This window comes from Gymnogyps californianus, chromosome 9, assembly GCF_018139145.2.
Source record: "Gymnogyps californianus isolate 813 chromosome 9, ASM1813914v2, whole genome shotgun sequence".
NCBI lineage: Eukaryota > Metazoa > Chordata > Aves > Accipitriformes > Cathartidae > Gymnogyps > Gymnogyps californianus.
Window position 1 is genome coordinate 9,939,565 of NC_059479.1, and position 126,454 is coordinate 10,066,018.

At 45.1% G+C, this 126,454-nt stretch overlaps 2 protein-coding genes across 4 annotated transcripts; both read right to left on the reverse strand.

Annotated features, from left to right (window-relative positions):
- Positions 1-4,612: 4,612 nt before the first annotated feature.
- Positions 4,613-24,330, reverse strand: IL13RA1 (interleukin 13 receptor subunit alpha 1). Its single transcript, XM_050902016.1, is given in 12 exon segments — positions 4,613-7,443; positions 9,042-9,126; positions 9,731-9,827; positions 10,293-10,425; positions 11,680-11,831; positions 12,175-12,359; positions 14,538-14,658; positions 16,525-16,660; positions 18,763-18,920; positions 22,265-22,332; positions 22,334-22,478; positions 24,267-24,330. Coding segments are annotated over 12 exon segments (1,464 nt in total). The 3' UTR covers positions 4,613-7,323.
- Positions 24,331-28,762: 4,432 nt separating this feature from the next.
- DOCK11 (dedicator of cytokinesis 11) lies at positions 28,763-113,592 on the reverse strand. Of its 3 annotated transcripts, XM_050901564.1 has the most exons (54): positions 113,491-113,592; positions 94,409-94,525; positions 94,095-94,184; positions 93,290-93,372; positions 92,058-92,127; positions 89,735-89,830; positions 86,495-86,629; positions 85,072-85,249; positions 84,542-84,621; positions 83,885-83,968; positions 81,709-81,849; positions 79,808-80,017; positions 79,315-79,437; positions 78,232-78,314; positions 76,581-76,703; positions 76,323-76,399; positions 74,975-75,159; positions 74,807-74,872; positions 74,544-74,636; positions 74,017-74,140; positions 73,210-73,331; positions 72,670-72,756; positions 71,353-71,442; positions 69,771-69,889; positions 67,456-67,525; positions 67,253-67,378; positions 66,610-66,681; positions 66,075-66,221; positions 65,528-65,611; positions 64,991-65,102; positions 61,148-61,326; positions 59,062-59,178; positions 58,271-58,346; positions 57,859-57,962; positions 55,730-55,841; positions 55,535-55,601; positions 54,965-55,012; positions 54,685-54,762; positions 54,297-54,439; positions 52,923-53,038; positions 50,944-51,081; positions 45,678-45,860; positions 44,878-44,991; positions 42,926-43,141; positions 42,787-42,844; positions 41,225-41,331; positions 40,108-40,230; positions 39,082-39,195; positions 37,061-37,207; positions 35,864-36,074; positions 35,332-35,522; positions 34,591-34,691; positions 32,947-33,085; positions 28,763-30,337 (listed from the first exon to the last, which is right to left on the reverse strand). In XM_050901564.1, exons 1-54 carry the CDS (start codon positions 113,590-113,592, stop codon positions 30,215-30,217), a joined length of 6,294 nt encoding a protein of 2,097 aa, XP_050757521.1. In that variant the 3' UTR covers positions 28,763-30,214. The 3 variants fall into 3 exon arrangements, with proteins under 3 accessions (XP_050757521.1, XP_050757524.1, XP_050757523.1); XM_050901567.1 differs by lacking the exon at positions 54,685-54,762 and having other exon boundaries at positions 57,859-57,953; XM_050901566.1 differs by lacking the exon at positions 54,685-54,762.
- Positions 113,593-126,454: the final 12,862 nt, after the last annotated feature.

Sequence of the window (126,454 nt, forward strand, 5' to 3'; positions counted from 1 at the left end):
CCTTTGGGTACCCTACAAGCTAAAGGAAGATGAAGTGCAGGCTCATGATCAGATGGGAAAGATCAGAACGAGCTGCAGTGAAGCTCGGTGCAGTCAATTTTTCTTTTTAGTCTTTACAAAAAGGATAATCTATAAACAGAGCAAATTAACTTTAACAAGCAAATAAACATACATCCAGACAAACAGGCTGGAGAACATTCAGATAAAGTGGATGTCTTCAGGTGGGCAGGGCCTTATTAATCCTGCAGCACGTAACAATCTAAACACTGATGCAACCTGAAACGCAGGCAGAAAACAGAAGCCTTTAAAAACTGAAGAACAAACATCATGTTTGTCTTCAGAAAGGAAGCATCCAAGAAATTATTCGTCCATTTGTCCAACTTTTATCCCTAGAGTAATTCTGGAACAAAGTGAACAATTTTTTTAAATTCCTTCTTTGCATTGTTTACCAGCCATCAAAACAGTTTGTGCCAAACCAATCCAGTTTCTCTTTTGGATAGGCCTAAAGTAGGAGGCAACATCCTTCTAATCAGCTTGAGGAAATACAACAGTTAATCACTGAGATGGATATGCAGCTTACTGGGAAAAAAACCCCTCTTAAAGAGCACTTGACTGCCCAGCAGGACAGCAAACGCTGCTGTTTTGCAGGAATCTGTCAGGTTAGCAGCTTTATTTCAGCGTTTTAAACAATTTGATCATCTGAAAGAAGACACTCTATGGATTGTATCAAAGGAGGAATGGTTAGAAAGATGTTCAGGGACACAATTAGAGTATAAAAATATTGCAGCAGTTTTCCAAATGGCACGGCAACACAAGCGACAAAAAATCAATCCAATAAAATTGTTAAAAGCATTCCTCTTAGGCAGGAGAAATCAATTTTGCAGTACGGAGTGACTGACAGGGCAGCAGCATTGCTAAAAAGCTCAGAAATCGTAGAAAGCCATAAACTGAGGAGCAGCTATACAACAATCCGTTGCCACAGAATGAAGGAGAAGCTACTTGTTCTGGAGGAACTTGGGGAAAGAGGACTGAGCGACAAATAAGGTCATTGTTCTGCTGGTTTGGTGATGATGCAGTCTGGCTTAGACAGCAACACACTCAACTCTAGAGAAGACCAACAGGAACAATGAATGATTTAGAAAACGTAATTTAGGAGATTAGGTTGAAAGATTCAGGCTTTTTTTTCCAAAGCAGAAAAGAGCAGAGACAGAACTCAAGACAGCGTGATCAGACTGCAAACCAGATGTTAAACAACCATGGTCCCTGGCGAGGGGAGGAAGGAGGAGAAGGCAACTTAATTTGCAGCAAAATCAATTTAGGTCAGTTGCTCGGGGAGTTTTCTAATAAGGAGAAATTCTCTAATTAAGAAAGTTCTCTAATTAAGGAGAATACGGCAGTGAGATAGAACATTTGGGAGACTCTTTCACTAGGGATTTTTTTACAAGTTGAACAAACCTCCACCAAGAGCGCTCTGTCCCAGCACTGCTCAGCAGAAGAGCATGGGGCAGGTGGTGCCCTGACAACTCTTCCAGCCCTACCTAAGCTTTAATAAACAGATGATCAATACCATTTTACACACATCTCTTAAATAAAAGAATTAATGTTATACACCTAATAAAAATGGCCCAGCATTTCCAAGGCTGCAGGATTTTTGCTCCAAGCCAAGCTTAAACACAGCCCTTGAAGTCCCGCATACAGAAAGGCAGATGCCCTTCTCTCTGACTGGTATGTTACCAGCTTTTCTACCTTTTATTCCTCCCAGGAAAACAAGTCAAAGTCTTGTATGCAATAAAAACGCTATGAAAATCAGCTGTGGAAAAACGTCAACTAATGGCTCTGCCTTAGTAACTGCCCATCTAGTCAAGCTTGTCTACAGTTAAATATTCTCCTGGAACACGATAGGACGTGAAGTTCAGACTTAATAGCCATACGCTGAATAACTTTCCCTGTAGCCAACTTTGACATTTGAAGGACTGAGCAGTTTCACACCTTTTAAGAGTACCTAGCTGGCATTTCTGAAGTTTCTACACTGACATTTTGCGTGAAGGAAGGAAACTAGTGAGGCTAAGAGGCTTTGAAGTGCAGGAGGGAGAAAGGCTCCAACAGGCAAAACAGACAGACACGAGCTAATTTTGGTGCTCCCACTGCCATTGTCAAAAAATCAATGGATTTTGTTTCAACTTGCTGCATTAAAACAGGTTCAGGAGAAGTGGCAATGACATAGCTAAGTGCCTTAAAAACATCTCATTTCTGGTATTTCAGATTTTACAGAATTACACTGTACATGTGCAGAGAGCTCTGAGACAGCAATTGCTGATAACATGGGACCTAATCAATCTTTCATTAGATCAATAGGAAAGGATGTCCATTGCACACACCAATTTGTTCCTAGCATGAAGCACATATTCAGTTGGGGTTTTTTTTTTTAAGCCCAGAAGATGTAGGGCCAGCTCTACTTTTAAAGCAAGACATTAGTTTAACTCCTGGTTCAAGCTGCTCGTAACTTTCGATCTAGCTTAGTAAATTTTGTCCAGGTTCCAAAAAGTGACAGCACCTGAGCTTAACAAAACCTCTTTCTCACTAAGCTTTCAATCTCTTTGTGCTCTTAGCCAAGTCCATTTTAGCAGTTTGAGCTAAATTAAATAGAGGAAAACTTCAATGTAATAAGCTAAGAGTATGATTACTGGAAGGACTGGTTAACTGGAAAGCATCTCTTTGTAGATGCTTTGTGCAAGAGTCATCAAAATAATTGCAGTACTTTGGCAAAAGCAAAACAAGGAGCAGAGAGTATTACTAGAATACACTGGCTGTTTTACAGGTCTGCGGTGACAGCAGTGATCATCTTTCCCCACTGAGTTATTACCTTCAGAAGACTACTTGGCAATAATCAGAGTACAGCTGTAGAACGGATACTTTAGTGATAAACAACACAAGGTTTACAAGCAAAGAGAAAGGATTTCATTAACCTAAGTTGGAGAAAAGAGAGCAAAAAAACCCCCCAAAAGTCATCAACAAGCTTTCAGGCTCTTACGTGCTACAAACCTCTTTCAGGCTCTTACGTGCTACAAACCTGAGGCAGAGTTTCCGGACCTGAAAGAAAGTTTCTCTCTCCTGTGCCTCCCACCCAAACCCATATCGCTTTGCTGTGGTGATAGTGTGGATTTCGTTACATCAAAGCGATCTCAAGTCTCCTACTTTAACCATGATTCAACATAGCTAGCAGGAAGCTCATCCAAATAGAGAGATTTTAATCTGGTTTTGCACTTGGATTTTAAGTATTATCTAGAAGCCACATTTCTACAGCTGGCAACGCAACCCATGGGGATTGCTCCCATAAAACATTTTTTGCAAATACCACGTAAAACTGAAGTATTTGAGAATCATCTTGATGAACCTTCAATAACCCTGGCATAGCTGCTCCTCCCAGCCCCACCGTGCCCATTCCTGGACCTGAAGATCTCAGCCACCGCCTGACCACGGTGCTGGGGTGAGAAGAAGGGAGGGAGGTTTCTGCAGTGCCCTGACCATACTTGGGCTTCCACTCACCCACCTCCTGGCTCTTGCTTGGGTGAGGGGAAAACCCTCCAAAACTGAAAGTTTCTTTTTTTTAAATGCAAAAATAAATCAACATTTCCCTTCCAGGGGAAATTCTAAAATATTTGAAGTTCCAACCTAGAACTGAGTTTATTGAATACTTTCCAGTGAACGGAAATACCCAATCTGTGAATAGTTCTACCTAGTAAGCATTGAAACACCATGGCTTATAATTCAGTGTGTTCATCTATTGACTCCTTTAAAGCTATTCAACTATGTCACAGCATTCCTTAATTGAAATAGATTAAAATTCACAAAAACATAATGAAGTGTTTAATTTTTCTAGGATGCCAAATACAGAAAACTTAAATTATTTAACATAATGTATTAAAATAGGAAAAGGTCACTTATGGGGAGTGATTAAAATCATTGGTCGTGATTGCCACCAAAACTATAGAATTGGGAAAGAAAAATCCAAAGAGTCTTGCTTTTTAACGTCACAGTTTATGCCTTAATTTTGAATGATCTGCTCACTGAACTGAAGGGAACAAAGTATGCTTTCTCTGCATCTTTCAAAGAAGCCATTGCTAATGTGTTTATTTGGCACTTGAACACATTTGGGTCTAAGCAACTAGGTAATGGCTTTCATCAGTTTAGCAACCTGGCATTTTCAATGAGTTCAGCAGCTAACAAAGACATAAAATATTGGAGCTATGTTTGGTAAGGCTGCAGCAACCTCAGTCAAATTCCAGTTTGAGAATTTATTAATTCTCTACAGCATTATGAAAAAACATGCCAATGTCAGAAAGTAGCATGGCATTGAGTACACAGAGAGTGAGAGCACAAGTCTTGTGCGCAGCTCCATCTCCATTTCATTACCCCAGCCAAAAAAATGGCAGCTGTAGCATTCTCCACGGATTGCGTGGGCCCAGTTCACTTTTGAAAGGGAAGAGGGCAAAGCAACACTCAGTTTTTCTTCTCTGGGTTCTGCATGCCTCAAACATGGTTTCTCATTAAACCACTACCATCTCTTCTGTCTCAGTTTATCTTCTCAACCCAAGAACGAAATGCCATGCAATTATATTGAAAAACATTCAAACATATTTATTCATTCTTTAAACAAACTTACAGATCAAGTAACCGCAATGAAAAACAAATTATAGCAAAACTTGGAAAATGGCAAGCTAAAAAAAAACCCCTAGCCATAAACAAGACCATTAAAGATGAAAATATACTCAGACACTTACTTTACATGCCAAAACACGGGCTCAAGAAATCCACCCATTAGGAAGTGTGTCAATTACTATTATTTGGGAAACAAACAATTACCCAAAACATTTCTATATAGTGATCTAAACCATCCTCTGCATTTAAGTTTTCCTTTTGGCCTAACACCTTCCGTCTGGTTTTCCCCACTCCTTTGGCTTTATGAATTTTTTTTTTAATTTGTTTTTCAAACAAATAAGCTTTGGTTTTACCATAAACACCAACACAAAAGTCAAAAGAACTTAGCGTAAAGTACCGAGGATCATCCTCTGAGATTGCCATACTGAAAGCCACAACACTTTATATTACAGTTATACTTACTTATCCTGAAATCATGCGTTTCTGTTTGTCTAGTGGTCTATGATGAGCAATGTTCTAGATGAGGTAGATTTGAGAAATATTTATATCGCTATAATGATATAAATGTTGCGGGGAAAAGGGAATGAAGTTGGCACAGGAATTTAGTTACCCTTTCCTCCACGCTATTCCTTTACCTCTGGAATATCAGATAGTGCTGCTAGCTGACTTTGTATAACCTGAGTTTTGTTTTATCTCACTGAAATCCCTGAGGCTTTATTCTCATTTTGTCTCATTAACCAATTTTTATAATGTCTTTTTGTTTTAGCCTGATTGCAAGTAAAAGATTTAAGCTAATATGGGGTCTGCTAGTTCTGCTACATTTCTCCTCCCCTTTCTACCACCAGTAACGAGAGGTAGATAAGAGATGTGGAGGAAACTGAGTGTTTGACAGGCTCAGTGGGGACTGGGGAAAGAATTGCATTTATTGAGAGGGAGGGAATATGTAAGAGGGTAAAGGATGTAAGTTTGTAGCTAAAAAGCAAGCTCTGTTAGTTCTACTTCTCACAGAACAGTATGTTCTAAAAATGTAGCATTTCATTTCAGATTTTTGACTGAATGGAATTTGAGGACAGGGCTGAACTTTAAAAGGTTAGTGGCTATAGAGCTTGTTCCTAGCATACTTCTGAGGACACCTCTTCCCAGCCTGCTAAGACTGACTATATCAATGATTAACCTGTCTGCACTTAGCTGGGAGGAGCAAGAAATTCCTGAACACTAACCATAAACAGCTTGCATGGATCCTTTTCTCCCAGTTACATTACTTTCTGCCTCCAGCACAATCAAGGTACTGCTGTTAACACCCTTGCAGCACAGGATAGAAACTAATGCTCAGAATTCAGAGCACAGAAATGTCACAGTTGTGCCAGAAAACGTCTGTTGAGCTTTGCCGGGTAAAGCAACCTCAAAACAAAACCGTCAAAAAAATGAACAAATCAATTAATGATTTACAAAAAAAAAGTCATCAAGCCGCTGCAGTAAAACACAGAAGAAAATTTTTTTTAAAAAGTCAAATCAGCACCTTGTTTTAAATTGCTAAGCTCCTAGCGGGGAAGCTCAAATCACAGCCTCATCACTATGGAAAGAATAAAGCTTATCCCTTAAAAAGTAGGCCAAGGTTGTCATCCCCTCTTCCCCCAAATCCATCAGCTCAGCAGGAAGGATAGGTCTTGAAGCCTTTGAATTAATTCAGTTTCAGTGGTTTAGCACTTGCTAATCAATCTGACCACAGCTCCTTAGACTCATGCATCCATCCCGGTAATTTTGCTGGGCAGACTCAGGACGACTTAGCTTCCAAAAACCACGTGTTTTCAGGCCAATATGGCCAAAGTAGAATCACAGTCTGGTGAGACTCAGTACAGTTATCTGCCACTGCACAACACAAGTAAAAAATCCTATTTATCATTTTAAACAAAGTATAATTAACCCAAGAAGTCCATGAAGGCAAGGCATCTGAGGACAGGCACTTGAAAGGATAAAAAACTAAGCCTTTTCTATGAATTGTCTGAAAACCAGCTGGAAAGCGGAGAGGCTTTTCATACACATTTTTAAAGACAAAACAACCCTCTTACGGGGTTTGACCAGGCTACAGCTGACACACATCAACCAGAAGCGTAAGAAGGACAGTCCATAAATACGCTGTGGAAAGCGTGCTACCCTGGAGCACAGGAAACAGGCCAGCCACAAACGGTCCGTGCTCTGGCATCCTACCTGGCAGCAGTTCCACGTAGTCGCACTAATGAGCCACCTACTGTAAACAAGCCTCATCTCACCTGCTGCAAAAACTGAGCCATATACTTCAGAGAAGTCACAGTGCTTGCTCCAAAAAACCCATTTACAGTCTAACGTGAGGCACAAACACAAGTGCAAATGACAAGTAACAGGGCAGAGCTGGCTAGAGCCAGAACAAGAGATGCTGCAATGCAGTCACATGAAATTTATGTAGATGCTCATCTTCAATGATCCCAGATGAGTATTTCTAGCAGAGATGGAGGAATGGCCACTATTAGTGATGTATCTTCTGAGCATCAGAGAAGTAAGGCTCAGAGAGAACTCGGTAAGGTGAAAGTTGGTGAATGTCTTGCAGACCTCTTCACATCTACATCGTCACCTGAGGTACAGGAGCAGGAATGAAAGTTTCCTCATCTTTCACTGGCAAAGCAGAGTTTATCGGTTTTCTTTTTCAGAATTAGTGCACTCTGGAGTTTCTGTTAAAATTAAAGAATGAATTTCTTCTTCCTTAATTAACCTGTCATAAGCATTCACAGAATCATCCTTTGCACAGCTCTGAAAGAGAAGAACAACATTTTTAACAGCACTTCTTCACGGCGAGCATTGTTTTTTCAGCCCAATAAGACAGACCTGTTTCACAACATATAGCTTATTATTATGGTGAAAAAGCCAAGGTAGCTGGGTAACAAATTGTGCTTATTAGGGACATGGCTTAGGCCTGGTTGACGGAAGAGTTGTCCTCTCTGGAGACAAGGAAGAACTGAAGGTTGGTCCCCATCTTAAGACTGCTTCCAACTACAGCTAATGAGTGAAGCTCAGGCAGGAGGATGGAGAAGTGAGGCTGTACACGCTTGGTAGAGTTTTCACTGAGACCCTGAGCACGTAGAGAAGATCAAGATAATACTCAGAGGCAAGAATGTAGCATTACTTGGGGCAGTAACAAAGTGTTGTCAAAGCATGACAAAGTGTAACAGCTACCATATTGATGATCCTCATGGCCAAGAGTCCCATCTTAGTCCCATAATGAGCAATACATGCTGAAATATTTATCTAAAAGGTAGTAAACGAGGAGGCCAGATCCGTGCTTCCCACATAGTTCTGGTTTATCATTAGGTGAACTCAGAATACCCTTGTGGAAAAAGGGAATACTGGATTTTGGACTCTGACTCCATTTGCAATTGGGAGGCCACAAAAAGGAGACTTATTTTCAAGAAGTCAGTGATTCCTGCAACTCCTGTTCAACTGAGAACATCCAATGCACATGCAGCACCAGACACCCAGCTAGTCATTATCCTCTACAAATGTTTCACAAGTGGCACAAATTTTGAGATGCCACAGTGAGTCAGAAGGTCCCTTCCACACGAGGACTGTGTTCAGAGAGCAACACACATTGCCTCATGTCCAGGTTTGAACTAGGGCTTGTCAGCGTACTTCCCTTCGGATTTTTATAAAGAGCTACTGAGTTAGATTTGTTTAGAAATAAAAGTTGCCATAATCAGTATTATGATTATTTTTCCTGAAATAAGGGCCCATAGCAAGTCTTTCATCAACCAAAGCTTGAAGCAGCTATATTTACTTTTGTTCTTTTGCCAATGAAAAGCTAAATGTCCTGATTTACTTCATAGCTAACTGACTGTGATAAAATGTATGTTTCTGGAAGTCAAATATGAATAGCTTTATTCAGCATCATAAATATGAGCAACTAGCAGAGAAAGACCTGAATGTTCAGGAGTAGTAGTTTAACGGAGTTGCAAAAAACCCACAAAAAACAACAAACAAACAAACAACCCAAAACCACAACCACAACCAAAACCACCCCAACAATCAGAAAACCCCCACCCAAAAAACCCAACCCCAAACCCAACCCAAAACATATTTAAGGGACTAGCAGTCTGTAAAATAACAGAATAATGCAATTCTACTAATGTATCTAGAAAAGTATATGCAATTTGAGGGGGAAAAAAAAAAAACCCTCTCAGCTTTGGGAAATTCTTTCTGAACAACTCTTACTATTGTACATACTTAATCTTCATACAATATACTTACTCATATACAGTTGGTTTTAAGATAGACATAGGTATTAGGAAAAAGAAAATTGAAAGCCTACAGATTCCAGTTCAATAGAGTAGTTGGCCCAACAGCTTCTTACTAACCTGGGAATCCTCATTCTGCTCTCCAAACATGCGTTTAAGAATTTCTCTAGGGTCTGGAATTGGTGGAAGAATTAATATCTTCAGCCTTCAGAAAATTAAAAAGAAAAGCCTTAGATGAAAGATATATTCATTTAAAAATCACCATTTCAATGTCACACTTGGATGCGGTCAAGAAAATTTGTGGAGTCAGCTTTGACATCACTGGCCAGCTTTCATTCTCTGCAACTATAGCCCAATTCTCATTTTTACTCCCCAAACCAAAGGAAATGGGAATATTCACACAGACAGATTTTAAATAACTTTCACTGTTGACAGAGACAGCAGCAAAAGTAGACTTTTTTTAAAATCTGGTAAGATATACTTTATACATAAGCTTAATTTTGCATTTGGACTTCATTGGTTAAAGAGAGGGGATACAACAGCTGTGCAACAAGAATCTAACTGTAAGCATACATAAGCAATGTTACACAAGTGCAACCAGAGCACGTATATCGTCTATAAACCTAATTCTAATGACTGAGGCACAATGGTGCTGCCATTTTTGTTATGCAATGCATGTTACGGATAAAACAGATGCTATCGAAACATGCCACATCATGGACAGTTACCTGGAAGAGAGATGAATTGTAATGCAAGTCAAAGAGCAATCAGAATTAGTGGATTGTAAATAAAGGGAGATCGTTATTTACCTTTTTAGATAAACCAGTAGAATTATCATAGATACTGCCACTATTAATGGAATGGTGATTATTAAAACAAAATAGAACACAGAGTCCGTCTTCTCACCTGGAAAGCAAAAATTGTAGAAACTTAGGGATGTTTTGAGAGGCTTTTTAGGAATAATGACAACAAATTAATTAATTCTCTAATTAATTCACGACTGAATGTTTTCCAAATACACTAGCACTTTTGTAGGCAAGGACTCATTTTTCAAAGCATGATATTATAATGTAGATACGTTTGGCAAGAAAATGCAAACCAGCGAGACTCAGGGCTGAAAAACTGACAGCACTGGAAAGCGGTCATTGCACAGCTACACGGATTGCAACCCCATCGACATATACAGCAGTACAGGCAGTAATTGATGGCACTGCTGAAGGACTAGAATTCTCTTGCCCTCTTTTCACCTAAAATTAAATAGATACATAGGAAGATGATCTTCGACTCCCATTTATTTAGCAGATAAAAGGTACTGGACGCCTTACAGACAAAGAATAAAGTGCAACAAATCACAGGAACAACTGCTCTCACCAACACTCTTTTCTTCACTCCAGTCACTATAGAGCTTGCTGCTGTAACACTCAGGCTTTGGTTTTGCTCTCACTTTGAAGACGTACTTGCTATTAGGATCAACACTAGGAATCGACATATAATTATTTTCAACCTAAGGTAAAAAGAAAAGGTAATTTGCTTTGTTCAATTACCAACGTATTCTCAGTCATTTACAAGCCTATTTTCATTGTGCAGTTAATGTCTTCTGAATGTTTTGATGGAAGATCTTTTTGTGAATACTGAGCTTCATAAAAAAGGACATGGTAGCATTTAACCAGCACAGACTGCCTAAATAGATATTCCAAAGCTAAGATTTAATCTTATTCACTGCTACATCTATCATACAGCATTTGGCATCAATGATTAAACTAAGACTCAATGTCTGGAACAGTGCCTTTTTTTTTTTTTTTTGAGAAACACCTGTGATTTACGCTGCTTTTCCCTCTCTGTCAGGGCAGCAATGCTGATCCAACTTTGACCACGCAAAAGTCTTCTGTGGTGCCTCTACAGAGACATGCAAACACACTAGCTGGGATCAAACTTCACTTATTTTTGATCCAAAATGCCAGTTTCTTGACGAATGTTGATATTATTCCAGTTTGCTAAATTTGGGGTAGGACAAACAACTAAATATGCTCCACAGGAGAAGACTGCCACCTTACTTTTAAATTTATCATGATGTTTACCATTGTGATCAAACAGTACAGTCAGTTTGGCTATGCAGATGCAGGTATGAGTACATCCAGACACTGAAGTCAATGCTTTTTATACATACATTAAAATCAGTGTATCCAAGAGTGCACACCTTTTTCTCCCCCCCCTTCCCCCCCCCAGTCTTTTTATCCCCTTGCTGTTCTGTATAACATTCTGTGTTCTTGTGTGCGCCAACAATTAATTTTGCTTTACAGTAATCAAGTCACGTCATTCAAGAACCAGGCAGTCCTCTGACCGAGCGCAGACCAACGACAGGAAAACCCAACACCAACAGACCGAAGTCCCATATCACTGAGAAGCAAACAGGTCCATGCACCGCAGCGTATTTCCTGGTAAGTGTTGTTTAGTTTCGTGTATACTCCTTTATCGGACTGTTCTTACACGTTACTGCTTTGCCATAACAAATGATGGCAAGGATTCCAGACTCACACGAATTGCATTTTATAGATATTACTACCAGAAACCTACTGTATGGGAGAAAAATCTTATGTCCACACAACACTTCCAGCTAGTGCATCAGACCCATTCACATGCAGCCTATGTATTTTTTTCATTTTTAAGCAGCAAATATTTGAGTTACTGTGAATATCAACACAAGTTATAAAAGATACATAGGAAAAAAATCAGTTAATTGTAAGTAATGAAAAATTACTTTAATTATCTGAGCGGTGTCCAAATCACCATTGTGATATTCAACTTCATAAAATAAACAATTTTCTGGAAAGGTGTCTGATTCACTCCATTCTACATATATTTCATCATTAATCTTTGACAGTGTAACTTGTCTGGGTGTAGCAGGTTTTACTGAAATGCAAAATGGAAGAATTAGTTAAAAAGTATATTTCACTGCTTACAAAAATTGTTCAAGTCTTATTGCACTTGAACAGAAAGAGGAAAAAGCACCAAAAAGTCAAGAAAGAATAAAAACAACTAAAAAGTAAGAGTAAAAATGAGTGGAAAATGACCCCCCCACCCCCCCAAAACAAACCCTGTCTACATAATTCCCAAATCAAAGATCAACAGAAGAAGGGAGCATCTAATCATGTAGTCTCATCCACAGCTTATGAGATGCAAACTTCTCAAACACAACAATATACTAGCAAACTTCTTTTTAAAATTATTTTGTATAATGTGATGTTAAACTTACCAAGGGTGGTAGGATTTTTACTTGCACACACAGGCCTAATTTCTTCAGAATCATCTCTAATCAAAATACTTATAGCTGGGTAAGTTCTGGTGACGTTTGGGAAGCTAAGATTGAAAATGCATCCAAAGATTCCTTGGTGCATAGAATAGTTGCTGCACTTCGTACGGTTTTTCAAACCATCAAACCTATAGGAATAAAAATATTTTTTTAAACTTCAAATGAATAGGACAGCAAGCGGCAAGGTTGTTTTTAAACCTGTGTTACAAATTCTAAAGACTGATCTTGCATTAAAGCTGTGCTAGAGCATATATAAAAGTAAAGCTAAACAAAGTAAGAAGCTTCTATTTATTCTCAAGCTTTAGAAAGAATATTTGTAGAGTGTCAAGTACCAGAAAGAGAGGCAGGTTTGCTTTATATCGAAGCATCAAAGATAACAGCTGCTTTCAGCTTTGGTTCATATTTTCCACATGGGAAAGCAATTTCAAGGAAAAAAAAAATTTAGAAAGCAAACTAATTTGGATCACTTCCCGTCAACAGAATTTCACTTCTGTGATAGAATGAGCTGATTAATTTCCTTTAGCTATGCCTCAGGTATGACAGCTCTTGGTTGAGACAGTCAAGTTTCACCTAGTGCCTGCATTTTCTTTTCAAAAGGTCAGTATTCACTTCCAATAACAGAGAAGCTATGACAACCTTCTTCCTTGCTTCTCTTTGTTCCCCAAGTCCCAGTGAAAATATGCCAGCAGCTTTTCCTCCCGAGAAAACAAATTATTTATTTAAAAGTGATACAGAGTACATCAGAGCTTCATTTAAGAGCACAATAGGAGTGACATTCCCCTACTTCACATTTCAATATATAGGGGCTGGGGAAGCCAAAACTGTCTGTCCTGTTTTCAGAACAGTTCCCTTCTTTATCCACCCTTCTCACCTCCCCGCCCTGGGGCTGATGAAGACGGGAGGCATTCAGAGCAGACAGCGCTCTTGTAAGCCTCCATCTCAGCAAGTATTACTGTGCACTGACTGGATTCGTTTGTTCTAAGCTAACATTATATTCATGTTCACTTTGGATGAAAAGATAGTGTTTTAGAGGAAAATGTCAAAGAAAGAAGAATATAAAATGGAACTAAACAATAATTTTTCAGGTAATTGCTCACTCATTTCTGAAAAACAAAACCAAAAAAAACCCCACCTCACCTGCATTATGGAAAGTGTATCTTTCAGTCCAAAAATCAAGTGTTTCCTTAGTTTTCAGCTTTAAAATCAAAAAAGTATTTTTCTTTCTAAGCAGCATGAATTAAAACACTTTGCTGTCACTGCAGCTACATCTTTCATTAAAATTAAGGAGTAAATTGAAAAGATGTAGCTCTAATCTAAAACATTATTCCAGTAAGTATCCATATACCCAGAAATTATCCTCAACACCTCATTGGTACTGTTCTTGTAATACAGAAAAAATTTCTTTGAGTAGCAGTTTAGAGAGAGAACAGCCCTCCCCGCATTTAACTAAAGCAGCAAATTTTCTGCTGTTTGCTGTCCAAATGCATTAAATCAAACAGCTAGCCTGCGAGACTGCCACTGGAGAGGAAGAGGAAAAAGTTTATTTAGTTAGTTCAGGTAAGACAGAAAGCTGATTTAAAACTACAACAGGGGGCTTTCAGAAAGAAAACTTCAATATTTCTACAGAAGCTAAAGCAATCTGGCATTTCACAAGCCCCATCAACATGCAGAAGTATGCATAGATTAGCATGCACAGGTCTGATGCCAAGTTTTTGCTCACACCACAACTCTGTTCCTTTGGAACAAGAGTCTATTTATGGCAGTCAGCTGACAAGCAAGGATGATGATAAAAAGATGTTCTTCATAACTTTCAAGGTGAATCAGTTATTTATGACATCGAAGATACAAACAAAACTACTGCTAAATGTTATTAATGCTTTCATAACATTTCCCAATGATTTAAGAGCTGACATACATTAGTGAGTGATTCTGACTTAAACGGCCCATGTTTGTTGGGCTGCAAAGAAAGCAATTAATACATTGGTCTAGCTCAGTTCTTAATTCTTCCCTCTTTGAATCCACAACTGGAAAAAATTAGAAAGCAATAGCAGATATTTTAAAATGGCTACAGAAGCAGCCAGTGCTTCACATGGTAGTTATATTAACTTCCCAAAAAGACTCAGCAACAGCAACCTCTTGACCCTTCAGCAGCAAAGTTTTCTGTTGGACAGGACCCAACACTAACTTGCACGAAGTGCCCTGGAACCTTTCAAAGCAACAGGAAGCAGACAAGTAAAATGTCTAATGTAAAACTAAAGATTAGCACTAAAAAACTTTAGAGTTGGGAATAAAAAGTTCATACAAACCAGTAGAACAACGTATAATTGGTATCACTGCTTGCATTCTCTCCAGGACGCCACGTACAAACCATGTACTCCAAATTGTGCCAAACACAGCTCAAGTCAACAGCAGCAGTACCTGGAATACCTGCAAGGCAAGTTGGAAAGGCCTCTTAAGATTTATATTGCCAGCAAAGTCTTCTCCACAACTTCCAGAAGTAAAACGTCCCTTTTTACGTAACTGAAACTGTCTGGAAGGCAAAGATGGGTTACCTCGCAGCCTCCGCTGCCTGTCTCAGCACAGTAAATGATGAATTCCAGTTGTTTATTGCTTGCAATAGGAGTTACTCTGCTGAGATTTCAGCTGAATGCAAGCTAATCATAACACTGAATCTCAGTTCCCACCACGTCTGAATTACTACTTAGAGTTACCTGATGCTAAGGACAAGGTGTTGAGTCAGGAAAACATTTTGTTCTATTAAACTACAGGTACTTTAAAAAGGAGTTAAAGTAACTGGCAATTATAGGGATAGCACTTAGCTTTGTTATAGTTACTACAGCCATCAACTTTAAAAATAGTCAACATTTAATTATAGCTATCTTCTCCAGATACAGTATTCGTTTCTCAGTATTCTGAATATGGAAATACCTGTAGATCTTAAATACGGACAAAAGCAACACTGAATTTTTAATTGAGACCCATATACCTCTAGACATGCAACTTCTTCAACATACTGAAAACCCAAATTACAGAACATAAATACAAATGAGTACATAGCAATTGTGAATAGAGACGTCAATGCATCTCCCAGGCAGAGCAATTACAGCATAGTCTTTCATATTCAATCTTGCATTTTTGTATGGTACAAGTTCTTTATACTGTATTATCATATTATAGCATATTAGATACTTTTCCCTTGTAACAAGTAGCAACATCTCCACGAACTAAAAATAAAATGCATGTTAATTTTATGAACAGTTCAGTCTTTTATTGATAGCAAACCCCAAACTACCTTCTACTTCCATGCTTGCATTCTCCCTGAAGTAGCAACTGTCTAAGAGTATAGGAATATGAAACTGGTTTTCCTATTCCAAGAAGTATTTAAAAATATTTTATCTGCAAGCAGACTTTTAAAAGCCCCAGCCTGTTTAGTACACACTGTCCTAATGATCTGCTTCCCTGATTTTCCACAATACCCTTTTGACAGACACGCGGACAAGCCTGATAAGGTCTCAGATTCTCCCATCCACAAGCGGTTTTTGTCCACATCGAGTCATGCTCCTGGGTTAGACAGACTTCTACTCCTCAAGCAAGAGGCTCTATTTCCTTGCTGTACCTCTTAACTTCCAGCCTCCAGCAGAATACATTATTCCTTAAAGTCTGCTTCCTAGCAATTCTGCTATGGATCCCTTATTTCTGGATGTCAAGAAACAAAAAACATTTTGTCTCTATTCATTTTGCTATGCACAGCTTTGTAGACCCCAGCCATCTCTTTTGAAAACGAGAGAACCCTACTATAATTATTTGATTAAGTCACTTATTTATTCAACAAGTTGTTAAATTTGCTAGATTCATCCCTCTAACATTTACAAATGTAGGGTTATACAAGGGACTTTTGCTTGTACAGAAAAATCATACAAAATAAATTGACTTAGATGTTAGTCGTGAAGTCAGCGGGCTTAATACAACCTAAGTTATCTCTTATCCCACAACCACAGCACGGCAGGGACAAGAGGAATGACAGGAAGCACATCGTTGTCTTGGAAGAGCATTTAAATTTTACAAGCTTGCCCATAAGGTTTTAAACGTTAGAAGACTCAAGTTGTGTTTAAACATAATATAATCCTTCCGTTTAAGCTCTATCAATTGAACTAGCCCTTATGTCTGGTATCTCCCTATTTCTCTCTAATATATTTCTATGACATTTTGTTAAAATAGCGAAGAAAACAAAGCCGTGTCTCCTCAGGCCAAGAGCGGCAGGTCTGTCTCGGGTCAGGCCGCTGCACGTGTTACCTTTTGGCAGAAGAGAGGTCTCCACCCACCGGCTGGGCTCGCTGGTGTTATCGTACTTGCATTCACTTCTCACTTTGAGACGCATTTCCTCATTCAAGAATGTATCCGTCACACGGAAGCGACTCTTACTCCATTCCTGGGTTTGGATGGGGGGGGGGGGGGGGGAGAAAACCAGAACATTTGGCATACCATATCAGACATATGAGAATTACTATGAACGTCAGAACACATTACAGCCCCTCAGAAAGACTGCAACTCAAAGACAAAAGAAATGAGTGTCTGACAACGTGGGAAGGCTCGGCATCACTTAGATTTTCTTTTTCCTCATCAGGCGCACTCAGAACTCACCAAAGGAAAACTACTTCTACTCCAGTGACCTGTAGACATGAGCAAAGGCCACACAGAGATGAAGGAGTAAGTATAACGTGGGGGAAAATGATCCTAGAGTAAGTCTTCATGGATAATGCAAAATAAGCATGTTTATACTACAGCTGTATGAACAGGAGCTTACAGACCTAACCTTCATCTTTCTGTGTGTGTGCACATGACGAACAGAAGAAAGAACATTTGAAGATGTAACCAAAAAGCAACGAGAAGAGTTTGGATGGATTTAAGGAGCAAAAGAAAAAAATTATCAAAACAAATCCACGGATGGCTATGAAATACAGTGACACCACATCAGGCCCAAGTAGTCCATGAGCTCCCATTTTCAGAAGAGGGTATGTGCTTGTGTAAGAAAGAGGCTTACCCTTTTATCATACACTTTCTTGAGCATCTTTTATTGGGCTAGGGGGATGCCTTTGACTTCACTGGAAACAGGATACCAAATAAATATCTTTGTTATGACCAAAGAATGGTGTAACCACTAGCATATTAAAAAAATAATAAATATTGGCACTAACGAGAGGCCAAGGAAATCAAACAGCAATGAACAGACCAGCTTCTACCAGCTGTAATGCAAAAAGATACAGCAAGACGATACACGGTCTGGTTCATCCTGTTGTGAAACCGCTGTCCCACAGCTCTTTCACTGCTGCTGACCTTAACATCTGTTAGACCCTTCCACAAACTCATTCAGCTCATTAACAAATTAACAAGTTGAAAGTCTGCTTGGTTAATGAACCCACCAGAAGAGGCAAATAGGTTTCTGCTGAGTTAGCAAGTTTGACTGGCTCATTTAAAGGTCCGATGAAGATCATTAGAGAAGAGGGTGTCAAAAATGAAATATCACCCTTTTAGCAGTGTTAAGCCATTAAACCAGCTCCGCTGTTTGTGAAACCGCAGCCTTACTTCAATCGCAATATATCCTGGAGCTGTCAGAAAAAATACAGCAGTCACCGTGAAGAGGCCATCGTAAACATCAGGCCATAAAACTGTCACAGGGCTCAACAACAGAGGACTGTTTCAAGAGGCATCATACCGATTTTAACCATATCCAAAATAGCAGCACTGCCAACCCCACAGTTGGTCAAATTCTCATGGTTTGGACTTATGGACTGAGAGCATATTATCTCACTCGCAATAAATGGTAAAAATATTTGTCCTACAGCCCCTTCAGTACCACGGCAATGCTGCTCTCAGTTCTGACCAAACAGTTGTTAATCCACACCAAGGATCACATCTGGGCTGCAAACCATCTAACACGGACATAAAAACAAAAGCCCATAACAAACAAGTTTTACAATTTCTGTTCCAGGGAACCAATGTGTACCATGTTGTCTTCATAACACAACCCCCATGAATATTGTAAAGCGCAGGGACAGGCTAAATGGGGAAATATGTTAGTACTTAGCATTACCTTCAAAAGGCGCCGCGCTGTCAAATCACAGCTACACCAAGGTTAATGTGCACGCCTCTTTCTTCAAGTGAGTTCAAAGTGAAGGAGATCAGCCTTTGCAAATTCTCATTTATTTCTTAAATGATGTAGACTGCCCTGTATGTATTTTATTTTTTCTAGAAAGCTGCAGAAGCAAAGACTGAAACAAGTCTTTTCACATTATTATTATGATACTTCTGTGTTATCAGTAGCAGCTCAATTATCAGAAAGCGACAGACAGATTTTTCTGATCTGAAGATCCCACAAGCTGGTATGACTCATTTTTGAGGTTTTGATCCCATGACAAGAATTAAAGGCTATATTAAAACTGTATTTATATGTATATATATGCCTACACACAATTTTATCACAGTAAGACATTTACTGGAGCACAGCAGAGTTTAAAGAGGTGATGCACTTACTCTTTTGTCCTGAGGGACCTCATCAATCACGATGTCGCTGGAATACTCCAGGTCACAGCTAGTGCTGACATTCTCTGGGGGGCTCCACGTCCAGTTCAGGGTGCAGATTTGGATAAACGAGTAGTCCAGGTTGGATGGAGGCGGAAGAACTTTTGCTCCTAAAAGAAAGAAGTTATCAGTGTAACAATCCTGTTGGTCCACATTTTACCACTAGTAATACAGACAGACTTTTAACTCTCCAACAGAAAAGAACACAAATGACTTCTCAACTTTGTCAGTTCGTATTTGCTATCAGATAAGCTACTGCCCACTAAATTGTTTCTACTATTGCTGTTATCTCAGTCCATTGATCATTTAAATAATTATAAGAAATGCACACGCAAAAAAAAAAAATCATTGAAAAGTGATTTTTAAGAAATCGCAGCATGCAACAATGTAGTGGCTGTGGTAATGAAACTTATGCTCCTGGAGGGAAGATAAGTCTCCTTTTTTCAGGTCTTTTTTGCTGCAGGTTCGCATCATACTTGCTGAATCTTTAGTAAAAATAGCGTATACATTTTGTGGAGCAATTAGTACTTTATTCTACCCCAAAATGATCCATCAATGCAGTTTTAGAGAGAAAACTTTAAAAAGACAAGTGATTACATCTTGCAACTGGCAGCTGTATGTTAGAACCACAATTTAGCCCAATCCAAGCAAAACCGAGAATGTTAAAAAACAACAAAGAAACCACAATGCTTTTTCAATTACTTGCCTATTAAACTTCTAATGCTACGCTCTGGCACAGTTAGCAAAACCAGTGTGGCACAAATAGTAATTTACTGCTGGCGCACTTCAGCGGTACATTTTTTCGCCTCCCAAAAAGCAAGATAGAAGCAGAGGAACAGCCACGACTCAGAGATAGTTGCTGGGATAAATCCACTTGTGCATTTACCGTTCCTTACTCTTATGCACTGACTCACAGCCTACTCAATACCCAGCCACACAGCTTGAAGGTCGTATTAGAAAACAAGGAAAGGAAATACGGCAGAAAATAGAAAACTGCCAGGAAAAATTAAAGTATGTGTCAGACTCCAACTCTAGGAAAAATTACCAACTGGAAATTCCCTAAGAAAATGAAAGTGAATCTGTTTTCTTAAAGTGCTACTCTAATGCGTACTATTAGGAGATACTAAATAAGAGGCCAAATGAGACTGCTTCTCAAGGGTATCTACAGGTATCATCACCGAGGCACCACCACCTATTTCTCTGTGGAAATAAAGTACCCTTGTTACACAAACACTTCAAACTGATATCAACTTGCGCCACAGGTCTTGCTCATCCCACGAAACCAGGCTCAACCTGTCCCAACATTTGCGAGAGTGCATAGGGAAAGCGCAGAATAATTCCACTGAGATAGGTTTTCCCGTCCAGGTCATGGTGCAGCCCCGATTCCTTCTACTAGCATAAGGAAGAGGGCAGATGGAAAGGCTAAACAGCTTATTTCAGCAAGAATTCTGCTCAAAGTGTCCATGACACTATTATCTTACATTTCCCGAGAGCCAGAGCTGCCAAAGCTTGAAGAAAATTCATCAAACTCCTGGAGCTTTCTCAGTCCTTTGCATAGTTAAAGGACAGGCAACGGCAGAGATCAGACATTATTACCGTCTGCATGTATGTGCGGATAACATATGCTCGCACAGAAAATGAGAATAATTACCAGGATTTACTGGTTTAGTCTGAATATGCTTAGCTTTTTTGAATACTTAAAACTTTCGGGAGTTTTTGTTTGTTCAGTTTTACAGCTGACCTCGAGAGCAGAGAAGAGAAATTTTTTGTCTTACAAAAATACAGTCTCCTCTGAGGAAACTGAACCTAGCCAGAACATCTTTGCCTATTACCTGGTTCCACTAACAAAAACTTATGACGGGTTTTAGGAACAGCATCGGGGCCTTAAGTTTGCAAATACTGAGTCCTTTAGATCATATAAAAAAATTAATATATTTATTCAAGACTACACAGCTCCAAGCATTCTGTCTTTTCATGATCAAACTTTTTATTACCTACAAAAGTCACAAACCATTAAAAGAATTTACAGTGTCATCCCTGATTGCTGTTCTGAAGTTCTACACATCTCCTTTTAATAGGTCTGATTAGAAGTAATTGTGCTTAAGCTTGCAGATTTCTAATCGCACAAAGTAAGAAGTGGGAATATTCAAGGTTTATAGAAAAAACGCAATAAATTGTATTAGCATAAAAAGTTTAAATCTAGTAGGTTTTAGATTAATCTATACAATTCTGAAGCTCGTGCTTTAATGTTACATTCAGCTGAAGATTTGCTTTTATTGATAGGCTTGGCCACTCTCATACTTTTGTTGTATAAAATATACATACAGTCTAGTAGTTTTGTTATTAAAATCTCATCGCTACAGCAGTTTAGCAGAACAACTCAAAGACCAACTACAAAATACAGGCAAGACATTACTTCACTCTTAAATAAACAAAACCACGGTGATGCTTCTAAGAAAACAGAGTGCAGCAGTAACTAGCAGAGATCAGCTTGAGCCAATCCTGCATAGAAAGCATTTCTAAAAGCTGTAATGTGGAAACAAATACTTTGCATCAAGTATCGTAAAAGTGTTGTAAAGTAAAGACTTTGTATTTGTATTCTGTCCTCCTGTACGAATTGTAGCCAGTTGAAAAATAACAACTCTCTAACGTTTGCAACTGTCTTTTCGCACAACATCAGCAAAGACAGAACTACTAAAGCTTCGAGCCCCGGTTCTCACGAAACCCTCACAGACACGCACACATCTCTCCTGCAAATAAACGTTCGTGCTTCCAAAAGCGGGGGAACTAAAAGTAACGGCAAACGTAGTGGACAAAGCACACAGCAAGGGACACTGTTTGTGCCCCGAGCTCCCGCAGCCGGCAAACCCAGCTCCCGCAGCGCTACCCGCGGCGGCCTTCGCCTTACTGCCAGGAATCCGCCGCAAGACTCACGCACGGAGAGAAAGGCGGTGGGCTTCTGCTTCGGTTTTCAAGGCAGAGACACTCCCGGGAACCGAAGATAGATAGAGCTTAAAAGATTTCTGCCGACCCCGTCAAACGCCGCCTTACTGAGAGAGAAAAGCCGATTTTTAAGCGTCCCCGTTCCTCTGCCGGGTAAGAGGCAAGGCGCACTACCGGCATTGCTCTCGCACGCAGCTGACGCGTTTCGGGCTATTTCTACTACAAAAAGAAAGCATTTCACTTAAATACGTATATGTGAACGTACATGCACCGAGCCCACAGCCGAGCGGGCAGCGCAGCTCCCGCGGCCGCCCGACCCACGCACGGGAAGGCCCCGCAGCGGCTCCCCCCACGGGTGTCCCAGCCCCGGCTCAGGCCGGCAGCGAACGGCACCGCGGCCCCGGCTCCGCCGCCGGGGCGAGCGCCCGGGGAGCGGAGCGGGGCGAGCCCGGCGCGGGGCCGGCAGCCGGCCGGTGGCCCCGCTCCTCGCCCCTTCCCTTCCCGCTCCTACCTGCCGCCGTCCCCGCAGCGACCACCAGCCCGCAGACGGCGAGGAGAAGCCGGCACCGCAGCGGCGAATCCATGGCTCCGGCCGCCCGAGCGCGGCCCCCCGCTCCCACTTCCCGTCGCGGGGGCCGGGCCAGCCGGGAAGAGCCGCGCCCCGGCCCGCCCAGGTAACCCGAGCCGAGCGGGGAGCGGCGGGCGGCGGCAGCGGTCCGCCCCCGCTACCTGGGCAGCGCCGCCCCCGCCCCGGGGCTGGGCCCCCGGCCCCCGCCGGCCCCCCACCCGCCCTGCCCCGGGCTGCCCGCTGCCGCGGGGCCGGGCTGCGTCTCCCCTGCTGCCAGGGGAGCTTCCCACGACATCCCGTGGCCCCACGCTGCCCCCACTGCCCTCCCTCTCTTGTCACCCCTTGTGTCACCCCCTGCCTTCCTTCCGCTCTCTGCTGGCCATCGCTGCCTCCCGCATCCACACCACAGAGACACTTTTCTGTCCCCCGGAGCCTCCTGTGCCTCCCAGGCGCCCTCCCCAAGCCCCGCCATGGCCCTGCCGCAAACCCTGAACTTCAGCGTTGCTCCAGGAGCCGTCCCGGTCCCTGCAGGGACCTCAGCCGGCACCGCGCACCGCGCACCGCGCTGCTTCCCCGGCTCCAGCCCGGTGCCCCACGGCGCCCTCCCGCAACACCCTGCCAACTCCCCTCACATTGCACTTCAGCACGGCCATAAACTCTGACAGATCTCGTTTTGGGACACAAAGTCGTCTTCCTTTTACAACCAGATCTCCACTCAGCTCCTACTATTATTGAAATGTGCCCAAGATATTCATATCCTCTCACCAGGAAAACAACTATGCTAGCACATCCCCGACTAGTTCTCTTGATATTAAACCTAGTTATTCAATCCCTCTGGCAGAACTCCTTTTTTCAAAATCCCTCCTGCAAATCCAGGTCATTTCTATAGTTCTCATCTGTACTAAAAATGCATATTGTTCTTTTTCTGATCCGCTACTACAGATTCTTCTTTCTACAAACTTCCCCAAACGCCCTCTGCTTCAGCCCCTTCCAAACATGATATGGTCGCTTGCAATTTTGCTCTCACTTTTATGGGTGTGATGCTGCAAGTAGTTTTCCCAAATTTTCACAGAAGTGGGAATATCACGCAAGTGATATTTTGATACATTTCAGGATAAGAAAACATTTGGGATAAGGCTTTTTCTTCTGAACTAGATTTTTGTGGTAGCTGGCAAGCTTGCTCCTAGTTGCCACCCAAATACAGGTATTATAAAAGTAGTACAGATCCAGCAGAGAGGAAACTTTGGCTAAGTTTCAAGGCAAACCAAAATTAATTAGTGAAAATTACTTCTTCCTAAGCCAACAGAACATTTCAGTATTTACTCAGCTCTTCAAGGAGTCTTGCAGGAGTTCATCTGCTTTTTAGACACTCATTTTAGAAAAAGGGAAGTGGATCTTTTTATGATAGGGTGGGGTTAATGTTGTGTTTTTTTACTTTTCTGCCCGTTTGTTTTTATACTCCTGGGAAAAGAAGAGGATTTAGCAAATTTCCTAGTTGCTGTTAGAGACCACCCAAAGGCCTGCAATTATAATAAAATAAAAATTGTGGCTTAAAGTTCCAGGACGTGGAACGTTTAAGCTGTGTGACTGTGATCAGACTGTGCGACTACCTATAGCCAGCACGGACTACACCTGCTAGTGATGACCTTTGTAGAGTAAAGCTGATCTGAGACAGAGCGACCTCTCTCTTGCTTTCGGTTTCCTTGCTAATGTTTTCTTTCCTTCCTTCTTTCTGTTTTGTCCACTCTTTCTCCTGGGAGAGCCAGTGCCAAGCACACATCCAATGGTTCGCATGCTTTTGGCTGCCTGCCTGTTGTCGGAGTCAGCTGAAGTGGTTTTCCCCGGCTCTCTCCCTCCTCCCTGAGCGCTCGGCTTGTTGTCACATTCCCGTCCCAGTGCATGGCAATCAGAACTCCTGCCGAAGCCTTTGATCCCTGCCACCTACCTGAGACTTCCCGTTTCTCAATCTCATTGAGTCCTGTCCCACATCCTTCTGTCGCAAATCTCATGCTCGCTCACGTTCATGTTAGACGATACGCCTGTGGTGTAGTGACCGGAACTCCTATAGACACACCTGAGATGATATCTTTAAAATGATCTGTTAAATAAGTACTTGGGGTATGGCTTCATGCTTGGTGTAAACTGATTTACGATCATGCTGGTGATCTGCCCTTGGCCATGCGTTCCTGCAATTTCCACCCACGCAACCAAAGCTAGTGATCGTGGGGCCATGCAGCGAGTTTGCTGACGCATTAAAAAAACCCAACTAACGATTTTTTTCTGTACATGTTCCCTAAGTCAGATTAACAAATGATGCTGATGCATGGTGTGGCTGCATGATTACTAAGTCCAACAAGAGGCAGCGGTAATTAGCAGCATGGGGCTGTGGGGAATTATCCGTTTTGGGAGCAGAAGAGTCCTCAGTTGCCCCACACCGATGGTGAGATTCCTCCTTTTTAATTTCTGATTTTGCAGCAGCTTCTGTCAATACTTTAGGTCTCAGCTGACATAATTATAAGCGCTTCAGAAGATGGCTGGGGTCAGTTAAAAAAAAAGGGCTCAATTAGAATACAGCTGGATCCGAGGCACAAAAATCCAAAATTGTGAGCTGAAAAAACCCGGTCTGACTCACAAGGCCTCTCCCTTTTCGACCTCAGTGTTCTTTGGGGGACGTCTGGAGTTTTGTGATACATGTGTTCAAAACGGCCATGAACTCTGCAAGTTCTCTCTGAGCTGCTGCCCAAGCATCACCGGAAATCAGAAATTACGCAGAACAAAAACTACATCCTTCGAAGAGCACTTTCGGGTAGATGTGGAACCAAGTATGCTTGTGCAAAAATTGTATCCTTCTCCAATAAATTGCTATTGCAAGTCCATGCATCAGCTTTTCTGCTCACAGTTCCCTAAATACCAAGGTCTATTTAATTCATCTGTTTATTCGGCAAGGGAGTAACTGCTTTACCCATCAAGGGAGGCAGGGCATGAACCTGGTTCTACAGCTCTTCGGCCAAGGCTTGCAAGAGCCCCGTACAGGAAGCCCCAGCGGTAGAAGACAGCAGTAGCAAAAGCAGTCTGTCCTTTATCCACTGGTGAGGTAAATAACAATAGTTATACCTGACTTCCATTACCTCATGCAATAGCCAGTGCAACTGCCTGAGCTTGGCATATATATTAGTATACTAGCCATTTAAGCTGAGTCAGTTGGAAAAGAGCGACAATAAATACATTCCCAAAGAGCAAAAGTCTGAGTTTGAAAATTGGAACTACAAAACAGAGTAAAAACCTGATCACAAGCTTACTGAATATTCTTTAGGAAAGTAGGGTGATTTGCTGGGACACTTCCTTACTAGTGATTCACACCTTATTTCTATTTATAAATATGCAAAGTATGCACTTCTATGTCTGTCTCAGGTTTCCTGATGAATCATGTTTTTTGGGATCCTCCGAGCTGGATGTGTGGCATTAGTGCTCCTTCAGGACTTCTGAATCAACATCTTCTATTTGCCGCTGAATAACTTAGAGTTAACAATTTCATTTGGTGTACTTATGTATTTGAAGATTTATTACAGTAATCTTCTTTAGAAGCAGCATATGTGATAGCTCATTTGACTGGGTTTTAGTCCCATGAATCTTACACCGGTATTAGCTTCAGATCACTCATCCTGTTTGGTGAAGGGAAAAAATCCCCTAAGCAAAATGTGTTTATGGCAACACTTATTTTTCCTGTTTTTGTAGTCTTTTATTTTGACCTGGAATAAACTCTCTTTTATCTGGATCGACAGAAATGTGATTTTGCCCTGGCTTCTTGTCAAAATTATTGATTCTTCAAGAAAAAGAAAACTAGAATAAAAAGAGCAATATAGGATCGCTGGTCTCAGAAAGCTCTGGAGCAGCGTTGTGTATTACTCGGTGTCACAGGTACATCGGTTAACAACCGAGGCAAACGGGATGTACCGTTCTGTCGTCACACACAGAAGGTTAAACAGGGCTTGTACAACACACGTATATACAACATGCACAATAAAAGCACTTTTTATGAATATGTAGTAGCAGGTGTTAAATTTACATGAAAAGAGAGTCAATTACATCCAGAATAGCGGAAATATTATGTGTATATCATAATTGGTTCAGCATTGCTGGACACAAGCATATTATTTAAAGGTTAAGTACTAAGTTAAGTACTAAGTTAAGTACTAAGTCTGTGGTTGCATAATTAGCCGTATACAGTATTCCTCAATCCTGTAAGAACCCCTTGTTTAATTAGAAGAACTCAGCTCAGTGAACATCAAATGAACACATGCTACTCTCCTCAAGTGGGTAAATTGGGTAAGATGTGGTTTAATTTGTATGAGACTTGTGAGTCCATGACTTCCACTTACGTTTTCCTCCAGGTCTTTTGGGCTGTGTTACGTCAAACACAGGCAGTATAAGAAACAAAAGTGTTAATGAACAATACGGGTTAGTCTCAAGCCTGCTGTGAAGTGTCTCTACAGGAACGGAAAACAAACATATTTTACCTACTTTGAGACAAAAGGTGTTATGTTCATGTAAACTCTTATTCTATATCAAAATACCATGTGGCATATGTTCAAAAGGCTTCTGGAACAAAATAAACACGTTACACACTACAGGTATTTTCACATCCGTGATTTTCCATTTGTTGGCCTATCTCATGAACATTTCTGCTATCAGAAGAAATTTAGAACATCGAGTAGTATGTAGAAATACATCCTTGGCTGCAGTAAATTCTGCGTTCCAGATTTTTTTGGTGAAAGAAATGTAACTCTGAAGTTATTTGTCTTAAAATACTACTTTTTAATCTCTGCAGAGAGAAAAGCAGTAAGTCGAAGAAGAGAGTAAATGTTTACACTTTGCTTACTCTATCTAGATGTATAAATCTCTAAAAGCATGTTCTTGTACATAAAGTGCTGGCAGACCCTGTGTTGCTTTATATGTCCTATTTGCAAACCATCTGGCTCTAACACATACCATTATCCAAAACAGTCCCGATGATACTGAGAGTAGCCAAGTGCTTTTAATCCTCATGGACAGATACTTTATCCTATTTCTTCTCCTTTTATGCCAAATTACCAGTGCATCCCTTCTGAAGACTTGATGTGTTATACAGCAGTTTTGCAGCAAAAGTAATTAGAGGTGTAGATATAAAATATGTACATATGTGTAGCTATAGTGATATATAGAAAGAGTGCATGCCAGGTTGTAATTTGAAATATGTCTACTAATTTTTACAGACCAAAAAATTCCTGCCATTCCTTAGGCAGTGTAAGAAAAACAAAAGTGGTAATGAACAATAAACATTTATATTCTTCCAAAAAAGGCAGCAAATAGGAAGTACCCAATGTGAGTACCAGCTACATAAAAGAGACACATATATAGTACACTCCCCAGATATATCTGTGAATTAAGCTATTTCAGCCAGAAATAAGAAAAAAATCTGGAGGACTTCTTTAAACTGGGACAATTATGTAGGAAAAGGATAGGAAGAGAAAATGTGAACGCCTTCTTGGCACTGTTGTCCAGATACAGCTGTAAAATATCTGATGACCATTCCCTATCATTTCCAGATTGGTGAAAACGTAAAGAAAAACCAAGCTGGTTTGTTACCAGTCTTTCTATAACCCATCTAAAAAGGACAAATTTTCCTTTGAGATTTTTCTGTTAAAAATCCAGTCGAATTATTTACCTGCAGGACAGAAGGCAAATCCTTAGGGCATGATTATTTTTGTGATTCATCAAAACTGCATATAAGTGTGTGTTCTGAACTGTACTGACTGTATATATTCTAATTGGACTGGTATTAAATACTTTCTTTGGCTGAATTATCGAGACAGCTTTCCAGTATATTAAATTGAAATGATGGGACAACTCCAATACCAACAATAAATTAAGAAGTTCAGACAAAAATTCATCTTGGACCATTAAAGATATCCGAAGAGATGAGTAAGAATTTCACTGGAATTCCAGTAAAAATAAGGAATAGCAATTGAAAATTCAGCCAACAATGTTATTTCAGAACATTAACGACATCAAAAAACATGAATAAGAATTTCACTGCAATTCCAGGAAAACCATTAGGTTAGCTGCAGTATTATTTAAAAGAGCTATCGTGCAAGAGTTTTTGGATGTCCACGTCTCATCATTGCTAATTGTATTCAAGATATGCCTTTAGTACTGATGTTTAGAGTTTAACTAGCTCCAAAAAAATCTTGTAATGTATCCACTATTAAACAGCTTCATCACCTTTTAGTAAAGTAATTTGGAAAACTCTCACTATCTGCCTTTAAATATTATTTGTTGAAAGATGAAAATCAATAAGGTAGTAACCATATTTAAACATGCTAGTTTCTCTTCCTCTTTCTGTTAACCTAAATTTAGAGCCTGCCTGGCATAAAAGCACATACAAGCAGAAATGTGGTCTGTTTGTTGCATAGGCACATCTGTATTTTGCTTGCAACAGCTAATGGGTGAATTTACGGATCACAACATTATTTTCTCAGAAGACAATTAATTTTAGGTATTTAGAATCATGCATAATAAATATTTTGAAATGTGGTCCAGTTACTATTTGAAGATAATTTTTGTTACAGAAATTAGAAGCTTAACATTTTATAGACATTATAGCCAAGCTAAATACCAAGCTGGAGTCCTTTTATTATGGCATTTTGTTACATATCCTTAAAAACTCCCACCCTTCCCATATGAACTACTGGAACCATATTTACAATTGATGGGGTTTTGAAAAACACGGATATTGAAAATGTTGCTGGATAAAAGAATTACTGATCTGTTTTCTTCTTCCTGCATCTGAAAGTGGCTTATTAAAAAGAGACAGAGATAATGTATTAAAGCTTTGGGGAGGGGAAGAAAGAAGAAAAGAATTCGGAAAAATAAATTTTCTCCAACCACCTGTCAGACAAAAACAACGGGCTTTCAGAAAAGAGATCTGTTTAACAGGGGGGAACATGCATGTCATATGATGTTAAAAAAAACCCTCAATTTTGTATGAGTTATTTTAATGTGCAGTATTTTTTTTTTTAAAGCACATCTCACAGATTATTAGAATTTTTCTGAAAGGTGTTAAAGCACTTCATAATTCCCAACTCAATTTAAGGTGTCCTCAGAGTTTATATTTGTGTGAGACCATGAGTAGTAAATAGAAAAACTCGTATCAAATGACAAATCTCTTAGGTTGTCCTCAGTGAGTACAATCCATCCTCCTGCAGCCGTGAAAGGTTAGCCAAAATTGAAAACAGCTATAGTAAGCTCAGGTCTCATGGAGGTTACTTCAGAATTATCTGCTTAGAGGATGTATGAAAATTATAATTTCTGACTTAGGTTTTAGTTATTCCAGACTTGGGCAAGTTTACTCTCATTGTCTGAGTGTAATAGGGGCACTTGGACCCCAAGTCACTGTTTAGAAGAGGAAGGTCTCTTACTAGTAACTACAATTTCTCCTTCATGTTCCCTGTCCAACAAAGCTCTTAGCAGCAAATATGATATAATACTAATTTCTATATACTCTATGCTCCTTCTATATACAAAGTAGTTTTACATTTTATTATATTCCATTGTACAACTTTACATAGTATCGTTATCATTTCAATTTCAGCAATTCAATACATACTTAGATGACTGCCTTTCCATGTCCTGTTATACATTTAGCTTAAAAAAAAAGTAGAAAACAAGCACAGTGGTGCAATGTCCAGGCACTTTCAATGTTGCTCAGCAAAATAAGCAAGCACCCTGTTTGAAAGCATGGCAACTTTTGAGGAAAAAAAAAAATTAATCTTTGCTCATCACGGATTTTTTTAAACATCCTTTGTACAGTTCCAAGTATTCCTGAGAAAGCTCTGTAAAATATGACTGATATGTTTATATTTCAGCAGTGGGTCTGAGTGAACAGTAATTTCCATCACCAGATGTTCCGCTGATTGCACAGAAGACATGTAGGGAGTCATGCATCCATGGCGAATGCATTGTATCTTCATGGTAGATCTAGACAAAACAAAATAATCACAAATTCAGTAAAAGTTTCAGCTCATTATTATAATCAAGCTGTTTAAAAAGGTATGCAGAAGAGATATCCAACCTTGTCTTCAAAGCTGTTTCGCAAAGGCAGCATAACAAAGAGATGAGAAAGAAGAGTAATTTAGCAATTTCTGTAGCATTCATATATACACTGTTCTGTATATTACTGGATCATTTTTAGTTACAACTATCCCGTATAGGAAAGAAATAATTCTCTGTATAGCAATTTTTTATTGTATCTTAGCAGTAACAGAATTCTAATAGCTTTTTTGGTAAGCACCTGCAGCTAAATACAGCAAACACTCACTACATCCGTGCCATGTGGCAAGATTTTGTACTTTATAACCTGCAGGATGGTCTTACGGCACAGGATCTAACTGCGTGGGTAGAGCTGCTCTAGAGCTGACGGTGTATGTTTTTCACCCTGTGGTTCACCAGTCAACAAGTTAGCCTGAATTTACATTAGTGAAACGGAGATCACTGGCCATTGTAAACAGTTTCTGGACATCCAGTTTTCTGCCGCTCTCCGAGCCTTCCTGTACCTGTTCAGCTGCAGTTTATCAATTTTTTATGTTTACATTGCCCTAACTTAAAAGATCTGTGGGTAGGTCACAGGCTGACCCAGTGAGTTACCCATCTGCCCTGCCATCTCAAACTAAGTGCACTGCCTGTGTTGTTTTAGGGCACTGACAATATTTAGAAAAGCCTATGTTATTATTTAGAAAAGCCTATGTTATTTGCAATGGGAACCCTAAATTAATGTAACATACTTTTTACGTTTAACTGAGTAATTTTGCAGAAGAGGAAAACATGTTCCATTAAGTTTAATTTGTTAGATACTTAGGTCATTTGATGGCAATACAAAGTTCAAGTCAGCAGTTATCTACATAATGATGTCATACAACCATAAAGAACAGTGCTTGTAAACATGATCTTTTAAGCTGCCTTTTGATCTAATACAAGAAGAAAGTGAAAAGTATATCCTTCCCAGTGAGCCCTTCCATTTGACATATCAGTTGCTATAATATTTTGCCCATTAACCAAAGGCAACACGACAGTGGATTTGTAAATCTATCAAGATAACAGGGAGTGTGCTTTAACAATGCTTCTTTGTTCTAAGATAATCTTAGTTATTGTACTGTGACGGTGCAGAAATGAGTGATTTGGTTTTGATTTGACTATTGCAGAATTCAGAAACCACAAAAGTTCCAGCAGCTGCATGCAAATTAAATGCCTTAGAAAGGTTTACTTGCAAACAGCTTAGAGTAAGCAGGTGGCAACTCCTATGAACGAACATCTCTGAGCAAAATTCAGCACTGGAGTATACATGGTAGGTAATGTACATGAAAAAAATGAGTGTGCCAAATGTGCAAAATTAGTAGTTTGTACACTAAGAAAATGGTGGTCCCAAGCAGAATAGCAGGGAAATCTAAAAACAGCAAGGGGGATGCAGCAGTCACTTATTCTCCAACGGATCCTCCCTTATACTCCTACAACAAAATTCAGTCCCATCGTGAGACTGTTTCCCTGAAACGATATTGTACTCTTCCATAACAAGACTCTGTTTGACTTCCATAAGCATTATTTTATTGTAAATAAACCTAACTTACAAATAGCAGCCTTGGTGCAGTTGTATGATTTTGCCACTTGCACATTTTTGCATTAGTTTGAACAACTGCTCAACTTATTGTGAAATTTGTCTATATATTTTTAGTGACTTAAAATGTTGCATTTTTAATTAATAGTCACACGTGGACTGTATGTTGAGTAACTGGGAGATTCTGAAAACTTTCTTCCAAATTTCAAGTACTATGAATCACAACGCAGTCTGTACCGTTCATTTTATGTGCTTCATACTATAAATCTACAATGAGCTTTCTTTTGTCATAATGAAGGCAAAATCAAAGACCAGAGGTATGGAGATTACTTCAGAAAGCCAGTTTTCATCTAATTTCACAGCATGATACTAGGTAGAAGTGCAACTCTTGTTTGAATCTCTCACCTCTCTGATGCTACTATTCAAATGTATTTTCCTAGAAAGATCCAAGAAAACATTAAAACATAGGTCAGATAAATTAGCACAAATATTTTAACAGTGCATATAAATAGCACATTGGCATTAGGACAAAATTAAAAGAAAACATCCTTTAACGAAAAATAGAAAAAAAAAGGAACTTAAGCTGGATATAACTGAGGAAACGGAAACTTTGCCAGAGAATTTCGACCTGTGACTTATCACAGGATTCTTATGATGTAGAAAACATGAGGCAAAACATGGCACAGGATTTCTGATGACCACAGCAGCCAGGAAACTAATGGTATGTGTCAGCAAAGACTCCACCCTGAAGCACACTGTATACTAACATCAGGCTGAGACTTTCATCAACAGAAACCGGTTTTAGGAATCCACCAAGTGTATTGTTTACTTTTCACGTTCAGTTACTCGCCTTTTTGTATTTAGCTAAATAACATGAAAAGGGATCAAGTTTTCAATTCGTTTTCAGTCAGTTTTCAGCATTAGCTAGTTTTCAAGCACAGAGAACCGCCTCTGTGGGTTCCTGACATACAGTACGTGCCTGTTCGTGGATGATGTCAGAAAGCTCTTTCACCATATCCCGAAAGTTTGATTTTAGCCCCTCATGGTACTCCACTTGATCCTCCTTAATGAGTTGCTCGTTGAGCTCCAGAGCAATTCCACAGGCTTGTATAAACTTCCTGGGGAGGAAAGGAATGAACTTTGGGCATTACTGTAGCCCAGCGTTCTACCAAAGCAAACAACCAAACAGATAGGCAAATCTCATTCTTTTCCCCCTTTTCTCCAACGTTTGGGACAAGTCACATTCTAGGAGCATCCCTGACACAGTGGATCAGGGAATGGGGAGGGACTGCAACACAGTTATTGGGCTTTCTGCTGGAGCTCCTTCGAGCCTGGATCCTCAGTAGATGGGACATGCGCACCTGCATGTTGCACCAGTGCAACACAGTGGTCTCGCACCTTCACCCCAACCTGCAGGACCACACACAGCTTGCAGATCCCAGATAAGCCCAACCGACTGCACACAGGGTCACAAAACAGAGGGAGGCCATGGTCAGGCACAGAGGGGAAATCAGTCATATAGGGCTTGACAGATCTGGATGTATGTGATGTAGCATGTGTGCTTGCGAGGTCAAGTTGCTAACAGCAGACACACCCTCCAGAAAAAAATTTAGATAATGGGGAGCCGTAATATTGTTTTCTTGGTTACTGTTAGTAATTTTCTTCACTTCATTTCACACACATATTTCTTGTTTTTTATAGACTACAATGAAAATACAAGCACGACTGGGATTTTCTGGGATTTTTTGCATGAAATAGAGATTGTGTTTGTCCTTCTGTCTGCACTGCAAGGCTGGCAAGTAAAACCTCCTTCCCTCTGTTCTGCATCCATGTGTGGCAGGTTTGCAGGGATTGTTCCCTTATTTGTTCCATGGTTTGCTAGGTTACTCAATACACTGAAGGAAGATAGGATTGGCCCAAATGCTGCCTTCTCCATACAGTGACCAATGGGTGAAATGGGAGTCACCAGCACCCGGTCATGAATGCAGGAGCTGGTGGGCAACTGGTTGCTCCCAAGAGGTCCAGAAAATAGTGTGGCAAAGGCTCATCATCCTGAGGTGAAGCAGGAGCTGCCTGACTATATCTTGGGGGACACTTTCAAGTGGGAAGTAAAACCTACCCTAAGTTAGAAAAACACCTGTGCAAGTCACATAGTTTCAAAAATTAGCAACAGAAACAAGAACGATGGTCTTCCATAAACTGGGAAGACATTTGCTTTAAAATATTTCAAGTTCATCATTATCTAGTAAAAAATCCCTTTGGAAAGATTGGGAAACAATGCACAATATGAAAGATCCCTAAACATAAGACTGTCAGACCTCTGGTTTTCAAACATACTTTCTTCACATGATAATCTCAAATACCCACACACAAAACGTTGAAGCAGGCATTCAAGCAAATCTCCCCATGGAGATCACAGCCTTCAGCTTGGGAACTCTTAACATATATAGTTACATTGGCTTTTTTCATATGTCTGAGCACCCACAACCCGTGAGACCCAGATCTTTATAAGGCACATCAAAGCATTCAGCATCTGCTGATTTTGGAGACAGACAAAAATATAAGCAAAGCAGGTACCATGTTCCAGCCAGCTGGCTAGTTTTTATTACATTAGAAATCCTACCTGAACATTTCTTTTAACTCATTCACCTTCTTAGTAGGATATTTGTTGGACTGGCTGTCACTTAGGAAAGCTCTGGCATAGGCCAAGGGACCAGCATTAACCTAGAACCAAAGAAGTAAGAAATCATTTATGCTAGAACTTCTGTTGAGTTGCTAAAAACAATTTTTTTAAAAAAACCCCCAAGATTAGCATACTATTTGAATGCCACCAACTCTGCATTACTAATGTCACTGGAGGCACCTGAAGTTTCAAAAGCTGAGTATTAGTTTTTCTATCTAGGTTTTTTAAGACCAAAAGATAAATGGAGATAAAAAGAGAGATGCAATCTGTTTCCTCATACTTTCCTCTTATTTCCGTTTGGAAAAGCAGTACGGTCTGAGTCTTAAGGTCATTTATCCAGCTTGAGAAGTCAGGCTCACAAAAAGGCTATTTGTGCCTGATACTTACAGTACAATCTTAAAGAGTTAAGTATATTTCAGCATTCACCCATGGCCAACTCATGTGCAATTACACTTGGACTTGACACTGTAAACACCACTGGCCAAAATGCTTATTACCACGAGCTGCCCGCTAACGTAGCACTGGACGTGGCAGGGCAAGCTGTGCTGGCAGGTTGATGGCTGCAGTGCTGCAAACGAGGTAGTTACCTATTTCTGCAAATTAAATGGGTTGCGTCGTGAAAAGATGACTCACTCTAAGACGCGTATATAAATGTAATTTTGAACGGACATCAAGCCTTACCTGCACAGAAACACAGCCTTGCAATTTGAGTTGCAGCTGGATCATGTCAACATCACCAGCAGAGCAGAGTTTCTGCAGCTCTGCTGTCTTGTCTTTTATTTCATCAGTAGCGACATCAATTGGTTTTAAGTTAACCTGATGTTCATAATTGACTGGAATTCTCTTCTTTACGTATGGAAAGGAGTTCAAAGCTAGCAGAAACAGCAAAGGAAGTTTATAGATTGAAAAGCATGCAGAAAATAGGAGTACTTTTCATAGAATGTATACACAAGCAGATCCTTGCCCTCAGGGTTTTACTCTGTGCGTGTGAAATCCCGAACAAGGCTATAATTTACCAGCATGATTTATTAATTTGTAAAAATTTGCACATAGAAATATAAGGTAATTCCCCTTCCTAACCAGAATATTGTATCACAATTCTGATTAAGTAGCTGAGAGAATTTCTGACTCTTTTGGGATATTTTCATGAGCTAAAATAGTCTAAAAATAGTTGCTGATACATACTGTCTCATGTTCAGATGCTTGTACTTACTAGTTAGAATGGTCCTTTTTTTACACTGTTCTTCCACACTGCCGTGCTTTTTTCCAGATAAAGTGTAAGGAGTTTCAAATACAAATCTATTGATGTTATGATTTCTTTCAAATTCAGTCTTTCTTTCAGAGATTTCTTTGTCTTCAAAATAGGGCTTCACGTAAGTCACTTGAATATGGGCATACTTAGGATCAAGGTCTTTAACGTTGACCTGTGAAATAAGAGAGTTACTCACTAGAAGAACAAAAGTTAATAACTTATACTTGGTTAATTATGTGTGAATGACACACCAAACACTCCCCTTGACCTCAGCTGTGATGTCTAGACCATCTGCTAGCAGACACACAAGACAAGGAGGTGTGGCACAAGAAATACTTCATCTGGTGCCAAACAAGCTGCATCTGGAACAGGTAGCCATATCACCTTACCCATCAATGCAGCACACACCTGAGCTACTTAATCCTTCTAATATGACCATATTGCTTCAAGGCCATGAGCTAGCGCTCATACAGTATTGTGCCATGGCATGCAAATCTGCAGGCTTGCACAAAGCAAGCTTTGGGATCACCAGCATTGTCTTTGGTAACAACCTAAGGGTGTGAACAGCCCTTGCAGGGAGCATGAACGGGTATTCCATAGGAAAATGAAGGAGCTATGGCTGCAAGGCCACAAAAGATTTTCTTTTAGACTTGCAGTGTCAAAGCAACAACAAGTAACTCCGCTTCCGATCATCTGCTCCTCTGTGCTGGCTCCTAACGCCTCCCAACAACAGGGCTCAGTGAGATGTGGATTGCAGTTTCCCATTCATAATTCCCAATTCATTTATTTCCACCTGGGAGCCAGATCAGCACCAAAACTTGTCAAGCTGTGCAACATGTCCACACAGGAGCATGAGGATGCGAGGGGCAATTGGAAGCAAGGTGCTTGTAAGAGGGTGGAAGAGAGGCCTCGCTCCTCCCTTCCTACTGGCAGGAGGAAGGGATGCTCTGCCATCTCCCATCTTCAGCTCCACAGAGCAAAGCTCATCGTTCTGTGCTCCATTTGCACAGTGCTTAGAGCAGTGCAGTCCCAAGCCCTGACCAGTGTTAGAATACAATTGATATTTTTGTCACGGTCATCAGTGCACTCTCTAGTATGTGGCCCTGATGTTCCCTGCTAATAGCATTTCATTAGCTTGTTCATGCAGTTTAACTCTACCTTGTTAGAATCCTGGATAATCTTTACAGTCTCCGACCCAAATTTTTCTCCATAAAGTTTAAGAAGTCTGAAGGAGATCTCCGAGAGGCCTGTCAGCTTGGGTTCCTTATAGATGTATTCCTTCCCATCTTCTTCTTCAAAGAATGTCTAGCATTAATCACAAACAAGTAGTGAGGAATAGCTGGGTTTCTTTGCTTGGAAAACTTTACTTTAGATTTGCTACTTGGAAAGCAAGTTTCTACTAACATTTCAGAAAGTCAAGAAGGTTTAGAAGGCTAAACCACGACAGGCTTGCATAAAGTCTCACTGAACTTGGCCTGTTTAATATGTTCCTTCAAAAATTGCGTAAAAAAATCATAAAATTTCTCAACCAACACAAACACGTCCCTGCTGAACACAGAGGCTTGAGTATGACCAGCGAGAAATCTAAACAATGATGTGGAAGATGGGTTTGGCCAGCAGTTGACCTTTTGGAAGGTTGGAAAGAGGCAAGCAGGAGAAAAACCACAAAAACAAGGCATAGAGAAGGAGCAGAGAGACACATAAGTTGAGGAAGCCCTGATAGCAGAGCCACATGAACAGTCTGAAGAAAAGGATTTTGCGTAGGCTGAAAGGGACTTCAAGCAATAAAAAAAGAAATGGGTTTCCTCTGCTTTGATTCCTCTTGTATTCAGGGAAGCAGAACTTGGTGTATTTGCTGTAAATAGAGACAAAATTGCATAAAAGGTTGTGCCTGCATCACCAGTCCTCCCTGTAATGGAAACAGTATGAAAGCTTCACGCTTTGGCAAGCTGCTCCAGTCAGAAGTTGTGACAGAGTGTTAAAAGTGTCTCTGTGTAGCTGGCATATAAAGCCAGCAAAGCTTTAAAGTGCAAAACTGGATCAAGTATTGGTTGTCAGGATGATACGTTACATATAGCTTAATTTTAGGGGCTGATCCAGTTATTTCTATAGCTTCTGGAAAACTAAGCTAGCAGTTGTTTCCTTTTATCTATTGCTAACCTTATTTACTTTTTACATATCCAAAGCTGAAGATAAGATGAGGACCACAAAAAAAAAAAAAAAAAAAGAAGTATGTTTGCTGCAGCAAAAGTCAATGCTCCGATATGTTGTATGTGTAATAACAGTGGTGTTCAAAGGTACAAACCCAAGATGGTTTCAGGGGTATTCATCATCTCCTCTAAAAGAAGGAACGAGGAAAGGCAGGGCTAATGTAATTACATGGCATTTTCTAAAGAGGGGTCCTGCATGTCCCCCGTGGTTATGTATCCACAAGCAGAAGCAGATAGTTCAGAGACACAAGGGAGATGAGGGGTAACATACTTTATTAGACTACCTGCTATAGTTGGAGGAAAAAAATAAAAACACAAGTGCTTTCAGGATCAGAAGACTTCATCAGATATGATAAGATCATGCTCCTTCTTGGGACTCTCAGCCCCAGATCTTGTCCATTTTTCCAGCTAACAAAAAATACTATCTCTACAAAAGTATGTAACCAACACTGTTAGATATTTTGCCTCCAGCTTCTCCCATAACCTTTTACTCCACCAATATCTAGAAGGCAGCAGCAATTGTCTGTAGAAGAAAATGTCTGTTACTACTACTGTTTATATACTATGGTTATATACTGTTACTGGTGATATAATATACACACTAAATTGTGTTTGTGTGTAATACAACACACAATAATAATACAATACACTAATACAATACACTTACAATAAGTGTAATTACAAAAAACCTCCAGTGTTTTCTGAACCCACTAAGCCATTTCCTAACTGCTGAGTTGTTTTATGAAAAGCCCACCAGCAGAATCATAAACTTTATAAGAAATCAAGTGCTCCTGGAGAGAGACACATACCATCACCTCAAGGGTGCAATACCAAAACGCTGACGTAGACGCACCAGTGGCTGCATCAGAGGAGCTAGCAGGCTTTTCAGCTTCAGGTCTGACAGAGCAGCAGCTTTAGGGGCCCGGATGCCTGGTGAGGGGTAGCTGGCGAGCCGGTGTATATACTTACTTGTCCGTAAAAGGCCACTCTGAAAAAGGTTCCAAGAAGCCTCTTCCTTGTGTGCATTACTTCCAATATCTTAGCATATGCTCCATGAAGCGTTCTGTACAGCTGAGTAAGTTTCTGGAAATCAAATCTTGACATCATTAAAGCAGAATTTTGCAAGCTGGAAATTCTAGCTAACACTGGAAGCTACTGAGATCTCTGAACACAATCCTTTGGAGAATTCAAACTTGAATTTCTAAAGAGGTTGAACTCATGCAGTTTTCTTTGAAAAACCTCTTAAGCACATGCTTAGCTTCAGGTCTGAAAGGTACCACAGACTGCAGTAACACCACCTTAGAGAGAAGGCTGAGCCTACTCTCTCAGCATGTTCCCTGACTGAGCCTTTAAGGGCAGAACAGCTTGCAGTATTTTACCCAGAAATTCTTTTTTGACTAAAACCAGCTTTATGATGAAAAAATAGATCAAGGCTTCCCCTAGCTTCAATTATATAGTCGGACACTGTCCTGATGTGGAGGGGGTCATAGGAGAGGGAGGGAGAGAGGAGCGCTATTCAGCAGTGGAGCAACAGCCTCACGGAAGCAGGGGTCACGGCAGGTGTTGGGAAGGAGCAAGGCGGAGGGCTGGTAACAGCTTCCTTCCTTCCTTCCTTCCTCTCCACTTGCCACTGAATGACCTGCAGATCTAGTCCTTTCTTTGAACAGTTCTCACTCTGTTTTTAACCCTTAAAATGCTCAAGTCTCAAAAAGAATCTGGCTTTGATGAGCATATGGGACGATGACAGCTTTATTTTAGGGGAAGGAAGGTGGGAATTATTCACTAAATACGAGTCTTCTGTGTCTTTAGCTTTAATAATTACCCTCCAGACCATTGCTTTCACTAATTTGTTTAATGACCAGCAATGAAGCACAGTGTGTGCTTTACTGACACCAATTCATCAACTCATAACTTCAAAAATAAAAAAGCCTCCTGTTTTTTTCTTAGCAGTCTAGAAAATTACCCGATATATGCAAACTAGTTCAAAATACCTACCTCAAATTCACGCCGCTTTTCATAAATAGGAATGATCAGTTTGGAAACTTCAGAAATTGTTTCATAACGCTCTGCTTTCCACAGGCCATCTACACATTGCTCCAGCAGCTCCACCAGGACTTCCTACGAGAGCAACCAAACGGGTGTTGTTAATAACAGTCAAAGTTAGAAGAGAAAACCATTTTAACTTCAGATACTTTAACAGGTCCCAGCATAAGTAGCCACATTTGCATAAGTTTAAACCCTGTGTGTTTCTGGCCTTTCCAAAGGTAGTCTAAATTTTGGGGGGAAAGAAAGAAAAAAGAAAAAAAGACAACTTATTTTTTAAAAGTTCATTCATTCTTAATAAATCATTTGCACAATAGCCAGCAAGTATGTCTTGGTTATTTAGCTGCCTCCCCAGGAGAATGGCAAAACTCTGGGAGGGTATGGAGATGACAGCACTGGAAGTCAGAGGTACATGTCTAAGAAACATGTCCAAGGAACATGTGTGCAGTAGCAGTGGGATGTGATGCTAAGGATCCTCAAGCCTAGTCTGGATTAACGGGCAATTGGGCAGCTGGGCTGCAGGGCCACCTCACTCAGCCACGTGGCCCACCCAACGCAGTCGTACAGGGATGGTGCAGAATTAATTGTGAGACTTTATGACTCATGGGAGGATCTACCCACTTCCCCAGTGCCCTGCTATGGCTTCTGTATTGTTCTGCTAACATGGTGTCCTGCAGCACAGCCCTAACTCACGGAGAACCTAAGCTGACCTCTCACTCGGCAGAGCTTGACTTGCATTCTCTCCCTCCTTGAAATACCATGCTGCGCTGCCCTGTGCTGGCAGAATTCGCGTTTGTATAACATGGCAGGCAGATTGTGGTGTAGCCTTTTCAGTCTTAGTGCTAGAAAAGCCTTTCAAAGGAACCAAGAACTTACACTAGTTTTACCTATCTGAATTGTACACAGAAAATCCTTCAATGCAGATTTCTCTTCGGAAATTGCTGTGGAACAGTTTTCCTTACAGATGCCAGTGCACAACTACAATTTGTTAGAGCTCACGTGAACAAAGTCGAAAACTAAATCCTAATCAGCTATCAAATATCCTGTAGTCTATACTACAGGACCTCACCTCACTGTAATGTACATCCATCATCCCACCATCTTCTTTCATTGCACCTTCTTCATCAATGTTGGGAGTGATTTTCCTGAAGGCAGCGCATCCACTGGGGAAGAGTTCTGTAGCAGACAAAAGGAAATGAATTAGTGGAATAACATATATCAAATGCATCATGCTTTAATGGCCAGGGAAGCAGTCTAGCTGACAGCAAAGTCCTACAAGTAGCAGGGGACCTGACTCCCATTTTTGCGACTGATTTGCTATATGAGATTGAACACATCAGAACCTCCCCAGCCATTTGCCATAGGAGTCATTCCTAGTACGTAACTAACACCAAGCACAACAGATTTCCCAGTGTGCTATCTGGAAGTCATCTTTGACCAACCTAACCAGCTGCAACTAACTGAAAGTCAGGAGGGAAGGACAAGGATATATCTTTGCACAGAAGATGCAAGAAAGCCATTGCTGGATACTGGAGAGCTGGGTGGTAAGTGAACAGGATTGTACACTCCTAGCAGAAAGCACAGTTATGGACCCCAAAACTGTGAGTAGTTCAGCCTTTACCGGGCCCTTTCCAGTCTATGTATACGTAAAGATTGCCAGTGACAGAAATAGCTCAATGTATTCACTTGATATTCCTTTGGATTTGTTCCTCTTCTTTTTTAGAAGTTCTCCTTTGCCACCGGTTGTGGTAAGCACCCTCCAGGGTACAAATAAAGAATTGCCAGCTTTCAATACTCTCCCCTCTGCAGCCATGTCAACTGTGTACATGTATCAGAAAAACAAGTCCTGATTTTTCCCACTTAGCCAACACAAAGTACAGAATTTGGAGGGACTCCAAGCCCCCTGAGCAAGGCACGTAAGACCTTTCCAGCCAGGGCAGTGCATGTAATCAGCTTTTATGCAGCCTTAACTTTCTGAAAGGTTAAGTGACCATTTCGACAATTACTCCCTTACATGGAAATGAGAAATGGGGTCAATATATCAACTGTGGAACAGATTTTTAAAAAAAACCTGTGAAGTGGTGTTACTTGAGAACACACAAGTCTGTCCTTCCTTCCTGTTTTGCATTAAACCACAACACTCTCTTTTTTCTGATTGTTCTTCACATATTTGTATAGTTAGGCTATAGTCTCATTTTTTGACTGAATTTTGACTGCTTTATTCTATAGTTTTCTGTACTGCCTATAGTGATACTTCTGATGAACACATTGACAGCCAGTTTTTAACATGGGCTTCCCCTGTGAGCACATTTCCTAATGTAAAAGACAACTGAACATTTAAACTGAGACATGATGTGTCAGTTCTTATTTCACTCAGCAACGTGCCAACATGACTGTCTAAGCAGACCTGGCCAGCCTAGTAAATGCCCGTGTATGAACAATTGGATCCGCTTCTTAAAAAATACTCATCTTCTAGCTTTATCCACTGCATTAATTTTTTTTCCTTTTTAGCTTGTTTCTAAAATAATCATTTACCAAATTGAGAGAAACTTGTCTTTAAAAAGATTCTGATCCCCCCAAAACCCATCACTGCATTGTCTTCCTTGTGCCTCCCAAACAGCACACACTTACTTTTCCTGTGCAGAAACTCTGCCACGAGGGCTGCTACATGAACGTAACACATGGCTGCCTGCAAAGTACAAAGGGAAAATTAAAAAGTCATCTGTACATCTGTCTTGTTGTGCACCATGTTTTTAATTACATGAATTACCTCTGAAAAGTCTCCATTTTTCACATGTATCTTTGCCATACTGTCCAGCCACGTTTTCCGGAGCTCTGGGGTACTTGCATAGGATTTGGCTAAACTGTACTGTAGATCTATCAACATTTCTGGATCCTTTTCATGTTCTTTCATTTGAGCAGTAGCCATAAGCACTGTACGGATTCTCTTTGTCAAATCTTTGACTTCGGAAGGAAAAGCAGTTGCCTGACACAAAACAAATCTAATTAGAAGCAAATACAGAACTAAAAGGTGTTCCAGGCTTTGCCAAAGAAAGACTATCGCTACCCTTTCATCCAACACTCCACTTACTGCCAGTCTGAAAACGCCGAGAACACAGGAGGTAAGACTAACTAGCTTTTACTTATTGAACTCAGACTGCATACAGTGTACAGCATTTCGTAGGCAATTAGAGGCATTTCAGTCTGGGTGTGCACAGAGCCGATCTCTCCTGGTCATGCGCAGGATGCCAGGTTGGCTGTTCCCGTGCTACAGTGAGGCAGGTACTTTGGCATCCTGAGGAGCTGGTGTGAGAGCAAGACAGAAGTGCTCTGTGCATGCAAATGTCCCAGGATGGGACCGTAAACCACGCCTGAAGTATTTTTCATGTCATTCAACATCCAGCTTGTTAGTCTCCGATATGGTCACTCTTCAATTCCTAAAGCACCGAAGGCATTTGTAGAGCTTTCCACCACAGGAATGTAATAAATGGAGAAAGAAACACAGGCTCCAGTGTGATCCCCTGCTCAGGGCAGGGCCATCATTGAGTTAGAGCAAGGCTTGTCTGGCCAAGTTTTATAACCTCCAAGGACAGAAATCCCACCTCCTTTCTGGGCCCTGCCCCAGGGCTGCACCATGTTCTTGGGAAATAATTTTTTCTTTAAGTAAAGTTGGAATTTCCCTTGCAGCAATTCGTGCCCATTGCCTCTTGTCCTGCCGCTCCACACCTCTGAGAAGAGCCTGACCTCCTCGTCTCTATGACCTCCCTTTCGGTAGTGGAAAGCAGCAGTTAGGTCCCCCCTCAGCTTTCTCTCCTCCGTGATAAGCCTGGCTCACGTTCCCTCTCCTCGGGCTCCTGCTCCCTAGCTATCTCTGTGGCTGTGCATGGCATCCTCTCCAGTGTATTGAAATCTCTCTTGTACTCTTGCACTTATATAAATACATAAACTGGATATAATGATGGTCTCATGATGTAAAATATGAGCAGCAGAGTATGGCTCAGTGAAACCCTTATAAACACCTGTGTACAGAAGAGAACTGAGGTTTTTGCCAGCTATATCCTAACTATAACTTTGTTAGCACAATTCAACACCTAATTGAGGTTCCCATTCCACCTTTAGGTCATAGGATAATCACAGAACTGTAAAAATGCTTCCTGTTTTCCTCTATCCTACCTTGGCAGCTACACTGTGTGCAATGGAGCAAGCTGCAGTGATGACATATTGTTCAATGGGTTGGGCAGAAGCTGTTAATTCTAGTGCAAAGACAGACAATTATTTTCCAAAGAAATGCAACCATTAATCTCCATGAAAGAGTGCTTTCTTAATATTACTGACACTCAATTAATTAAAATTAATTCCTGCTAATTATTACCTTCAGGCAACAGAAGTACCAGACCCCTCCTTGTCATTCTTCTCAAAGCTGAAAGTTCTTGGAAATTTTGGACACCCTTGCAAGCAGCACACTTTGCAAAGCGTATCCTCAACTGCACACCTCCCTCCTCTTGGTGTAAGGCCTCACGGATGGAGCATGACCTGCCTGTGCAGCTGGCCCTATTGCTGTTGGCATAATACTTGTTTACTGAGCAAACACAGCCCACTATGAGCTTATAAATCGTAGTTCCAATCATTAGCCCTACCTTTAAACATGATTTCCTTGAGTGCCTCCCCAGTCTTGCATTAATGGCTAATAGCACATGATGTGTTTTAACATCTCCAACTCACCTTCATAGGCCTGTCACTGTTTGCAAAGTTGTTAATGATGAGCAAGGAGTCCTGAAATCTTGTCCCACCGCTGAGTGCCACATCTGCTATTAATTGGCTTACTGCAATTATTATCTGTTGGGACAGGGTAGGGGCTTTATTTAAACAAGGCCTAATAGAGGAGTTTTACTGTCACAGTTACATAAAATGCTCATAGGAAAAAAACCATCATGTCTTTCCCATAACATAAGCAATGGTGGTGTTGTGGCTTTGCTGTCACGTCTCCCAAGGACAAATACTCTCCAGAGGACCAAACTGCTTTGCTGAACAGCGAGTTTGCAGAATTAACAATATAACAATCGTATACAAATCCCTCTTTGTACATTAACTAATGTAACCTTCTTCTGTGATTCATTACAACCCAGACGGTATTCATCTGCCCCACTAGGTATCTAAATTTGCTTCAAAAAAACAATACTGTAAAAGCAGCTCCAGGAAAATCCCTTCTCCTGCCTCCAAGGCAGCTCTTCCTGCTGTCCTTTCCACCCCATCCCAGCCAGCCTCTGGGGCAGAGATGTGTCTTGTGTCTGTGATTCCAAAAACTCAACAGCTTGGAGTACTTGATGGCAGTGTATTTTACCCAAAGGGCCCTGGGCCAATCACTGGAAACAGGAATTAGGCAAAGCCTAGAAATCAAGAGGATTTTTGTCCACAGAACAACGGCAAGATCCTCTGCAGATATGAGGTGACATAGTTATATTCATATATCTGTTCATTAAATCTGAGGCGTCCTGCTCTCTAGCTTTTCCCCAGTCACTGACCTGAAGATGCGTTCTCAGAAATGTTCTCCTTTTGGTGAACTCAAAGTTATTTCTCATCAGGAGATACAGAAGAGCCGAGGCTTCGTTCCTCGTGGAGGACACCTTGGAAGTGCAACACTTCAGGATCTCGTAGCAGAGGGCAGCGCACATGTTCACCCTTCCCTTGAAAAATGCTGAGGGAAACTTCACAAGAGGCATGCAAATATTAGAAAATACACCACTAAATTACACCCACAGGGCTCAGATGGGCGGGGGCATGGGGCAACACACTGGGCTCCAGCCTGGACAGCCTCAATAGAACTTCTGCCAGAGTTCTGAGCCTGAAAGTATTTGTGGGAATGAATTCAAGGCCTATTTTTAACCATGTTTCCTAGAGCAATGTGAACTTTGCTGTCACGCTTTTTGGGGATGTGCTTGTGTATGTCCATCTATCCCCTCCCCCAACAACTTTTGGGTTCATTGGCAAATTGTCACCAAATTGGACAGATAGAAGTTTTATGTTCTTACAAAGCCATCAACACCAGCAGCGGGGCAGAGAGGAGAGGTCCCATGGACATTCCCACCAAAGGCTGCCATCTGGGACATTAGAAAGTCTGCCAGAGCCCACCCAGAAGTCCGACCTCACTGGGAAACATGACCTGCGATGCTCGCATAGCAACTTCTACACGTCCCCCCAAAGAAGCCTAAAATCATGCTTGCCATCACGAATGCAAACAAGAGACTTGCTTGTCCCAGAGACCCTAAAATACACAGTGACCTGCCCTGGCCCCCCAGACAGAGCCGGCCCCAGGGAGCAGCAGGATCAAGCCAAACCGCAGCGTGAGCTACCTCGGTTAGCAACGGGGCTCAGAGATTTGCAGCAGGGTGAAGAAAAGCAGAAGGGGAAGACCAGCACCCCATACTGCCATAGTACATCTATCACCTTACCAAACACCTACTTCCAAGCACATCTGTGGGGGCAAGCTCAGCCATGCCTGAAAAGCAGAGAGCTGCAGCGGTGCCCTGTCCCGGCAGGCAGCAGCCTCCATGCAGGGCTTGCCGGAGTGGGGACCGCCAGCGCGCGTCCGGCTGGCCGCGGTCACGAGAGGTGGCTGTCGGGGCGGGGGCACCGCACTTGGCTTCCTTCCACCCTGGCCGCAGTGGGCTGGGTGCCGGGAAGCAAAACAAGGAAGGGTTTTGTGCTGGCACGCAGCCACCTCCACAGCTACCGCAGGGACCTGGCTGGAGAGGGCTGACGCCAACACCTCCCGGAGGCAGCGGAGGCTGTTTGGGTATGGCACAGCGGCACTCTGCTCCCTCTGGTGCAGCTGGAGACCAGCCCCAGGGAATCTCCTGGCACAAAGAGGCAACAGAGACAACCATGGTTTTTATCTGTTCAGAGGAAAGATGTGCTCAGTTCACTCAAGACCCAATGGTCCTCATGGGGCATGGTTCATGAGCCACTTCTATCTGCCCCACTACCTTCTCCCCATGGGAGATGACAGTAAATACTGTCAAGAGTATTCACTCACATCCTCCAAGTCAGAGCCTGGAGCTGTTACCGTGGCCCTCTACTCCTTGCATTAAGTATATATGATTCAGAAAAGCTTGTAGGTACTGCTGTGGCCACCACCATGTCGTGCTGGTGAAAGGGTCTCAAAACAGGAACCTAGGAGCTGTGGCTAGCAAGAGTACACCATTGGGATTACACCGAGCCACAAAGGTTACAAGGCAGAATGAAGACACTGACCAAATACATGGTGTTCACTGCCTCTGGCCAAAAATATTTTTAGAAAAATAATGGAAGAAAGAAAAGAAGTAAATAAACATCATAGTAACACAGGGCCAAGAGGATTATGTGCACACTTGGGAAAGGAGCTATGAAGTAATTGCTGCCTGTTGTAATGCAATCCTTCTCCCATAGCGAGATGGGGTCACGCTCAGAACTGGGTTTAGCCCAGAGTGACGTGCGATTGGGTATGCACGGGCAGCGCACGGGCACCCAAGAAGATATGGCTGGCACTTGCTCTCAGCAGGGACCACTGCTTGCCTGCAGAGGCTTTTCAGACATTTCCAACCCAATGCTAGGGAGAAAAACTTTGCCTGGGAATCTGCTGCAGCAGAAGCCCAAGATCCCTCCCTGTGTGCTCCCCTCCACATCGCACCAGCTCTGGAGGAAAACCTGTGTCCTGTTCATAGGGAACCTGCATCCCTGCGCAGCTCCTTCTGGAGACCAAGCCCAAGCAGATGCAATTGCTCCTGGTGCCAGGTTCGGGGCAGCAGACCCAAGGGTGTATGCCTGCAGGAGATCTGGCCAGGTGCTGCCCGAGGCTCTCTAGTTGGCAGGAGAACATGAGCTGGGAAGAGCTGCGAAACAGCACATGTGGCAATGACTCTGTGTGCGCTGGAGGAGCACACTTCTGATCCAGCCCTAATACAAAGGGCCACAGCAGGAGTCAACGCAGCAAGCAGCTCCCAGAGAGGCCTCGGCACAAAAGGCACGTGAGGGCAGGGCAGCCACAGTGGCAGGCAGGACATGTCAAGTGTCCTTCACAGCTGCCTGGGAGGCTGTAACGATGCTGCATCCTGAAACCAAATGGGGAGGGAAAGCACAGCTTGACATGGTCAGGGGGAATTGCTAACAGACAGGGAAAAGCTTCCCAAATTGGCTGTTGCAAGAAAGGAGCAAGGCTCTGCCACCCTAGTCCTTCAGGGCCTGGGATTTGTGATGCCTCTAACGTGCCCTGCTAGTGTCCATGCACCAAGGGACAGGCAGGCACGGAGCGGGCAGCTACATAGGGCTTCCATCACACTCACATCCACATGTCTGAGCTGCTCTTTAATGCAGGGCAAATTATCTCAGCCCCCTCCTCTGTGCATGTTTTCCTTCATAACCTTTAATTTCAAGACCATTCCCAAGCATGTATATATATATTTATCTGTAAGGAATGCTCTGAAAAGAAGGATTTAGTTGTTAAGAAAACCTAGAGTATAAAACAAGAGCAATCTAGCTTTTGTTGCTTCTTCCCAGCTGGTAAAACGGAGACAGCTTTCTTCCCAAATTCCCAGCACACATGCATGCAAGTGAGATTCATTCTAAAACCAAAACCAAACATGCAAGCAATTATAGAACTTGTTTGTTCTTTGCTTTCTTGCGACATTTTTTTTTTTTTTTTTTTTAAGTCTTTTGCCTATCAAGTAACCAGATTTAATGCAGAAAGTAAGCTATTTTTAAGACAGATTTTGGGATGCAGAATAAATCTCAGGAGTTTTTTCCCCTCCAGCAATCATTTGCTGTCACCCTAGATTAGAGGGGGATTCTTTTCATTGTAATTATTAGCTACAGAAGGCCATAAAAATGACAAATTGTCTATTCTAGCTGCATCAAAGGTATAACTCACTTTTGTTTTTCTTCAAGTTAACACTAATTTAGAGCTAACAGTGATATGCAACCCAAAACAAAGCAGTGCAGCTTTCATATTTCAAAACAAACTTGTAGGAAAACATGCCATCCTTGCACTCATCATGAAATGCAGTGACCCCCCCGGCTATTTTATTGTCACTTTGGGCCTTAGAAAAGCCCTTCAGAGGACTTAAAAGGAAGTTTGGGACTCGTGGTTATGGAGTTGGCAAAGAACACACTTCCTTATAGATACCATCTGCTGGGCTCATATCTTGCTTTTACAGAAGCAACACTGTGTCCTGTCATAGGGGAAATGTGAGAAATTAACTGAAATCAATGTTTCATATCTTTGAAGACCACGATGCCAAATTCAGCGTGGATTCAGGCTGGCATAAATCCAAGAAAACGACCCCACTGCCTGTCCTTGCAGCAGCCAAGAACGCAGCCTGCGTTGCTGTCATCGGCATTTTGGAAAGCGAGCGTGGAACCCCTGAAGGGCTCCAGGTTTTGAAGGCTGATGGTGACATTAAATTGAGCAGGTGTGCAGGTTTGGCTTCGCATTTAAACAAACGCAGAAAATTTGCCAAGAAGGCAAGGAAGGTCTCTTATTTGCTATAGGCACAAAACAAATACCTCTGGTTAAACAAACTTTCAACTAGTAAGGGGAAGAGACGTGCAGAGGCTGTGTCTGAGTGGGGTGCGTGCAGATCTGCAGCAGGACGGATCCCAAGGCTAAGCAGATCACAGGCAAGCAGAAAACTCAAAAGAAAGACAGAGCGATAAACGTGTACTGGACCCTGTAGGAAAACTGAGTGATTCCTGCCAGTGCCAGCTGCCAATCTAGCAGGCTTTAAGAAGCTCCATGGAAAAACATCTCGTAGGAGACCACGCTGCCTAGAGCCAGACAGGTAGCTAGCAAGACTTCTGTATTTTCTGCTTCTTGTGTTTGCTTAGGACAAACCAAAATTCAGCCCTAGACATACTGATACTAGCTCTTAGCTTTGCTGTGGGGTTATAGTAAAAGGTACATAGTACAGACTTTTTCCACCTTTGAAAAACAGTTTAGCAGTCTCTTTCTTTAATCAAACTTTGCTCTGCAACTAAGGCAAGACCTCCTTTGGAAGTAACACTTTGCTGCGTATCATTCACAAACTGTGCTCTGCTTGGCTGCAATCTCACGCCACATGGATTTACCTCATTAATGAAGTGTTGCATTCAAGTGATTTGAGAGGTTTTAATTCATTTTGAATTTATGATAACCGTGCAGCTTGGAAGGAATGGAGTTTGCATGTACATCTGGTCTCGAAAATGTACTTATGAGAAGCGGCAGGTTTTGACAAGCATGAAGGGAAATGTCAGCAATAGCATCAGTCACTGCTCTTATGTGGTTAGCTGCAGCTTTGACACTGCTTGAGCTCAGGGGATTAAACAGCCTCGCTGCGTACCAGGGCTCACAAAACTGTAGAAAGAGGTTCAGCAAGTACTACCCTCTTTCAAACACAGCAGGAGAGGAGCAGCTTGTCAGTACAAGTATTATTCAAGCAATAGCATTGTCAGCAATATTGACAGTTTGGGGCAAAGATTCAAGAAGCACCAGCTTTTGGTTGAACAGATACTAATCTTTAACAGCAGTTTTGTGACCAAGGCAAGTGAGGGGATTCCTCGCGATTTCTCCTTTTGTTTTGCGATATCCAACAAATAATAAATAATTGTTGAAACAGATAACTTAACCTGGGCTGGTTTTTAAATCAGTGAAGAAGTTGTTTTCTAAAACACATCTCCAAACAGCACAAAATATCAGTTTAACAGGAGTTTAAGCGTACTGGTCTCTTCTGTCATACCTATATAAATTCTCCTGCACCTTTGGAGTCATGTATTACATACCTTGCTAATGAAAGCTCTCAGAGATGCGAACACATGCTTAAGAGCTGCTTCTGACTGCCCGTTTTTGAGAAAAGCCAGATGAATATCAAAAACCTTCTTCATGAGTGGATTGTGGCCATCGTTGCTTAAAAGCTGGGTCTGGAAAGCAACAAGAGAATTTATTTTGCAGAAATGTTGTGCGTGAAGCTGGAAACAACAGAGATAATTTTGCATAATTAATCACATGAATTCTTAAGCCAGATAAGGAACATGGCCTTCAGTAAAAATATAACCAATAAATGTGACAACCAGTACAAACTTACACTAGTTGGTCAGAGGTTATTTTTATAGCAGAGAATAAAACAAAAATATTTTATCACTTTTGCATCACTAATTCCAAAACCTAACTCAATAATCTGTACAACTTTCACCAGTTGCCTAGAGTTATTTTAAATAAAACAGGTTGTTACCAACATAACTATCACACTGTTTTTTCCCATTTCTTTTTATTTGTCTCAATAAGTGTTTCATTTGCAGCCCAAAAGAGAGAGAGAGAGGGGAAAAAAAAGACTATCACGTCTTTTCACTGGACAGATTCATAGCTGTAGTAAGTCAGTACACTTCCCTTGCCTCCCGCAAGGTTTTGACAGTTTGCACCTTCTGGAGATATGGTAAAACAGAATTACTTGGAAAGGATTAATACAGTTTGGTGTCAGAGTTATCTTGCCTGTGCCTGCCTGTCATCCTTGCAGCCACTGCGCAGGAAGCCTGGCGCATGGTGGCCACCCAGCAAGGATGTGGATGCCCCGCATCGACAGGAGATCAATAGCCCCTATCTCATTGCCAGCCCAAGCAATCCTTGGGCTGGCTCAGATTTGTCTTTTGACATCCTATACACATCTTGTAGCAGAGTAAGTTTAGGATCCGTACTTTTAACTGAACTCATTTACTCTGGCAGCAAGAACAGCATCAGCACTTTTACTGCAGTATAGAGCACACTTCTGTGCGGTAACACTGTATGACCATAAAAGCAAAGCAGAAGCCCACTAAAGCGGAAGGGAATCCAGTCTATCCTGTGGTTTGAAAATCACATTGTTTTGTGGTTCAGCCATATTCAAAAAGAGGCAACTGAGAAAGTCAAGCAAGTTTTAACTCTTGCATCTAAATCCTTCTGCTGTTGCCAAACTTTTAAGAAGCAATTTAACGTATGCACCAGGAAGGCTTTTTTGCTCTGTAACAGAAGTAGCAGAGGATATGATGACCTTTCTCTTCATGTTGTTCAATCCATCTAAAAAGGAAATCTTCATTGTGCTTACTCTGAAATCCAGAGTTGTTCTTGTAACATTATGCAAGACACATTGCTATGAGCAGGATTCCTCCAACCACACTTGGGGGAAGAGCTTTTCTGGAACAGTATTTCAATATTTTGCTGCCAGCCTGGGGTTCACTTCACCACAGAGGCTTTGATTCTTGTAGATGGCAATGACTGCTGGGAGTGTCAATCACTATATGGAGAAGACTTCTACCAGTGTTACTGGTCCTACCTGAACTGGTAACCACAGCTGGAAAGCCTCAGCCCCAGAGACATTCATGTACAGCAATTCAAAGAAATCTGGGCCTCGCTTCTAGGTAATTTATGGTAGAAAACAGTGACTGTTCTGAGAATGCTAGACCTTCATTTCCCTTTCCTCTAGTCCCTCCTTTCTATATGATGTACATTTCCTCTTCTTCTATTTTTGTAATGCCTACGCTCATGGTATAACGTCCACGTAATTTTCTCTGGTCTTGCAGTTTTGAAGAAATTGCAAGATTGCATAAGTGCATAATTACTCTGAGACCCCGTGAAACACTCAGCATTTTGGAAAATAAACAAGCTGCAAATGATTTGTTTTTGTAAAGCCTTCCACAATCTGTCACTCTAGGAGAATGGATCACCAAAATCAACACGCATACAGAAATACAGCACACTTTTCTACAATACTTTGGATTTCAATGCTGACCTTGAAACTCTGAGTGAAAAAAGAGATGGTGTCCAGGACTGTCAGGCACACTTCGGTGGCAATATTGCCCTCCAGTAACGCCTGGTGCACAATATCTGCTTCTGAGGTGCCTGCATCTGTGGATGGAAAGCAAATCAAGAGGAAACAGTGTTCAACACTCCAGCTCCCACAAGATCTAAATGCTGATATAGATAAAGTTCTCCCCTTGCACTTCATTGGGTTCGGGAGACGAGGTAAGAATAGCAAGATGCTGAATTTGCCAGCTCCATTCAGAGAAGCTGCCTCAGCCTGATGCCAACAGGGAAAACCAATGTCAGTATTTCCCCTTAATCTCACTGTCTGTAAAGCCGGACAGAGAACGAGGTGTCCAAGTTGTATCCTGTCCTGGTTTCGGCTAGGATAGAGTTAATTTTCTTCCTAGTAGCTGGTACAGTGCTGTGTTTTGGATTTAGTAGGAAAATAATGTTGATAACACACTGATGTTTTTAGTTGTTGCTAAGTGGTGTTTATACGAAGTCAAGGATTTTTCAGCTTCTCATGCCCAGCCAGCAAGAAGGCTGGAGGGGCACAAGAAGCTGGGAGGGGACACCACCAGGACAGCTGACCCAAACTGGCCAAAGAGCTATTCCATACCATATGACATCATGCCCAGTATATAAACTGGGGGAGCTGGCTGGGAGGGGGATCGCGGCTCGGGAACTGACTGGGCATCGGTCAACGAGTGGTGAGCAATTGCACTGTGCACCACTTGTTTTGTATAGTTTAATTCTTTTAGTATTACTATTGTCATATTATTATTATCATTATCATTGTTTTTCATTCCTTTCTGTCCTATTAAACTGTCTTTATCTCAACTCACGAGTTGTTTTTTTTTTCTTTCCTGATTCTCTCCCCCATCCCGGGGAGGGGGGGGCAGTGAGCGAGCGGCTGCGTGGTGTTTAGCTGCCGGCTGGGGTTAAACCACGACATATCCGTAGAGGGGAAACAGCAAGGTGCTTCAATGGGGCAAAATTCACCCACGTGGAGAGGCACAGAGCAGATCCCAGCCCAGGTCTCTGCGCAGGGCAGCTCCCCTCCCTGCCCTGCTCACTACCCAAACCAAGGCGTCGCCTGCACACACGCTCAGCCAAGGAGCTGAGCCAAGACAGACGAGAAGAAAAAGCCAGGCAAGTCCTAAGTCCCAGGGGTGATTTTTAAGGGGCTGGCTTAAATGTCACCCCCACCAATCTAGGAATGTTGCAGGGAGGAGCGGTGACCACTGTAATTCTGCAGAGTTTGACTATCCTGAAGCAACAAGCAGCAAGTGGAAAATGGCTACATGCAGTTTTCAGCAGGCTAATACTCCATGGTCCCATCTCGCTCTGCTATACATACTGTGGTTGAGTGTGAAGGAGGTCTCCAAGCTGCCCAGATGCTGGAGCCGCACCTGCATCCCTCCAGCTCTGCTGCGGAGCGCTGGCATCGTCTGGGATTTCCTATCGGCTCCCGTGTGCTTGGATAACCAGGCGTCGTGCACCCTGCAAGGGGAAGTGAAGACTGCAGGTTTGGACAAGCAGCAGCGGCCACACCACTACAGGATTACATGAGGCACCAGGATGGAGACCTGGCCTTCCTCCAATGCAATAATCTCTTTTATCCTGGACAATCCCAGCAGGACTGACCAGGCTACCCTGGTCTTGCCTGCGCCAGATGGCCCTAGAGCTAATGAAAGAGCAGTGCTGCTGCTCAGCGAGCAGAGATGCAGCCGTGACTCACGTCTCACCTGCAACCGACTGCGGGGGACACTGCCAACCTGTGCGGGCAGCCAGGAGCGCCTGGGCCTGGGGATCTCATGCAGGAGCTGGAGGAGAGGGAAGGGGCAGGATGCTAAGACGAGGGGACTCTGCTCGCGGTACGGCGCTGAGCAGAGTCCTGGCCCCACAGGCTTCCTGCCCGCTTGCGTTTGCCTGGCGTGGGTGTGCACGCTCCCTTCCTGCCTCGGGTGCGGCAGGGAGCACAGGGACGGCTCCCCCACCCCGGCCCCGGACGGAAGAATACAGTACCTGGCAATATTTCTCTTCCCCACGTATCTGAAGTGAAATAAACACACTCTAGAAAGAAAATAAAATATGGATCTGTTACAGATTCTGCAGATCAGGAACGATCCAGAACATTTAAAATCTACCCTATCCTTGTCTGCAGACACACTCCTTCGTGCATGAAGGTTTCAGTCTGTATTTACACATCACTTGACCTCACACTCTCAGTTTCCAAACCCTATGGCACATCCCTGTCTCCTCACCCATTTGTTCCACCAAACCTGCTGCAAAGCGGAGGTTGTGCTGGTTATGGTGGGAGGCTGTGCTGTGAGCCCTGCTCACCCGTGGGTGGTGGGACACCCTCTGCACAGCCCCGACCGAGCACAGGGCACCGCCACTTCACCGTGCTCCCTCAATATACACCTGTTTCTCCTCAGAGGGAGGAAGAGCATTTCATTACAACCTGGCCAGACATCTCTAGTGCTGCACAGGACCACGTGCACCCTGTGAGGCACACTGTACTCATGTCTTCTTCTTGGCCAATGCCGCCCACACAAAGGCACAGTGTTTGAATTGCAGCCTCATGATACTCACTCCAGAAGCACAAGGACATTGATCAGCTCTTGGGGGGAGAATTTGTTCCAGTAAGCTAAAAGAGTATCTGAAAGAAAAAAAACAACCAGTGCACTGAGATTTAAAAAAAATTAAAGGGGGACCTTACAGACCAAAACTGCTGCTAATGGTCTCTTGTCTTTCTGGCTGCCCCCCCAGTGAGCAAGAGCCACCAACCTTCAGAGATCATCTTCACAATGTAGAGGTAGCACATCAGGAGCATCCGGATCTCAAACTGGTCCAGCCGGCTGCAGTGCGACACGCTGCTCCTCGTGGAGCTTCTGCGGATCTAACGGGACACAGATGTGACATGGAGGCCAGTGGCCGCAGGTGCCTGGGCTATGCCCGAGCGGAGCGTGGGGCCAGACGCCATGCAACATGGGCACAGTAAACCCGGCACATACCAGATGTGCCAGTGTTCCTCCTGTCCCCCTACATGTGCACCCCCACAGCACCATGCTTTGGAGTCATCTCATCCTTTGGGGTTGTTGCCCATCCAGTGATGAGCAGTCTAGAAATCCTGGACACATGGCTGAATGCTTCTCTGCCCAGAAAAAAAATGTCTGGGCAGAGAATGATGCCTTATCCAGCAAAATGCACAGCAGCCCTGCTTTCACTTCCCCTGCTCTTTGCAGCATCTAAGCTCCTGAACATTTTTTAAGTCAGTTCTTGTCAAACAAAATAGTTCATTAGGTGTCATAGTTTAAAGCAAGAATCTAACTTTCTGTTAAAGACGTACACTTTGAAACAAAATGTCAGTTATTAAAAAACCAGGAAATTTCAGCTTAAGAACTTCCCCCCCCCCGATTTTTGGAAGTGTCTCTTGTTTTTCCTCCTACTAGTGACTTAGGCAAAGATAAGTGAAATCATGCTGGTGAGTCAATCTGTGTGGGAAACACTTGGGCATTGTGTGGTGGGAAACATGACTTCTAAAGCTTTACCAATTTTTTTTGTATGCTCTGTGCTTGCCCTAGCCGTATCCTCTGACAAATGGATACAATTAAGCTCTGAGCAGGATGCTTCTCTTAAAGCTGTGCCTCACATGTTTGGATAGCGATCCACAGATCTTATTTGCTGTTTATTCTGGGACAAGCTGTAGATGTAAGTCATAATAAAACGGAATTAAACATTCAGTTTAGAGTTGGAGATACAGTGCTATAGCCAGAACTTTGCTGTTGACCATGCCAAACTATGAAGTGAGCACACAACTCACTCCAGGGGAACAGGCGATAAGCAACGTGTCTGCCTCTGCAGAGCAGCGTTAAAGTTGTGCTTCTCCATGTAGCATTTATTTTACATGGTTTTGTGGATATTGCACTCCCTAACAAAAAAGCTGTTTTCAACGACTCTGAAAAACGTACCTTCAAGGACACAGAAGAGGATGTGTAGCTGTGGGGAAGAGCTGAGCTGCAAGCGGTAACGCTTTCTGCAAACCCCGCCAGCAGGGTTGAAGCATATGCTCAGAGCTTTGCTGAATATGAACAGTTTGATAGTCAAGTGTTTGGCTATACTTGGTCTTGTAGCTTCATGATTCATGTGGGAGAGCTTGAAAGGCCCCACCTCTTCTAAGCATGTCAGGACACAGCCAGCAGGAGCCCAGATAATCTTTGCCTTGCTTGTTGTAAGGGCCAAAGTTTTTAAAGATGCATCAATGATTCACGCCAACCCAAGACATCTGGAAAGTGCCTTGAGGAAAACCAGGGGCTGGTTTGCACAAATACCTGATTTCCATGCGTGCAATCTGCCAACAAGAGAGTACACCCTGGAATAGTGGGGTCAGAGCTCTTTGTGGTGTGACCATGGTCACCTTCTGCAAGTTTGGGGCTGTGGTTATTAGCCTGTGCTGATTTTTCTGCAAATACCTCATCTTCTCTTAAGTCAGCGGTCACTGGCAATCTCACATCACGGTGCTTTGCCTCCCAGCTGTGTGTGGAAACCAGTTCCCAGCACGGTGCACTGGGCACTGGCCAGGCTCAGACCCATCACGCACAGGGAGCACGTCTGAGTATGGATAAATGCACCATGGGAGCAGAGATTTTCCCCATGGATTTTGCCTGTCATCTTTGATAAGTAATTTGTCAACAGTTATATTTTTGGCTCAGAAATGTTTGAAGAGGGAAAGCATACCAGACCTGTGAGTCTGAGATCCTCTGTTAAACATGAATCTGTTTGTTTCCAAATAGAGATATTTATAAGCTGGCTTTTGAGAGTGTTACCACGGGGAACTCCTTTTCCCTCTCCCTTATTTAACACAGCCCACAGACTCGTGCAGTGAGCACCGCTCTTTCTAACCCCAGATACGTTACATTTTCACTCTGATCCGGGGAACCGGTTGCCCCCTCTGAGTTCAGGGATCCTTTTGAGTCCTCTCGCTTTATTGCATGGCCATTTGGAAGTGCTGCTCCGCAGGCTGAAAAAAAACCAAACCCCACAATTAACTCCTTTGCACCAGCACTCCTCAGTGCCTCACAGACAGTGAGCGGAGGATGCGATTCAGACAGCACAGATGGGGCTTGCCAAAGCGCCATGTCAAAAGCTGATCAATCTGGAAAGGACAGTTGGGGTGACACCATGTCCAGGGAAAAGCATACAAACACTGAGAGGTCTTTTGGCAGATGACTATTTCAGATTTTGGGTAACGGGTTTTGGGTTTTTGGGGCTGGTAACAGTTATGTTCAAAATAAATGGGAAAGTTAAAGTTTAGAAAAATTAATTTACCTGGATCTTTGTCTGCAATCAGGCTGGATCTATTTGAGGGGGATGCAAAACTGCACATGAATTCATCCCTGGATGCCTGCAAAGCAATATAAGGCTTTTGTGACCAATGGAAGATAACACCTATTCTCTTATAGAAGAGAATAATGAAATAAAAAAAGGTGAATTAGAGCAACTTCTAAACCGCAGAGGAAAAAAAAAAATCTATTTCATTACTTCTATAACAAGGAGGCAAATGACTTGGGGAGGAGTACAAAGAATAGCAGAACATATTAAAGTAAGTCATAGCAGTTTTTTCCCTTTTGCTTTTCATCATTTGCGTTGAAATTTTGAATTGTTTTTCTCAAATGTCTTTTTGTTGTTGTTGTTTTGCCCTGAACAAGGAGGGAAGTCTAGTCTGCAAGGCTAAGCCTTCCTGGGAACAACACACAACCCTCAGGCAGATGGGCAACTCCCCAGAACAGCTGCTGGAGTCCGAGGCTGAGTCCTGTTGCAACTCATTGCACTTGGAGGGACTTACCTCACCTCACAGCACTATGCATACCGTAAAGAAACACGTTAAACGATAGGCAAGCAAAAGGGCAGAGACGTTGTACCCAGTGCTACAGACAGAACAAAGTCACAGGAAAAGCCAAATTAAAAGAAACAAGCACATTATGGGGCTGTAAGGAGAAGAAAACCACACTTATTTCTAAAGCTGAGCCTGGCTGCAGGCAGTGGAAGTCGCACAGGGGGTGTGTGGGGAGAGCAGGACCGAGGAGGAGGGCAAAGAGGCATCGCTGGGCTTTACTCACGGGGCTGGAGGCGGCTGCACAGGAGTAGAGCGCCTCGCGGCTGGCCACTCGCTGGAGGTTCTCCAGGAGCAGCCCGAACAGCGGCAGGTAGAGCTGGGCTATTTTGGCCTGCTGGTTCTGAAAAAAGACAGTGTAAGATGTAGGTAAGAGCCCAGGCTTTCAATGGAGCAAAAAAGGGAAACTCTTGAGCCAAAACACAGATATATAAAAACACACTGTATGTGGTGTCTGAGGACATGGGTTGGTTTGGCTTCTCATCTCCACTTCCAGAGCTGCCAGGTAGATATTACCCTTTTAGCAGCAAACTTCAGGCACTCAAGGATTTTGGGGGCTGAAAAACATTTCCAGTCATACAGGATGTGTGACAGACTAAATCCCGGATTTCCTGACTCTTTAACTGGCACTGCATTCACATAGCTTGATTTTCAAGTGCAACACCCAGGAGTAATGAAACAAAAACATTTGCTCTTCGCCTGGGGCTGGTTATTGCTTCCAGTCAGGAATTCTCCATAGCAAATTCTTCTAGTTAAAACAGTTTGTAGGAACAGATTAATTTGGATTAAGCGATACAGATCAAAAATGGTCTGGTTGACGTTTTCTAAATGCAGGGCTCTTTTACATCCAATTCTTTTTTGTTAAAAATTTATTATTCTGGACTTTACAGAAAGGTTAAAAAAAAAAAGAAATTTAAGCCTTGCGAATTGAATGGTACATTTTGGCCAATACAAGAATCCAATTTTTTCTTCTGATTCAGTATGACAAAAGATAAAAGAAATCTTGAAAACACCTGTGGGTTGAGAAAACCCTCTCTCAGCCATTGATGGAGCCAGAGTTTCCTTGGCTGGAGCGAGACTGCAGCAACAGACCCTGCCACACTCGTGCCCGTGACGTGATTTTTTGCTTTGGTGTCTCGGGACACCAGCTAAGCGTCCTGCCCTGGCTCCAGGCAGTTTCCTGGTCACGCAGCCCAGAGCAGAACACATGTACAAAAATCCAGTGGGACAATTTTAAGACAGGTGGTGTTTTTGAGGAGGCAGGGAGAGTGCTGCACGCCGAGGGGGCAAACAGCTCCTGAATTAGTGTGAGGGTTTTCAAGCACCCAGCAGAGCAGAAACAGGCTGCCTCTGACCCAGTCTGGGCAGAGAGCTGGCAAATCTCTCCTGAAATATCAAGTCTTGCCAACGACCATGGGCTGCAGTTTTGTTTGCAGGCTGTGCACGTCACCAGGGATCCTCACTGCAGAGAAAAGCAAGCCCACCTCCCGCTCAGCCCTTCCAAACAGAGAGGGGAGAGGAGAGGAGCTGGCTCTGGGTCCATGCAGAGCACAGGAGTCCCGGGCACATTCGGGTCACTCCTCCCACCCTTCATGCCCAGGAGGCTATACACATTCCCAGATAAAACTCAGGAATGCAGCACACTAGGAGCAATTTGAGGAGCTAAACCCTAAACAGAGGCATGTTTTCAGCCTAGAGCACGGACAGGTAATGTCTGCACAGGTAGCTGGGCACTTTCAAGGACGTATGGGTCAGCAGGGAGCAGCATCAAGAGAGAAAACAAGCCCATCTCCAGGCTCTTTCAGCAATCACACTGAGCCTCTGACTGAAGAAAGCTGAAAGCCACCCAGCAGAAATCCAACATCTCATGAGAATCCACAGATCCTCTCCTCTGATTCACTAATTAGTAAAACATGCAGCTGACTTGTAACAGAGATCAGTCCTGTTTCCTAATCACAGTACATTAATGCAGGATATTAATTTAAGCCCAAGACCAGAAGAACATTGACATTGCTTAATTTTGTTGAACAGCCTCTTGGCTAACAACACTCTCAAGTTCCTTAATGGCTCAGGGCTTTATTATCTAAATACTCAGCACGAACAAGAGCGATACAGTTATTTGACTGCATTGTGTTCCTAGATCATTTCTCAGAGCTATTACTGTTATGCCATAACTATCAGTTACTTACAACAGTTCCCTAAAAAGTAATGAGAATACCCTTGGTGCACCATGCAAGATCTAAAACTCTGATGTGTGTTTTTTCATGAAATTCAAGAACATTACGTTTAAAAGTGAACAAAATATGCCTGACCTTGTGCTGGTATCTGTTGTCGAAGGCATGCTTTATCAAGAGATTTTTTAGGACTGAGATGGCTGTATATCTGATATCATAGTTGTCCTGCAAGGCAACAGAGGCTTCTCTGAGAAGCATCCCCACCAGGAAATGATGCCTGCAATACTCATCAGTTAAACTGTATTCAAGATTTACATCTGAAAGAAAGAGCAAGACAATGGTTAAGGGAACTGTTCGGAGGATCTGTTCAGAGCAAGACATAACGGTCATGTAAGCCACAACAGTCTGTGAGTACAGTTCATCACTCTCTCTCCTACAGTGCACTGATCTTTCAATAAAGCCTGAACTGACTGCAGTTTTCTCCACCACTGAGTTAAGTCATATCAAAGAACTCGGTATCTTCCAGTTCAGGCTAATCATTAATTTCAGCCCTCACCGTTTCAGCAGCAGCTAAAAGGATTTCTGCAGTGTGATGTTTTACAAAGCTTGGCACTCCAAAGAGTAATTTGTAAAGTCAGAGATGGATGAAATGTGGAAAGACAGCACGATTTACTGCCTGGGGGCTGCTTTGCTCCTGACTGGGGGTTATCCTGTAAATCCCCAAACTACCCAGGCAGCGGAGGTGCCAACCTCCATGGAGCAGCTGTGAGGGTGGTAACGGGCAGTGGAGACGGTGCATTTATCACAGTCGCCTAGCCCTAGCAGTGCCGTCTCTGCAGCTTGTTCCACATTCTCCGTGAAATCTGCGTTCCTTCTCGCCAGGTCAGAGAGCAGAGAAAAGGCAAATAGCCCTGCTGGGATGAGGGATGCAAAAAAGGACATGGTGCCAAGTGACCACTACTGCATCCTCCAGGAGTTCACACAGCTGGGCTTTCCAGCCCTGCTGCAAGGACCAGGGAGCCAGGGCAGGGTTCCAGGCAGCTGCTTGCCAGAAACTGTGAGACTCCCTTAGCTTCCCACCAGCAGATACTGAACACAACTCCTTAAAAGCTGGACTGACTGCCAGGAGAAAGGCAGCTCAGTACCAAATCACCTTGGTTAACTTAACTTGTACCCTGCATGTCACATCGATTCGGGCTATATACTGTGATCAAAGGAGCGGCTGCTACAAGGGTAAGTCATCGTTTCCACTGACGTGCCTGGATAATGCAGCAGAGAAGCGACAGAGACACAGATTTCAGTGCAGGGTGCGTGTGCACTTGGGCTGCTATGAATGACCTTGCCCTGACACCATTACCTCTGTCAGGCAACCCATATACCTAAGCAGAGCCGCGACAGGCACCGTTTGACTGTTGCTTTAAGCATCCCAGAGGGACAACCCCAAAGCTGTGCGTTCTTCCCCCAAAGGGTACAAATGCCATGTGCTCAGCTCAGACTTCTTTTTTTAAAAACCCCACAGGTGTGAAAGTTTTTCTGTGGTAAGGCAGAGTGCATAGACACAGCTTCGAAAATCCCAGCCAAAGGGTTCCAACAGCTCTGTGACTGCAAAAGATATTTTTAAGTTCACTGATTCATAAGTGACATTTACTGGTTTGTGAAAGCCTGATTCAGAGGAAAGAGAAAGCAATCTGGAGCATTATTTAGCTTTCCTTGTTAGTCATGTTAGCAAATGCCTAAGTGTCACACATCACGGTTATTTCATTAGTTGGATGCAAGCTAATTGATTGGAAGCTGCATATTTAATTTGACATTAGAGGATTCAGTGATCCCAGTTGGACCTACCTACTGAAGTGAACCGTTCCACAGCAAATGAAAAAAAATCTAATTCATGTGTAAAAAGAAAAGGGACAAATAAAAAGACAGCAAAAATAAACGGGAATAAGTAATGCTCTAAATCTTGGAGAAACAGGACAGTAAGTCATGTTTTAATATTATTTGTAAGGCTATTGCTTAACTTGTAGCTTCTGTCAATCTCCTGGGTTCTTTGCTATCACAAGGTTTCAAAAACAATTCTGTGCTGCTGGCTGTGAGGACAGGCTCGGGGGTTTGCTCTGGCTGATGAAACACACATGTCCCCCAGGTGAGGCAGCAGGGACGCAGACCAGCAACCAGCCCCTTATTAGCTGAGACATTTCAGAGAAACTGCTCCATGATGCAATGCTCCAACGCAACGGGATGCGGTCACAGGGCTGTGCTCTGCCTGCAGGCCCGTCTGCACCAGCTTCTGCTGCACAAGCCCTCTTTACCCACCTTCCTGGGGGCTATTCCTTCTTTTCCCAGAAACAGAGTAGTAGGGAGCTGGGCATGTCCCCTCTCTTCATCCAAATAAGCTGATAAAGAGGTGAGGCACGCCAGCAAGATATCTCCTCGGTGATGCGCACATCATACCTCCCCATCTCTGAGCCCGCTGTCCCCTGTAATCACAGGTCTGTCCACAAAAACAGACAAGTTTGCAACAGAGATGCATCACTACATGTCTCTACCATGGCAGGCAGAGCACAGGCACCACTGCAAAGGCACTTCTGCTACCTGAGGATAGGCTGCTCTACTGTCAAGAGATGTGCAGGAACCTCAGCTGGTAGGTCCTAGTCACAGTAAAACAGAGGAGGAAAGATAAGCTGCTCTTACAGCTTCTCAGTTTAACCATCGCAAATGCAAAGGTGAATGTTAACCAAGAAAGGGCATCCTTATGTTATCATGCCACGAATAAGCAATGGGAAGGCACTGTGGTTGTGTTTTTCTCAGCCATTTCTAGCAGTGCACTTTGTTAAACTATGCCAGGCAAGTAGCCAAACTGATGTAAGTGTAAGAGATTAGCAGCTGGTCCAGAAAGCTCTGAGCGGTCAGAAATATACCAAAATAAGGGAAACTTCACAGTTACTGCTGCTTCTGCCACCTGGATGTGTGTGCAACCACTTTGGGACTTGTATGGCTGCACCCAGATGCACAACCAAACATCCCCTTGCCTCCATCAGAATAAATCATAGAACCATAAATCCACTGGGCTTTCACATGGGGGAATCCCAAACCTCACTCTCCTCTCCGGTACTTATCTTGGCCAGGCTACTAGCACCCAAACCTGCCAATCTTTACTGTATTTATCTAGCACAGATGAGAAATCGGGACCCAGAGAGAATGAGGCTATGTCTATAGCAACCTTAGGAGGTCAGCGAGGCACGCTGCTGGGCTTAGCACTGTGGTCCGCACTGTCATTGCTAGCAGAGCTGCAGCCATCCACAGTTGCCTCAGCTCAGTCCCTTGTAAACCCCATCTGCCCTGTGGTGAGCAGCATCATGACCAAAGGGGACATGGTGTGACAGCGAGAGCAGCCTGGATATGTGGTGGTGCCACAGTACGTACGCCCTTGGTATGCACTAAGGATTGGCATGGGCTCAAGTTCTCCGCTGGCTGCCTTCAGCCCAGGCTTGAGTACAAGCTTGAATGCACTGTGCACCGCTATACTCTTCTTCAAAATGAAAGCAGAAGGTAACCTAAATCACCTTCTTGTGGCCACAAAGAGAGCTGGCAGTGGAGCAGTGAATTCAATCTGTTCTCCTGTATCTCCATTCTCTACAGCACCAATCGATGAGACACCCTGCTTCTCAGGGGATGCTGACAGTCGTGGGAACAAAGGATTACACTTGCACAATTTGTGTATTTACTGAAATAGGGACAGTTTCTTTCGGATATTGTTAGTCCCATGCAAACTCAAATACAGGAAATACTGAAAAGACTGATTGCATACCATTCTGGAGCAAAATGACATAAACCTGCCAGAACAGCGTCTTTTCCTGAGGTTAATGTAAATCAGGCTAACCAGGACATGAATTTCCTTAACACCAAACCAAATTCCATCTGGTCAGAAGCCATCAAGACTAATAAATTATAGCTTTCTAGCCAGTCTCTTGAGAAAGGACATACCTTGAACTCTTTGCAGCTTGGGTTTGGAAAAGGTCATTGGTAAGTTCAGAGGAATGTAGTGCTCATGATTGCAAATGGTTTGAAGAAATTCAAACTTGTATTCAACCAGCAGCTGAGGAAAAAACAAAAGACAAACATAAACTATGTTTTCAGTTTGACTCATTTGCTTCCAGTTCAATGTGTTTGTTGCACAAGGACTGGGGAATCTAAATAGCATTTGGTAAAACAGTAATAATTGGCAAATTTTTGTGTTATTCCCCTTAAGTGTGAGTGCATGTGGCTGTCACTTGGGACTTCTTTACCTTTTTCATCCAGACTATTAATCAATCTCTCCTTCAGTTCTGACTCTTTACATTGTTTGAAAGCTTAGCTGCATACAGGCTCTCGGCCCAGACAAAGAGGTCTCTGCCTCCAGAAGACTCTGCAGGAACAGTGTCTAAAAGGCCTCCAAGAGTCATATAAAATAATTACTACAGAGCTCTGACTGCCGTAGATACGTACAACTGCAAACCACCTTTCAAGAAACATACTGCTTACCTTAGGGTCTTTTGGGCTGAATCCAGAAATGTAATCATTTATCAAGTTAAAAACAAATCCTCTGTCCATAAAGGTCAAACAACGCTGGAGAAAAAATAGCAACATGTGACCAATCATTAAAAATAAAAGCAATCATCCTAAATCATCTCCATACTACTGTCCTGCCAGCAGCCAGATTTGATCCTCTGGGCCACCGCTGACTTTCCAAAACATACTTGATTCTGCTTCTCTGAAATTATTTGGATGACCTCACTTAAGTCTCCAGTGGACAACAGAAATATTTAAAATGAGAGCACACATATTTCCTCTCAGGTTTTGAACAGTTGCTAGGCATGACTGAAAACCTAGATAACATATAGAGTATCACAGTCTCTCTCTTGGAAAGAGAAAGTTTCTTTCCTAGGAAAGCTTATCCCCTCTATAGTTTTCATCATTGAAGAAACCAAAGAGATGATAAACACATTTGTTTGCTTGCTGCTTATTTCTCATTGTTGTGGTTTGGCTTTTTTTCTGATAAAAGCCTGGGAGAAGAAAAGAAACTGCTGACCTTCAGGAAGTTAGCCAAGCTAAAGTTGACATTCCTGGACTCTTCAGGGATTTCGTTATAGCGAATGGTCACGTGAGGAATGATGGCAAGCAGCAACGAATGCAGGGCATGCTGGTAGGAGTCGGGGAACCGCTGGCCTCTGGGCAGCTGAAACCAAAAGCACGTCCTACACTCAGTGCTGCGAGCCAGCAGCTGGGGAGAACCAAGCGCAGGCACAAGTTCCCTTTAGCATTTGTTTATGTTGTTTCCTAACAGAACATTGGCACAAAGACAGCACTGGCTGAAACTGCAGTAGCTAGTAAAAGAAAGGGAGGCTGCACGAGCCATAAGGAGGTCTGGAATTTTTAAATTACAATTGAGAGTGAAAAAGGGAAGAAGGGAAAAGTAAAGTGGAAAAAAAGGAAAGATCTGGCTAGCTGTTCAGCTTGTCGGGGTTTTTTTAAATAAAGAGTTACATAGTTTTTCAGAAAAACTTTTGGAGGAGAGCTTGTTTGTGATGGCTCTGGAATGCAGCATCGAACAAATTTATTTTTACCTTGATTTTGTTTTCTTCCAGTAAGTACATTGCCATTGACTTGGCCAGTGCTTCAAAGAAAAACCACGAGTACTAGAATGAACAAAGAATACTATTATTTTTCTCAGCAGGATTGAACATGTTTTACTATGTGGGGAAGCAGCAGTGTGGGAGGGAGAGCGCACATTCAAATGGCATTTTGTAAGCACAGCTGTGCTTGCACAGCTACCTTGGCATGGGTGCCTTTGCTACCTGAAGGAGTCCTGCCAGTCTTGGGGTGGGAATAGCTCCATCCCCTCTGCACCCCAATGCACCCTGCAAGGAGCCAGCAGAGTTTGGGGTGCAAGCCCTGCAAAGGCCCAGAGAGGCGGAAACTCAGTCTGCCTCCTGTGAGTCACCCTTCACGTGTGGCTTAAGGAAAACAGATAAAACTGGCAAAATGAAAAGCCCTTTGCTGTGTCCTGCCATGAGCCTTAACACAGCCAGGTTCCCTGCAAGAATTCATCTCTGTTGTAAGGGGAGAACCTCAAGGATGTGCATGCGAGGAGCTGCCCCGGTAGCTTTGCTCCTGCGGTGGTTTGGATGGGTGAAAGTGTTGGGCTTTATATCAGACCCCCTTTTCCACCCCTCCTCCCTTGGCAGCCAGGCACTGCCAATACTTCACCTTGAGTAGCTTATTGATGGCTAGAAAATCTGCCGACTGCTTCAAGATCGTGGCCATGGAAAGGACCAGGATTTCATGGGTCATCTTCGCCTGCGTGACACTGGGTTTCTCAGCTCGAAAGACGTACTGAGGCAAGAGGAACAGTGTCAGCAGTGTGCCTGCTCCCACCAGGGAGTTTTGCAGAGCGGTGTGTCATGACTGACCTTTATGAAGGAGCGCAAGTAGTGGTCTAGACTTTCTTCATGGCACTTGGACACGATGTGCAGAAGAACCCTGGGGAGAAATGTGGTTTGTGTTCAGCATGCAATGCAAGGTCAAGTTCCTCCAGCTCACGAAAGCAGACACCATCTGTGTCCTATCCTGCTCAACCCCAAAAGCCTCACTGTTGGCACAGCCTGATTTGCAGAGAGCCAGTACTTGCAGGCTAGCACCCCTCACAGCTCCTGTGGCTGCACCATCCTTGCCACAGCACAGCCCCTCGACAGAGCACTCAGAGCTGAAGTGGCCAAAGCCTCTTCTCCACTTTGGTGCTGGACCAGGTGTTGCCCAGACCAGCTGCCTTCAACGCTCGAGGCTCCCTGCACGAGGAAGTGAGGTGGAGCATTTCTCTGCGGGGGACATATCCTATTCTTTGGCCTCCGTGCATGCCAGGATTAAAGCCTGCCGCTACTTAAATTCACGTTGCAGTGACCATTAGGCACCCGAACAATGCTCAGGTGTTAGGTAAGTTGAAAACAAAAATATTAAGTTACATCTGCTCTGCACCCAGTTCTCTTTGGCTCTATCTACGGACCTGCTATAGGGAGAGCAAGCCCACTTGCCCCTCCTGCACACGCTACAGATTCATCCACACTGCACAGCTTATTGGCTGTTGAGTCTGTCCTCACTGGGAGCCCTTTCCTAATGATAATACAAGTGACAATGAACAACTATACTACTACATCAAGTCTGCAAAAGGAACACAAAACTCCCACAGAATCTCTGCTGAGAAGCGGGGAAAAAATTCTCCATCTTTGTTATACTCTGATACCTTCCTGCATCCCCTGAATTTATTAATTCTGGAAGGCTCTCTTTTACTGAATTTACATCATATGCTCCTTGTTACATGCACTGGATTATTTTTGGGCTGTTGCCTTGCAGTTCACTGGGGACAGGCAGACCCTGGAGAACTTGCCAGCCCTCTGAAAGCACTCCACGCGGCTGATGAAGGCAGCAAGCGCACGGTTTCCCCAGCCAACACTGGGGATTTACATTCCAGTCTCAGCTCGAGGGAACAACAAACTATTGCACATTGTCACAGATCCCACAGGCCAAACCACAGGGAGGAGTTTACAAGCCATTTATCAGATAAAGCAGGTTTTAAATTCCACTCTGAAAGTCTGGATGAAAAAACAGTTGTCATTAAACAGAAAGCTAGTGACAAACTGGAAAGCATCAGGCCAACCTTTGAAAAAATCTATGGAAGTGAAGGTGGGAGCTGGTCACCCAGCAGGTAGCCAGGGTCACTTGTTCCCCTGTCCTTCCCCTCTGGTGATTCAAGCAGAGTGGGATTACAGTGCTCCACACAGGAGAAGTCCCCACAGCCTGCACCACACGGCACAGGACTGTGACTGCAATGGGCTCCGCATCCCTGGGGGACCAGAGCTCAGCCTCTGACCTCTGGTTTCATGGGAGCGAGATGCTTTTGGTACACAGATGCACGGTATGTCCTGGAGTCAGAGGAAGATCTCCATGGAGTGGCATCCAGAATCCCCCTTTGCACTGCAGCACTTCACAGAGGAAGAACCACGGGAGGAAGATGGATGTTTTAATGCATCCATCAAGTTTAGGGGTGTCGTGGCCAGAGCTAGGCAGGGAAGGTGCTTTTGCACCTTTTGCTCCCTTTGGGCCCCGCACAAGCCTGCACACAGCAGAAACTTTCTGCGGGGACCAGGCCCTGGTCGGTGCTGCCCTCTTGGGGCTGCCGGCAGGGCAGAGCATCGCTAAACAAACCACCGCCCGCTTCTGGCTGTACATTCTGAGCCCACACGGATGTAGCAGCTACTTCTGCAGCATAACACACCCTGCTCCAGGGGATTTTTAGAAATACTTCTGACACAGGGAACCGGTGTGCAGGGATGAGACCGGGGCATCGCTCCCGTGGGGAAACCATATCTGCTGCCTGCAGCTGGGACGTGCCCGGGCGCTCTGGAGCCTTTCAATGCCCCAATAACTTGGCTCCCAGAGCCACCCCCGCCAGCAAACCCTTTTTCTTTTGCAAAACAAACCAGGAGCATCTTTAAAGTACCACATTTTTCCCCACGCAGCTCCCAGGACAAGGGCCCTACGATGCCTTACGCCACCCAGATGTGCCAGGGGAAGACAGCAGCCGGTGTTTCACAGCACAATCACAGGAGCAATGGACAGCCGGTCCTGTCACTTAGCACCTTGTACTGGGAAACCACACCCTGCTTTGCACTGTAGTTTGTGGCTTTGCGTTTGCAACTGAAGAAAACCGGATGGTTTACCAGACACTCACATGGTGCAGTTGACAGCTACTTCATCTTCCTGGGTCACATTTGTAAGGACTCTAAATAGTTGCATAAGAATTACAGGTAGAAACTGAATCATTACTTGGATCTCCATGGCGTGCAAACACTAAAACAAATGTTCAAAACACAGACACTTTTAGTTCAACATTTTGCAGATGTTAAATGTTTATAGTCCACAGACATTTCTGTGGCAATAGGACAGGCATTAGCAAATGCTTCAGGGTGTGGCCTTCAGCCTGCCAGAGGACAGGAGAACTTGGACCCATAGCAACGCTCACTGCCTGCCTTCCAGCTGACAGATCCCAGCTGCGTGCCTTTGGGGAGCAACATGAATCACTCATGGCAGGTATTAATCCTCCTCTCAGATGTGCCCAGGCAGCTATGAGTTAATTAGAGGTCACATGCTACGATTTGACCCCAATAACCCAGAATTTAAGGCTGAAGTTTTGCTCTCAATTCTTCTCATCACTTGTGACAGTTTTTTGAAGTGACTAAGTCCCATTTTTACAAATGCCTTTGGAGCATGGAAACCTGATGCCCAATGACTTACAGTGAGGCTTTTCTCCAAAGAGCATAGCTTGCTATTGGAAATGGGATTTAAGTGACTTAATGAAGGTCAAGATCATCTGGTGCATACACTCTCCACCCATGTCATAGACCTCTTTTGCCTGAATCTCACGATACGAGTCTAGGAAAGAGAGTGTGTTTCATTTTCAGTTTTCAAACCTGCAAATCTAACGAAAGGTTCTTAAATCTGTATCTAGTTATTTAAATTACTGAAATTATTGAGGTATTGGTGGTAAGAAGCCCTCACTTGTGGTTAGCATGCAAACATCTCCCTGTCTGCAGGCTGCAGCAAGGTTGCTGTGGCTGTACAGGCCCCTTGACAAAATGCTCACAACAAAGCAACTGTTCTTTTAGTGCTTGGCTTCAAAACCTGCCATTATTTCTATTTCTTAAAATATTTATACGTTATCTGAAACACACCTAGTAACTTTGTGACAATAAATCCCCACCACTGGAAGCGGAGCAGTTGCTACGGCAGCACTCTCAAAAACAGGCAGTTATGGAAGGAAACAAGGACAGTAAACAGCCAAGAATTATATTCCCTGCAGAAGCCTTTGCTGGACCTGCTCTGAGGCCCTTACTCATGCTGCAGCGATTGCCAAAAAGCTGGGTCTGGGTCACAGGTCATCTGTGGTCAAATTTAACTGACTGATAATCTCACAGATCTTATTCAGCCTGAAAAAAAAATCCTGTTTTGAATGGATAATCCTGAAAACAAGGAATTGTGCTACAGTTTAAAGGTTTGAATGAGCTCTAGGGCAGCAGGGGAGGAGTGTGTGAGCCCACCAGAGCAATGCTGACTACTTGTTTTATCTGCTGTGAAAGGCAGCGGGAAGCAGCACACAGACAGCAGCCAGTCGTGTCAGTAAGCAAAGGTAAGAATACTGCACAATGCACCGGTCCAGTGCTGCAGCGAGTGTGTGTTCCTACAGGGCAGGGGTCTGGGTATTTACTGATGGTCTGTAAAAACACAAACAAAGCCCACCGACAGGCACTGTTCACCTTTAGGTATTTAACAAGCTCTCCTGGGACTTCCTTAGCTCCCGCCTGAACCAGCTGGCAGTACTGGAAGAATTTGTGCAAGTGCATGTCCTGGAAGAGACAAACAAGTTCAATGCGGCAGCCTCAGTATCTGTCAACCCCTACTCTGCAGCTTACACTCAAAAATCTGCTGACTTACCTGTGGCAGTAGGCCATGTCCCTAGCAAGCCCCATGTCACTACCAGTGGCACTCTTGGTCCCCAGCTGCCGTCTCCCAGGACTACAGTACTGCTCCCTGCCTTTTCCAACATACCCAGCCACTGCCCATCCCCTGGCTCCCAACTAATCTTGACACTAAGCACAAAACTGCCAGCAGTATTAAAATTCTCCTGTGGCTGCACCACCCGGAGCCCCAGTCCCCACCCGACACTGGCCTGGAGAAGCGGGAGCCTTCCTCTCCCGACTGCAACTCTTTGAGAGTGCCTCACCATCTGCCTCATCGACCTCCTACTGTCCATCTGAGGCAGACTCTCCTTCCCATTCCTCTCCCTCCTCCTCCAAGGTTAAATTTAATTACTGGGTTATTTAACCCTGAAAAGCATCTGGGAATGTAATTTGGTGGGGAGTGGAACTACTGTGCTGCTCTCCGTGCTGTACAGTAAGACCCTAAAACAGATTTAGATGATGCTGAAAACGAGTGGCTGTAAATGTAAATGCAGCTGATTACATCCAGCACAGGACAACAAGCCCTGCCAAGGGCATTTCCCCATGAGCAGTGCTGACAGGAGGTGTCCCACTGCATGTACTGGGGATCTTTGCTGCACATCACATGAAGCTTGGGGAAGTCCATCACTACCATAAGACAGCAGAACGCATGAGGACTTGGTAGAACAGCCTGAACTGATTTCAAAGGGAAATCAGGTCTCTTGTTTTCTTGTGTCTGCTGTTGTCAGAAAACTTTTTTTTTTTAAACTTAATAAACAGTCTGATATTTGGGGAAACCTCTCATTTCCACCGGTAGTTCTCTCTTTTGCATCATAGAAGCAGCTCATTTGCTCAAATGCTTCCTTGGTCCTGCCAGTTACAGTGCAATTGGCCAAGAAAACATCAGCCTCTCCCTAGGCTCATTCACTCACACAACTGTCTCATCACATCCAGACAAAGGAGCAGATCCTTGCAATTAATTCCAGACCTGCTGCTACAGAAGTATCTCAGTACTGCTCTGCAAACACAGGTACCTCTTTTCCACAGACCTATGGCATAGCAGTAGTAGAGATACAGCAATCGCTTCCTCTGCATTTGTGTTGAAAGCCTTTAAGAATGAGGTGCTCGACTTACCTGGGTGTAAATGGTCGAGTCCAAATGGATTTTGATTTTAAACAGTGGCTTTGCTCCATCCACCCACTTCGCATCCATGCTGGGCTGCTGTGAACAGACAACATTCAAGTACTTGGTTTCAGACTGCGGTGAGAAGGTGGCTCTGTGCAGACAGACACCTGGTCAGAAGGTATAGGTTGGGGTGGAAGAATGGGTTCCCCTCCAGCACAAACACCAGCGACATGACTGCAGCCACGGCAGGGCAGAGGGGTCCCCGCGAGAACGTGCACACAGAGCACGTGCCCACTCTCCTGCTCTGCGCCATCTGCAACAGCCCAGCCCAGCCTGCCACAAAAATATTCTCTGCAACCGATATAACCACGGAAAGTGGAATTAAAAGTGTCCTGTCTCCCACCCCTAAGAACCTTGAGCTTTGGGGGCTCTGCAGTAGGGATCTTTCCAGCTGAGCAGAGCACCAGCAGAAGCCCAGAACTTACAGTGGTAAAAGCTCAGCTTTCCTCTTCCTTTTACATTTAAGTCCATTTTAAATGGCCTTCCTACCCTTCGTGACTCTGCGTCTCCAAGACCCAGGTAGCCAGGTGGAAGGTTGGATGAAACCGGCAAATGCCGCTCCAGGGTAACAATCCGTCCATCCTTCAGCAACGGGACCCAGGCGTATCCCACTGTGGAGGCAACCAGTGGACCAGAGTTAGCAGATACACAGCGATACGTGTTTAGCTCAAGCTCCAAAAAGAGCTGTGTCTCACCCTGAGAAGATCAAACTCGCAGTTGTGCAAGTGGCTTCAACAAGGCTGGGATCGACCATGTCAGCCTTGTTAAAGCACGTTTTACCTGGTGACTTGGTGAACGAAATTCAGACACAGCACAACCAAGATCAGGAGCGGGTTTGAGGGGCAGAAACAGTGCGTGAGCCATGGTTGTGCACCATGACGAGGGTCCTTCAGTTGCTCGAGGACTGGCTGAACGGAGAGGCATCCCAACCAGTGGGACCTGGGTGTGCTCAGCCTCTTACACATGCCTAGTGTTGGCAGGATTGGCTCCCGAGGCCCTGATCTCGTGTCAAGTTTTTGTTGGTGACTTGACTGACAATAGCCCATTCATGCAAGCCAAGTCAAGAACACGCAGAAACAGCTGTCAGATTGCAGCAAAAAAATTTGAGCTTTAGTATACACTAAAAACATTGTGGTTTATTCCACCTTAGACCTACGATTTGTATTAGGTTGCTTTCAAAAAAGAAAATTCAGATAGGCTAGTTAGTATTTTAATCAAACATTTTTTCATGTCCCTACATTCATTTTATCTCGGACTCTTACACTCCAACAGAAGTAATTTAAGCATTGAACATACCTTGAGTTTCAACGGTGTCCTGTTTTTTCGATGTTGCCTTTGTATTAATTTCACAGCTGACATGATAGAAGGTGAAAAGCAAATGATGCTTTTGATGGAGGTGAATTGGAAGCTCAATTTTAATCTAAAATGATATCATGATAGGTAAGACTGTATTTTTAGTTGTGGAGTAATATTTTAAGTTCTATTTTATTTCACAAATGCTATGTTGTATGCAGTTACACAAGACACATTCCTACCCATTCTAAATAACTCCTGGCTAACATTTTCATCACATTTGCACATTACTTATTAATGGGGGTGTGTGATTGGAGTGCACAAAGCGTGACAGTAAAGACAGCAGAAAACAAACTGGCATTAAAAATTGACAAAGTCTCTGGCTTTGCTGAGCCCTTCTACTGAGGCAAAGGGCTGGCGATTATTTTTACTTGTATTTCACCCAGCCCTGGAAAAAGAGGTATCCTGAAAGGCCCCTTGGCTTTGTAGCATCCAGGAAAAACTGTCTTTTCCCACCATTTCGTTTTTACCTCATCGTAGAACTCTGGACTCTGGTTGTGATGCAGCACGGCAGCATACGCGTTTGTGGTCAGGAGATGGCCTCCGGGTTTGCCATATATACACTGGAAACACAAATGAAGAGCTGAATTCAGGGTTGCTGCCACCCTAAATTAGCCAGCCAAATTAAAACCGCGAGCATGGAAACTCAGTGCTTTCCTATTGTCCTGCTGAGCCTGGCTGGCACACAGTACACAGCAGCGAGCAAATGGCAGCCCCATTAACAGGTACCCACCTTTAATGGCCTGGCATCAGCTTCATCTGAATCCCTGAACTCAACACAGACAGCAATATTCCTTGCCTGAAATGGGGGAGAACAGGAGGATGAGCCACTGCTACAGGTCAGCAGCATCACCCCAGACCACGCTGAGTGTGGGTGCAGCCTGCTCTCCAGGTCGCTCACCTTTGCAAACACCTTCTGGTTCTCATACTTCAAATGCAAGGGGTAGACATAGAGGTGGTTTTTGTAGACAGTGAAGGGATAACAGTATTTTGCAACTTCTGGGACAAGCTCCTCCACTTCAACTGCAATGTCCTCGCAGCTCTTCTCAAAAGGCTTTATAGGAATATAAGAAGCTGTGACACAATCTAGAAGAGAAGGAAACGTTGGATAAGAGCACACCCCACAAACATGGGAAGTACAGCCCATGTGCAAGGAAATTCGTGGGTCTGAAACTCTGCCATTGCTCTTGAGCATCCGACTCTCTTCACATCAGAGGATCATGTTTGTTGACCAGGCAGCAGGACGTGGACCACTCCTGTTGAAACGATTAAGGGAAAATTCTCCCCTTGATCGTGCAATATCTGTGGTCCCCAACTGCATTAGCAATATTGAGAAAAGACAGGTGCATGAGCACCACGGGACTCTGCTCTCCTTGCCAGTGGGGACTGCAGAAGTGCCACTTTCCTGTAGCTCTGGGCAAAGTCAAAGGGTCTTGTGAATGACCCATGTCTGGGTAGGGACAGCCGCTCTGCCCAGGACCTGCACCTTGAGACTTCCAGGAATTCGACCCATTAAGTTACTGTTTTATAAATCATGCAAACATCACCTGACTGAAGCAGACAGGCTGCTGAGATGATGACTTGAGACAGACGTCTCAAAGTGCCTCAGCCCCACTGCGTCAGTCCTTTTCCACTCTCTGCTTCAGAAAGATGTCTGACGGTTATGTTGCCTCCAAATACCAGTGCACAAGCCCTGCCTAATTCACTGAGACTCACATCCACCATGAGGGAGAGTTCATCTCAAGTGATGGCCTTTCAAAGAACAGAAAAAATTAAGTCCACTAGAAAAGCCTTTTGGACAGCGGACCGGACTACAGAACCTGTGGCAGGAGCTGCCAAAGGCCCATGGAGTGACACTGAACACATCATGAGTCCTCAGTTTCTTTAAATGCAAAGTAAAGAATCACACTGAGCATGTTTGTGAAGCCCTCTGGTGTTATGGATCAAAAATGTTATATGAGATTGGTGTAATAATAACAGCAAAAGCAGGCAGGTGGCTTCCTTTAGATTTAGGATGTGATGGCCAAACTGCAAAGCAGACGCACCCCTCAGGTAAACCTCTGCACTTGGACCACATCCCTCCACAGAATCCATCAGAAAGACTTACAAGTCAGTGGTTGTGCTGAATTACTCATTTCTCATAGCAGCCCCGAGATACTGTTGTTAATGGAACAGCAAAACTCCCCATAGAAGCATTAACTCCTGAGGCTACAGCCATCAGCATTTATTTTAAGATCCAAGATCCTTACTTGTGAAGTCTAGCGGGATGTCTTTGATGATGATATTTAACTGGGCTGGAATGACCTGTAGTTTTGTCTTCTCTGGTCTGTGTTAGGGAGAAAGGAACAAGAGTGTGAACCTTGAAAGTTCAGGTGCTGAACACATCAGCAGCGCTTTTTGTTACCCTCTGAGTATTTTAGAAATTGTCATCTCATGCTTACGCTTAACTGTTTAAAAACGTATATTAAGATGCCTCCTCAGCCTCTGCACCAGTCTCTTACACTTACTTCTTATACTCTGCTAACAGCTTCAGCATATCTTCATTCGAGAGTTTGCTGCTGTCTTGCTTGTACAGAGGCGAGAATTTTCCTTCAGCATCAAGAGTGCCTTGGGAGTCTTTGAAGACTGGTCTGCAGAAAAGAAGAGACACATTACTTAAGTGTTGGTAAATATGCAGACACTGAGGTCTTTGACACGTCAGGCTGAAGGGCAGTTTATCAGGCAAGAGGTTCACTGGCCTGGGACTGCTTTGAACATCACCAACCTCCCGATCACTCTCCCATCCTCACGTGATGCTTAGACCCCACACAGACTGCAATCCCCCGTGTCACATAAAATCACATGGGGCATCACCCATTTCCCTTCTCTCCGGCCAGATGAGAAGGACACACCCAGCCCAGTTCCAAGCCTGGTCCACAATCATGAACGCCCTTCAATCCCCTCCCACTAACACCAAGTGGTAAAGTATCCTCCTAGCTGCACATGGGGTCAGAGCATGCAAATCCTCCCAGGAAAGGAGTGTGCAACGAAGACCAGTCTCAGGACATATATCAGCTTCCTTCTGAACCCCAAGCAGGAGATTGGACTCTGCCCTGGTTGAATACTGGCATCTTTGCCCTTGAATATAAAGGCTGCAGGTGTCTGTGTATAGTAAGAGCATTAAAGTATCCGTACTTCCTTTCTGTGCAAACACCTTCCCCTGAAACCCACAGAAAAACTGTTCCAGGGATGCAGAGCAACACAGCTCCCCACACCAGGCCACTCAACTCCTTGGTCTCCAAATGCAGCCCTTTACCCAGCAGGAACAAATCTGAAGCCCATCAAAGTCAAGGCCCACACAGAGCCCACCGTTAGGCTGAGGCACCACTTGAAAGAGGGCTGAGGCACTGCGCAGGCTGTGTGCTGGCTCCCAGGAGCACCATCTCGAAGCTGAGCAGCCAGTCTCACAGGAAAATCCAGCTCAAGAATACACATTGCAAGCAGTATACCACCAAATCCCAGCCCGCTGTGACAGTCATCTGGTGTTCCCATCTCGTTACCATCCCTTTTGTCAGCACCAAAGAGCAATTTAGCAATAGGAGGCAGTGGCAGAGGGATGAACTTGCCTTCAGGCCTTCCTCTGATGTGAGATTTAAGGGAGTTAGCACTGATGTACTTTATCAGTCCCAGGAAAAGAATAGCAAGGGAATGGGATCACTATGTCCAGTCATTCCCAAGAACGATAATTAAAGCAGAGTCTAAGATGGGAGACAAACCCCAGCTGATTGCCACCGCCAGGCCAGGAGGTCCTCCACTCTCATCCTGTCCCTGGCAATGGCTGGTGCCAGGAGGGAATTTCTGCGCCAATTCCCGCAGTAGCACGGGACGGTGTAATTTGTCCCCAGGAATGTTCTGCCCTGATAGCAGTAGCTACAGGTCAGCAGGAAGGTTACTGTCTTCCCAGCACTGTTTACTTTTTAATATTTTGTTTCTAATTCTAGATAGAGCATTTCAGGCCAATCCCCATTCTGTCTTGGGAATTGGAGCCAGATTCTGCCCTTGGTTGCAACTTCACTGACTTCAGTCACTTGGCCCTTCGCCTGCTCAGCCGGATCTCGTCCTGGATAACTCACAGCAGCAGCTCTCGCCATGGCCAAAGCGCAGTCCGAGGTGACTAACCTGGCAGCCCAGCCGAAGGGCATCCTGTACTGCCCCAAACGGCTGCAGACCTGCTTGGCCATCTTATGGACCTTCTGGGCAGTCTGCAAAACACAAGAGAGGTTAGTGTGTGCCACGACTTCCATGCTGCCCTGGAAAAGGAGTAAAGAGCGCTGCACTCTCCAGGGAGAAGAAACTCTCCGTTCTCCACAGCGCACAGCTCCCCAGGCACACAGCGCAACAGTTGCTGAAGCAGCTGATAGACATGCCTGTCTGTCACTTCACACCATGCACATTTATTACTTTTGCAAAGCAATAGCAAACATGTTGTGGGCACAGTCATATTAAAACTCCTCTTGATTCTGAATTAAACTGCCAGGGTATTAGTATTTTATTTTCCAAAGGGTATTAGTTTCTTTTCCAAAACTGACTGTAATTGGCTCATCCTATAGACTTACGAAGTGTGCCGAGGGAATGCCATCACATACCAGCTGTTCCATACATTGATTTTCCAGGGACTAATTTTGACTGGCTGCAGCAAGGCAGCATCGGCTCCACCTGGCATGCAGAGACTGATGCTAGCTGCACCAGGGCCCCTCCCTGACCACCCTTTGCATAAGTTTCCCCATACGATCATGGCACTCTGCATGGAGCAAGACAGAGGCAGGGCGAACAGAATAAAGAGTGAAGCCCATGTTCTGCTGCTACTAAAACATCACTGTTCCCTGCGGGAGTGAGCCAGGATTGGTCCAAGACACTGCGTGTAGCACCATGTAGCAGTGCAGCCTGTTTCTCTGGGGATGAAGTGTCCCACTTTTTTCCTGCCAGCCTTGTTGAAGTCTAACAGGGAAATGTCCCCCTGCCCCAGCTGCTTGGCTCTTTCTAAAAATCCTCTTCCTCTTTCCAGGGGAAGGAACTGAATCTCCCAGAACAGCCCAGCTGAAGCCAGCCTGGGTACAGTGCAAGTAGCAGAATGGATGAAGACCAGTATTTGCCAGAAAGAAGCTAAAAAGCAGCAGAAACAACCCACATTTCAGACCACACTACTCCCTGCAGCAGCAGACAGCATCACTAAGCAGATACTCTCATGGCCCCATCCAATACCTTCCCTGGGTCCGAGTTTTTCATGTACGGCTCTGCGCAGTGCGTAATGCTGCCCTGCAGCACCTTCTCCACACGGGCCACCAGGAAGATCTCCACATGTGGGTCAGTCACGGAGAAAACCCCCTGCAACAGACAGACAGTAGGCTGTCAGAGAGCAGGACACCGTACCTGCATCACTGGGTTTGGCCCTGATCATCTCGCTGTCCCTTCCCATAACCCACACAGACCCTGCTCTGGTTGCTGCCGCGATGGGCCATGGGGGCTCACAAGGCTTGAGCATGGTCAAGTCTTGAAAAACTCTACCCAGTGCTTTGCCTGTCGCTGCCAGTGAGCCCGAAGTGGCAATTGGCTTGAGACACTGACCAAAACCCCACAGCTCAACACAAAAGCTGACTTCTGCTTCTCCACACAGTGAATAAGAACACACCACAACGCTACTGAACAGCCACAGCCTCAACAGAGATACAGAATGAGGAGAAAGTCAGTTCTTCACCCGTTTTATGTAGCGCAGGCAAGACTCAGGGACCCCGTGCACAAGGCTCTCGCCTGGTGAATGTCCCTTGGTGCCCTCCGCTCCGGACGCAGAGTTATCCAGCAGCATGTCACGGATAGATGGAGGGTTCAAGTCCACGTGGAAGTCAGCTGAAATCTTGCAGTTATTTTTCAGGTCAAATAATGCCAAGCTTAGGAAAAAGGGCTCAACCTGGAAATTTGATTGAATATATGTGTCAAAAAAAAAAGCATGGTACAGGCTCAAGAGTATCAACATGCATTGCCTTCCCTGCTAGGTTTGCCTTCTGCATCTGTTTATTCCTTTAGTTTTGTACACCAGCATTTTACAGAATTCTTACAGACAATCCATGTTTATTTGCTTTATAAATACATAAAACCATTTTTTTCCTGCATCTTCTTGCATTTTGACCTAGTCAATTTGAACAAAGCTACTTTCATCAATGAAATACAAAGAATGAAATCCATAGGGTTTTTTATATAAGTGATAAACTATGAAGTTAGGAAGAAAAGATGACCCCAGTCCATCAGAGCTGTTTATCCTTTGCAACGAGAAAGAAATCAACTTAAGAGTGTTTACGTTCACATGCTAAAGACCACTTCACTTATTGTCCAAAGTCAATCAGCTCTGGATGGCCCAACTGCAAGACACTCAAAACGTTCCTCAGCTGCTATATGCCAGGCGGCACAGGAGCAAAGTTAGCTCTCCCAGCCAGGAGAGCTCAAATACAAGGCTAACACTGCTGAGGAACTGCACGTGCAAAATCTGCCAACTCGTTTGTAGCTATTGACCTTGACAGCACAAGGCAAGTGGCAACAATTCCATGTATTTTTAATTCAAAGATCCTAGCAGGCATGCATCTGTGTAAAGATAAAAGCGAAGGCCTGAAGATAAGACTGTAGTGTGTCCGAGACATTACAGCATAACTTAGAGGCATTACATCAATACTAAAAATGTGCTGACTAGGTCTGACTCTGGGCCTGATTAAGGATGAATAACAAGAATCTCTGCTATCAGCGACGCATTCATCCGCTGGGAGTTACCGAGGAGAACGAGCCTGGTGTACTAGCTGTGAGCTGCCAATATGAAACCACCGCAAAAAGCCTTTGCAATTCTAACAGGCGTCAGACAAGGTACCATCAGCAGAGATCGGACGGTGCTAGTGCCGCTGCCTCCCCTGCGATGCTATCTGCTGCTCTGGCACCCTTGCGTAAAGGGTTGACTCTAGCCGGAGCAAATACAGGACATGATAATAGGGATTAAGTTTTGGGAGGAAAGACTGGCAGAGCCTGGTCTGTTCAGCCTGGCAGAACAAAGGCTGAGGAGAGATGTAATAACTGTCTACAGACATCAGAGGCTCAGAAAATACAGGGAAGAGCTTTTTAGGCTAAGGCACAACTTTGGCACAGTAACAAATGTATATAATAAAGTGGCTGTGAATACAGTTAGGCTGGGAGTCAGAAGAAGGTTTTGGAACAGGGAAATCCCTTGCCATTAGGGGAAATGAAATAAAACACAGCAGTGAGTGGTTTGGAGATGGAGCTTAATCATTTACCAACAGGACTTTCACAGGGACCCAGAACGTGGCAGACACACGCTCTCCATTCCTTATGCCTCTGAACCGCTGGTTTTCCAGCAGTCCCAGTTCCTGTCAGGCTGAGGCACATCAGGACAGACCCTGTCTCCAAACACATTTTTGGAACACCAGAATACCAAGGCAGACAAATCCTGCAATGACCCTGGGCCAGCAGCACCGCTGCCCTGGTCCCATCAGAGCTCATGGCAAAATGGGATGTTTTTATCCACCCAAATTAATCTGCCGAGGGTTTTTCTTGCCGGTGAGGAGAAAGAAGACAAGCAGGACACGCCAGAGCTCCCCTTACGTTGGTGGGTCCTCCTTCCGACCTGTCGCTGAGCTGAGCGAGGAGGTTGAGGGAGAAGTCCTGGCAGCACACCACGAAGCGCCTGCTGCACTTCTCCTCAAATGGCTTCACGTCTGGCTCAATCCCCGAGAAGTCTAGCCTCTAGACAGCAAACAAACAAATCTGGTCTCATTAAAAAAGAAAATAAACCCCTGAATAATGTTAAGGGATCACATTACAGCCAATACTATCTTAATTTTTTTTTTTTTTAAGCGGTACAAAAGGTACAAGCCATTCACAAATGAGTGCCATTTGGTGATGTTACACAAACGTATTCAAGACATGAATTCATGGAAATGTATCAGTTTTTAGCAATCTGGTTTGTAGAGCACAGAAAACTAAACCTCAGTATGATTTCAGTTCCTTCCTGCTTTGCTGTAACCCTGGGGATCTTCCCAAACATCATTTAGAGCTTGGGGAAGAAAGCGGAACATAAGCTGTCGTTACACTCAGAAAAGTATCTTCCACTTTGAAGATTTGACTAGTTTAAGAGATGGCCCCTGTGCCTGAAATAGAGAGAAGGGACACGCTGTTGGGATTGTGAATAACTTCTCAAAGTGGAAGGCATTTCTAGATGCACAGCAATAACCAGCATGGTTAGAAACAACAAAGACTGTCTGCAGAGCCGGCTGGGCAATCCAAAGAGTCTTGATTATAATCACCTCCTTCCTAATCCAGAACACCCATGCCTGGTCTGTGCCTCCACATCCACCCTTCTCGGAGAGCAGACATGTACGTGACCAAAATACCATCAGCCAGATAAAGACCATACCCATCGTACTGGGCACTGGGGACACAGAGCTACCAAACACCCCTAAATACCAGCACATCTCTCAGTGACAATCTGGCACAGTCCTATTTGTTTTTCCCCCTCAAATCCTGCAGAAACCTGCATGCCAAACTTAGGGCACTGATATCTCACCATCAAGTAATTTCAGCAAAATAGGCTGCAATTGTTAAGCCGATTCTGGGAAACTCTTCTCATTGTTTCCCCCATATCCTTTCGATGAGGAAAGTACGTTGCAGCTATATGTTCCTGCTCCCAGTTTCCTTAACACCAGGCATACAAGCGTGCACATTGTGCACAGCATTGACTAGGGCAGTGATTTTGAATGCCCAGTGTTATAGCAGATCCAACTGACCCACACCAGAATGAAGAGCTCTGGGTATAGAGGGAGGGCAGTGAATTCAGCCTAACTATTTGGTTAGGTAAAAAAAGATATCTTAGATGCTCCGCACTGAATAATATTTCCATTTTTATTATCTGACTAGAATATAGGAAACTTCTCAAAGCTTCTCTTAAAAAAAAAAAGCCTCCTGGATGGTTATCTTCTTCCTGTTAAAGACCTTAAAGAAGTGCCAAGAGAAAAGCTCATTTTGTACAACTAAACCTTTTAAAGACTAATTACATTTCCTTTTTAAACCAGAATGTTCTTTTTCACAGGTGAGAACAAGACAAAGCATGCCAGAAGGAGAACCAGAAACTATGAAATAACTTGGAACTATTCTCTAAAACTGTGTTAACAATTGCAGCTCATTCCACTGAAATCCCACACCTGGACCTTGGCAGAGAGCTCAGCAAAGACATCAAAGCCGAGAAGAAAACAAGCCAATAGTCAGTGAAGCCCTACTCCAGTGCGTGAGAACAGCATGGGGTGTTCTTTCTGTCTGTATGTCCCCTACATTTGAAAACTCCCTGAAGACTGAGGCTCTCCCTGTAAACCCCTGTCATGGTCTTTAACATCACTGCTCCCTACTCCAGACACACTGAGCCCACGCAGCATTGCAGGTGTCCTTGCAATACCACTTCGACTGCTTCTGCAACCATGAGAAGCTCCCAGAGGCCCAGATGGTGGGTCTGAAATCCAGCAACATCAAGATGCCTCATAGAGAAGCCAGCAAAGCTGGAGGGGACCATGTGTGAGGCTGCTTGCGAGTCTTCCCTTTATTTGAGCTATCACATGAGCATTTACACCTTGTTCAAATCTCACTGACAGGGACATGGGCTGCACTTCTGTTCTCTGGTCCACTGAAAAACACATTGCCTCTGCAGGCAAACGCTGTGGCCATGCAAGGGAACAGGGGAGGCACGACACAGAGAACAAAACCTCGCATTCGCAAACATGGGGATGTTTACCTGGACTTCTGGGTCGAAAGAAAAGAGGTTTTGTCTTCCATCGTTTCTGCTCAGTTTGTTCAGCTGATCTGTTTCTCTTCCATACTAGGACAAAGGAAAGCATTGATATTACTGCCTGGCCACACAGAGGCAAACATTCGTTATTTGGAAAGAATGGAAGCAAAACAAAATAAATATTTTTCAGGTTCCCTTTGTGATACGTGAGATGATGCAAGGCTTCTCAGCTGTAGCCACCAACACGGTGCAATGACAGTAAAGCGATGTGGCTCTGCCAAACGAGAAAGCAGACAGAAGTAGGGAACCACACTCTGGATCATAAATAGGAGGCGGCTGCCACCTAACTGCCCCTCTGCTCTCACAGCTAGGATGGTCACCCCTGCTGAGCAGGAATGAGCAGTACTGACCACAACAGCCCTTCATTCGCTCTAAGTCTGGTTCTTCCTTAAGGGCCCCACACTTGGAGGTGAGGGGCACGCAGCCTCAAACCATGGAGTTCCATCCTTGAGACAGGCAGATGAGATACAGAGACCCCACCAGCACTCGGTGCCTGCTCAGCTCCCCAAGAGCTGAAGACACAGAAAGTGGAAAACCCCTTTTATAGACATGGTGGAGAGAACTAGCTATGGGCTGGGGGAGCGATCTCTGCAAACACGATACCTTCATCAGCTCCGGATGCATGCTTCTCTCCAGGCTCTCCAGGATGTTCTCTGATTTTCCCTGTGTGCTTGATTCATCATCTGCAAGGACACAAAAACCAGATGTTCAAAACAACTGCAGGAGCACCGCTCTGCCAGAAAGCATCCTGCAATATTTGCTTACAATAGCACAGAAACAGTTTATGGAGACTTTTCCACTCCTCAGGAGTAAGATTTTTCCATACATCACTAGTACCAGAGTGTACTATTACAGCCTGCTCGGTCTTTCCAAAGCAGAACTTCAGCACAGAGCCAATTTTCCAGGAGTCTTGAAACTTTGCCATGGATTTCCCATCCAGAGGAAGGGTCACGTTTCCCTCCACTTTTATTCCTCAGACTATCATCTACATTATACTAAGCCCTTTTGCATGATATCATGTGTCAGCCACAATTCTTGCTATTAATCCAGAAAGAAAAGTATACACTTCTCCAGGCACACTGCTTGCATCCTGCTAGAGAAGGGTGAAGGTAGGTGTTTATTTATAAACTGACCTTGCACAGATTCCACAGTATCTTTCTTCTCTTGCACCAAACTCTCAGTATTGCTTTGAATGATCTTTCTCAGAGTTACCAGCCATTCTTCCATCTCCTGCTCCGTTTCAGCTGCGAGATAGTGGCTGTACTTGTCTATTGTCTTCAGTTCAAACGCATAACGGCGCATCTTAGGACACTGAACAAACAAGTAAGAAAGAGAAAGATTTGTATTACGTTTTCCTCAACGACTCAGCACAGTACCTGCCGTAAGGCTCCTCTCTGAAAGAATCCTGAACTGAAATACCGTGAAATACAATGCAAGCACCCTCCTTGACACAGCACCTCTCCTGCAGTAATCACAAAGGGCTTCACAGCTGCGATCAAGCAGTACGCAGCTCCATGGTTGCCAGCTACTCTGAAAGTGGACGAAAGCAAGACTGAACCACAGATACTGCACTGAGGAGCAGGAGCAAGCTGCTTCTTATGTCGTCAGACCTTTAATATTTACCCAGAGAAGCCAGGAACTTGATTTGTCTGACACAGTAAGTAATGTTGCACTCCAGGACACTCAGAGGCATCTATCTTAAAGCAAGTGGTTCAATACAACTTTTCTGAGCTCTGCTGGCCTTTAAACAGCATTTTCCAACCAGAAGCCAAAGCAAATCTGATGCAACTTGGGAAGTACATGCTGTACATCACTGAGGCGTGTGCACTACTGCTTTTATTGTGTTCAGAAAGATAAATGGAAACGCACAGCTCTGACTCATCCATGCTGAAGCAAACTGCCGGAGTAATTTAAGCTGCCCTCTACCAGCTCCACCAGACTCGGGGCTTGACGCTTCTGCAGAGACAGCAACGGCAGAAGGCACAGCAGCAATGCACCGCTGCACTTCGCTCTCAGCATAACAAAGCAAACCCAGGTTTAAGCCCTGTACAAATACCTGCTCCTAAAACCTTACAAGCCCTCTGCAGGTCATAAGTCCCAAAGGGCTGCATGTTTGCATGGACTTACCAGGATATAACTTAAGAAACAAGAAGCTGGTGCGAGCAGCAAACAGAGGAGGAAGGTGCCCAAGACTAAGTCACACCAATTACTTACTGGCTTCAACCCTCAGGGTGTCTTGGAAGGCACCTGACCTACGATAACCAGGTAAAGGAGATGGACAGAACAGGGAGACAGCAGATGAGCTAACAATGACATGCTTCCATTTTACTCTGACAGCAGTTCTTCCACTTGCTGTCTTCCTGGACAAAAGTATGGCACCCTTATGAAATGCCTTGCCTGCCTTTTAATCAGATCAGCTGACAGAGCAAACCAGCTCTGGGTTAGTTTGTAAATTCATGCCTTCACCCCTTGATGGCACAGACCTCAAGAGTGCACGTCTGTCTCGGAGCTAGCAATGCATAAGCCCATGTACAGCCATGCAGAAAGCACACCTACCTGAACAACGTCATTGCAAGCGTCCAAGAAAATACAGCCTTTGGATTCTTTTGAAATTTTCTCATCTTTGTAGGAATTAAGAATATAGGAGCCATCTGTGAGTTGTGACAAGTAAAAATACCTCCTCTTGAATACCTGCAAAAGTACAAAGTCTTGCTCATGCAAGTATTCACTCTGTTGTGTATCACAAACCACAGCCACAGTTTCAGTGTCTGCCCGCCTGCTATTAAGAAAATACTGTAACAAGAAGCACTGATGACCCTAGAGTGTTGCAGATTCACCCCTTTGAGTATGACTTGTTTTTATAAAGCGAGATTTCGTCATCTTCTTTAATTTTAATGTCCTTGTTGTTATTTTAAGTTTGCCCATCTAAAGCAAAGCCCCACGGCTTCCAGCTTGTCTCTCAGCTGGCTCCAGCCCCATTTATCTTTACAAAGTAATGCTGCACAGTAAATTCAGATCAGCACATCGCTTGAAGATTCATCCCACCCCAGAGCAGGTATTTCCAGAACCTTTTTGATAAAGACCTCAGTTAGAATTACAAAGCAATTCTCCAGAAGACTTTAGAACAGACGTGGAAATTCCTAGCACTCAAATGCCAGCCAAGGGACACTGTAATCCATTCAACTGCTTGGTTTTTTGTGGGGTTTTTTTGTTTTTTTTTTTTTTTAATACAGACCTATTTTAATGAACTGGCTTTGGCTTAGTGTTCAATTCTCACCTCAAAAAGCAGTAAGTTTGGGAGAAGTGTTCCTGTGTTAGAGCTACTGATTTTAATGAAAAAAAGCTCTCCAGCATCTCAGAACATCTTCCTTCATGTTTGTCAGCCAAAAAGCACTGGACTATAATCCAGGAGAACATTTTGGCAGCAATTATGGTAGCACCATATGCTGTCAGGTCTGTAAGGAGCAGGGTGCATTTCACAGTTGCTGGATATCTGTGTTAGGGGAACCACGAAGGAAGCCGGGGCAAGCAGCACTGCGAGTATTTCCACTGTTCTGCGTATCTGGAAGATCTATGAATAAACACAGCATTTTTCATCCCAGATGGGAGACTGCTAGTAATTTCCTGCTCCCATCATTTCTGACACTAGCACATGTCTAATAAAAGCACTCACTTGCACAGAACTGGAAAGGAGCACTGCACTCTGAACGGTAAACCTAAGCCTTCTGAATGGTAACCTCTGGCATCATTTAGATGACTAGTTAGCTGTAGAGATGCTCCAAGGGTTGATGAGCTTTAAGTTTTATAAGATTTAACTAAACCTTTCATTCAACAAAGCATAAAAATACATGGAAAGCTAAGTATGCTAAGCATTAAGCCAGCTTAAACACTGATTTAGCACTTCACTGAATCAATCTCAGAAACTTTGGCAGTGAATGCTACAGAAACCCATGGTAGATCCCTCTCTAGGTATTGCAGGGTTGATATCCCTCATGGGTATGGGATTTCATGCTAAACCATTTGCATCTTCTGAATTCTGTTCAAAAAGAAATGCAGGAGCAAGCAGCAAACACTATTCCTATGATCCTCCCCCTGTAAGCACTGCTGTCAGAAATAATTGTCAGAAGACTGATCATTTGAAATGAATACTATAAACCTAGAAGCAGAGGGAATATCCCCTCTGATCAGGCTACAGATGCTGTTGGTGAGCATTGCAATCGCAGAGGGACAGCTAGAGAACTGGGGAAGTCCATTTGGGCAGAAATGAAAGAAAGAAAGAGAGAAAATCCTGACACCATGGTTGTAATGCAGCATACCGACACGCTGCAAAACAGACAGCAAGAGGGCTGGGCCAAACCAGGGAAGTTCTCTGCAAAGGAAAGGTTACTCTGAAACAGAAGTTGGCAGCTGTAGCCTAATTACAGTTTGCTCGTGGGCTGGCTCTCCACAAAATACACCCTGCACATGCTTAGCAACAGCGTGAGGTACCAACAGCTCAGCACATCACAGCGATGAAAGAACCAGCACTCAAAAGATGGACGCGTCTGCTGCTGCGATAGCACCGCAGCCTCTCAAAGTGGTGATAAGGCTGAAGACGTTCCAAGTCCTCAGATTTCTTGCATGTGCCTTAGGAGGTGTTTTGTAAGACACAGAAGTGACCAGGACCAGCTCAGAAAATGGCTACTGATTGTCGGTACTTTGATATCTGAGTTCCACGAGAGACTCTGTGGATCTTATTAACTGAACGGAAGCCAGTGTAGCTCAGATAACATCTCTGAAAGGTGGTTCTGAGGTGCTGGGCACTGAGACCAACAATACCACAAGAGGCTCACTCCAGAATGGACCCAACTGACTGCTTTGAGCATGTATTATACCTCCTCCCGAAGTTACAGGAGCAGAAATGGCTTCAACCTTGCTGCTCGGAAAAGCAGAGGATCAGAAAATCCTGTTCTGTCTATCACCTTCAAGCTCATGAGTAGTCATTTTAAAACTCAAATTAAAATTAGCCCTATGAACGGTCCTGCTCTACTTCTCGTGAAAGCATAACTCATTGAATCGAGCCTCAGAACAACTGAGCTTTTTGAGATTTACTAATACCCTTACAAAGCAGCCTCACTGCAGCCATCCTTCAGCTGCACAGTTGAACATAACTCCCTAATATTCTCTCTATGCTGTAACAAGGCAGCTGCATGGTGGAACAACAGACGGGCTCATTGCCACAGCAAAAACCTGCGGTGGAACTATTAAAAACCTCCATTGCAAAATCTAAGCAATGTCACACTGGATTACGTACAGCGGAGAACAGGAGACAATGCAGCTGTTGCTTCTAGGTCAGTAATGCTCCATCTCCTCAGTGATATCACCCCTGCTTTTAAAGCAAAGACGTGTCATTTCAGTTTAAAGTTGGCCTCCGTACATATTTCCTAGCAGCAACGAAACTATCAATTCAGAAAAATCTTCTTTGCAGGGCAGCTGTTTCAGTTATTTAAATTTCTTTCATCTTCCAGGCCTCAGCTGCTCATTCAGAAACAATCTTGGTTTACTAGAACATGCTTCACCTTTTTGTTCAGCTTGCCTGTCATGATTTGTAGTGCATTGGTCTTATATTCTGGGGAGGGAAGCGTCAAAAGCTGTTACCAGACTGGGTTTTCCAGTCCACCTTGGGATACTCTACAAGATGGACAGACACCCATCCAAACCCAAACCACCCATTGCACTCCTGCTAGCTTTAGAGATGTGGTCTGAACTTAACCTCGTGCCTCATTCACGATTAACATAATGCTGGATCAAACTCACCTTCATTGTAACAGTGATTGTGCTATTTACATTTGCTTTGTGCAGCCAGCCTTGCTTTATCACACCACCCTTCTGGGAGCACAGGGATGAGGAATCCTGAAAGAGAGCAAAAGATCAGAAAAAGAGGAGGTGAGGTGAACTGCCTCCAACACAAAATTCCCCTTGGACACAAGGGATATGTCCTCCCTGGAAAGCAATACAGTTTTAACTACAGCAATACAGCAACATGTAGAATGTACGTATAATGTACAGCTACATGTATGGTGTTATCACAAAAAATTTCAGGGTTATCTCTTTCCAAGAAGGAGGCAAAACAGCCTAGTTTGTGTCATCTTTAAACAAGAAAGATTACATCTACGCTGATAGAGCTGCACAGCAATTTTGCAATGAGGAAATGCATGTTGGTTCTTACACAGTATTTCAAAAACCTGGGGAAGAAGGAAATTTTCAAAATGGTCTGTTTAGAAAGTTGCAAAATGCAGAACTCCAGACTTATTTTGTCATTTCCTTTTGTATAAATCCACTCACCATTTTAAATTTAGGCAAAAACCACCAAACCCCAATAACTGAAATGTAACTGACTGGTTTCACATTTATCAAAACCAAAAGTTTCAAGTGACCCAACCAGGCTGTTCTTGGCATACCAGCTGGGATTTCCATCTCTGCTCCTGTCCCATGGTCCCAGAAAGGGAGAACAGCCCTCCATCCATACCTAACTGTGACCTCCACTGGGGAGGGACAGAAATGAGATCCCAGACTGGTGAAAAAAAACCTCGCCCTGGGACTTCCAGTGACTCAGCAGCAGAGGTGGACCTGGACTGTCTGCCAATGAGCCATGAAGGGACTGGTTTATATTGCCTCCTGCATCCCAAATGGCAGGTTTTCACTCTTTTCTTGTCAAACTTCCAATGATGAAGTAAATTGTCTAATGCTTTGTTTCCTCGGGTAAGACAACCCATGATTTCTCCTTTATAATGGTTCACCTTTTTTTCATCAAGAGATTTCTTTTACTTGAATTTCCATTACATAATTCTAATGTAAACGCTCCATCAGGAAACTGTAACAGAATCCTTTAGATATGGCCATGCCAAAAGAGATAAATGCCAAAGTATCTGCCAAAGCACCGGCAATACTCTTCCACAACCAACATGAGTAACTTCACTTGTTTGAGTATTTGGGACACTGACCAGAAGAAAAAAGGTCTCCATCAAATTTTGATAGCATATTTTTGCCCTTTTGCTTTTTTCAGAGAATGCTGATAACATATTGCACAGCTCTGTCTCCAGCCCAAATTAGATATTATTAAAGACGCAGCAGCTCAAGTTAACAATGTAATGCAAACCAACAACATAGCCAAAAAAAATTAAGGCCAAACTTGAAAATACATTTCCATTTAGGAAAAAGCCATCCCAGTCCAGATCTGAGGTGTGCTGGGACATACATAGCAATTGTGAGAAACGTGCATGAAACAGCCCCTTCAAATCTTCACCTCTGCAAGAAAGAAACTTCCCTTTTCCTCTGTAAGTTCCTCAGCAGCAGCATCTTGGTGCCATGCGGATTTTAAACAGCTGGGCTAAACTCTTCCCACCGCAAACTAAAACTTCCTAATGTCACGTGCATGAATTAAGCTTCACGTGATAGTTGAGACAGAAAAATGCTATCTCTCCCTTTTGTAGCAAACGTGATATGCACAGGGAAACATGGCATCTGCATCATCCAAAATGACCGCCAGGTTTGAGATGTCCCAATTGTCAGAGCCCCCAGCTCACCCTCATGGAAGAGCTCCAGGGCTGCAAATCTTCCCTGCAACCAGGTGAGCACAAACATGCCAACTTCCAGAGAAAGCAAACGCCTCTGAACATTTGCACAGTATGGCCTTGACACACCGGGGATATGTTGGGTAGAAGTGGCTGATTAAGAATTGCAGGTTCTGTGGTAGAGCACAAAACTTTTTAAGAGGAGGACCCCGATATCGCTGTGTAGTTGAAAACCAAATTGCCCACTTTTAATTCTGGACATGAAGAATTCTACTTAGTAATTGTTTGGCTTCCTTTTTTTCTCTTCTGCTGCTGCAGCGTTTCCAGTGAAAAAGCCATGAGAAATATCATGGCTACTCTTCCAGATAATTTAGGAGACCCTTGGCTGCAAGAGATTATCTTGTCATACTTTGAAATAAATCCCTGTCTCAGTTTTGGTCCCATCTTCACAGTACAAAGAATCTCACCAGAAAAACATTCCTGGGAACTGAATTCTGACTTTGCCTTGTGAAATCTGCTTTTTAACAGATCTTAGAGCGGAATATGTAAAAAAAAAATCTCCTTACCTCATCCTTTTCAAAGTCTTCATCAATTTCAAACACATGGCTTGGAATCTTGTCTGGCCTAAAGGATTTGCTGAAATCACAACACGTTTTCATTTTTAGTGACTGGGAAACAAGGGTCTTCCAAGCCAGCAAGCAGATGCTGGATCCTGAACCAATAGCCAAACTACAGACTACAGAGCACAGCAGAACTGTCCTCCTGTAGAAGACAGATTTCAAGAGACCTACAGCCCCTTACAGCTGGAGAAAGCTAACTTCTGAGTGCATTTCAAGGAATTAAGCATAAGCAGTATGTAATTAGCTTTCTCCTTGTTAGCTGTTTGATTCTGCAGAGCTTTTGCTGGCTTGCATTTATGCAACACAGAGATGCAGCAGGCCAGTCTATCTTCCATCTTGCTAAAAAAGAAGCAAGATCAGACTGCAAGATTATTCACAAATTTTAATATGATTTGATCAACAATGTTGCCCCGTTGCTGCTTCACTTCCCTGCGAGATCCTCAGAACAGACCCACTTCAGCCAATTAATAAGAAAAACATTCAACAAGCTGCCAGCACACAAGCAGCCTCAACAGTGGTCCGGACATGCGCGGAGCATGGGGAGCGAGCGCGGAGCAGGCGCCACCACTGAGAAAATAACAATCCCGCAGAAATCCGAGATGTATATGCCTGTCTGAAAAACCAATTAGCTTTGGGGCTGGAATCACTGGCACAGCCCAGCATTTCGGAGCACATAACTCTCCAGCACTGCCAGCATTAATAGCGATACTACATCACCGGCTGAAGTTGTAAAACAACATCTCAGTGACAGGGGGCACAAAGAGGATCTGCTCAGCATGGGAACGCTGTCTCTAGCACGCAGGGAACATCAGCCCAGGGGGACAACAAGGCTCCAGATTTGGGATGAGCAGACACTGCCAACACTATTTACCCCGCCACATGCCCAGACTGTAGTCTGTCCTTATCCTAGATGGAGGGGGCTGTTTGCACGCTGGTGGATAGGATGTGAAGTAATGACCCATGCTGATAACGTTGTCAGCATCTCCCTGACAGAGCTGAGTGACAACAGCGTGATAACATGAACCTCTGGCTCTCTAACCTTCAGAGTGACATACGTCTGGAGGGGAGGCTGCTTGTGGGACAGGCATCCGCAAAAAGGGCAGACTGTTTCTCCTAAGCCTGATCAAACCCCAGTCCTGTGACCATGCATTAGTATTCCAAGGGAGCACGACACTTACCATGGCAACATCCGAAAGTCTCCTGAGTATTCCTCATACTTGTAGTTTACCACGTGCCAGTCTGAGCTGTAGGTTTTAATGCACTGAAAGGAAAACAATACAGCTCTTTGAAAGCTACACGAAGCAAAACAAAACCATGCACAAGTCTGAAACGTTACAGACTGATGGCTGAGGTAAGCACAAGTGGAAAGGGTCTGAACAAGCTGCTTCACTTGTTTTGCATTGCAATACAGAATTTCATAAGGAACCTTTTCAGCACAGAGACAAAATCACATAGCATCTGGCCTGCCATACAGCTCCTGATTTTGTATTTACATCGCTCCAAGGCTTTAAAAAAGGAGTAGTGATTTGGGAGGGGACTGTTTTCCAGAAAGCACCAATTTTCTGTCCTCAGAAATGTAGTGCCTCTAACTCGACATCGACCATCGCTTGGCATTTAGTTCCACTGCGCTTGGAGGGAATGGTCCGAGAGAGCGGCACGTTACAGAACAAACCCGTGGCACTCAGGATGCTCCGGGGAGGCTGTGTAGTCCCTCCCCTGCCCTGCTGCACGCCCGCACCTTGCAGCTCAGGCAGGTGGTGCAAAGCCACACACCTTGTCTGCGTACAAAACCCACTGGAAAGAAGCACTGCACAAGAGGCACGTGCGAGAACTATCTCGTGCAGCCAGCCTGACAGTGACGGGTGCTTCCCACACAGGAAAAACTAAGTGATCTGCAACCTCGCAGACCAGGAGCTACAGCAGAGCATCTTGCCTAAGGGAGAAAGTGCTGAAGGCAGGTGTTGCATGGACTTTTGCCCCTACCTCTTTGACGAAGAGACTCTGAGCTTTCTTTAGAGCGTCTTCTGGCACTGTCGACTGGACAGTCCTTCTCTGTCGACCGATGACTGAGATCTGCAGGAAAAAGAAAAAATGTTTTCAGTGCAAACTGGGTCTTCAGGGCTTGATACTTGCTTTAAATAAATGCGGTGAGCCCAAATCGCCAGTGGGTCATTTCGGTTTTATTTGTCAGTAATGCAGCCAAAATTAACATGTGCTTAACAGTGGAAATTTTCCAAGATAAGCAGGACTGGAGATGAGTGAGCCTCGAATATGAGAAACAGCCAGCGCAAACTCACAGATACGTCTTCGATCGGAAATATAAGCAGGTCCCGGAGGGGATCACTGTAGATCTGAACTTTCCGTTGAAGGATCACGTTCTCATAGTCCAAGGGTTCAACCACTTTGGTTTTTTCCTGCAGGAAAAATAGAAGATGAAAAAATTTACATATATGTAATATATGAAATAACCAGTAACTAACATCTTGTGCTTATTTTAGCCTGACAATTTCAAACTGTATTACCAATGGACTGCTCCTTAATCCAGCAATCTGATACTCATGTGATGCCGGTAACCATCTATGTGCATGTTTTGCAGAGAGGGAAAAGAGGCATTAAGTTATTTGTGCCTGATAATAACCTATGGGAAGAAACAAAGCACTGTGCTGCTCTGGTCCAAACGCAGTCTCTAATTTCTTAATGGAGCAAGAAATCCTCCTGGACAGACCACAGCTTTAACAGCTGCAAGCTTCAGCGTCTTTATGTATGAACACCTCATCCGTACAGCTCAGAAGAAACACGTCCTCCTACGCTGGCTCTGCTCAGCTCGAAGCTGGTTTTGCTAGAGGAGCTGATGAGAGTCGTGCTCTCTCTGGAAACGTGCTGCTGGCAAGACGACAGCAAGCCGGCTGCTACGACCTCCAGAGCAGGAATCTTGCCCCGTGGAAGGAAGAGCGGCATCCCTCTGGAAAGGCAGGAAAGCCCTCTCCATAAATCACACCTCAGCCACAGCCGAACGCTGGAAAAATCTGGGGCCTGGTTTTGCTCTGACTTACATTTCTGGGAAGCAAGATGAACTCCAAAATCCCTGGAGTCACAAGTAAAAACTATTAGGAGAACGCCATTACGTTGGCTATTGGAGTACTTCTGTCCGTGTTACAAGTCCAGAAAACAGAACTTAAAGAATGTGAGAAAAAACCAAACTTCTGAAGTAGGAAAATGTCATCTCAGCTGCCCAGCCCTAGACTTCCAATTTCATAAGCAAGAGTCAGGCACCTAGCACTGCCGTTGTGAAAATTAAACTTTACACCAAAAGAAAACCCCTGACTCTGTATACGAATGGTCATAATAAAAGGGGAAGCAAATTTGGATACATCAACTTTGCCTTGTTTTGAATCTTGACCAAAAGGCTGTTGATGCCTGGCCATGCCACGGACAGCGTTTATGAAACCCCTCCAGCAGCCGCGTGATGCCAGGATGGCACGTGCCTCTGGCCATAACACCCTTGCAGGATGGCGTGTTGGGCTCTCCACCCTCGGAAGAGGAACGTCGGATGCTTCCCCATCAGCAGCAAACTTTACCCCCCAGCTGAATGGTTTCGCCAGGATGAACTATTCACATAGCACGCTCCCTCAGTTAGAAATGAGACCAGTACAAGGTCTCTCGCTGAAGACAGCAAAACCTGCAGCCTGAGAAAATGAGTCCAAAATAAGGATCAAAAGCTCAGCACCACATAACACCACGGGGTAAATTGCTGCACCACCAAGCGTCCAAACAGCCCAGTATTGCCTATGATGTATGAGATAAGCCAAGAAATCAATATTGCTCTTCCAAAAACAATCATAGCCAAAGAAAGGGTTTCTGTCCTGTGCCTTTGGCTCCTGAGTCTCTGGGATGCATTAAGTAATGTTTTCAAGCCCTTTGCAGCAAATGTGAGCCAGGGTTTTGCTTTAATGACAACTGAGCATCTCCTGCATTGAAGCGGAGCTGGTGCTGGGACTTTGGGGAGGCAGTTGTCACGTGAGGGGGTAACGGCCCCAGGCAAGAGCTATTTGGGGATGGTCATATTTTAATCTTGTTTTAAAATTTTTCTGAAATGTTGCAGAAAATCTTTGTATGGTGATATCTTCTCATACACTACCACCTTTAAAAAAAATAAAAGAATAGAAAAAAAAATTTCTTTCCTTTTTTGCCATACTCTGGTACATGGTAAAAAGAGAATAAAAATCCAGGGTCTGTAGCAGATCTGGACGGTCCATTGGGCTGGAGCAGCGAAGGCAGTTGCCTCTCTTAGGCTGCCTCTGGCTTCTCTTACCCAAAGGACCAGCCCCAACGAGCAGAGGCCAGTCCTCTGTCCCAGGTGCATGACTGGTGAGCTTTTAATACGTTCAGAAAGCAAAACCGAGGTGAAAGCTTTTCCCCACAGCACTTCAGAAATGCAAGGCGGGTACCTTTCATGCCGTGTTTCCCAGGACTGCGTCCCAGCAGCAGTACAACATCCTAGCATCTCTCTGATGGAGGACAGCACAGAGCCTACGTGCAATTAAGGCCTGTTTTACTAATGTAAGCGACGCCTGGGTCCCATGTAAGCCTCTGGGCAGAGCGATTTCTGCACGGCCTTTTGCCGAGCACCCGCTCTGCCATGCTTCTGGCTGTCCACGAAGCAGCTCTTACTCTTGGCTGGGGAAAATATACCTCCTGCCCCAGACAGTTTTGCGTTCAAAATGTCTCTTTTCCATGCTGCAGGAATCCAGCACGGATTAGCTCAGATATCTGAAGCACTTCCCTCTTAATCACTCTCTGGAAACTTTGCTTCACTGCTCGCACAGTCCTGAAAGAAACCTGACAAGCCTCAGTGCCGCGTTAGCACCAGCAGAAGCACTGCAGCTATCGCGGGAGAAGCCCACCAGATTACCGGTGGGAAAGACAAAGGTCACTCGGCAGAGAGCCCGCACTGGGTGCCGGAGTGGCCGGGCGCTGCTGCCCGGCTTCCCCGGCCACGGGGGATTTGGGGCATGGGGTGGTGAACGCTGCCAGCCCCAGCGCTGCGTGCTGCCAGCCTCACTGCACATGGAGCGCCTCTTGCTCCTGCATCCAGGACCTGAGCTGTACGGGAATCTCATAAAAAAGAAAGAGATCATCTGAAAAATAGGAGTTCCAAAAACCCAACAGGCAGACGGAGAAAAGGAACCCATTTTCTCTCAGTTAGTCTCATGCTCGTTAAATGCTTAATTGAATTTGGTTAATCATCTGAAACACTGGTCTTATTTCAGGATAACACTACACGCTTCTGAAAATTTGCCAAGCTTTGCAAGTTAATGTGAATTAACAGGACATTCACGAGCTGCTCTCCCATTTGCAGGTCTGGGGCCAGGCATCCCCAAAGCTCGGCCACCCCACGAGACCAGGCAGGACCCTACAGACCAGGCGCACAGCTCTCTGCCGACCCGTCCGATTTACTTTTTTCGCTGCTAATCACTGCAGCAATCCCAGCAAAACTCAGCAGCGTAAGCTGGTTAAAACAGCACCATGAGCCCAAGCGCTGCTTACACCAACTCCCCATCTCACCTCACCCCAGAAGCAGCTGTAATGGTAAATTCGATTCCCTCTAAGAGCCTTTCACATCGCTATGGCATTAAATAGTGGCTTTGGGTACGCAGAACTCAGGCCTGCCAATTACACAATATTTTTAGTCCTTTTTTATTTTGCAACATGGTCCTAAAACTGGGACTCTGTTTCTAAAGTTGTTCTTTTTAAAAGTTGGGTTTTTGATAACATGTCTTCTCTAGCTTTGACATCTCTGATGACCAGCAAGATGAAGTCCTGGCAGTGATGCTTGTGGCATTCGATGACAATTAAAGGGTAAGGATTGAAAAGGATCCCACATCCTCACATGAGAGGCTTCAAAACCCGTACAGCACTGCCTACCACAGATATGAAAAAGCTCCTTAAAATAACTCACTACAGTCCTTCCACTCTTGTGGATTTAGTGATACTGGACAAAACGTGTTTGGCAGGCTGTGATCTGTATCCCGTGAGGCCGTGCTGAGTCCCGGGACACTCGGCCAAAGAGCCAGGGAGCTCCAGGAGGCGAGGGACGTGTGCCTGCAGGGCTGCAGAGAGCTGTCACCCAGATGGGCGTTGCAGCACCCACAGAGAGGCATTTCTCCTCTGGAGCTGTTAGAAATGCAGTCCCTAGAGCTCTCCTTACCCAAGCTGTGTGATTTCCCTGTTTCAGCACACAGCAGCCCTCTGTCACTCGCAGCATGGCGTTACGCCGGCTGTGCTCGCACCCAGCACAACGCAGCCAGGTTGTCACAGGCCATGACAGGAACCACAGCAATGTCTCTAAAGTGAAGCCAAAAGATGTAGGTCAAGCTGTTTGCAAGCAAAGCAACTGCTCACGAAAGGATGTGGCCTATCTCTTGCCTGCCACCGAGGAAACACAGACTCCTCTGTCCATCCCAAACCATGCTGGCTGCCCAGTGGGGCCAGGCATGCCCATGCCCCTGCAAACAGACCTGTGGAGTAAGGAGGGAGCCATCACAAATATTTTTCGCCCTGTGGCCCACCCTAGTGCCCAGTGTCCCAACAGGGCTGGAGGTAAAGCTTTAAGCCCTGAAAATCAGATTTCAAAGTCTTAGTTTTTGTGATGAGCTTGGTTAAAGCACACACCTCCCAGCATCCAGGGCTCAGCCTCGCACTGCCCAGTGCTGTCACAACAGCAGATGGCACCCAGTAAAGTCATTATGAAAGCAGAGGAAAAACTATTACACTAAAGTAATTAGAGTCTTAGAAACCACAAATTCCTCCACAGGGAAAGCCAATATCCAAGTACAAAGAAATGCTGCCAGTCCAGCAACAAAATCAACCCATTTCTGCAGGAAAAAACATGCAGTGCTGCCAAAGCCATCCTGTTCTCTGGCATACATGCAGCAGCTATTCACCCAGGGCAGGCAGACGGGTGCACTGTGATGCTCCTTGGGTTCCTCTGACCTCTTGCCCAACAGCAGTGTGGGCAGGCTGAGGTGAGCTGCCTTCTTCCGCAGCCCCCGCGGTTGCAGCACCCCGCGCACACCCGGCAGCAGCTCCCAGCCCAAAGCACCGCTGTCCACTGCACTGGGATAAAAATCAAGACCCGTGGGAAAGACCTCATAGTGGAAAAACATAAACAAACACGATTTAAATCAAAAGATAACAGGAGAGCAGTGTACCCTCCCACTCACCTCTCTTCAAAAAAACACTGGTTCAAGGCGTGCACACCAGCCTGTTCCCAAAAAACACGTTGCACACTCTGTTCCTCTGCTTCTGCCCCGACACTGCTGCTCCCCTGAGCACGTGGCCATGCAGAGCACGAGGAAGAGTGTCGTCTGCCATGCTCGAGCCCCCATCCAGGCTGGGTCATGAGCTTCCATTTGGACAATGGCACGGACAAAACAATAGTCTATCTGTTAGAGTACCGACTCTCCACCAGCAAGCAAGTTGGCTGGCATTTTAACAGGAAATTCAATGAAATTACTTCAACAGAAACATGCCCACAAACACCAACGCAAGGCTCTGCCTTTGGCCAAGCGTGAGCACAAAGAGCCCAGCACAAGGAAAACCCCAAGTAAATGTCCTCATCCTCAGTGCTCTGCTTGTCCTGCCACTCTCTGCCAGCCCGAGCACAAACCCCCACTGGATAGAAATCACCAGAGAGAGTTTGAAGGAAAGGTTTAGCAAGGGAACTACCCATTCCAAGATGGGGGAATCTTAAGAAGACAGATTAAATTGTCACCTTTCTGTATCCATTTGCAAAGCTTATAAAATTCCTTATATTTGCTTTATAAACAAAGGTTCACAATGACAGCTGGAGATATTCATGTGGGGAAGTATAGGAAAGGACATTTCTATTTTAAACTTTTATTGCCTGAAAAACAGTAGCCACCTGTCTTCTAGTGTCCTGCATTTGTATACCATACAAACATGCCAATGTTTTTATTATAAGTATATGATTAATGTTTTTCTGAGATCCTTTTCTCCCAGAATTACGACAGGTATAATCCAAGTGATGTGAATGTACAGAAAGTGAAGGAAAAATGTTTCATTCGAGGATTTTTTTAAAGCAGTGGTCAAAGGAAAACTATCAGAAAGCTGTTGTATTTTCAGTCCTTTCAGGCTGGCTCTCATTTAAAACAATATTCAGAGAAGAAAATGGCAAAATTGGCTGGTTTGGCTCCGCTTTAACCCATTTGCTCGTCCCTTTGCGTTGACACGAGCCCCACGTCGGCTGCCAGCACACGTTTCCAATTGCACGGCGGAAGCCAAGCCCAGAGCAACCCGCAGCCCAGCGCAAGAGCTTGACTTTCACTTCTCATGGTGCTAACGGCTAGCACACACACATGCACATACACACACACACACACACACACACGCTGCTCCATCTCCGCCCAGCGCAGCCGGCCCTGCAACGCTTCCTCTGTGCCTTCCACTGAAAAACCTGCAGGTTTTGCAGCACCCGGGACATGGTGTTTTCTCACTTCCTCAGAAACAAAGCTCAACCCAGTGCATGCATCCACACTCACAAAGCAGTAAGAGAGACACGAGTGATCTGAATATTAAAAGTGATGGTTCTTTAGAGTAGCTAAAGAGAGACGAGGAATTAGCCCGGACCACATGTACATATAAATGTATTGTGTCAGACTGTACAACTGTTCCCCAAAATTTAGTGAGCATGTGACAGCCTATTTACTGCCTCATCTGTTGCAACCCTGTAATGCAGTTACGTGGAAAGCCTAGCAAAGGCCAAATTTTAAAACAAATCCCAAAGGGCCAAGTAGGTGAAATATACAGAAAATAGGAAGCAAAGTCAATCTGGGGAATTGATTAAAAGCTAAAGGGGGGGGGAAAACAGAAGTGTACAACTACCCTTTGGACATACTAGTCACAGTCACATCACTTCCGAGACTGGCAACAGCCCAGGGCAGAGAGGGACCACTTCCCACTGCAATGCGCAATCTGGAAATGCAAGGATACCTCTCAGACAGCGAAGAGAACTCCCCATTTTTTATATTGCTCATGAAACCTGACAGTACATGGGAGAATTTAAATGGGAACTGAGAAAATTCACTTGGCAAACCATATGGGCACATGGAACTGAGGCACTTCTATCCATAGAAAAGCTTTTCCAAAGCCAGGGATTCCAAGATCTGAGGTCAGGGCGCTCTCAATTTGTGTAGTCTTTAAGAGCTTTTTTTTTTTTTTTTTTTTTAAATAGCACATTTGTGACTCCTAACTTGTTCTGCCCCCAGTTCCTGCACTGCCATCCGATCCCATTTACACACTCTAACTCAAGCTTGCAGGAAGGCTATAGAGCTTCATTTAAAACAGCTGAGATTCACACATAATTCATCATTCCAGGAACCTGGGCATAAGAAAGAGCAATGAAAAGTGGGAAACCCTAAGCTTGGCCATCCAGCGCCTGGAACTGCCATCACCCTGTGCAAAGCCAGAATAAAGTCTGCGCCTCAAAGACTTTACATTCAAAAGCACAGGAGAGAGGGAAGAGGTGGAAACAGAAATGGGGGAGGAAGGGCAAACAGAGAGACAGTGTGAGTCAGCACACATGGCAGCAGTCACAACACGACGCAGCCCTGCCGCTGCCAAGAGGTTTGTGGGCTTCTCAGCAAAGCCACATTTTGGGAGGAAATCAGGAGGGAGGCAATGAAGCAGCTCTCACCAGGTGATGGGGAGCTTGTGCCCATGAGCCTGCTGCAAACCCAGCACTCAGCTGGATGTAACAGCAGGGCCCAGGGCAAGATGTGCAGAGATGGGCTATGGTAGAACCACAAGGATGAAAAATAGTCAATAAAGCTGGGTATGAGCAGGCCAAAACTATTTTTAGACTGGCCAGAGAGAAGGAAGTTTAAAAACACAAAAGGAACGTCCAGACAGGAATCCTGGCTGTGCTGAAGGCACAAAAACGCTGAGCTTGAGACCACAGGGGAAACATCTGCACTTGGGACAGGGGAGAGAGATGGGCTGTAAGATGGACATACAAACACACCAAGCATTTTGTGAAATGCCAAGGGAGGAAAACCTCCTGAGGAGGAGCAGGGGAAGCAGGGAGAGAGCAGGGTGTCAGGAGCTGGTCCAAGGTGGTGCAGGGGTGGGTGGGATGGGGGATGCAGGTTTTGCTCACCTGGGGATGGGGCCGTGCTGGAGGCAGGTGAGCACAGAGGCGATGTCATGGGAAGCGGGGCTTGTGCGAAGGCTGGGGCTGTGTAGCTGCGAGAGGCGGGAGATGGGGACATGGAGGCCAAGAGGGGATGGTGGAGAGGGTGTGCACTGCAGACAGGAGAGAGGAGCCCTGTGGGCAACCAGGAAGGGAAGAAGGATGAGGTGAGGAGAAGGGGCCTGACAGGGAGAGATCAGGTGCCAGCACGGCTCATAGCAATGCTCTGCACAGCCCTCCCGCGGGCAGCGGGGGAGCAACCTCCGAAACAGCACCACTCCTGACAGCTCCAATGTGACACTCCCCGGGCCCCAGCCTGCCCAGCGGGCACTGCCTGCTGCAGGGTGGCCTCTCCTGCACCCCACTCCCTGCTCACCCAAATCCTGCATCCCAGAGTGAAGCTGGCAGCACTACCTTGCACGGATGCTCACAGCACACGGAGGCACGTGGATGGTCTGTGGCCCAGAGCAGAAAGAGGAAAGCGGGACACACGCTTGCACAGGCCAGACCAACACACGGGAGCAGATCTGTGGCATGCCAGCCCTCCGAGGGCTCTCCTCGCCCAGCAGCAAACAGATATTCCCTTGGGCAGTGTGGGCTCCCCAAGGACTTGTTAGGTGATACCTTCAGCAGGGTACCCCAGCACCTCCTTTTTCCCTTGCAGTACTCATCCTATACCCTGGAAACAAATGTTTCCCCAGCTGTGGTCCAGGCAAGCAGACTCTCCCTTCCCCAGTCCCCAGCACCCCCACAACAAGCTGCAGGACTCGCCTTGTCTCTTTTACACCCAGAAATGGTTACATGGGGCCCATGGGGTTACACGGGGTTACAAGGGAGCCCGGCAGCTGGATAGCAGGAGACACAGCTGCAAGTGCATCGGTTCCAGGGGTCTCATGAGACAGGGGTCTGGGTGAGAGTCCCCACGCTCTCATCTCCATACGGGAGTTATGTGCCAGTCTGTGCCACACTCCAGCTCTAAAACACAGTGCAGACAGCACGAGGCTGCTGTACCCCTCTCTCCCCCTGCTCTGCGTTAAATGGAGATGGCTGCATCTGACAGGAGCTCTCAAGAGAAATAAAAAGCCATGTGGCAGGGGAGGGGACGATGGGTGCACGGTCCTGGCACCCTGCAAGAAAACAGTTGCAGTGGAAATGACTCACGCTTTCCATCTGAAAGCACAGAGCAAGAGCCTGCCCCCTCTCCTGTGCTTCCCTCCACCCAGCTCAAGTCCTGTGCAAAAGCATCTCACCGACCCACATCTCTCTTCCTGCATCGATGGCCCTGGGTGGCAGCAGAACCTCATCTCAGCACTACGAAGGGCAGACTAGGTTCTGGGTATTTTGTAACTTGGATGTCTCCTTTTTCAATGTAATGCCCAATTCTCTAGTGACAAAGCAAGTGTTTGCAGTTATCAGCACTGTCTCTGAGAGTGGCATAGCATCACTGCAGGACACCAGCTCGGAGGAGGCTTGAAGAAACAGTCAAAGAGTTGATGTCACTGTAGACATACAAACATTTTCCTGTTATTATTCGGCCTGGCAAATAAAACTAATTCAGGCCTTGAAATGTCTTCAAATTAGCTTAGAAATTACAGGAAGTCAGGATAATCAGCGTATGGCTCTTCATTTCCCTTCCGCTTATTCAGAAGTGGACTCCACTCTTCACAGCCTTTAGCAGAGCACATTTTGAAACTTAGTTCTGCAGCCACGAGGGCCAGCAACACTGTTTTTTCCTGAAAGCTTGAGATTCTTGCATAATCACTTAAGCAAAGGAAACAGCCCTCAGAAAGAAGCTGCATTGCAATGAAGCAGTGAGAGTTCACAGCCAACCTGTGAGTGGCCTTGGCTGCAAGGCAGTGCTGCTGCTCCAGCCCACGTGCACTTCACCTTCACACATCACCTCTGAAAATGACGCCCTGAACAAGCGCAGAGTAAATAGGAAAAGCACCGTCGGAGGCGAGTGGTAGCTGGGGGCATGGCCCATCTCTGGCATAAGCAGACACTTGAGGTGATCCAGCACCGCACCTGCACAGGGCAGTGAATTAGGGCAAGCATCTGAGATTGCTTTCAGTACCCTTGTCCCCTCTGCCCTGACCTTCCTGATCTTCCTGATCACTCCCTGACTGATCAGCGAGTGCTTCTGTGTGATAGACACCTGTGACAGCTCAGTACCGACTGCCACGGCGTCTCCAGTCCCCAGACACAACACCTGAAGTCCCACGTGTCCCTGCCTGCTCAGGTACATCCTGGCTCAAATCCAGCCCTTCTGCACGAGGAGCAGAGGGAGGGATCAGCGTAGCTCTACGTCAGTGGAGCTGCACCTGCATCCAGCTGAGCATCTGCCACAGAGCATGAGAGAGATGAAAACACGGCACAGCTTTGATTTTCTCCTCTGAAAATAATAGCGTTAATAGAAATTGGCAAAAGGGTACTGGTTTCTATGGGACAGCTGAATTTCTGCCAGATATGACTTCTCAAAACATTCTGTAAGCGCAGGCATGCTAAAAAAGGAAAATAGTCATTACAATGACAATAATACATGTTATTTATGTAAGTTCTTAGCTGGAGCATCCCAAAGTGCTTTTCAGATGTCACTGGTATTTCATCATTTATTTACGTAGTATCAGTTTTATATTTAGCATTCAGTTCCAGAATAGCCAGCTTCAGAACATCTTAAAGCAATTAATTGCACATAAGCAGAACCCCTCCCTTTCCTGCCTGCTCTTAAAAAACCCTTGTTTTTCACTCAAGAAATCACTTGCGCGCGGGGCCAAGCCAACTGCGCAGCCACTCCCCGAAGGCGAGCAGGCGAAATGCTCCTCGGCTTTGCTGGGGCACGAATCAAGCCAGGCAACGGTGAAGCGACTTGCCCCAGCCCATACAGCAACGCCGGGGAAAAACAGAGCAGGAAGTCGCAAGACGGTTTTGGGTTGCCTCAGCACTACAGTGAACACCCCCAGCAGTGAAGTCAAACCCCAGAGATGTCAGTGGTGGTTTAACCAGCTCAGGAAGTTGTTTGTCTCAGCCCCCATCTATGCTCCGTCTTCGGGCTGCAGGCATGGGACGCAGGTGCAGATGGCTGCAGCGGCTGCAAAGTTAAACTCTTTTCTCCCCAGCAAATGCAGGAGGGCCTGTGGACAGGCCCTGCAATGGACGGGCCCTGCAACGCTTCAACCCACCGCAGTCAAAATGCCGTTGCACCTCAAAGTTTCCCCCAGATGAAGACATCCATACAAGCTCCAGCATTATGCAAAGGGACAAGGGAGTGCTTCGGGCTGCCCAGGCACAGAGGAAAAGGCAGAACTGCAAGGGAAACCTGTCTGAGTCCAGTGCAACTTTCCTGGAGACCCAAACTGCCACGGAAAGCGGCTCTCTCTTGGCAGCTGGGTTTGCCTCCCTGAAAACCAGCTTTGTGGGCATTCAGCCCACCCAAGCCAGTACCATCATCTCCCTCCAAGAGATGGAGGCTCCCTTCTCCTCTGCTGACCTTGCCTTTCCTACCTGCACCTATCATAAACCCAGCCCCTGCCAAGCCTCTCATCTCCCTGTGCCCCTCTACCCCTTTCCAGCTGGCACAGCACTTCCCTTCAGTCCCCGCTCCAGCTAACCCTGCGTCCCTGAGGGCCGAGCCGCAGAGCCACAGGCTTGGCAGGCCGGCAGAGCCCTGGCAGGCACAGGGCCAGCCGCCATCCTGAGCCGTGGCTTCCTCCAGACCTGCTGGGAGATGTGCCCCTGCTCCGCACCCGGACACTGCAGGGCAGCTCCAACCCACATCCCAGGCTCCTGACCGCTGCCAAAATACAGTTACATGTATGGCTGTCACAGAGCGCAATGTACGGCACTTTGACGTGACCAGGTCCTAATACCGCACAGGGGAGATGTCATCTCTCTGGCTGCACCCATGCAGTGTCCCTGCTCTGGGGACAGAGGGACCCGGCTGCGGTGGGGATGTCACCCAGCACGGAGCCAGGAGCAGGATGAGGGAGCAGGGAGTGCTCTGGACTGAAACAGGTAGGGTCTCCTTCCAGCCGCAACCGCTCCCCAGGGACAGCCCCGTGGCAGGAGATATTAATAGGGGAGAGAAAAAATTGCATTTCAGCAAGAAAGGAGAGAGGGGTGAGAAAGGGGTCAGGAACAAGCAGACCTGACCCCATTAGAGAAGCAGCGGGAGGCAGGGAAAAGCTGTAAAGATAAGTCAGGGCTGTGCTGAAGGAAAGAGGAGCCAGCAAGGGAGAGCTTTGATTTGTACTTTTTAAAGGGAATGAAAGCAATGGAGGGAGATGGTGGCAGGGAAACATACTCCAGCATTTCTGAGATGACAGCAATGCCCACAAAGGCATATGAAACTACCCTTTTCTTCCTCGGACAGAACAGGAATGAGGAGGCCAATTAGCCAGGGAAGCTAAAGCACACGTGTGCCCCAAGCCTGGCTGCTCTTCAGCTGCTGTGTGTGACTGTGACTTGCATTCTCAGGCCACAGAAATGTCAAAAGCTGTGTGTAATTTTGCATCATTAGAGAGAATAAAACAGCGTGGAAAGGGCTAAGCGAAATGCTGTAAGAGCCACCAAGCTGCACATATAAAAGGATGCTACAATATGCACTACAGCAGGTAGTCCAGGTTCAAACGCTCCTGGTCCTAGGGGGGGTCTCTGCAAATATTTCCAGATACCAGAAGAGGCTGAAACAAAGCCTGAGAGCCATCCCTTCACTGGATTTTGAGTGCACCAAATCCCCAGCCGCATTGCTGGCATGAGCTGCAGGCACCACCACCAACCATCTGTCCCAGGCGTTTCACTGCATTGACGGTGGCAGGTCGGGGCAGATGCTGTCAATGCAGGGACACCTGCATTTTCATGACGCTGTCCCTGGCACAGAACAAACCACTCTCAGCCTCACCCAGCAAGTGTAATGGCTGGATGCTTTGCTCTCTTCCTAGAGCTTTCCTATAATGGGCAGGAGGACACATATATTTAAATGATGCCTTGGGAAGGATAAGATTTAGTGCCCAGCAAAAGCTTGTCGTAGCCTCCAAACACCTCAAGAAATGGACGCATTGACTACAGCTCATCCTATAGTACCCATTCCTCAGCGCACAGGTGTGCGTGGGGGAGCAAGGTATTGCTTCATCTCTTCTGGACTGGGTACTGGTAGGAGACATGCCGGAGATTTGCGAAGTGGCCCCAAACAGCTGCACAGTGTACTTGGGGCCTGGCTCCTCTCCATAAAACAGTGCCCTTCATCCACTGCACAACCCGTGTGTGCTCAGGCAGGAGCAAACCAGGCCACTTCCATGGCATGAGCTGCCCAGGGCCACACCGTGGCACGCAGCCAGCGCTCAGCTAAATTCAGCCCCTTACAGCACACGAGCCCCAATTCAGGAAAGCATGTGATTAGTTTTAAGAATGCGTTTAAGCGTTTTTCTTGAATAAGCCCCCGTGAGCAATAATCTCTCCGTAAGCACTTCCACAGAAGTCACCCAAGCGAGCTGCGGTGGCCGACTCCGGAGGCACCCCACTGCAGCGGGCAAAACCTGCCCTGGCTGAACCGACAGCAAAACTCCCACCCACTTACGCAGGGGCAGAATTTCCTCCCATGTCTCATATACGTCTCTTTTTCTATGTAAATTATGCAAACACAGCATATTGACTACACCCAAGGGGGAACACGCATATATTCTGTGTCTCTCTTGAGCACCAAGATCACTACAAATGCTGCATATAAACAGTCTTCGCATTGATCAAAGTGAATTTAGCTTATTAAAAGAGGATTCTATGCAGAAAGCTGATTTCCGCTGCATGAATACAAATTCAGACACTAATAATATGGTTTAAGCTGAAAAAAAACCACAGAAAGAACAAAATGCCTTTTTGCCTCCAGTCAAAACCTTCTTAATATCACCGTTAAGGAGCTTTTGATCTCCTTTTTGCATCTGCCTGAAACTGAGCCACCCATACAAGCCCAGCCCAGCCAGGATCAAACAAAACCCATCTTTGCCAGGCACGCTGCCCCCCGTCTCACGGTGAGGTGTCAGGGAGCACATCCCACAGCACCACGTAACGCAGGAGAGCAGACACTCAGTTTGAATACCTCTGTATGGCAAGAATCAATGCAGTTTGCAAGCAGAGGTTCTCCCACACTGCAATTGCTGGGAGTTCATGTGCTGGCAGATGTGTGGCCAAGAGCTGTGAGTGTGCCTGGGTGCCACCAAGCTGTGCCTTGGGGTGCCCGGGGATGCACCACTGGGCTGGCTGACGCTCAATGTGGGCAAATCCGTTGCAGCTGCTCCTCCTCAGATAAGATGCTCTGCATCTGCATCCTTTGTAAATCTCTATGGCGAAGCAGTAAATGTATCTTCAGTTAATCTGTATAGAAGTGATCTAAAGAAAATCAGAGTAATTGTGGGAGACTTAAAATTGCCACCAGATGGCTAGTTTTGGCAGCACTATGGGAAAATGGATTGTCTGGGTTTTGTCAAGGGCTTGCTCCTCTGATCTCATGTCTCCCACACACTTTATTTCTCTGTCACGACACAGAGAACGACACCTTTGGAAAAGTTGCAACTGGCTTGAGACCCAGCCTTCTCCTTGCGGGGGCCCAGCTGCTGCCGAGCACATCGCTCCCAAAGAGAGAAGGGAGGCACAGGGAGGCTCCCGCTCAGCCTTGGCCTTACATCCACACAGGGAAACAAGTGACCATGTGCAGCCGATCTAGGTCCTGAGGCAGAAGGTAGAGCCTTTGCTATTTTCCTGGCAGTGCAACAAGGCCCAAGATTACAGATCTCATTCACACGCATGTGTGCTCTTAAACTGCTCCACTCTACCATGCTCCACAACACTTTCAGGGGGAAAGCAAAGACGGGGTGAAGGAGGGGTGCACAGGCACCTCCATCAGACCAGGGGACCGTGCACCAGAGCATGCGTGTGCATCCTGCTGGCAAGGCCTCAGCTCCGTCTTGCAACGCTCCCGCGGCTGCCCAGGTCCCGTGTCGGCCAGCGCCTCGGTGCAGGTTTCTCCTGCCTTGCTGCACGACTTTCCCATTAATACTCAGCAACATCCTGAGTGTGGAGAGGATGGGAGGAGGGAGATTGCACTGAAGGTCTGAGCCAAAATCACCCGTGTCTATCCACTGCCAAAGGTCCCTGGCTGCTCTCCTTGAGGTCTCGCCTAGATGTGTCTCCCAGGTATCATCAGCACTTTGTCCTCTGGCTCTGAAGTTGCACTTCTAACACAGTATTTTACTGTTGGTGCCCCAAAGTTTAAGCTGCAGGTAATCTCTTGGTTAAGAATGGTTTAAGTTATCACTCTTAGACTTTGACTGTCCTCTCTTTAACCTAATCTTAAAATTTTCCTTCATCTTTCAGCGTATCATTTATCCCACCTGCCAACTTAATGCTTTTGCTAAATTTGTCTGTTTATTTAAACAGTGACCTTGTTTGTCAGTTATTCTGCCGAAACACCATCCATGAGTTATGATCAGTAGCACACATCAGGGACCAATCAAAGCTGAAATTGATACAATCTGCCCTACAGCTTTGCAAAGACAGTGCACAGAGAGAACCAAGGTTCTTACACACCCAGGCTGCCTGGGGCCCCCCTGGCACTCCCAACTCTGCTCCGCAGGGCTGTGCGTGCTTTCAAGGGATTCCCACTGAACTCTTCTTCCTTGCCAAGACCTCCCTTACATAGCCCGTCTGTGAACATGATGCAAGGCCAGAATGACAGCCAGGATGCTGGGAATACCAGCGCAGTAAGAGGAAACAAAAGTGAAAAGTGCTGCACTTCATCCTTCCCCATCCATGGGGCCCGAAGTGCCTCTGAGCTCCCCACCACAGCCTACGCTTACTTTCACTGCTACAGCTCCAGATTACAGCTCTGCATATACCATGACAGGAACAGCACTGACTGCATCCTAGCAGCTGGTCCAAAGGGCAATGGGTGGGACATGGGTACCCCAGGACACCTCGGAAAGGGACAACCTCCCTTTGCTGCTGCTGTCCGACCACCACTGTATCCAACACTTCCCTTTCACAAGCACAAAGGAGCAAAGCCCTGCCAGAAGTCACCGACCAAACTCCCACCAAATTCACTCCAGCTTTGCAAAGCAAAGAGAAGCATAAGTATTCTCCTGGCGCTAGACAAGCATAAACGGAAAACCAGGAACAGAAATAAGATGACATGAGCTTCACTGCACCTGCAGGACAGCAGTTTTGGAGCTGCATTGTACCAGACGTCACATTTGCTCAGGCTGGCTGCGCAGGAGCACAGCGCTCCTGGCTGGAGACGCGTCTCCTTTAGTGCACAAATTATGGCTCCATACAAGCTGATCGCTTTCATGACATTAAAAGCTTTCCTCACTGAGATGTTTTCGTTCACTAGTATTTCATTCACTGACTACAAATGGCTTCTTACTCCAGACAGTTCCTTGTCTCGAGGGAGTGCCTTGACTGCCCAAAATGCCGAGCTCAATCTACGCATTGAAAGAGCCCTATAGTGCCCACTCCTCCTGTGGGTGAAGTTGCATGCTCTGGTACCCACAGCATTATCTCTGCTCCCCGCCCCTTCATCTCATCCATGCTCACCACCACAGATACTCGTGGTTTCAGCTACAATTGCCCCAAGGCAAGCAGGCAGCCAAGGTACCTGACAGGATCACTGAGGGACAGGCAGGGTGTCCCCAGAGGCTTGGGGAGTATTAAACTACTCACATGCTTTTATTGACTTAACATCACCGGCTGTGTCCAGGCTGCAGGAAGGGGATGGGATCCTGCCCAGCAAGGTCCCTACTGCGACTCCAGTCTGCTTCAGACTGCCAGAAAGCCCCAGCTCCTGACACCCTAGGACACACTGCATCGCACCGCACGCTGCCAGCCTGCTCCATCCACTTACCAAGCACCAGCCCCTGCTCCCCACGTACCCATCGACCACCCCCTGCCTCCCAGGGGCACTGGTGAGCTTGGCACTGCCCCGGGGTGAGGCACAACTGGGACTGCAGCCTGCTGGCACACACCTGATGCTGGGGCCTTCGGTCTCCTCCACTCTGCCTGTGGCAAGGAGAGGGCAGAGGGGTAGGGGATGTGCTCACACCACGCTCTGCAGCTCCCCAGCTCATCAGCTCCAAGGCTGAGCCTCGCCTTGGGAGCAGGATCAGAAACTATGGCTTTTCAGTCTCCCCCTCTCTCCACCATTCCCCACCATCATTTCCCAGGATGCCCTCTCCACCCTCCCGACAGCCAGCACGCCAGCGCACAGACATCCCTTCCCCGCAAGGACGATGACCTGGTAGATGGAGAGGAACCACCTTTTTCTTGGAGCAACCTGGAAAGCATGAACCTCATCCTTAATCACTGAGGGCAGCCAAAGTGCCATCTGAGACAGTCCTATCAGCTTATGCCACCGCCTTCCCCACTCCCTGAACACTGCAGTGTCTTGTGGCTCTTCCTAGGGATGCAGAAGTGCTGGGATTTATCCCTTGCTGCTGAACTGTCGAAAGGAGGAAATTCTGCCAAGGCCTAGGAATCAGAGGCAGCTGCCCTCACCCTCCTCTGGTGCTTGGCTGCAAACACACTAAGCAGCTCTGGGGGATTTGCCTGTCAGAAAGAGAGAGAAGTTGGCAGGGATGGTGTGGGCAGTGAAACCCTAGAGAGGATCAGAAAGAGAGCAGCTGCTGATGGATGCTGGGCTCTGTCCTCCTTTGGGTTGCTGTCAAGGGTTTATTTATTTTCATCTGCAGTCCCACCCATCCCTTCGCTTTCTGACAGAAGGCACCTGGCACAGGCACCGAGTAACCATTTGCCTGTAGGATACCAAAGCTCTTCAGGTCCTATACAAACAATTTCATTTTTAATGAGAGGTTCCATCAGCTTGTACAAAGCGCTTGTCCCTATGTATTGCTGATGAATGAGAGCCCGTAAGGATCCCTGAACAACTGCACATAGGAAGCAATAGCCACGGCACTAGGAAATCAGACTGGTTTATCACCATGGCTTTTTTCAGCTTTAGAAATCAGTAAATTTACAAGAAAACTCTGTTTTTAAAGGAATTGTTTAAAACCCTCCATTTATTTAACAGCACATGCCATTTAATCTAGCAGCAGAGAACTAATAGGAATTATTCACTGAACTTGTACTGTGCTTCCTGCATATCCCATTGACTAACCTTCCATCAAAGTCAAGGTCAAAGTTGATTACATGCTAGAGTAATTCAATGAGCAACAGTGAAATACATCCAACAAAGCCCAGGGAGGCTTTGAACTGACCCCAGCACCCACCCAGGGTACAGCAGCTAACGTTTGCACAGCTGTGAGCACAACAAAGACAACCTGCTGCAGCATCCCACATGCAGGGATGAAATGCATCTGATAAAGCACGTGACTTTTGCCTCAGACATTTGAGCGTGATTCCTGGGATACATCGGACTCCCGGCTTACACCAATGCCCATGCCTCTCTCTCACCTTCCAGGCCGTGCCCTTCAGTCCCGCCCTATTTATTTGCCAGTTTTACGTTGCCTGCACCCTATGCAGGGGGAGCTTCATTACCTGTTTGCTCAATGCCCTGCACAGACAGATTCTCATTAATTCCTGCTCCCACCACACAAGCACTAACTAACCCCAGGCGGTAAAAGCGTCGGTTCCTTGCGATCCTCACATCTCCGAACTGCGCTCAGACGGGCACGGTGATGGCAGGTGGCAAGTGGGGTGGAAGGCGGGATGGCATGACACAAGACATACAGAGGGGAACCCAAAGAGGGAATTCTGTCCCTGCTCTGCCCTTCCCCACCCCCTGCCTTGCTCAGCCGCGCCCTGCCCATCCCTTGCCCAGCGCTTCCCAACCCCGCCCAGCCATGCCCCGCGCATCCCCTGCTCTGCCCAGCCCCGACCTAGCTCTGCTCCTTCTCCATCCCCTGCCCAGCCCCTTCCTTTTCCTCTTCCCCCGCTCCGCGCATCCCCTGCCCAGCTCTGCTCCTTCCCCAGCCGCTGCCGGGTGCCTGCCCGCTGCCCGCCCAGCGCCGTGCCGCCGCTCCCGCCGGCCGGGCGCGGCCCCGCCCGGGAGCTGCCCAAGGTACCGCCGGGCCGGGCCGGGCCGGGCCAGGCGGGGCTCCCGGCCGCGGCGCCCGCCGAGCCGAGCCGAGCCGAGCCGAGCCGAGCCGAGCCGAGCCGAGCCGCGCTCACCAGGACGAAGGAGCTGCGCACCGCCTCCGAGACGCTCTGCCGCAGCTCGGCGGCCGTGCCCGGCTTGCTGAGCCGCTTCGTGAACTTCCTCACTTCCGACATGGCGACATGGTCCGCGCCGACCGCTGCGGGGCCGCGCCGAGGCGAGGCGAGGCGATGCGAGCCCCGGGCTGCTGCCTCCCTGCCGGCGGGCGGGCGCGGCGGGGCCGGGCCGGGGGCGGGCGGAGCCGCTGAGCGGCGGCGGCGGCGGGGAGGGCCCCTGCTCGGCCCGCCCCGCCCCGGCCCCGCTTTGTCCCCGCAGCAGGTGCCGCCCCGGGGCCGGCTGCCCCATGTGCCGCGCTCCCCCTCCCCGCACACCCATCCTGCTCCGGCACACAAAGCCCGGGCTGGGGCTCTGCGGGGGACAGCCAGCAGCCCCCGGGCTGCTGCGGTGCCAGACCGTGCCTGCTCCGGGGAGGTGCTCCCCGGCCCCACCGCAGCTGCAGGGCGTGCTCCCTTGATGGAGCTCCAGGCCCGCAGCGGCAGTTGGCCGGCAAGGGCACACTGGTGCTGGGGCTCACCCAAAGGCAGGCGGGCTCTAGGCGAAGTTACTGGACATTTATAACAACGCTACCCGGGGGAGGCTCGGTGCCAAATGGGGCACCAGTCCGTTTGGACTGGTGGTCTGCATGCAGCTCTGCCCAAGGTGCGTCCCAGCTATACCAGCTGTGTTCCTGTAAGGACAAAATCTTGTTACTGAGCGTCTCCAACCTACAGGGTTTGCTAGAGGGAAGTGCTTTGATTATAGAGGCCATGATCCCATTTGCCTGCCCGGCTGCAAAAGCAAGAAGTAAGGATGTGGAAGGAAGATTCCTTAGGACTGAAGTTAATTCCTCGTCCTTGTTACTTTGCCATTGTGGGCTGTTTTTAACTATGGTGATTTTGAAATTATAATAGAGGTAGAGAGCACCATTGATCCTTTATGTTTTGTACATTAAAGCCTTACTTTTAAATCTTTTTACTTATTTTATTGTGTGCTGTGTCTTCACAGCAAGATACTTAATTGGATAGAGTTGCCATGTAGTCATACTCTTAAGGAATTTACACATATTGTGCCATATGGCTGATTAAATACTATCTACAGGGACCTCATTGGAATTATAGGCATGCCATAAGTCACACAACATATAGAGAAATTGTTTCGATTATGAGAGCCAATCTGTAGGGGGTAATGAATACAGCTATTATGATCCAAACCGTTCAAAATGTTATTTGTGACTTCTAAAGCATGCATGCCAGTTATTGTTCTGCTTTTTAGCAGTTCACTGAAGGGGCAGCAGACACCATTTCATATTAAACATTGCTCTGATTTTTTACACCAGAGGCAAAACAAATCCAAAAGTTTATTGTTAATTATCAAATATCTATTAGATGAGGGACAGAAACAGAAAAGAGAGTTTATGAGCCGGAGAATTAGCATTTTCACAAACACAAAGCTTTTCCAAATCTGTCTTAATTAAGAAGCAAAAAAACATTGTGACGCACAATTCCAGCTGCAGCACACTGAGGTTCACTTCCTTATGCCTACACCCATGCACATTCTTGCAGAGATTTTACCAACCACTTCAAATCGTCACACCATACAGCTCCAGTGACTGCCCTGTGATGAACTGGGCTATGGCTATACTGGTAAGTAAAATCATTAGGTCTCATTCACCTGGCCGCGAGAGGACAGGTAACACAACGATGCTTGTCACAGAATGGGGTAGCCCCCTTCATCCCGCCTGCTGGGGAGAGCCCCTGGCCCCTGCGGTTCCTCAGAGCAGGCTGGACACTGCAGGAGAGCACAAGCCAGCACAACGCCAATGATCAGAGGCCAACGCTTACGGCAGTGCCATTTCTGCCTTCAGTTTGCTACATTAGGAACAGCTCCAAGAACCAGAGTGTTTGCCAAGGGGCTGAGGAGAAGAGCGCTGTGATGGGTCACTTGACAAGAAATGAAATCATCCCTAGAGCACCCACCCCTTGTTTATCCAGTCAGAAGCAAAAAAGTTCCTGCTAAGGTCATGAGCTTGGTTTGGTGCCAGCGAGGGGCTGCATCTGATCAGCTGCCCATCAGCATCCCATTCAACTGAGCTAAGCAGCCATGGAAGACCCGTGAACAGTGAGGCTGTTTTTTGGAGATAAGCATGAAAACAAAAGGAAAATAGAAGCAATGGGAAGGACACATCACATGAAAACACCATGCAGAAAGCTGTGACTCCCTCTCAGGAAGACCAAACATCAGAATAAGAGGCTGAAGCACAAGGAGTACTAAGGCAAGACACAGCAGCCACAGCACCACTGCGACAAGACAAGCCCAAGGTTGCAAGGATTGTGGTTTTCATCTCCTTTTTCACAGGCAAAAAAGGCCAGTAATGGTTTATCAGCATAAGAAAGGCACCCAAGAACATGCAGGGACATTCTGGAGGTGCTGAGGAATTGCACTGCCTCAGATAACCAAACTTTCTTGAATTCAGCCTGCCATGGGGAACTCACAGACTCAACTGTGCTAACATTTTCATCTCTTCATTGAGACTAGAGCCTTGAGGTCCCTGATGTCATTTTGATCCCAGGCCTTTCCAAAACATAAGCATCACTGAAATCGCTTCCATTTTCTTCTCATGTACACAACTGCAGCTCCTCTTTTGTCTTTAGCAGATTCAACCAAGAGCCCTGAGCACCAGGCTCTCCAGCTGCCAGGCTACAGCTGATGGATTGACTGCCCTTTTCCCAGGCACATGCATTTATTGGAAGCCCAGGAACAGCAGTGAACACCAGATTCTCTGAAGAAAGAAAGAGTCTTTGCTGCAGGCTGAGACTGTCTTTAGGACAGGCAGCTCTTCCCACTTCCTTTGTCACCCTCTACTCACCAAGTTCAGATAGGGAACTCCGCTTTCTGAGGAAAGAATCAAATTAAACAGAAATGTGCCCTGCTACTGGCCAGGCTTTATGACCCACCATACCCAAAAGGAAACTTCAATAAAACATCATTATCAACTCAGAAAAAAAAGAAAAGGGGGGAAAAAAAAAAGGGAAAAGGGGGGGGGGGAAAGGGGAGGGGGGGGGGGGGGAGAAGGGGGGGAGAAGGGGGGGAGAAGGGGGGGGGAGAAGGGGGGGGGAGAAGGGGGGGGGGGGGGGGGGAGAAGGGGGGGGGGGGGGGGGGGGGGGAGAAGGGGGGGGAGAAGGGGGGGGAGGGGGGGGGAGAAGGGGGGGGAGAAGGGGGGGGGAAAGCAGCAGATCTGCTGAAACAACGTGGAGTTCACAGGCAAAAGGGAACTCCTGGCTGATCCAAAACTCCCAGCCTGTAGCAGCTTTTGACTTTGACTATCAACTTTAAAAAACTTGTACCATCCTTACAGCAAGCATGGAATTACTGACATGACACTAGAAACACAGTGGAAATGTCAGTGTTTTGCATTGTGTGTGTTGATGGTGAAAACCCACAATATCAGGGTGTGGGTGAAGAGCTGTCCAGGTTACTGCAGCCGGCAGCCAAAGAGGAGATTTGAAAGGAAGGGAGGGATGATGCCACACTACAGACAATCTTTTCACCCCGGAAATCTTAGTGTTCCCAGAGAAAACAGCATAGTCAGGCAACCCAAGATAATTGCAAAAGGAGATGTATGCATCTTTAGACAACTTTCTAGAAAGTTAAACTCTTAACCACATCCATTCCAGCCTTCAGACCATCTGGGGTTTGCTTCCCAAGCCATCAGGGGCATCCACACCTGCCTGGCTGATCAGAGGGTGAGCAGCAGCACCAGCTTGCAGTGACCAGTGAGGAAAACACGCTGGAAGGTATAGCCAACATGGCGAAACAGCTCTCCTGCCACCTCCTCCCCAGATTTGGTGGGCAGCACAGACTACAAGAAAACAAAACTTGCAGAGGACATTGTATTAGACTGATAGTGGAATTCTTCCCACTTACCAGTAGCGCTATAGCACAGAGGATGCATTAGGGAAGAATCAATTTTTTTGGCTAACATCTACCAGTCTGCAGCTGATGCTGATATAAGGTCTGGAACCACGTGTAGGAGACTCCTGGACCAGCTCTGAAAACCTCCCAAACGAGCTTAAGGGTTAGCGGCAGGCTTAGGATTTCATTTCTCACAAACCATCCAAGATAAAAGGCACTTAATATCATTAGACAATAATCCTCTGTTTTGCATTGCCTTCAGTGGTTATCTGTGGGCCTTTTTATCACCTGCAAATGGGCCTGCCCCAGAAAAACACTTAACTGTGTGATTAACCTTAAGCAGGTGATTAATCCCAGTGCTTCACTCCATTGGATAGGGGCCTGTGTTCCTGCAGCAAACCTGCAGGACTCAGTAACCCAGATCCTTACATGCTTTTTTGCTGGGGAGGGAGAGGATTATAAATGCCATCACATCTTCAGTTTCCCAGCTTCAAAATTCCTGTGAGATACAGCTGTGATGTTTTAATGTATTTCAAATACTTCAAGATTACAAAAAAAAAAAAAGAAAAAGATATAATCACATCTGCATATTCACCTCTTGATAACAAGAGACTGCTCCAGGTCCACAAGTGAACAACTCTTTAAGCAATGCTTTTTGTGTAGCTCGTGCCTCTTACCAAAGCAAGGGGAAAACTACGTATTTGGGTAATCTGACATTCCTCCTTAGCTATACACACAGCCAGCGCTTCTGGTGCGCTGAGGAGAAATCCAGTTGTGGCACCAGGACAGTTATAAACACCATGCAAAGCTGGATATGGCAAGAGCAGCCGCTTGGACTCCATAGCTACTGCTGTCACTCCCTATGTGCCATCTGTCCTGCCTACTGACTCGTGTCACTTACCGCTAGAGGTGTCAATGGGACTGTCAATAAGCAGCTACTTATTGTTGGCTTCTCTACGCCTGTGAAGCGAGCATGCTCCGGCTGTGCAGCAGTAAGCTGATGCTTAACTAACGGCCAGGACTTTGTAGCCCCGAAAGGGCTGCCCTCTGCTGACTTACCTAGGATTGCACGGGCACAGCTCCTCGAAGATGGGAGGAATGAATGCCAAGTCCAAGCACTGCCCTTCCCCGAGGGGCACCATCCGGGTGAGCACTCAACTCAGCAGGATCAAACACTGCTGCACTTCGTGCCAGGGTTGCTGTGCTCCTTGAGTTCACCTGCCTCAGCTCCTGGGGATGGGAGTCACAGCGGCTGCACTGTGTCCACGGCTGCTGGCGCATCCTGCGAGCTCCCACCAGCATCCACCTTCATGGAAGCGCATATAAGGGTCTGCAGGGACCATGGGTAAACTCCTCCTTGCACTAAGGGTCAGTGAAGTAAGAGGTACCGCCAGTAATAGTGAATCCCTTTGATGTACCACACTGTCCTTAGCATAGCTATAAACCTTAGAGAGACAATATTGGCCCAGTGGCCACCAGATTTCTGTATTTTGTTGAAGTACAACAAATAAAAGTTCTCCCAAGGTTTCATTCCTAGAAAATAAGATATTTTATGATAAAATCTGATTTAAGAAAATGAAACTGAGACACATGCTGCTTCTGAAACACGTGGTATTAACTATTTTCAGATACAGAACTACAATTAGATGGACAGCTACTCCAGTATTTCTCTAAATCCTCCCTTCTTAATTTTTCTTAAGAGACTTTTTTTTTTTTTTGTCTTCTGCCACAGAGAACTGGACAGAGGTAAAACCTCCCCTAATCACTTCAGGTATTCTGTACACCCAGACGGTGGAAGGGAGAGGGCTCAAGGCATGGTTGTTGGTGAGGGCCAGCAGGAACCTACTGGGCTCACTGTACAAGTGGAGAGTGCCAACAGCTACTGCAGAGCTGCTGCCTGCACCAGCACTTCGTGAACATGCTCATACACAGCAGCAACAGCGCTGCCTCGGCTGTCTCACTGCCTGTGCAGGCTACATCCCTAACCCCAGTGAGCAGAGCATTGCAAAGGCACTCTTTCCGTGGTGCGAGAACAACTTCTGGTAAATTGAGCCCACCAGACAACACTTCAAGGGGCAGAGGTTTGGGTCTGTTCTAGTGTTTGACCACCCTGACAGGAAAAAACCCAAGCTACTTTTTCTTATGTTTAAATGGAATTTCCTATATTTCATTTGTGCCCATTGCCTCTTGTCCTTCCTCTGGATACCACCAAGAAGAGTCTGCATCGGTCGTCTTTACCACGTCAGGAATTTATACACGAGTAAGATCCCCCTGAGCCACCTCTTCTCCAGGCTGAACAGCCCCAGCTCCCTCAGGCTCTCCCCATGTGTCAGATGCTCCAAGCTCTTCATCATCTGAGTAGCCCTTTGCTGGACTCTCTCCAGTATATCCATGTCTCCCTTGTACTGGGCTACCCAGCACTGCACACTGATGAGGCCATTGAGCTGTGGCCTCATCACTGCTGAGGAGAGGGGAAAGATCACCTCCCTTGAACTGCTGGCAATGCCCTTCTTCGTGCTGGCCCTCTTTTCCACATCCTGGATTACAACTAAGCAGATAGGAATGATGGTATGGAAGTACAGGGTTTGGTTTAAGAAGTAGAGCTGTCCAGTAATGAAGCAGAATCCAGCTTATGAGTACTCCCCTATTTATCTTCCTCTGCTTGAAGTCTTTAAAGATCGTTTACAGTAACTGCCACACAAGAGGATTATTAAGATCTCACACAACTCCCATGAGTACCTCTCTAGCTCGGACAAAGACGACAGCAATTAAGAGGAGGATATACACAGCTGCTGGACATCCCACTTGAGGTCAAAATGCCATTGCTGCCTGGTCTCAGCCCAGTATTTTACAGGACAAGTCTGTGTCAAAAGGCAGAAGAAAAAAGTGGTAAAATCTCCTTGATGTTTGTTTCCTTGTATAGCTATGCTAGGCCAACTGGAAAACAGTACGAAGGCGTCACCATCGTTCAAATAAATCTATTTCGCAATATGCTCCACAGCATGAAGTACTGCACTTAAATCAGGCCAATATAAGAGTCTCTCACCTTTTCAAAACTTCTGAACTGTGTTACTGCTCTTGAATATCTGCTTCCAGACAGGAAAAGCAAGGAGCTACAAGGGCAGCTGTGTGGATCTCCTGCTCCATGTGGAGAAACACATATACCAGGAGTTGAGGTTGTGCCCATGGCAGGCTGGGGAGTGGTCTGGGCCTTTCCAATTCTGTTTTCTGAATGCCTTGCGTAAATGTGACCCTCCAGGGTGTGTGTATGACACTAGCTCCATTACAGAGCTCTTCCCTGCCAGAACAATGCTTTTTCTTCACCTTGAAGACAAGAAGGCAGGAACAGGGCTAAAGTCCTGTTCTGAAGGGGATGCTTCCATAGGCAAATGTTTGACCAAGCCCAGAAGCAAGATAGGTCAAGTAGACATGAAGAACTGGTTGATTTAGGGACCTGGCTCTATCACAGTATTCAGAAGTGCGCTGATCACAGATGAGGGAACTGTAGGCAGAACAGATTGCAGCACGGTCTGGTCTAAAAGAAGCTCTAATTGATACTTATTCTGGAACTCCTTGTCACTCCTGAGCCACTTTTCTACACAGAGGAATGAAATCTTGGCCAGCACCCCCACAACCCTCCCAAGCTTTCCACATCTTTCCTCAGAGGTAGAACAGTGATGGCTGGTTGGGGTTTTCCTACAGAAGGCAGTACAGTGAATTCTTGCAGGCAGCCATCTCTCCTCCCAGAGACAAAAACTTCCCTAGCTTCAGTGGCATCAGCAGAACTGACACTGTCCTAAAGTAAAGCAGAGCACTTCTGCAGCTATGACAGCAACTCCCACGCACGTCTCACAAGATGGCTTTCTCATGTGAGGAGGTCTGATGAGGTTAAGTCTACCTGTTGATAGCACTGATGTGGTTTTCTTTTTTGCACATGACCTGGATTCTGAAAGTCCTGTAAGAATTTCCTGTGTTGGCATTGGAGCCAAGGGTTAATGGTCTTTTGTCATAAAAAAACATCTGAGTTCAAAACAGAATGATGGAATAGAACAACGCCGGCCTATTGTCCGAGTCTGTACTTGACTTAAAAATTGTTCAGTGCTTTGAATTAGCCCAGCATCCTGTGTGGCTGCCCTCTTCACACTGCATCCTATGCCACAGAAATTTATTTATGCTTACAGGCAACAGCCAGGTGCACCAAAAATAAAAAAATGGGTTTTTTTTGAAAAAGCTTTTCTGGTTTGAGTATCAGGAAAGGTCCAAATCAGCAAAAGTGCCCAGACAGCAGACAGAAGCAATGGCTGGACAGAACTGAGCAAAGATTCCATTCTGATAACAACTTTGTCCCCACGATCAATTTTCTTTATAGTTTTCCTCAGCTTAAGCAGAGTACCCATTTTGAAGTATCAGTTGTCAAGGTTACTGGCTGTTCCACAATGAATCTATTCAGGCCACGATCATTGCTCCTCAGGCAACCACTAACTTCCAGTCCAGTGCCCGACTAATTTTGTCTATCACAATGAGATCCAAAAGCATGTCGTCCTATCGGCTGCTGTATCTTTGGAATTAAGAAAAAAGCCCACCTAATCTTAATGATTTTTAGAACACCCAGCAACATTTGATAGGCAGTGTTCCTTGGAGTTTTTCTTTCTTCAAAGTACAACAGGTCTTTAAGGTCTGTTTCTGCTGTGAATTAGCCTATTTCTCATTTGAAATCACATTTTTTTCCAAGCTTGACTGCTTTAAATGCAAATACCCAGTAGTTTACTATGAGAAAAAAGAAAAACAAATTTAAATTTAAGTAAATGAACACGTTCACTCATCAATTATTACTTATTTCTGTTACAGAAGAAATTAAAAGTAGAGAGCCAAATAATAACTGGGAATACACTGACATGGTTTGTGGCAAGTAAGAAGAATCTTACCTACACCTGTAACAGATGACAGAACTAGAGAACTATTATGCATTTTTGGAGGAGTCTATGTCCTCCTCAGACAACCCTAGCAGCTATAGCACACACACTGAGGAAATACAGAACATGTTTGACACTGTGCTCACCTCTAGTACTAGACAAATCATCACCATGGGTACAAACATAAAACCTACCAGCTCACCATGTATTTGGGGAAAAACAACTCCACTGCAGTCTCAAAACCCACCTTTCACAAATTTCCCCAAAGCAAATCCAAGTACAATCTGAGTAGCACTGTGGATAATGCAGTTCAGAATGTCTATAACATCTTGCAAGAAGTGTGACCTCAGTAAGAACTTACTGAATTTGTAATAAGTTTTAGAAGAGTTTTTCCTGAGCAAGGACATACTGTAATAGTTAACGAGGCCTCCAACTGTTGAACCCCTTAACTGACAACAGTTAAGAGGAAGCTCCAGCAGTGCTGAGTTTGAGAAAATACTGCGTGAGGTCTTTCAGAGATTTCCATGAACCTAAGTCTTGAGGCTAAAAACACTGAAAAGCCAGAGATGAAAATGAAGTGACTGTTAAAGACACCGATCAACATCGATCCCAGCTTTGTGTCAGACCATTTAGCAGTTACTTCCATAAAAACAGAGCCTGTTGAAGAACTCAACAACTTAAGACACAAATTCACCTAAGCAAAGCCCAGCAGGACTAAAAAGACATCGGGACATTTAGATATACAACCAGAGGAAGTAAGTGGAAAAAGAATAAAAGACAACAAGAAAACGCTTACTGTGAGGCTGCTCAAACACTGGCACAGGCTACGTAGGGCAACTGTGGAGTGTCCATCCCTGGAGATATTAAAAGCCCAACTGGACATGGTCCTGTGCAACTTGGTCTGACCCTGGCTGAGCAGGGGGGGTCGGACTAGAGCTCCAGAGGTCTCCCTGAACCTTGAGTATTGTGTGATTCTGTAACAAGCTGTTCTGATAATCACCATAATATAATGAGAGCCTTTATTTAGGCGGGCACTTAAGGATATGCTTAAATTTATGCGTGAACCCTCCAAAAGTCAAAGGAGTTACAGTTACTGGAAGCACAAACTTATTTGCACAGCTCTAAGCATATACTCATCACTTACTGCAGTTAAAGAAAAATTTACCCGCAGGCTTAAACAAGTACTCGGGTCCTTTTCTGAATGGCCTTTTGTCTGTTCTTTTGTACGTAGCACTTGGCTTCACTAGTTTTTCGTGCTCCATTTACTTAGCATTATATTCTGATCAGATTTCCACACAGAAGCCTGAAGCACAGTCACTAAAGCACACACAGGAAAAAACAACCAGTTTCTAACCACAGGAACTGAAAAGCCTCCATAGCACCTTAGCAGCAGGCCAATACTATTAGCAAAATCCTAGGAAAGCAGAAGTAGCAGCTATAGCCGTTAGCATAAAGAACCTGGAATCATGACCCCAGTACCACATCCTCAGAACTAGTCAACAGTTCCCTACAGCCTTCCAGTCTGTTCCCACATTCACAAAATGAAGCAATGTGCTTATATGCAGTTCTCAAACAAACAAGGTATCTATCATATATACAACTAGAGAGAGAAAACACATACAAAACAGACATTACAAATAAATTTGCATTGCTTGATATTCCAGCAAAAAGCAGCACGCAAGTTTGCTTCAGAAGATAGCAGCTTAGCATTCACTTACACTCACAAGTTCACTTTGAGTCAAGTTTGAAGAGTGGCCAGTTGCCAACATTTTCCTGAACACACGTGCAGCAAATTGCTAATGGCAAACACAAGCATACAGCAGCTTTCCCTGTGCCTGATAAATCGATTCTGCCATGTCTATGGCTAATGTTCTTACATTTAATAGTGTTAGCATCACGTCAGTGGCCGAGTTCAGCACTGCTTTCAGTTAAAAAAAAAACCAATCTCACCAACCAAAAGAAGCAAATACCCCTACCCTTTTTAACTTGAGAAAACATGACTCATACAGCATTTAAAGATCAAATTTTAGCATTATTCATGTACTTGAGCCATTGTTTTTGTCCTCTGCACATGCACCGGGCTTGGTGCCCAGCACTGAAAGAGACAAAGGTAGCAGAGAAACAGTTTTGTTTCCATTCATAGCTGCTTGCTGCCAGAACTGCCTGACAGGAGCCAGTTACAGTAGGAATCAGGTGTTGAAGGGAAGAGTTCAAGTGATCTATGACACTCCAATCAGCTCGTTTTATTGATTCTTGGGAAGTGACTGAGTTAATTCAGACATCTCCTGCACCAAGGTCCTGTACAATGGCAATTCCTCACTTCTGCCTCCTGGGAATTCTGAATCATATTCTGTAAGCAGAATTTTGATTACGTGGATGTCAACAACTTCTGTTAAAGAACAAAAGGTTAAGTAGGCCCTTGGAAGAGGCAGTCCAGAGAGGAACCGTCCAGCACGAGGGGAAGTGTTTTATTTTAACAGACCTCCACCTATGCTTTGCTTGTGCTCGAGGGAACATCACTTCCCAGTGCAAGGGCACTACCTGATGTACATACCGTGAAGGCACTTAACTCAACAAAACAAGCTCAGCAGAGTAACTGACATTTACCTGCAACTTGACATTTACCTGCAAGGAGAACTTGGAGGCTCCAGACAAAAGCAGAACCCAGCTGTGTAAGGTACCAGACAAGCCTTAAGACCCAGTAGTGGACAAGACTAGGCAGGACACAGAACCACTCAGACTGCAATACCACTTAACTGATGCAACTTTTGGAAGGAGAGCGAAAGAGGCACTGATTTCTGAACCATTAAAAATGTGCAGCACAGTTCAACTGGGAAAAAAGCATAAAGAATACTAGATCACTGCAGAGGAGCACCAGCACTGTGAGTGCTAGAAGCTAAATATCAAGATAAATGGAAGTCAAACATCTTCCTCAAGATCAGCTTTGTTTACTGCCTGCACAAGATCCTGGATAACTAACAACAATAACCTTTTTTATGATCACCTGAGTACTTAACAAGTCCAACACAACACCTTAATAGAGCTTCTGGCAGCTACAAGGCAAAACTACAGTTCAACTTAGGTCTCCAAAGCAGTCATGTTTAAGTCTTTAAAAACCCCAAAACATTCAGATCATTGAGAGGTTACAGAGGGGACTTCTTGCACAGAACATTTAAAACAACCTGCCAAGATGCATGCTGTTAATGTTGCAGGATCCCTGCTGAAGCCCACTTAGTCCCACGTTGACCGGAGCCCAGTCTTCAGTCACTCTGAAAAGATGGGTTTGGACCCATCCTCTTATTTGTATTTCTTACCAGCTAATAAGTGCTCCCTCCTCCTGTTACTCATTACTCATTTTAGCAATTGCTATTTTAACTACAATATGGGGAAAGCAGGAATGGGACAGCAGCGCACCTAAAAAAACAAGCATACCCCCCAAAAAATAATGCAAAGCCCATATGCCTTTTCCTCCAGTCTGGGCTTCTAGTTCCAGAGACAGGAAGGCCACGTGCCAAGACACTAGAGAGAAGGTACCTGTAAGCAAAGCGATGGTGTTCGTACTGCACAAAGCAGCTTCTTAGCTTGCATTTGTTACTAAATATGTAGAATATCTATAGCAAACTCCAGAATTGTCTGGGATCAGATCACGGGAATCACAGTCAATTACAGTCTTCTACATATATAACCTATTACAGAAACTCATTTTTGGAGTCACTAACCAAATGTCTTCTTGTGCCATCTCCTCACTTCTGTCAATTCAGTGGAGCTCAAAGTAACAAAAAAATCTTGAGTTGAGCTTGTCTCATCTATATAGGTATTTTCAAATCTGAGAGTCAAACTTACTCCAAGTGTGTCAACTGAAATCAATTTTACATAGCGTATACCATTTTTTTATTGGGTGTCTGATGACATACCCCTTGCAACTGCCTTTCTTGTTCAAGACAATTTTACACAAAGTCATGGTCAAATTCACCTGAGTAAAAAAAGAATTAAAAGAAGAGTGAGACTCATTTCCTGCTTTTCCATGCCTTCATTCTTCCACTAACGGGGAGAGGATTCTTTACACACTTTTGAAGTCGTCTCCTCACACTAAATGATCATATAACTACTCTTA

What these genes read in the sequence shown, in the direction of transcription:
- DOCK11 (XM_050901564.1), bottom strand. Translation starts at nt 113,592, where the DNA reads ATGTCGGAAGTGAGGAAGTTCACGAAGCGGCTCAGCAAGCCGGGCACG. An exon ending in GGACACCGTTGAAACTCAAG is followed by an intron (nt 73,332 to 74,016) that starts GTATGTTCAATG and finishes TTGCCTCCACAG; the next exon opens with TGGGATACGCCTGGGTCCCG. An exon ending in ACAACAGATACCAGCACAAG is followed by an intron (nt 59,179 to 61,147) that starts GTCAGGCATATT and finishes GTCTTTTTTCAG; the next exon opens with AACCAGCAGGCCAAAATAGC.